The sequence below is a fragment of the Spea bombifrons genome, chromosome 6 (assembly GCF_027358695.1).
Source record: "Spea bombifrons isolate aSpeBom1 chromosome 6, aSpeBom1.2.pri, whole genome shotgun sequence".
In the NCBI taxonomy this organism is placed as follows: domain Eukaryota; kingdom Metazoa; phylum Chordata; class Amphibia; order Anura; family Pelobatidae; genus Spea; species Spea bombifrons.
The window spans coordinates 15,183,487-15,327,665 of record NC_071092.1 but is presented as its reverse complement, the minus strand read 5'-3'; the positions used below and the strand labels follow the sequence as shown (position 1 = coordinate 15,327,665).

The following is a 144,179-nucleotide window of genomic DNA, read 5'->3' as shown; positions in this document are numbered from 1 at the left end:
CACCCTGATATGCCTAATATCGATATGCCTTATACCCCCTATATGCCCTGAAATTCATAATACCCCCATACACCACTATAACTCACCCATACACCACTCTGGCTCCTCCCCCTCCCATACACCACTCTGGCTCCTCCCATACTCCACTCTGCCTCCTCCCCCTCCCATACTCCACTCTGCCTCCTCCCCCCTCCCATACTCCACTCTGCCTCCTGTGAACCTCCGTTGCTGACAAGACACCAGGGAGCCGGGTAGAGAGGCAGAGTGGCGTATGGGAGGGGGAGGAGCCAGAGTGGTGTCTGGGAGGGTGGCTCCCATACATCCGTCTGACTCCTCCCCCCTCCCATACATCACTCTGCCTCTCTACCCGGCTCCGTTACTGACAGGCACTTTCACTGCAGCTTCATAGAAGCCTCAGTGTAAGTGAAGGGCAGTAACGGAGTCTGTCTATGCGATGCAGACCCTCACCGGATGACAGAGAGGATGATTCTCTGTCAGCCGGTGGGGGTCTGCATCGCACAGACAGACTCCGTTACTCACCTTCACTTACACTGAGGCTTCTATGAAGCTGCAGGGAAAGTGCCTGTCAGTAATGGAGCCGGGTAGAGAGGCAGAGCAGTGTATGGGAGGGGGAGGAGGCAGATGGGAGAGGGGAGAGAGACAGAAGTGAGGGACCGGCCGACAGTGAGGAGAATCCAGGTCCCCTGCAGCGTTGCGGGGGATCTGGATTCTGGTGTTATAATCCGATCTCTGTTTGAGGTCGGATTATATAAGGAGAGGGGTTTTTCAGAGCATTTGCTCTGAAAAAAACCTCTTTATAATCGATAAAAATCTATTAGATTAATCGATAATGAAAATCGTTGACAACGATTTTCATTATCGATTTTATCGATTAGTTGTTTCAGCCCTACTACTTTGTATGAGCACTCTTCAGTCAAAATATTGTTATAGTACATGTGGAAGACTTAAGAGCTCCCCATTGCCCAGAATGTCTAACTTTTGAGGTCTCTCTTGAAAGCTAGAATCCGCATGCATTTAGCAGGGAGACTCTTTTGTTCCAGTACAATTATTAAAACACTGTGTTATATCCCAGTGATCCATATGGATAAATAATCTACCTCAAATCACCTTGTGTTATAGTGCACTGGGGCATGCTGGTGGATAAGATGAAGCTACCATATTATAGATTTTTAAAAACCCTTGTATTGAATTGTAAACATATATACAATGATTTGAATGATTTTGTAACAAGCAGTAAGGCACAACAATGAGTAGTCTTTGGGATCCAAGCAAAACAAAAACATATCAGCGGTGCAGGTGGAACTACCAAACCTAACGAGTCATTGTATAGATACAGATTTAAACATATTCCAGTGTTGTTGTTTTTGTTTTTTTGTACAACAAGGCTCACAGCTGCCCCATTTTAACAATGAAGGCACATTTCAAGGATAGAACAGTGTCAATTTGTTTAATATTGGCCTTTCCCAAACCCTTTATTCTGCTTAAGCAAAAAGTTATGGGGGTGCAAAAGCCATAATTTTATATCTCATAAGTTTTGCCATAGTCCTGTTGGCATGAATGGTATTAATATGTGTAAATATGTTACACCATTTTTAAATCAATAACCTGCACGCATTTAAAACACCTTTTCCATAAAAAAAGTGAATTTTGTAATTTTAATGGGTGGCAAATCTTAATATACTTTGTATCCTAATCATAAAATTATGCTTGTACAAATGCTGTTAATATATTTAATGCATACAATATGCGCAGAAACCCTGTTTCGTTATATAATTTTGGCAGAAAAGCTTGTGTGATAAATAAGAAAAAAACAAACAATTTTCTACTTTAACAAATATGGAGCACTCCATGGAAGTAAGCAGAAGCAGATCATTTTTATAAAATGTTTAGCACAAATGTCTCAAAACAAAATAATTACCTTTACAAGTATCCAATAAACATGCCTTAGTTGACTTGAAAGCTTGTAATCTAATGCAATTGAGTTAGCCAATAACATAATGTTTCAGCAAATTGCCGCATACCTTATTTTATAAAAACTATTTTAAAGTATAACCAGTGGCATTAAAAACAGATGCAGTTTATCAGATTTAATTAGGAGAAATGTTGTTTGCTCTGGTGTATTTTTAATTAATGTTTTGTGAAATTAGTGGTTTTACATTAGATTTACTTCTAAAATGTAAATAAGAGCTGCTGCTAATGAATATAGTCATTTTAAGGGCCTCTAACATGTTCTACCAATAAAAAATATTTCATACAAATTTTTTGTTTGCATTTGGCTTGTTCTAATGTTCTATGTGTGTGCTTTAAAGTGGAAAAACAAATGACACGTGTTCCTTTTTTGGGTTCTTGAACATGACAGTGAGATCTCAATCCAATAGCGCTCCTTTCGAATGTGGTGGAACGGAAGAGTGACCAGAAAAAAAGCCATTGCTTAAAGGAATAAAAATAAGCAAACATGTTTGCTGTTCATTGAAAGGCATATGGTAGATTTCCCAAACACATGGAAGAAGGTACTCTGGTCAGATGAGACTAAGCTTTTTCAAGAAAAAAACTGGCACAAACCCAACACCTCATCACCCCACGAACACCATGTTTTTCATCAGCAGGAACTGGGAAACTGTCAGGATTGAATGAATGGTGGAGCTAAATACAGGAAATATTCTTGAGGGGAAACTTCCAGAGATTTACCATTCAGCAGAACAATGACGCTAAGCATACTGCTAAAGCAACACTCGAGTAGGGAAACTCTTAACTGTCTTGCAATGGCCTTGTCAAAGCCCAGACGTCAATCCAATTGAGAATCTGCGGTATGACAAAGATTGCTGTACACCAGCAGAACCCATCCTACTTTAAGGAACCGAAGCAGTTTTGCTTTTATAAGCTTGGCACACCTAGCCACTGGGATCTTTACCCATTCTTCAAAGACATACCCCAAGAGACTTGAAGCTATTATTGCTGCAAAAGGTGGCTCTGGGAGGGCGGCTTTCTGTTTTTTGCCTTATTTCTTGTTTCACAATAGAAAATATTTTCTATCTTCAAAGATCAATTTCAGGTTGTGATGCAACAAAATAGGAAAAATGCCAAGGGAGTTGAATAATTTTAAACATTTATCTAAATTGGTATTCGCAATGCCCTTCGTATTGCCTCCCAGAATTAAAGTTCCCTAAACTACCTTATCAATTATTTCCATTAATATATTAAGGAAATTAATGACTCATTTTGGGCATACACATTAAAACAAAATATGAAGCAATATTCCAATTACAAATAAGAACATATCTGCTGCTTGAGTCGGATTCATGGTATATATATTAAATTTCAAATCCTTTGAGAAAACAGCTATGCCTCTTTCAGCAAAACTAGAGGAATATAACTTTGGCTATTTTTTAATCAATACCTCTGACAACCTTTGTTTTATGACTATGGAGCACAGGTTTTGGGATAGAGAACCAAAGCAAACATATAAATCATTCTATCGAGATGCAATCTTTTAGGCATCACTAACTCTGGAAAAACGAAAACAGAGTGCATGCATCGCTATCGAGAAGGAGAGAGACCGTGAAGAGACCAGAAATGAAAATTTCTCAATGTTTACATTTGTGAAAATCAAATGTCCAAAAAAAAAAAACTAAATGCATTAAATACAGAACGAATTTGCAATACTTCCATGACAAATTGTTGACCGTTCCCATCTTAAGTTTGTACATACGTACTTAAGAAATAAATACATAAATAACTGATAAAGAATGAAAAAATGAGAACGCATGTATCTAAAATACCTCCATATAAGCTACTAAACAAATTGGTATCCATATACAAACATTCAGATGCTAGAAACACATTATATATAAACATGCAAACTAAGTCATTAATTACCCGTATTTCCCCATGTATAAGACGCACCTTAATTTTGGGGCCTGAAAATTACACTTCTATCATGCCCAGGTTCCAGGATGAGTGTGATGTTAGCTGTGCTGGAATCTGGGTATGCCTGGGCATGATAGGAGTGTTTATTGCTGTTAGCAATCATGTATATTTAATATAACAATCACACTCCTATCATGCACAAGCAGCCAACACATGTACATCACTTTCAGCCTCCCTGTGCCCTGTACTTACACATCCATGCTATCACACACACATATATTCATTCATTCCCCCATTCACACAGACTCATATACCCTCCCCCACCATTACCTGAACTGCAGATCTTCCGGTGCCACTCGCAGACTTTGTTTCCCTCTGCGTTGCTCGAACTCTGAGTGAACTTCTCTTGTCTTGCCCAGGGGAGCTGGAACAGAGAGGAGTCATGTGATGTGATCTACATTCACGTGACTCCACTGGATTCCTGTGTCTCCTCGACGGAACAAGAGACGCTGCTGAGCAACACAGAGGTAAGCAAAAAAAAAAAAAAAAAAAAATCTACAACCACTGTATAAGACTGTTTTTACACCCCACATTTTTCACATATAACAGATGTATCTTAAAGCATGTAGTGGTTAATGCATAGAAATATAAGAGAAGTGTTTCAATTGTTTTCAACGTTATGTGTCTAGATATTTGAGTTCACACGTAATCCAGAAATCACGTGTGCAACCCCCCCTTATACATGCGTATACATAGTTACATATGCATCTACAAATAATAACGTTCAGATAAAGTGGCTGATGCAAAATAACACTGATTCCATTATTAGCCATTTATCAATAGATCTAGGAAAGATCTCAGAGGAAATTATTACAATTTCTTAATTAATAATTGTGTACAAATTTGATAAGCATATATAAATACCTGGAAGGGTGAAAGTTAATAATACATTGGTGAGTAACAAGTTATTTAAGTTAAAAAAGGCAATCTCAAAAAAAGGGTGCTTAATAGACATTCAAGTAAAGTGCAAAGGTAACAATATTCCTCATATAATATGTACCATATTTGCTTGAATACAAGACAAGTTTTTTCATAGCAAATGCTCTGGGGGCTCGTCTTATATTCAAGGTTGTCTTATAATCAGACCACAAATAGAGGTCTGACTATAAGACTAAGATCCAGATCCCGATCCCCACAGCGCTGCAGGGCACCTGGATTTTCCCCTCTGGCAGCCAGTGGACCTCTGCGCAATGTGTAGACAACATCCGTTGCTGCCCGGTACTTCCGCTGGGGCTTCTATGACGGAGCGCCATGTGACATGACCATTGCATAGACATGGCCCCACTAGACACCAGGGAGTCTGAAGCCCGAGGGACAAGTCATTGGTAAATCTGGGGGCAGAGTAGCATATCAGGGGGGTAGAGTGGTATATAGGGGGTAAGGTAGATCAGGGAGGCAGAGTGGCAAATAGGTGGATATAAGCCATATCTGGGGCAGAGTGGTATGTCAGGGAGGCTGTGTCATATAGGTGGGTATAAGGCATATCTTGGGGGCAGAGTGGCAAGCCTGGGGTTAGATGTGCATAACTGGGGCAGATGTGCATAACAGATGGGCAGGTTGGCAAATACAGGTAAATAAAAACAAAAACTGCTTTGATTTCACGTCTGATTTGTTGTTTCTAATCCTGAAGCATTGTTGCGATAAAACCCCTTAACTTGTCTCTCCCTAGAATGTTCGGTTTTATTTCAGATATATTTATTTCAGGTCCAATATTCCTAATTGTTTTGCCAACATATTGGCAATTACATGTAATAAGGCACACTACCTCAAAAAGATTAATTAATAAAGCAACAAATAGTAATTTTTTTTGTATAAGTACTGCAAACATGTTTTTGTTGATTTCAAATAATGACCACCTGAAATGGTAATCGTGTCCTGGGCCCAAAAAGGAGCATGCCAATAAATCTGTGATGTTTTTGTCCTTTCTTAACCCTTTTTGGATACAATATTAAATCCCTGCAAATTCTCCCAGTGATTGCAGGGGGACCTCTGCTGCTGTCTGCACATAAGTCCAGATGGACCAGAAACAGCATTTCTGCCTCCGATTGCTATTGAATTAGCCTAATTTTGTATTAGATCGACCACTACCTTTAACAATACGACTATGGCAAACTCCTGTTAGATTGGAGGGGGAACTGCTGTAGGTCTCCATGGATTTCTGGGAAGACAGCAGCAGCAGTGCCCCCTCCGATTGTGGTGAGAAATAGCTGCGATTGTTGTGGGGGCTGCTGTCCGCCTGGAAGTCCTAAAGAACGATCATATACGCTTAACTCTTTGCCAGCGTTCATGCCCCAGATGCCATCACCAGCTTCAGGAGGCATATGATATTTTCAGTCTGCTATGGGGATCAGCGTTCATGGCAGCAATTGGGTCATAGACATGCATTTTCAGTCCCACATGTAATTCACAAGTTTAGGCAACTGATCGATTAAACACCTAAAGAATACATAATAAAAATGCCAAAATGATTGTTTTTTTATTTTTTTATTAATAATGCGTGTTTGGGGCTTTTTTTTATTTTTTTTAACTGTATGAAACAGATTGAAGTGGCAAAAAGCCGCTGATGAGATTAGGGTGGGAGAAAAGTGGTTGTGAAGGTAACACATACACAAGACATATGTAGCTGACACTCTAGGGGCCAATTAAAAGAACACAAATTATATATATAAGCTTTACCACTCTCTTTTGACCAAAAGAAAAAAAGGTTTAATTAGCTAACACAAATGGCACACCTAGTAATAATCTGTTTAACACGTATTCTAAATGTTGTTCTTTACTATTTTAGCAGTTTTACCCCCACAATGGATAACATCCCTAATATGCTTGCTTTGTCTTTTGTACAAGTAAAACTGGAGCGCACACATCTTACCTTTGGCATACATACAATTGTGAAGACATTCCATATAGATTCTGGCATAAAAGACTAAATAATGTAGATTTTGAAGGAAAACCCATTAATAGAATTTTCTAATGAAAAAGCCCTTTTTTCAAAAAAACAATAGCGGTTGATGTTTCAGACGCTGTGCTTCATGACATGAAAGGATACACTATATTTGTCTATAGCATTGAGCATTTTGACTTTGCTCCCAAAGAAGCTCATCTTGGTGCCAAAACTGGGGTTGGCCCTTACTAATGTACAGTGAAGCCAAGTTGACACTATGACTCTCCTGCAAACATTATCTTATGGGCTCTATTCACTAAAATTAATCAAGTAATTTACACAGAAAACAGAAGTTTTTCTTTAAGAATAAAACATCTATATTAAATTATAGGATAATACAGCAATTTCCAAAATGAAAAATATTTTAGTAAATGTAATTTTATCAAAACATTTATACACTATGGGATATTATATAATAAGTAATACAACATTAAACAAACTCAAATACAGAGTACTTAAAAATATGTTTTTTGACATTGCTAAATGTGATTTTCAGGTTTTGTTTCGAAACTGCTGAAGGGGAAGACACCAGCATTTCTGGAAATATGCGCAATGCATTCTCCTAACATATACCAATACATTCCCCAGAGCATGTCATGTGTTGCTCCAACAGATAAGATTTTATAAAATCGTAAAAGCCCACATAAACTTTATTTTCATATATCATGTGCTAACATTCCCCATAAAACATATAAAATGTGTTTAAACCATATGAAACCATTCAGGAACACAGTAGACTTAGAGGTATGAGAACTTTTGAGCAACACATTTTGCTTTTTACATTTATTTTCATTATGTCAAGTAAACGTAAAGGAGTACGATGACAAAAAAAATTATCAATCAGTTTGATCTATGTACTGACATTGACTCAGCGTGGCTTGCAAGTCTCTTGCACTGAGGTCAGTAGAGTTAAAATGTTTTGGAGTTTCTCTGGAAGCCAATCTGGAGATGGTGTTCTTTGCAGCAGGAACTGTACATTTGTTAATGCATTATGTGCAGCTTGGATATGAACCTCCAATTCGTGCACATCGGATTCTGAACGGCGAGATCTTTTTGCTGAAGACTGTTTAACACAAAAAAACAAAAAATGTTCAATTATATAACACAAATAGCAGTAGGAATTAGCCAAGCCGTGCTGGATTGTAAATTGATTCCAGAATGTGCAGAGATGAGGCCGAAAGCTTACATAAGCCTTGTCTAAAAAGTTTCAAACTCAAGATTATTACAACTAAACTGCACTATAATCCTCTTTTCCTCATGATGCCATCTATTTTCTGTCCCTTCCAGCAAAAACACCCCCATATAATGATGACCTTCCATGTTTACAGGGGGGGTGGCGTTCTTCAGGTGAACCCATATTTTCGCTCCATAATCAGTGCTGATCATTATGGCCAAACAGTTCAATTTGTATTTCATCTGACCAGAGAACACTCCTCCAAAAGGTTTTCGTCCTGGTGATCCCCCGCAAGCTTCATTCTGACATGACTGACATGTTTTAAATAACAAATCAGAAAATTTAAAACGAGAGATTCTGCCAGCAGATTATAGACATATATATCCATTCATAAATAAATTCATAAATAGATCGTATATATAGCATTAAAATATTTAACCAAATGAGATATATTTATAGTTTAACTTCTTTCATAAATTCTTTGATAGGTTATTTAAATTATGTTATATAATTATTCTATTACTCATTTTCCTGGTTACTTTGTATCTCTCGCTATAGAAAGTAAAATTAAAAGTAAATATTTAATAGCATACAGGTTTCTCAAATTTTATGTGGTACCTTATAATTGATTCACAGTTTCTAGCTCTACATGCGTGCGGGTTACCCATGGTTTACAAATATCGATATTTATATTACTTTTAGCTACGTTCTCATAGTAGCCTTTTTCCATTTTGTGTTGAAATTGAATTTGGGCATGTATCTCGTTCCAAGATATTTTACCTTTCATTTTCCAATTTCTCGCTATAACGAGTTTACAAGCCAAAATTAATTGGACTATCAGATTTCTCTGTATTTTATGGAAATTCTTAAGTCCCATATGAAAGATGAATATTTGGGGAGATGGTTCAATTCTATCACCTACTAATTCTTCATTTACTTTAAAGAGGGTTAATACGATTGATCTCACTTCTTCGCATTTCCACCACATGTGATAAATTGTCCCATCTTCCTTTCCACATCTCCAACACAGCCCTGAGAGGTTATTATCATATTTAGAAATTTGAACAGACGTTCTATACCATCTATGAATAATTTTGTAAAAGAGTTCATGCATCCCAAGACAATGTGAATATTTTTTAATTTCTATGTAAGCTTGTAACCATTCCTCTTTAGGGAGTATAATTCCTATATCTTTTTCCCATTTCTCTTTATTAAGCAAAGAATCGTCTGTTCCCATACTTCTCTTTAATGTACTACTCGGTGAATTAATCTAGTTTTAAAGTGTTTATTAAGGAATTCTTCATATCCTGGGGAAGATGTTACTTCTACCGTTTGAAGATAGTGTTTTATTCTAATATAGCTGAATATTTCAGAGTTAGGTAAATCTCCTTTCTCTTTTAACAATGGCCAAGGTATGAAAGATTCTGTATTGTATAAATCCGATATAAGTTTTATATTTGTATAGCTCCATTTAGTTAGATCTAAATTGCTTATATAATTAGTCAGAACTTCTATTGGAGTTGTGGGGAGGAGCCTATTATTTATATTCATAATTTTTTTAAATTTATTAACTGTTATCATTAAATCTTTAATTATTAAGTTATCGCTTTTAATATATTTATTTGTATCATGGGTCATCCAAATAAAATCTGATAGATGTAGAAGATTTGTAGTTTCTTTCTCAATAATGAACCATGGAGTTTTATCACTTTCCGGTCTATCTAAAAGTAATAAATGTGTTATCATACACGTTTCGTGAATATCTTTGATATCAGGAACCGAGAGGCCTCCTCTTTGAGTATGTCTAACTAGGTTATTAAAGGATATTCTAGGTGGCTTATTTTGCCAAATATACCTTAAAATTATTTTTTGGATTTTAGAGAGAGTAAGATAGGGGACTCTCAGAGGTATCGCTCTTAACAGAAAAATTATTTTAGGTAAATAGTATGCATTAAAAGCGTTTATTCTTCCTAACCAGGAAATTTCCAGGCTCTTCCATTTATTTAATTTTTCTTCCATTTTCTTCATTAATATATTATAGTTATCTCTAACCATTTCTTTAAGATTATATTTAATTTTTATACCTAGATACTCCAATGAATCCATGCTCCAATTAACATTTATGAGTGATCTCATTAGTTTAGCTTGCTCTTTAGTCTGATTGGCACAGATGATCTGAGTTTTATTAACATTTAATTTATAGTTGGAAAAATTCCCATATTCTTCTATTAATTTCAAAACGTATCTCATTGATTTATCTGGGTTCAAAAGAGTTAATATAATATCGTCAGCAAAGAGTGTTATCTTGTATTCATTTTGCCCAATATTGATCCCCATTATTTCTTTTGAATTTCTTACTGATTGCGCTAGTGGTTCAATAGACAAAGCGTATAATAGAGGTGCCAATGGGCATCCTTGTCGCGTTCCATTATTAATTCTAAAAGATTTTGATGTTATCATTGGACCTACAATTTGAGCAGTTGGATTTTGGTATAGTGCTAAAATATTATTTTTAAATTTCCCGGATATGCCAAAGGCCTCCAAAGTTTCAGATAAAAATTTCCAGTCCACGCGATCGAAAGCCTTTTCGGCATCTAGAGCCAAAAACGCTGTATATGTTGAACTTTTACTGGTTATATCCATCAAATTTATCATTTTACGAGTATTATCTGATAAACCTCTACCAATAATAAAACCTGCCTGATCCGAATGTATTATTTCTGGTAGATAATTTTTTAATCTTTCTGCAAGTATCTTTGAATATATTTTGATATCAATATTTATTAATGATATAGGTCTATAATTCGGGACCTTACTTGGGTCTTTATTAGGTTTTGGTATCGGAGTAATGGAAGCCAATAGCATCTCAGAGGGAATTTTTGAACCATCTGCTATTTCTTCAAAGAATTTAAATAATAGTGGTATAATAATATCTTTAAATGCTAAATAAAATGGCGCTGTATATCCATCGGGACCTGGAGCTTTTTTCTTATCCAATCTTTCAAATCACTCTTTTAATCTCGTCTTCTTTTATCGGAGCATTTAGCATTTCTAAGTATTCTATTTTCAATTTCGGTAATTTAAGAGAATGCAGGTAATTTCGGATATCTGTTTGAGATTTTACGGAGCCTTCTAAATTATATAATGAGTTATAGTAATCTTCAAAACATTTAGACATGACAGACTTTCAAAGCCATGGCGATGTAGGACTCGCTTAACAGTGGATGGAGATACTTTTGTACCGGATATCTCCAATCCCTGCACAAGCTCTGTTGTCGTCTTTCGGTTCAGTTGAACCTCTTGAACCAAAGCAGATTCAGTCCTGTGAATCAATTTGTGCCTCCATCCTGGACGATAAAGTATCTGTGTGGTCCCATAATTTTTATATTCGCATAACATTGTTTGTACAGTTGATCATGGTTCATGTAGTTGTTCAGCAATTGCTGCTAAGAAGGATTCGAACTTGGGAAAATCTTTTTTGGAGGTGTTGGCTGAGTTGCTACAATTTTACTATGGCACCAAGGGTAAAAAGGCCCTGGCTCTACAGGTAGGTCCTTAAATACAGCCACAGGTGCCAAATAACTTCTAATAGCTACAATTGACCAATCAGAATATCCTAAAAAGACATTATATACATTTCTGGGTTCCTGAGTTTTTGAAAGACCCAATATTGTTTTGCGCTTTTTTTGTAAGTTATAGGGTAATAAGTACAAGTAGCATATTGCTATTTCAAAACATTCTTTTTCAAAACTGGTCATTCCGCCCCCAAGTACTATGTTTGGGATGCCTTTGAGGCTACAATTGGCACAGGCTCACCACAATTGGACAATGGAAGTCTGGAAGAACGTTGCCTGGTCTGAGTCTTGATTCCAGCTATGACATTCATATAGCAGGGTCAGACTTTGGCGTAAACAACATGAAAGATGTAAACAACATGTAAACAACATGGCAGGGTCAGACTTTGGCGTAAACAACATGTATCGGGTTCAGGCTGGTGGTGGTGTAATGGTGTGGGGGACATTTTCTTGGCACACTTTGGGGGGCCAATTGAGCATTGTTTAAACGTGACAGCCTGAGTATTGTTGCTGACCATGTCCATCCCTTTATGACCACAGTGTACCCATCTTCTGATGGCTACTTCCGGCAGGATAATGCACCATGTCACAAAACTCATCTGGTTTCTTGAACACGACAATGAGTTCACTGTACTACAATGGCCTCCACAGTCACCAGATCTCAATCCAATAGTGCACCTTTGCGAAGGAGATTTGCATCATGGATATGCAGCCGACAAATCTGCAGTGATGCCATCATGTCCATATGGACCAAAATCTCTGAGGAATGTTTCCCGCACCTTGTAGAAAGTATGTCACAATGAATTAACAGTTCTGAAGGCAAAAGGGGGTCCAACCTGGTACTAGCAAGGTGTCTCTAATAAAGTGGCCAGTGAGTGTATTTCAACCTGGCCAATTCAATTTACCCAATGAAACCACATATTTTGAAAACTAGACAACCCAGGGTATTTTAACTCTATGCACACAATTTTTTTTTTTCAATTCACCGCAAGTCAGATTTGACAGAGCAGGCCAATAAACTGTCAGCACGGACATAGATGTACAATATCCATATAAGGCAAGGAGATCTGTGCCACATAACAACCGCATTCGACAAACAGCGGCTGTAGGCAAAAAGTCATTTGAAACAACAACAACAAAAGTACCTGGAGGAAAAGAACAGCGTAGGAGAGGGAGTCTTGGCCGGAATACCGGTCAATCCCACGCCACGGGTATGTCAGGTACATAAACAGATCGTGTAAAAACAAACAGATCATGTAAAAACAAACACAACGTGAGCTATGCACACATTTTACCACCAGCCTTTGTCAAAGTTTGCAATAGTAATTTTCACAAATTTCACACATGAATTTACAGCTCCTAGTATATTTCAATTTCAAACACCCCAATATGTGTTCTGCAACATCTCCTGAGTGCATAATAAACTAGAAGGCAACGAATGATAGAACCACTTAACTTACCTCAAGAGACAGCTCTTCCATAAGTTTTGATGTAGCATTTGAAAAGAATGCATCTAGGACAACTTTTTCTTCTTTAACACGTTGTACCCTGATATCCTCTGTCTCTGATTTTGTGGTGGTCTAGAAACAAAATATTACACATGGTTTTGCTTAGTGTAGATTACTGCCTGAATCAACTTGCTAACAGGACTGCCCTTTTAACAGTTGTAGCCCTTTATATTATGCTTAACCAGAAAAGCATCCAGACCTTTCTTAAAAAATATCCACGGAGTTAGATTATACATCATCCTTAGGCAGAGAAATCCATATTTTTATTGCTCTTACTTGAAGAACCCTTTCCTATGCTGATGTTAAAATCTCCTTTCCTCGAGTCTCAACTGATGACCCTGTGTCTTTTATAGAGACCTCCTGGTGAACAGATCACTAGAGAGCCATTTAGACATCTATTTTCAAGTGAAAACAAGTTCAGTTTTTCTAGTCTTTCTTCATAACTAAAATTCTCCTTTCCTTTAATCAACTTTGTAGCGCGCCTCTGCACTTTCCCCAAAATTGCACTGCATATTCAGGGTGAGGTCTCGCCATCGCTTTATAAAGAGGTAAAATTATATTTTCATCTTGTGATTTAATACTCCTCTTTATGCATGCCAATACCTTACTGGCTTTAGATTTATCTACATTGGCTACAGCTGTTCATATCATGCACTGCATCTAAAAGATCAAAACAGTTGGTATGTAGGTAGAACTCTGGTTTGTGCAATTCCAACTCTGTGCTATGCTCTGTATAAAGCAGCAGGCATGTACAAATCAGGAAAGCCCAAGTTATGGCAAGTAGGGGAAAAAATTATATACCGCATGTCCTACTTGGAATGATGATTTTAGTTAATCTCATAAAAGTAAGTTATATTGCTTGTTATAAAAATGCATGCAAAGAAAATTAAAGGTACTGGCCAAGCAGGATGATGCAGAACTAAAGTGCTCAATGACAGTTGTAGTGCTTAGCTCCGTAAAAAAAATAACAAAATAAAAAAACCCTACTAGAAATTGCCACAAGTGTAACAACTGCCTTCTTTCCTTTCAGTCTGGCCTTTAATGGTTTAATCGCTACAATTAGGAACTTCCATTTTGGTTAAGGTTGTATTTTGCTTGCTCAAATATAATAATTAGTGATACCTTGTTTAGAAATGAGATCACTTCATTCTTTGTCTCTTCAGATGTAAGACTTTGAGGAACAACTTCTTCATGGCTTGTCTCCTTTGAAGCATGTTATGTGTTTTGGTAAAAAATAAGTAGACAATTATTGGTATGTGTTATTGTTTTGAGAGAAAATGCAATTTGACAGAACATAAAGAATAATTTAACAGTATTAAATTCTCTCATAGCCCTGGTCACAAGCGAGACATACCAGCACTCTCCCACCTAGAGGGGTGAGAATGCCCAGAATGAGGTGAAACCTGCATAACTGTGCGTAAGGTGGGCCAGGTTGCAGCCTTAGAAATGACCTCTGGAGAGGCAAGGTATTGGGCTGCCCAAGATGTTTCCATGGCTCTAGCAAAATGTGAACAAGCTGGTGAAGTAAGCACCTGGTTAGTAAACATGACTGACTGTAGACACCACAAAGTGAGCAATTGACCCATTTCAGGTCTCTTGTCCTCTCCTAGCTTAACAACCTAACAATAACTGGTGTAAGCAACATGTCCCCTTCATTCCTAAGTGAAGAACAAGAAAAAATAATTTTCTAGCTCAGGTGGAATGGAGATACCACCTAGGTGAGGGTACTAGCTTCAACAACAAACAAAAAACCTTGTCCTCATAAGAGATGAGAAAAGAGGAATTGTGAGAAAGACCCCAGTTCTGAGACTCACTGGGCAGTAGCCAAGTACTTTTACGTCAGCCACCTAATGTCATAAGTAAAGAGGTTCAAAAGATAGATCTACAGTTGTCTGAAGAAGAATGAGATCACACCGGGGACTAGGATCCGAAAAGTGCACATTCTGGAGTGCTGCATTTTAAGGATGTTAGTTTGCTATGGAGACAGCAAACCAGACTGTAAATCAGATCCAGTTTGGTTAGGTTGGTGCAATGATGACGGCGTGACCTCTCCCAAGAAGGGTCTTGTGGTGTACCCAAGAAAATAAGAAAAAGAGAGGGAAAATGTACATCAGCAGATAGATTTGGGTCAGGACGTCTATAAAGAGTACCGTATTTGCTCGATTATAAGACGAGGTTTTTTCCAGAGCAAATGCTCTGAAAAATACCCCTCGTCTTATAATCGGGGTCGTCTTCTCAGACCCCCCAAAAAATGTCTGCTGGGGCCATGCTGCTTACCGGTCGCGAGCAGCGTCTCTTCTGTTAGAAGCAGGAGGACAGGAAGCTTGCAGCGTCCTCACAGAGCTCTATCTCCCCCTCCCTCCTCTGGGGGCGGGGCCAGAGAAGTTGCTCTACAGCCGGTCCCCTGCAGAAGTCTTCGAGTGAGAGATCTGCAGTTCAGGTAAGGGGGTGGGGGAGGGTTTTTGGGTAAGTATGTGTGATTAATGTGTGTTTAATGTGTGAAGTATGTGTGATTAATGGAATGAATGAGTATTTAAATGTGTTTGTGTGTGATAGCATGGATGTGTAAGGGGGGTGGGGGTTGTAGCATGGCATAGGGAGGCTGTAATCCCACTACTATCATCCCCAGGTTCCAGCATGTACTGGCTGCCTTGGCTTGATAGGAGTGTGATTGCTGTTAGCAGTTTGATATATATATATATATATATATATATATATATATATCAAACTGCTAACAGCAATCACACTCCTATCAAGCCAAGGCAGCCAGTACATGCTGGGTTAAAAGGCATATCATGGGGCTGAGTGGCATATAGGGGGTTAAAATGCATTTCTGGACCTCCAGAAATGCATTTTAACCCCCTATATGCCACTCAGCCCCATGATATGCCTATATACCTCCAGAAATGCATTTTAACCCCCTATATGCCACTCACCCCCATGATATGCCAGAGTGGCATATAGGGGTATAAGGCATATCATGGGGCAGAGTGGCAAATAGGGGGGTATAAAGCATTTCTGGGGGCAGAGTGGCATAACTGGGGGGGGCAGGTTGGCAAATAAAAGGAAATTTAAAAAATATATTTTTCTCAATCATAGCTTTTATTAAACATGAAAAAATAATTTACATGAATTAATATTTACTGGTAAAACTTTTTTCCTATAGGGTCGTCTTATATTCAGGCTTTTTGTTTTTTTCCTAAATTAATATTTTGATTTTGGGGGGTCGTCTTATAATCGGGGTCGTCTTATAATCGAGCAAATACGGTACTTCCAGACCCTGGGGTCTTGGCTCTGTGTTCTGGCAACTTGTGTCATGGGCTCCTGGAGGGGACTGAGTGCCAGCCTCCTTACTACTGACTATGGGCCCTGGTAAAGAGTGCCATGTTATCCTTTTGTGTGTTATTAATAAAAATGTATTTTATTATTTCCTGTTTCCACACAGCACACTCTGGGCTGGGAGATAATCTAATCAAGACAATGTGTATTCCTTATCTCAGTGGCGTCTGTATCCTTTTGTATTGTTAATCCCTTTACTGCCCCTGTTGTCTCTGTGATGCAGATTAAGGGGGTTTGTATCCCAATATCTTCTTTTATGTTAATGTATGTTTTGCTGGATATATCCAGACGTCTGTGTCTAAAATAAATCAGTTCTCCTCTTGTTGTACCTAAAGACTAGTCTTGCCTGGTTATTCGGGTACCTGATAGCGATACCCCTTTACTTTGCTTGGGGATATTGCCGACGGATTGCGGGGAATTATTGTCCTGAAGGGAGAAGTCGCTCTTGGCGGAGAGGGACAACCTGAGGTCCCTGGTCGGTCCGTCACAACTGGTTGGCAGCGGTGGGATCTGACTTCTCCAGGACTGACACTGGGATTGCTTCCTAGTCTGAGGGACATTCCACACCAGGATCAATCTTGGAAACAGAAGGAAACAGAATGGGGGTGAGCTATGCAGAGCTGATGGACCCATCTGGAGCAGAGCGGGAGGCCTGACGGCATTTGTCTCTGTACAGCATTCAAGTATATGAATGGCGTGGACAAGAGCTGTTTGAGCTTGAAAAACAGCCTATTCCAGAGTATGTGGCAGTGGATGGGACTAGGGTCTCCACTGGCACCAGCCCAGCAGAAGAGCTGGCATCTGAGCAGGAGCGCCAGGGAGGGGATGCAGGCGGCATCACTCCCCAGCGGCTGAGTGAGTGCATCGGAGATGGTGCAGCCGGCCAGTCTCCCCAGCGGCAGCTCACAGATTCGGGAGCGGAAGAACCTGTCCTTGCTCCCCAGCGGCAGATCCCAATTGAGGGAGCTGAGGATATCGTCCTCCCTCCCCAGCAGCTGTGTGTTTTGCTGAATATATCCAGCTGTCTGTGTCTAAAATAAATCAGTTCTCCTCTTGTTGTACCTAAAGACTAGTCTTGCCTGGTTATTTGGGTACTGGATAGCTATATCCCTTTACTTTGCTTGGGGATATTGCCTAAGGATTGCAGGGGATTATTGTCCTGAAGGGAGAAGTCGCTCTTGGCGGAGAGGGACAACCTGAGGTCCCTGGTTGGTCCGTCACATTGTGGTTCTATTGAGCAGCCATCAGATCAATGTGAGGAACACGTTACACACCTCTGCTGAAATGCATCCAGGTGGAAGGACCATTTGACCAGGCATGGCTGAGGAAGTCCCCCTCTGTAAAGCCCACCTGAGGATTCTGGAAAGAAGTGCACTTCTTGTGTCTCAATGGTAGCAGTAACAATGTGATTCATTGGACATCTTTGCAGGATAGTTGACCACTAGGACAATGCTCCAGAAAGATGATGTGTAGGACCTGCTTTCATGCAGACGAGAGGCCCTGACAGTTGTGTGGAAGAAAGAAGGCTAGCCTAATCCAGAAGGAGTGACTAATCAGCTGTGGGGAAAGTTGGTCAGCTATGCCAATGATTTCAAAATTTGAGATGAGATGAATCTGTGAAAAGTTCTGATGGCCATTCTTCTGAATATGTAAGATTTAAGTCTACAGTGGATGAATATGGAACTAAGCATCGGGGGAAACCTCTGCTAGAGCTTGGGTTTGGGGCTGCATCCGGACAGAGATGTCAAGCATTCTTGTCAAGTATTGGAATCTGTATTGAGCCATTTCTGGAAACTGAGATGGGATCTAAACAAGTTAACGGTCTCTGTAGCACATGGAAAAGGAGATTCTGTGACCTTTGGAGATAAGACCTTGGATCAATCCTTTAGTCATGTCTCCCTTAAGTACCGTCTTTGCTTGATTATAAGACGACCCCCCAAAATATGAATATTAATTTAGGAAAAAAACAAAAAGCCTGAATATAAGACGACCCTATAGGAAAAAAGTTTTACTAGTAAATGTTAATTCATGTAAACTATTTTTTTTTTAATAAAAGCTATTATGGAGAAAAATATTTTTTTTTGTTTTTATTTCCTTTTATTTTCCAACCTGCCCCCCCAGTTATGCGCACATCTGCCCCCAGGCTTGCTACTCTGCCCCAGAAATGCTTTATACCTCCTACATGCCACTGTTCCCCATGATATGCCTTTTAACCCTCTAAATGCCACTGTGCCCCATGATATGCCTTTTAACCCCTATGTGTCACTCTGCCTAAATAAATACAGGGTTTAGATTCCCCTTAGTTTGCACCCCTTTACCTCTAACTGCACCTTAAGTTAACCTTATTAATTAAATTAAGTCTCAGTCGTCAGCATTAAATTAACCCTAAAGACCCCATTAACCATAACTGCCCCTAAAATAACCTCCACCTTCCCTAACTTTCAACAGCCCAAATATTAATCGTTGGCAACGATTTTCATTATCGATTATCGATTAGTTGCTGCAGCCCTTATTAGAGGACTGGTGGGAGAACCACCAACTATCAAGGCCAGGTCAGCAGACAGGACTGACAGGCAACATATTAATCACCGGCTGGACAGACAAGCTACTAAGGAGGGTAAGTTCTTCCATTTCAAAACACTAAAAACAGCATTCTGAGAAAAGTAAAAACATGACAATAGCTGAAAAAAAACCAAAAATGAATCAAGAGGTCAATAGGACACAAATTGCCTCAAACAGACCAACAAAAAGGGTTAGGCCTGTAAGCAAGAGGGGTTATAGCCCAAGGAAGGGAGGAACAGAAAATGTTTCTTTTTTGTGCTGCCTCTACACACACTTGAGGATATAACTCACTTATTCTACACTGATGAGGACCATGACAGAAATCTATAATTTTATTTTGAATTTGTATATTAGCTGCATGACTTGTAATTTGTAATATTGCAAGAAGGTATTTACAAAAGATCATACAAGAAAAAAAAATACTTTACACTATAGTAGTACATGGCACACAAAATGCATTGATATACCTTAGCGAAATGAGTAAACGCTTCTAACGCATGTTGTTTGATTACCCATGACTTGTCTTCTAGGAGCAGGGAGAACAAGCTTGATATTTTCGGAAGAACAGCAGTCTGAAAATATACATATATCAATGTTAAATCATCACATTTTCTTATCTGCAGTCATTACAAACCATGCAGCCCCAAATACACTTTATTCAGAGGTACAAAATGGTTGTTCTGTCAGATTACTTACAGATTATCTGTAAGGGTTGTTGTCAAACCAACTAGATTTTTTAATGGAGATTTTAGGTAAAACCAGGATAGTTGGTGGGCTATGAGAACCAATTGTTTACAGCAGGCAGATTTTACAATTTCTTTGTTGTTTTCTTAATTTTTCTTCACATAGCCACCAGATTTTTGTTACTCAATAGGGTTTGTTTGTTTTTTTTTTTTTTTTTTTTACCTGAGCTTCCTGATGGATGCAAATCTTTCCTAAAGAGCCCAGAAATTCTATTGTTGCTAACTGCACATGAGCTGGGGGGTTCTCTTGAGACAGTGATGACAGCAGTGACACAACCTGAAATAAAATTAATGAATGTGGACAACTCTCTCATTGGTTTACAGAAATTAAATATACACAGATATGTTGTATGACAGAGCTTTGAAAATAATCACTATTTCTTAAAAATAAAATAAAGTATTTGGAATGTCTAGTCAACTAATATTTGTAAATGTGTGTTTAAATTTATTCAAAAAAAATATAATTCTATAGTAATGAGAAGCACTAAGGTGTAAATGTTTTTTTCCTCGTTACCTGTATTAGTAAAGTGGTCTCCATAATTTGTACAGTGAAGGTCGAAAGGGCTAATACAAGGCAAAGCGTCTGCTGCAAATCGTGTTGGCATAAAATCTGATGTAAACCAAAAAAAAAGTAGCTAAGGGATTGTTCACTAGGCATAGAAAATTCCTTAGAAGAAATCTGAAAACCTCTATGCAACAAATGATTTAAACTGGCTGACTGACTACCTGCTCCTTTTACCATATAAAAGTAATTTTCCTTTGATGGGATGATTTAATCACATTGCTTGCTTTTGTATCACATCACGAGAAATTAGAAAAAATGCACACAACTGAAGAACTATTTCTGGGAGTGGCTGGGGTATTTCACTGCAAAGAATGATATTCCTAATGCTGCATTTAGTAATAAAAAAAAGTCCAAACAAGAGAATAGGGGGTACGCCACCTTTAACGCCTAAAAGTCAGACAGTAGTAGTTCCCCCCCCCCCACACACACACATTGTGCTTCCACACCAGGATTTGTGGGAAGATACAGCACTAAATTTGGGATCGACCCCCAAATCTTAATATTAATTTAGGAAAAAAAGAAAAAGCCTGAATATAAGACGACCCTATAGGAAAAAAGTTTTACCAGTAAATGTTAATTCATTTAAACTATTTTTTTTAATAAAAGCTATGATTGAGAAAAATATTTTGGTTTTATTTCCTTCTATTTTCCAACCTGCCCCCCAGTTATGCACATCTGCCCCAGAAGTGCCTTATACCCGCTATATGCCACTGTGCCCCATGATATGCCATTTAACCCTATATGCCACTCTGGCACTTAGAGGGTTAAAAGGCATATTATGGGGAAGAGTGGCATATAGGGAGGTTTAAGGCATTTCAGGAGGCAGAGTGGCATTAAAGGGGTTAAAAGGCATTTCACAGAGCACTCTGCCTCCAGAAATGCCTTACATCCCCCATTTAACACTCCCTCTCCCTCCTCCAAACTTACCGGTGCTTCTGAGTTGGGTGGGGCGCATAACACAGGAGGGTCCAGGTCCCCTGCATCTGAGCCCCAGGTGCTTAGTCCGGACAGCATGTAGAGCTCCACGCGAATCGCGTAGAGCTCTACACGCTGCCCGGACTAAGCACTGGGGACTCAGAAGCACCGGTAAATTGGGTCGGGGGTTAACACAGGAGGATCCAGGTCCCCTGCATCTGGGTCCCGAGTGCTTAGTCCGGACAGCATGTAGAGCTCCACGCGAATCGCGTAGAGCTCTACACGCTGCCCGGACTAAGCACTGGGGACTCAGAAGCACCGGTAAATTGGGTCGGGGGTTAACACAGGAGGATCCAGGTCCCGAGTGCTTAGTCCGGGAAGCGTGTAGAGGGGGGGTTAACACAGGAGGATCCAGGTCCCCTGCATCGCTGCGGGAGATCTGGATCTTAGTCTCATAATCAGACCTATTTGAGGTCTGATTATAAGACGACCCTGATTATAAGACGAGGGTTATTTTTCAGAGCATTTGCTCTGGAAAAAACCTCGTCTTATAATCGAGCAAATACGGTATTTATCACATGACCTGCATGGTTGAATGCAGTACAGACACTCTTGGGAATTAGTTTATTTTTAGTGGGTGGACCACAGTACGCCCTGGGGTGGATTTTAACATAATTTCACACATTCTTACCTGTTCCACGTTAAGAAGAGACATTAATTGACCAATGACTCCAGTTACTGCAAACTGTTGCTCTTTGTCCAAAGGTTCTAAAGAGGAGCTGCATGCAGTCAGCAATGCAGACAAAGCACACTTCTATAGATTCAACAATAGAAGAGAAGTATTATTATTAAGCTTTGGACAGGGCTGATGCTAAGGTTTGAAGTATTAGGAATGCGATTACTTTTAGATGCTGTTTAAAATGTACACGTTTAATATTTATTTTGCTATCTAAATAAAAAGGTAAATATATATTTCCAGTTGTAATGTTTACCAGGCTTAGTGTGTACTTATAATAAATATAATGTATAATAATCGCATTATATTTATTATGAAAATATTATAACCTTACATAGTGACTATTTTGATAGCTATATCTGCTGGCCTAACAGTAAATCACGTTGCTGCAATTGAATATATGCATGTAAACTTTGCAAACATTATTTAGTTGGTCACACTCCAGGGTCGCTGCTAGAATAATAATGACTAATAAATGCACACCTGCTGTGTATATATGCAGGTTCTGACTGTAGGGTTGAGCAGCCCCATAGGTGCCACATTAATGTTGTTGAGAGAAGGCTTTAAATTCATTTGGGTTAAAATGAGAATGAGAGTGTGAGAAAAAGGGTCAGTGAATTTCAGACAAAATTCTGACATTTTTGCTTTGTTTTCATCTGCCACGTGATGGTCTGGCCTCATTTACGTGTCTCCAAATGCACAAGCCTTGTGTCCAGAGAAGGCTTGAAATGGCTTGAGTGTCTTATTTGGGTTAAAATGCAGTACAGTCCCACAGATTCAGCTCCTTGGTAATACAGCCATGAAAAATGTTGATGTACGTAGGGTACATTGATGTAGTGGCGAGCTAAGCAATATATATATATATGGCCATATAATATGGAATCCCTCAATATTTATACCTTAGGTTTTTGAATAGTAGTTGCTGGGCACAAGCTGAATTCTTGATTTTCTTGTGTTATTTAGTTTGACAAATTATTAAATTGGGAAAGATTTAAATACGTTTGGCTGCGGTATGATTGTTTGTGCTAGGTGTGATGGTTCTAGCATCTAAAACAGCACACATTTTGTGCGCTACAGCCTTTGGACAGATAATGGGGAATAAACAAAAAACTCAACTCTGTGAGGAAAAAACACCTTGTGTTAATAAGAGAAGCCATATGATAATGACTAGAATTGCTCCAGGAGTTAGAAATATACTCAAATAATTCCACAAAAAACAGTGCTGTGAGGAAAGGCACGACTGCCTGCACAATGCACTGAACCTTTAAGAGGCCTGGCTATAGCAGCAAACTACCATATCGGTGTACATAATAAAGCTGCCACCAAAAGTGCATGTGTTATTACAAGGCAAAGTAAAATGCATACAATTTGGCCTGACTCCAGCACTGGCACTTAGGTTGGAGAAGAAAAGTCCCTTTGGGTTTTTTTGGTTTGAGCTCCCTATTAAATGTTAAGTGGGTGAGGTATAGCCTGCCCACTTTTGTTATCATAATGATTTGGTTTTGGTGGCAGCCAATGATTTTGTTTTAGATTAGTAACACTGTAATCAGTTAGGACTCTCTCTCTTATGGGGTGCCTTGATGTGGTTTGGCCAAAACACAGCACTAAAAGCTTATGACTACTTTATTATTTTGGCATATCGGCAGTGTTGTTGCCACCCAGTAAACTGAGAATTAGCGCATACGGAGAGTATTGCATTACAGTGTTTTAACAAAACAAAAAAAAAGATTCTCATGGAACTCACCAGTTGAGGCAGGTCCTTAAGCATACACCTTCCATTGAACCAACTCAAACATTGAGAGATTCCTGCAGACAAGAGGTCATTCTTTACTTGTGCTCCAAGAGCATTTGGCAGAGCAGCAAGAGAAAGGTGCTGCCAAACTAAAAAGTTTTCCGCTTCTTTCGGAGGAAACATCTTGATAAATTCCATCTGAATTAACAAGAAAAAGACAATCTGTGGATGAGGTTTATTTTTTAAAGGAATAAAATATAATTATACGCAGACGGCTTCTCTTAATCATGCTATTACAATTATCATGAAGCAATTGGCATTATAAAGCAAGGTATACCAAAGTTCCCACCATCTTAATGTATGTTACACTATTTTGTGAGTGTATGTCAGTTTCTGTTTACAGGTCAACAAATATTTATGAAAGAAGAAGTAACCAATGAAAAACTGAGATCTATACCTGGTGATCAGGGGCCATTAAGAAGAGTAGCCTCCTGAGGAGCACAGCTAGATGAGATAACTGGTAACAGTCACTAGTACACGATTTTACCTGTAACAAAATATTCAATGCAGAATTTTGAATACATATCGCACAACTATTACATTACAAAAAACTGAGATCTATACCTGGTGATGAGTGGCCATTAACAGGGCTGAGCGTCCACCTACAACCCGGGGGAAACTACCCGATTCTACACAACTCAAATATTTCACTAGAACTGCCATTTTTTCAATGTGCATCTTTGAAATGCAACTCTGGTTTCACTACTGGCCATGGGATACAAAACTTTCAGAGAAGACACAAATACTTACCAAACAAGCCACAATGTGCACATGATGGGCGCAGAGCTCTGCTGTTCCGTATCTAGGTAAAACACAGGTAATTAAAATATTGCTTTGTCTTCTTAGAATTAACCCTCTGAGGGTCTGGATACACTTTCCGGCCTGGCATGTCATGACATTAAATGAGTTGAGAAAGCGACCAAAAGGCATTCATCAACAAGGAAAAGTGCTCCAAGGACTCCAAGTGATCCCTCCCTGGGGCGTCCATGTGTACAATATACAATAGAGAAGGCACCTCCCAAATGTGGCCTTTTAGCCCCCCAAACAACCTGACAAACCTATGCATGGGTGCTATTACTGTGCTCAGTGGATGTTACTGAACACATATTGGGGTGTTTTGTTCGGCAGTAACACATATCATAAGCTGTACATTCACACCCAAGTACAATGTGTGTGAGGGACAAAAACAAAAAATTACCACAAACTTTGAAAAAGTCTAGTAGCAGAATTTGTGCATGGAAAGCGTTAAATTACCAGCATTTACCAGCAAGAAGACATAGGGCAAGATTACAGGGTTGGGGGGGTTAAAATAGCAAAATGGTACTTGTACTTATTCTATCAATGGGAGTGTTTTCTGCAGATACACCTGGAAGGGTCTTAGGAGAACCCACTGGAACTCTCACATGAGCCAGTGTTGGAATTGGCTGATGGAGAGTATAGAATGGCTGCTAGTCAAAAAGCTAGAGGGTGGGGAAAAAAGCATTGCATACAGTATAAATCTGTAGAACCCTTGCATGCACTTGCAAATGCGTCAAAATTATAATTTTAAGGGGACACTTAGCTATGAGATGCATCAAGTACATATGTTGGCAGGAGTGTTCCTTTAAGCTATTTAATGAATGCCTAGTTTCAGGCAAATTGTCCATCAAATCACGATTTATGTGCACATATGAAAAATCTACAAATATATACACTACCTAAACATGATGTTTAGAGAGTCTTTTGGCCAAGCTACACAATCTCACCTTCAACCTCAAGGCAGCCCATGGGAGTTCAGAACAAATAGTTCCTCACCATATATATTTCAGCTATCACTGTGAAGTGGGAGTGCTACCATATATGACATATACTATATGAATCCCATTTATCCAGTACATCCATATTTTGCCCATTCATCCAGTACAGCATTTGTGAGGTCAAGCACTGATGTTGGATGATAAGGCCTGGCTCACAATCTCCATTCCAGTTCATCCCAAAGGTGTTCAGTGGGGTTGAGGTCAGGGCTCTGTGTGGACCAGTAAAGTTCTACCACACCTAACTCATCCAACTATGTCTCTATGGACCTTGCTTTATGCAGTGGGGGACAGGCATGCTGGAATAGAAAAGGGCCTTTGCCAAACTGCTCCCACAAAGTTGAAAGCATAGCATTGTCCAAAATGTCTTGGTGTGCAGAAGCATTAAGATTTCCCTTCACTAGAAGTAAGAGGCATTGCCCAACCACTGAAAAACAGCCCCATACCTCCTACACCAAACGTTACAGTTGTCACAATGTAGTCAGCCAGATGACGTTCCCCTGGCATCCAAAGTCAGATTCACCCATCTGACTGCCAAACAGAGAAGAGTGATTTGTCACTCCACAGAACACATTTCCACTGCTCCAGAGTCCAGTGGCGGCATGCAGCTGCTCGACCATAGAAAGCCAGAAGCTTGGAACTCTTCAGCTATGGCATCGGCAGAGCGTTGGCGACTGTCACGCATCTTGTGCCTCAGAAATTGGTTGCTGCTGTTCCTAAACACTTCCACTTGCCAATAATACCACTTACATTGGAATATTTGGCAGGGACGAAATTTCACAAACTGACTTATTGCAAAGGTGGCATCCTATCACAGTTCCACACTTGAATTCACTGAGCGCTTCAGAATGACCCATTCTTTTCCGCAAATGTTTGTAAATGCAATCTGCACGGTTAGCTGCTTTATTTTATACATCTATATGGCAATGGGTCTGATTGAAACACCTGAATGCAATAATCAAGAGGTGTGTCCCAATACTTATGTCCATATACTGTATGGTTTTTTTTCTGTAATAATTTAATGAATACATTGTAGCTATTCTTTTTTTTTTTTTCCTTTCTGATATTTTATTGTTTTCAAAATTTTATGACACTACATCACATATGACAAACATATCAGACACATAGGATTAAGTCATAATATTCAAGGTGATTACAATCTTATCCTTATTATATTTCGTCAAAATCCTATCAATCATACATTATACATTATACGGCAGATTGAACTAAGGGCAGATGTATTAGCCCTGATGTAACAGGGATTAGGAAAGAAAAGAAAGTATATATATTTGTTAAGTCTTAATTGTCAAGGATTACAATATCTGAAGTTGAAAGAACAAGTTCTCGCCACGGTGTCCAAATTTCGTCATATTTTTGTATGTTCTTATATAAGCTATAGAAATGTTTCTCCATTTTGTGTTGGTATTCAATTTGGTTCATTATTTGCGACCAAGTTGGAGTATCCTCCGACTTCCAATTGCGTGCTAAACAGATTTTTGCAGCCGCAAAAATGTTAATTACTAAATTTAAGTTAGATTTGTTTTTCAAATATCGATATGGAATAAAAAAGATTGATAAGATAAACTCCATTGTTGTGAAAACATCCAATTATAGAGATTTGTGATTTCAGATTTTAATAACTTTAATCTTTCACATTGCCACCATATATGGGCTGCTGTGCCTGGCAATTGTTTACACCTCCAGCATATATTGGAGTTAGTGGTAGAGATTTTGTGTAAAGTTGTAGGTACGTAATACCATCTATGTATTAACTTAAAATATTGTTCATGTAAATTAATACAGTGAATTGCCTTCCTCAAACTGTTCCAAGCAGAGTACCATACTTCTGCCGCATATGAGATATCTAAGTCCATTTCCCATTTTTGAATAGTAGTAGGTTTATCTATAATAGTTGAGTATTGTAGCAAAGTCCCCATTTTAGAAATTATTTTTTGTTTAGGATGTTTCTCTAAAAATTTATCTAGAATGGTTGGTAAGTGCCAGGTCTTAGTTTTAATAAAGTTTACAATTTTTAAATATGAGAGAAACTCTTTATTTGGGAGAAAAAATTTGGTTTGAAGTTCTGCAAAAGATTTTGATCCTGAAGGAGACCAAATGTCTTCAATTTTATAAATTCCCTGTAAATGCCAAGTTGTAAAATCAATATCTTTAATAAAAAATTTCAACGAGGCAATAGGTGTGTGGGATGAACTTGAATCATTAGAAATATTTTTTTTTTTAATCTTGAGCATGTTGTTCAGAACATTTATTATTAATGGGTTAGCAACATCCAAATCTTTTATATTTTCAAAATTAAGCCAATAATATTGGAATAAATCCAGATTACCACACCTCCAACTTTCATATTTATGCAAAGGAAGGTCAGAATCACGTTTTGAATCCCAAACTATGAAATGGCCAAACATACAAATTTCATATAAAGATCGTAAATTAGGAAATTTAAGTCCGGACTGTGATAGGTTTCTATTTAAGATGGAACGTGATACTCTTGGTTTTTTATTTAACCACACAAAGGAAAGAAACAATTTTTCAAATTGATTTAAAGTTCTTAAAGGAATTGAAAGTGGAATGGATCTAAACAAATAAATTATTCTGGGTATAACATAAGATTTTAATATATTTAATCTTCCAAACCAGGATATTTCTAATTTTTGCCATATCGATAATTGAATTTTTTAGGAGATTGTTATAATTATTTTCTATTAGATCAGAAAGATTATTATAGATTTTAATTCCTAGATAATGTATGGGCATACTTCGAAGAATGGAATCTCGTTTTTCAGATTTTGTATTTGAGAGGTATTCATATTAAAGTTAATAATTTGTGTCTTATGTATATTGAGGCTGTAATTAGAGTAAAGACTATATTCTTTTATACATTTTATCAGTTCTGGGATTGAGGTCTCAGGTGACGTGAGACTAAGAAGAATATCGTCCGCATATAATGCGATTTTATGGTCTAATGGGCCAGTTGTTATTCCTCTAATTTTATTTGATTGTCGGATAATTACTGCTAGAGGTTCGATGTATAAAATATAAAGCAAGGGGGCTAACGGGCATCCTTGCCTCGAACCATTCTTAATATAAAAATAGTTAGAGTCCAAATTAGCTCCTGAAATTTTAGCTTGGGGGTTTGTGTATAAGGCTAGTGTGTTGAAAAGAAAGTTTCCATCCAGACCAAAGGCTTTTAATGTTCCTTGTAAAAAAGACCAGTTAACCCGGTCAAAAGCCTTTTCGGCATCAAGGGCTATTAATGTAGCAGTTGATTTAGAGTTTTGGAGTTCGTAAATAAGGTTCAGAATTCTTCGCGTGTTGTCTTGTCCATTTCTCCCTTTAAGAAAGCCCGTTTGGTCTGGGTATACTAAGTCTTGCATTACCTCTTTCAATCTTTCAGCTAAAATTTTAGAAAATTTTTTTATGTCTAAATTTATTAATGAAATGGGGCGAAAGTTTGTAACTTTGGTTAGGTCTTTATCTGGTTTGGGAATAGGAGTTATGATGGCTTGTAGCATTTCATCTGCTACAAGCCATCATAACTCCTATTCCCAAACCAGATAAAGACCTAACCAAAGTATACTGTATGTTTACAAAGTTATTCTTCAGTTATAAATGCATTTTAGCCATTATCGCACTAATCATGACCTTACCGGGCCAGGAAACACCAAACATCCATTGCAAGGAGGGATGTCATCATACTGCAACAAAGAACACCATCGAGCAGGCTACATTCCTAAGAAACAATGAACAAAGATGCTCAACTTTCTATAAAGAAAAAAACCAAGGATCTTCTCTACAATTAAAAAGAAAAAAAAAAAACAACAGTTCAGTTTTTACAAAAACAAACAATATCGGGTCATACTGTGGGCTTTTCCCTTCATTTTCATAAACATCTTACAGAATAAGGAGGGCCTAATATATAACATAAAAGTGGACAGGTGCGCTGCAACCACACAAAGTAAAATCCAGGAACTTATCTCATAACGCCAAGACACTCTTTATCAAATAATTTTTAAATTGTAATTCTACCAACATCATATATCTGCTGGAAATACAATACATAGATGAGACCACTAGAAAGCTAAAAATAAGAATTGGGGGCACTGTAATAATATAAAGAAGAAATTATTAAGGCACAGTGTCCCAAAGCCCTTTCTTGAACATACCAGTAACCCTAATGATGTATCCTTCATGGCAATAAAATAAATAAATAAAAGCTGGAGAGGTAAAAACACCCAGGCAAGTTAAAGATGCAATTCATCTATAGCATGAAGATCCTAATGGCTTAAATCAAGATTCCAAACTTTTCCTTAAGATTGATACATTAATATAGATATATAATTTTCATAAAAAACACTTCTTAGGTCACACTATACCCATTTTATATAATTTTTAAAACATCACTTAATGTGTATTTATTATATGAGTAATACTACAAGGACTTTATGTACAGGAAGTTTTATTAGGATTTGATATTATTCAAATATTAGGATTTGATATTGGTCAAGTATTGGTCACCTGCAGGGTCTTCCTCTGGCATCAACCAATTGGTTGATGCCAGAGGAGGTCCCTGCATGCGACCAATAGGCTCATTCGCACCGGCCTGTAACCCCTGACGGCGAACCTACGGATTTCCGCTTCTGTGAACTGCCGCGATGTCGCGAAGATAAGGTAATTTAGAAGGGGAAGGGACCGGGGAGATTAGTAGGCGAAGACGATCACGAAGATCTTCGTGGTGTGTGTCTTCGTCTTCGCCTACGTTTTACCGCCGCTGTCTTCTCTACAACAAGAGCCCTGCTACTTACCTGTGGGAGGGTCTTTTGTAGTGCACAGAGGAAGCGGAACCCAGCAGAGTTCACGTGACATCACATGACTCTGCTCCAGTCCTGCTTCCTCTGTGCAGTGCCATAGAACGCAGAGGGAGGCCGCGCCCCCTGCTGAAGTCTGTGAGCGGCATCCAGAGCTGCAGTGCAGGTAAGGGGGTGGGGAGGGTGTTTGAATGATTATGCGTGATTGAGGGAATGAATCTGTGAATGAATGAGTATATGAATGAATGAGTGTATGTGTGTGTGATACCATGGATGTGTAAGTGCTGGAACCTAGGCATGATGGAACCGTGATTGCTGTTAACAATCACACTCCTATCATGCCAAGTAAGCCAGTACATGCTGAAACATAGCTAGCTGCCCCCCTTGTGTATTGATGCTGCCAGCAATATGGGGTCTGCACATCACTTACAGCCACCCTGTACCAGCATGTACTGGCTGACTTGGCATGATAGGAGTGTGATTGCCAACAGCAAGCACAGTCCCATCATTCCTGGGTACAAGGATTTACTGGTTGTCTGGGTATGATAGGAGTGTGATTGCTGTTAGCAATCACACTCCTATCATGCCAAGTCATATTGCTAATTTTTGTTGTCCAATTGTGGTGTGTTACCTACTTGCTGCCACTCTGTCCCCAAGATGTCCCCCACACACCAGACTTACCGGTGCAGACTCCACGGGTTCTTGCGGGGCCGGCGGTGGACATCTACGCATAACGCATATTCAACTTCCGGTGCCGGCACTTCTGCAGTGGTAAGTACCGGCAAGGAAGATTGTTCGCGCAGACGTTTACCGGCAGCGGCGATGCGAGCATAAACAGCCTCCGCTGCCAGCACGTCTGCAAGATGTGCTATAAAATCTCCCTTGCCGGGACTCCCCCCGTGTGAAGGCAAGGAAGATTGTTAAAGCCGCTGCCGGTGAACGTCTGCGCGATGCGTTTAGACAATCTCCGTGCCGGCACTCCCCCCGTGGGAAGTGCTGGCAGGGGAGACTGTCTGAGCATATCAGAGAGTAGGATACGGGTCCCCTGCACCGCTGCGGGGGATCTGTATCCTTATCCCGCTGCCTGTCCGGCGCCCGGGACTGCATGTCCCGGGCGTCGGGCGCTAGACCCCGAATAAAGGACGCACTTTTTCCCCCCACTTTAAGTCTTTAAAGTGGGGGGAAAAAGTGCGGCCTATATTCGGACCAATACGGTTTCATTTTTAATTATCCTGAATTTGTAGTCACAAAACTTTCTAGGCCCAGAAATCAGTGAGAGGAAAAGAAAAGGTTTTGTGTCATAGATTATTAAAGGCCACATTTTCTCACAGTGAAAAATGGAGGAAACAGAACTTTCCAAGCATTTCCAAGGAAGCAAAAACTCAGCTATGATAAGCGTTATAATGCATGACAGCTGGAGTGTACAATTACATGTTTCTGTTAGGTGATTAAATATTCAGAGGAAACAATAATGGAATCTTTACTAAGGTTTATTTTCTTAACATACTATAGATTTCTATTAACCCTTTAGCGACCAGTGACATGCTAGGCACGTCACGCCAAAACACTTAACGACCAATGAGGCATTTAGCAACAACGAGATCAGGGGTCATTGATTGCCTCGGTTGAGATTGAGGCATTCAGTGGGACCGAACACCCACCCCAGGACGCACTGTGATCGCTCCGGAGAGTGGTCACAAGCACCACTGCAACAGATTTTGCCTCTCGCAAGATGGTGGCGTCCTTTCAAAAAATAAATGTTTCCAAGAGGCTCTCTCCAGACCCTCCTGAGAACTCTGGGGTGCCCCTGCAGGGTGAATACAGGTACTGCATTCAATGATGCAAGTCAATAGAGCCCAGCTTTCTAACCAATTTGATTAGTAAATATAAAAAAAATAATAAAAAAAAAAGGCAAAAAAATTGCTTAAAAAAATAAATTGAAACGTGGTAACATTTAAAAATAATTACGCAGTGATGTCACCATCAGGGGAACCATCCAGTTCCAACAAAATATAAAAAAAGTAAAAAAAATATTACAAAAATAAAAAGTTTATTTTTATGAGCAAGCGCTAAAATTAGCGGTGTATCTTCACAAAAATTCTGAAGTGTAAAAAGTCAAAATACTAGCACTTCAAATATCCAAGGGATGTCTACTAAAAATGGTGTAATGGGGTAAACTGGAGTGGCCAGGTTCAAAGATGTTTCAAATAACACACGGGGCAGAATGACCAGGTTTGGAACAAAAAAAACCATAAATTTAAAACATTGGGTATTTCTAAACTCAGGCCAAAAAGCGAGAAAAATGTATTAATTATATACCGTATTGGCTCGAATATAGGCCGCACTTTTTTCCCCCACTTTAAGTCTCTAAAGTGGGGGTGCGGCCTATATTCGGGGTCTAGCGCCGGGGCATGCAGTTCCGGGCGCCAGGCAGGCAGCAGGGTTAGGATACAGATCCCCCGCAGCGGTGCAGGGGACCCGTATCCTACTCTCTGATACGCTCAGACAGCCTCCCCTGCCATCACTTCCCACGGGGGGGGGGTGCCTCAATGGGAGGTTGTCTAAGCGCATCGTGCAGACGTGCCGGCAGCGGAGGTTGTTTACGCGCATTGCCGCAGCCGGTGAACGTCCGCACGATGCGTTTTACCTCTGCCCCCAAGACTTACCAGAGCAGACTCCCGGGTGTCTTGCGGAGCCGGCGGGGGACATCTACGCAATACGCGTATACATCTTCCAGTGCCGGCACATCCGCTGAGTGCCGGCACCGGAAGTTGTATACGCGTATTGCGTAGATGTCCCCCGCCGGCCCCGCAAGACACCCGGGAGTCTGCTCTGGTAAATGGGGGGGGGCAGAGTGGCAGCATATCTCGGGGGGGGGAGGAGGAGGACAGTGGCAGCATATCTCGGGGGGGAGGAAGAGGACAGTGGCAGCATATCTCGGGGGGGACAGTGGCAGCATATCTCGGGGGGGGACAGAGTGGCAGCATATCTCGGGGGGGGACAGAGTGGCAGCATATCTCGGGGGGGAGTGGCAGCATATCTCGGGGGGGAGTGGCAGCATATCTCGGGGGGGGGCAGAGTGGCAGCATGTCTATTAAAAAAACTTTTTCTTTTAAAAAGCACCAAACTTTTAGGGTGGGGCCTATATACGGGGGCGGCCTATATCCGAGTCAATACGGTATGTGTGTGTATATATATATATATATATATATATATATTTATTTTTTTTTGTTATAGGAAATTAGATGATATGATCAAACAAATGGTATCTGAAGAAAGCCCTTCTTGTCCTGAGAAAAAAAGAAATATATAACTTGTGTGGGTACACGAAATGGGAGAAAAGAAAAATACAGCTAAAGAAAAGCACCGCAAAAGCTTAAGGGGTTAATGGATTGTCTAAGTAGAACAGCACCTCTAAGTGTTTCAAATTAAGGTAAATTACATGTTTTATATTAAGGAATTTTACAATACTTGATGGCCTAAACTACAGCCAAGTGATTAAATGTTCAGATCAAAACACAACCAAACCAACACCAGGTTTGTTTTTTTTTGCACCAGCAACAATTTGCACAATGGAGCCATTAAATGATTAGTCATTATATATTCCCTTTTTATGTAAACATTCACATACTGCACTTACCAGTTCAGAAAAGAGAACAGGTGGTAGTGATATGATGAAAGCACACAGATGGACACAGACATACTGATAGAAAGTGACAGTCTCTTGCTTTTGTGACACCTCTTGCAAAACAAGGGGCATTGAGAGTTCTGGAGAGCATAATGTGAAGGTCTGGAACACAGCCTTAAGTATTGACATTCTTTAGAAGAAAGAAAAAAAAGTATAATTAAAGAATTTATGGTACAACCACAAAAGTTCTATGATATAATACCATACATAATAACATACATAATATCTGCTTCAGTGTGGCACTACATGGGAATTATTACCGGTTTGATTCCTCTGGAAGTCTGCTCCCTGTATACCACAACATGAGTATATCTTCAGACAGAGAGGGAAGTTTGTCCATTATGTTGATAAGCAACAAGCACTGTGGAAAAACATGTTCTGGAGGAAGCTCTGGAGAGAAGAATATTCAATTTTAAAACAAACTACTTTACAGCTGTAGCCAGATCATCGATAAGTACTGAATTTGCTCGATTTTAAGACGTCCCTTATTATAAGACCACCCCCCAAATTTTTAATATTACTTTAGGAAAAAAGAAAAAGCCTGAATATAAGTCTATCCTAAAGGAAAAATGTTTTGCTAGTAAATATCAATTCACACGTAAACTATTTTTCATATTTAATAAAAACTATGATTAAGAAAAATGCTTATTTCCTTTTATTTGCCAACCTGCCCCCATTTATGCCACTCTGCCTGATATGCCTTTAAACCCCCTAGATGCCACTCTGCCCCCCCCCCGAAATGCCTTATACCCCATATTTGCCACTCTGCCTACAGGAATGCCATATCTCCCCCATATGTCACTCTGCGCCCCCCCCCGACTCACCAATGTTCCCCAGACTTGTACTTCAGACTCCCTGGTGTCTAGTGGGCGATGCGAGTAAACAACCTCTGCTGCTCGTTCGTTACACCGGGGGTTCTATGACTGAGCACCGGAGGGTCATGTCATAGAAGCCCCGGCAGAAATGCTGGCAGAAGTGGAGCTTGTCATTGCGCACCGCGCAGACATTCACCGGCTGCCAGAGAGGAGGATCCATGTCCTCTGCAGCACTGCGAGGGATCCTCCTATCTGCTTCTATGATGGAGCAGCGGAAGGTCATGTCACGCCACAGCTCGGTCATAGAAGCCACGGCAGAAGTGCCAGCAGCAGCGGAGGTTACCAGAGAGGAGTATCCAGGTCCCCTGAAGCGCTGTGGGTCATCTGGATCTTAGTCTTATAGTCAGACCTCTATTTGAAGGTAGGAAAACACAGAGAGGATTTGAAAGAGTATGAGACAGCGTGCGTGACAACCCCCTAGGCTTAGTCGGCTGTGCAGCAGATCTGGTCTAAATAAATGACGACCTTGATTACAAGACTTAAAATCAAGCAAATAAGTTATTTTCAGAAGGTTGCAGTTTAACAGTTTGTACAGAAGTTGACTACACTACCGGTTAAACAGCCTAATTTTTCCTGTTTTTATTGAAATTTACGCAGTTCAAGTCCAGTAAATAACCTGAAATGGTACAAAGGTAAGCAGTAAACAGCCAGAGGTTGGAAAAATGTTTAGGTTAACATAAACTGAAATAATAATATCAGATTTATACAAAAATGCCTTTTCAGGGAAGAAGTAATGCAGTAATGTAAATAAATTAAGCATTGAAAGCCTTTATACTAACAATGTCTATGGGTGTCCCAACCTTTGCTGATTACATACAAGCCCTCTGTCTATATAAAAGCAGTGTTGGGATAGACTTTGTTACTACAGCCTCTTAAGCAATATGTGGACAGTATTGAACTGCAGCAAATAGTACAGTGCTTTCAAAATGGCAAAAATGCAATTAACAAAGAAAGACATGCAGACCATCTAACCCTTAAATGTGTAGGTATTTTCTTTAGAGACATTGCAAAGAAAGCCAATGTGTCAATGAGTACAGTTTCCTACACTATCAAAAGGCACTTGGAAACTGGAGGAAACACTGACAGGAAGAGGTCTGGCAGACTCAAAGCCGTAACATAATCAGATGACAAGTCTCTGAGAGTCAACAGCTTACGTGAAAGATGGCTCACAGCACAACAGCTTCAAGCACAGCTTCAGACTGATCTAAGTAAGCGTCAGTTTCAACTGTGAAGAGAAGACTTCGAGCTTCTGGTTTGAATGGTCGACTGGCAGTAAGAAGACCATTGCTAAGATGGTATATAATAAGAAAAAGAGGCTTGTCTTGGCTATGAAGCACCGCTAATGGACTACTGAAGACTGGAAAGAAGGTCATATGAATCAATGAATCGATGAATCAAAATTTGATTTTCAGTTCATCACACAAGGTTTTTGTATTCCATCGAGTAGGTGAAAGAATTGTTCCTGTGTGCGTGACACCAGCTGTCAAACATTGAGGAGGAAGCGTGATGGTCTGGGGATCTTTTGCTGGATCCAGAGTCGGCAGCAGTGGGAGTGAGTGGCACCCTGAACCAATACCAAAGTATTCTGCAGTGCCATGCAACACACTCTGGTACACGACTAGTTGGTCAGGGGTTCATGCTACAGCAAAATAATGACCAAAAACATACCTCCAGGATGTGTCAGAACTAACTTAGAAGAAAAGAACAAGACAGTAAGCTTCAAATCATGGAATGGCCAGCACAGTCTCCAATCTTAAACCCCATCAAGCTGGTTTGGTATAAACTGAAAAGTGCGACACATTTGTGGGAACTTCTGCAACAGTGTTGGGAAGAACATTCAGAACAATATTTTATTTTGTTGTGGGAAGAAAGCCACGAGTGCGGCTGTTATATCTGCAAAAATGACTACTTTGATGAGTCAAAAAATGAATTACCGTTTGTTAAGGAAAACTGTTCTATGATTTCTTTTTTTATGTCCAATTTGTTATGTTTTAGAGTATATTGAGACATTAAGCTGCGTCAATTTCCATAAAAACTGGAAAAATGGGAATGTTCACTGATCCCGATGCCATGAATGTTTCTCTGTTAAATCAGCAGCTAAGTAATGGGATTTGTGTTTCGTGTGTACATTTCAGATGAAATAAACAATTTTCTTACTACAATGAAAAGTGTCTTGCTGTTCATAAAATGTGGGCACTACTACAATAATACAAGCCAAATCAACGCATTCTAAGGGAAATTTCCCCTTTGATTTACTGAAATATGTTAATAGCACATCCAACATTTACCTACCTAATATTTCATTCAAAACTGATTCCACAAATGGACTAAAAGACAGAAGTTGGAGGATAAGTGGCTCAAAAGCCACCAAGAACACACAGGCTATTTCATTCTTATGAGCCTCAGAGATGGAAACAGCATACAAGCTAGGAGGAAACATGCTGGAAAGAAAAACAAAGCAAGTTAAAAACACATTGATCATATAATTATGGGTCATCTAACCCTCTTTACAATAAAATGAGTTGCTTAAAAAAAAGCCTCATGTAAATATATCAATGCAAATAAAGTTCAAGTGTGCATATTTTTAAATTATGTAATGTTTTTTAACAGAAATACTCCAGTATAAATCTTACCTATGTACCTGAAGATACAATTGATGCAGGCGATTGCATGACTGAGACAAGAAAGGCATGAACTCCTATGAAAGAGTATGATCAATTAGTTTTTTATAGGCATTAACCCTTCTTATATCCCTTTTCCTGAGGCTTCAACCTCTATTTTTCATGTTCTAGTGTATTAGGTTTTACCTGAACTACAATATTTCCTAATTGCTGAAATCCTCAATAAACAAAATAAAAAAAAAAACAATTTGGTAATTTCTAATAATATACTTCAGTACTGTAGTTTAAAAACGGGGATCAGATCTATGAAACAAATCACTATGTTTTACATAATGATGCAATATTATAAACGTGTGCATTCATATAAATCAACTTAAAATTCTTGTAAAAATATGAAGCTACTGATAAGCACACAACATTTTCTTTTAACCCCTTGATGACAATTGAAATGCCATGAACATCAGGGAAAAACATCCCATTCACAACAATTGATGTGCCTGGGTGTAGAAAGCTCTGTATGATAGGGGCACATTGAAGTGGCTGCCTTCAAAGATGTCCCAAATAGAACATGGGGACTGTATGACCATATTTGAAAAAAATGGTTTTGAAATAGCAGTATTTCTAAAATCAGGACAAATAGTAGACTCTATTTAGCAGGTTTTTAATAAGCTTTTGTAGATAAGTAATAGAGTTTTCAAATTTCACATTTTATAAAACAAAGTATAGAAAATTGGAAATTATCAAAGGTATCTAATCATCGAAATTCCTATAAAAAATAAAAATATGGTGAAAACTGATACTAATATTTGTCCTGAGTTTAGAAATCCCCAATGTTTTTTTTTGTACAAAATACAGCGCAACAAATACAAGTAGCCGTTTAGTATTTCAAAACCATTTTTTTCCAAACTCTGTTATCCTGTCACCATGTCCTATTTGGGACATCTTTGAAGCCAGTCGGTTCAATTTACCCCATCAAACCATATATTTTTGAAAACTAGACACCCAAGGTACTTCAAAAGCTAGTACTTTTATTATTTCCTTATTTCCCAAGGGTATTTCAAATAATTTGCAGTAGTTTTTTCGTACTTTAGGTATGAATTTATAGCTCTTTTTACACACCGCTGGGAAACACCCACATGTGTTTTTTCCCCTCCATTTTGACATGTGGTCAAACCCCATGGGTATTTCAAATGCTAGTATCTTAACTTTTTCCATGTCAGGATTACAGATACAGTGCTAATTAAATTTTTTGTTGATTTGGACTTTTTTTTTTAACAATTTTGTTGGAACTGGATGGTTCCCCTGATGGTGACATTACTGGATAATTATAAAAAATTTTTACCACATTTTTTTTTTACATGTTTGTAATTGTTTTTAATTTTAAATCATTGATTTCTTCCAAAGCTCTCTTTAAATTTTGTATACGACGGTCATATATATGTATAAGGTGGACGTTGACATTCTGGAGAAGAGCCACATAGTGTCTCTGGAGCAGATTTCAGTGTTGCTGAAAGCAACACCGTTTAAACGAAGAAAGCGTCTGTTAAACGCTTTCTAAGATTATTCAATGCCATGCTGTGCCAGACACGCCAGTCATTAAGGGGGTTAAATCATTAACGCAAAATAGTTCTCTTGTTTACACAAAGATAGAAATTTAAATAATAGGACATGCAAGAAATCAGTTGCACACTAATATGTTTACAAACAATGGTTCAAATATACCCCATAACATACAAACTCTGAAGTTGCTTATATAAAATGGTTTATTCACTAAAGCAGATGTTGGAAGGAGTTGTGGTTTCCAATTCCATCATTCTCTATGCTATAGGGGCCAATATTGGCTAATTTATCTGCAAGAGGTGGCCCTGCAAATTGCATATTTCAGTCACGTGAGATAACTTTCAAGAAGTCTCGGTGATTTAAATATGCTTTACAAAAGGGTCACCCAAGCTATTATTGGAGCTGAAAATCACCATGCATGGCTATTCACAATGTAAAGTGAAATCAGTGACGTGAAATAACAACTATCTTGGAAACTCCCTTTTGTGAATAAATCCACTAAATAGCTACAAAACCTTCAATTGGATTTCAATGGGTGCCTCCAACAGTTAACACATTATATATTTTAGGGCTGCAACTAACGATTATTTTAATAATCGATTAATCGGCCGATTATTTTTTCGATTAATCGATTAATCGGATAAAAAAAAACAATATGCAAATTTTTCGTTTATTTAAAAGAATTTAATGAACTGGATGTTAAAAAACAACTTAAAATTTACATTAACATTCTTATTTTGTTATGATGTAATAAAAAACAATATTTTCAAAGTACAAGAACCCAAACACAATATTTATGAAACAAAATAACCCCAAACATTCTGAAAAGAGGTGGACTATTACTGTTCAAGAAACTTTGCCCCAGCACTTTGCACTTTGCACCCAGCACTTTGCACCCAGCACTTTGCACCCAGCCCTGGCACTTTGCACCCAGCACTTTGCACCCAGCACTTTGCCCCAGCCCTGGCACTTTGCATCCAGCACTTTGCACCCAGCATTCAGCACTTTGCACCAGCACTTTGCACCCAGCCCTGGCACTTTGCACCCAGCACTTTGCACCCAGCCCTGGCACTTTGCACCCAGCACTGGCACTTTGCACCCAGCACTTTGCACTGTGCCCCTGCACCCAGTCTCTAACTCTGCCCTGCACCCAGCCCTGCCCCCACATTCTGCCCTGCCCCCACACTCACACTCTGCCCTGCACCCACTCTGCCCTGCACCCACACTCACACCCTGCCCTGCATCCCCACCCCCACTCTGCCCTGCACCCAGTCTCCCACTCTGCTCTGCACCCACACTCACACCCTGCATCCCCACCCCCACTCTGCCCTGCACCCAGTCTCCTGCCCTGCACCCCCCACCCCCACTCTGCCCTGCACCCCCACCCCCACTCTGCCCTGCACCCCCACCCCCACTCTGCCCTGCACCCCCACCCCCACTCTGCCCTGCACCCACACTCACGAACCGCTCTGTGCGAATGGAGCCACTCGCACAGAGCGAACCGCTCTGTGCGAATGGAGCCACTCGCACAGAGCGAACCGCTCTGTGCGAATGGAGCCACTCGCACAGAGCGAACCGCTCTGTGCGAATGGAGCCACTCGCACAGAGCGAACCGCTCTGTGCGAATGGAGCCACTCGCACAGAGCGAACCGCTCTGTGCGAGTGGAGCCACTCGCACAGAGCGAACCGCTCTGTGCGAGTGGCTCCATTCGCACAGAGCGATTCGCTCTGTGCGAGTGGCTCTGTGCGATCCGTGCACATAGACATGAAGAATACTTACCTCCGGAACGCGTCACATCCGTCACGTAGCTAAAAGAAGGCGGAGACTGCAGAGCGTGTAGCAGAAGCGGGGAACGCTCGCGGAGGTAAGTAAAAGGAGCCGAGTGCTCCAACAACGAATTGATCACTCGATTAATCGATAACGGAAATCGTTATCGATGATTTCCGTTATCGATTATTATCGATTTTATCGATTCGTTGTTTCAGCTCTAATATATTTACCTTTGTGTAGTGCACTAAAGAATTTGCAAAGAATCGACACAGCTTTGTCGTCTTCTGGAATAACCTTTGGTCTGTGCTTTCCTAAACAAAACAAACATTTTCAAAAATACTGTAGACAAACTGTACGCTTACATCAAAGCCACATTACACGTTCTGAAAAAAAACTATTGGTAAACAGCGCAGTTTGTGGTTTTAAGTATGGCACAATAAACACGTTTTAGTTACTTACCTTCGATGTTTGCCATGGGAATTTTAGTTTAACACTAATAACATGTTCTACATCCATAAAGTAAGATGCAGTACCACAGCTACTTTGGCACCATGCTATTCTGTAAGTTGCTGTGTCTCTGAAAATTGATGCATCTCAATACATCAATGATCAGGACAATTACATTTTACCTCTATAGTATTGTCTTCATTCAGCGCTTACCTACGCCCAGGTATTCCATTATCTTACTTGGCTTATTTAACATAATACAATTTTTGTTAAGACTTTTGTGCAAGGCTCACTAATAAAACATGTGAATGCCTGGATACACAGGGTGAAAACCTTCATATTATAATCCCTGAGTGTTCTAGAAAACATGCTGCTATGAGAATCTTGCATCAATTTATGTATGGTCAACAATGCTTGTAACTGCAGCAATTAAATATATTTTCAAATGCTCAATGCAGACCATAACTTCTAATAAAAAGACTGATCTTACCTGAGTTCCTGATAATTTCATATGTTCCGCTAGCTGTAAGCATGACTGGAAGGAGAGAAGAATGTCATCACACAGTCCCCTCACAATGTCATGATGCCGTAGCTGGCTCTCGACAAGGGCTTTTTGCTTGAGACTCTGTCTAACGTTAAAAAAAGGTTGGAAACTTGGTATTTAAATTTAGGGTACACAGATTCATAATACATATTGTCAACTATTAACTAAACAGCAATGCTACAACATTATTGTAATATTACCTTTACCTGTATTCATTGAAGACCTGGTCTGGTCATGGAAAATATTACCATAACATTATATTTTACGTGCAATGACCAGAGTCTCCCTCCCAACATAGAATTACATATGCTTTTACCAATTCCTCCTTTCCCAGAGGTCACTAATTCTAGGGTTACCTCGGCACACACCGAGTCCAACATCATACACTGAGCTTTGAATAGCTTAACTTCTTCTGAAAAATATATCTATATAAACTAGGGCTGCAACTAACGATTATTTTAATAATCGATTAATCGGCCGATTATTTTTTCGATTAATCGATTAATCGGATAAAAAAAAACAATATGCAAATTTTTCGTTTATTTAAAAGAATTTAATGAACTGGATGTTAAAAAACAACTTAAAATTTACATTAACATTCTTATTTTGTTATGATGTAATAAAAAACAATATTTTCAAAGTACAAGAACCCAAACACAATATTTATGAAACAAAATAACCCCAAACATTCTGAAAAGAGGTGGACTATTACTGTTCAAGAAACTTTGCCCCAGCACTTTGCACTTTGCACCCAGCACTTTGCACCCAGCACTTTGCACCCAGCACTTTGCACCCAGCCCTGGCACTTTGCACCCAGCACTTTGCACCCAGCACTTTGCCCCAGCCCTGGCACTTTGCATCCAGCACTTTGCACCCAGCATTCAGCACTTTGCACCAGCACTTTGCACTTTGCACCCAGCCCTGGCACTTTGCACCCAGCACTTTGCACCCAGCCCTGGCACTTTGCACCCAGCACTGGCACTTTGCACCCAGCACTTTGCACTGTGCCCCTGCACCCAGTCTCTAACTCTGCCCTGCACCCAGCCCTGCCCCCACATTCTGCCCTGCCCCCACACTCACACTCTGCCCTGCACCCACTCTGCCCTGCACCCACACTCACACCCTGCCCTGCATCCCCACCCCCACTCTGCCCTGCACCCAGTCTCCCACTCTGCTCTGCACCCACACTCACACCCTGCATCCCCACCCCCACTCTGCCCTGCACCCAGTCTCCTGCCCTGCACCCCCCACCCCCACTCTGCCCTGCACCCCCCACCCCCACTCTGCCCTGCACCCCCACCCCCACTCTGCCCTGCACCCCCACCCCCACTCTGCCCTGCACCCACACTCACGAACCGCTCTGTGCGAATGGAGCCACTCGCACAGAGCGAACCGCTCTGTGCGAATGGAGCCACTCGCACAGAGCGAACCGCTCTGTGCGAATGGAGCCACTCGCACAGAGCGAACCGCTCTGTGCGAGTGGAGCCACTCGCACAGAGCGAACCGCTCTGTGCGAGTGGAGCCACTCGCACAGAGCGAACCGCTCTGTGCGAGTGGAGCCACTCGCACAGAGCGAACCGCTCTGTGCGAGTGGAGCCACTCGCACAGAGCGAACCGCTCTGTGCGAGTGGAGCCACTCGCACAGAGCGATTCGCTCTGTGCGAGTGGCTCTGTGCGATCCGTGCACATAGACATGAAGAATACTTACCTCCGGAACGCGTCACATCCGTCACGTAGCTAAAAGAAGGCGGAGACTGCAGAGCGTGTAGCAGAAGCGGGGAACGCTCGCGGAGGTAAGTAAAAGGAGCCGAGTGCTCCAACAACGAATTGATCACTCGATTAATCGATAACGGAAATCGTTATCGATGATTTCCGTTATCGATTATTATCGATTTTATCGATTCGTTGTTTCAGCTCTAATATAAACCTCTGACCTACTGGGATTTCATGCACAACCATCTCTAGGGTTTACAGAGAATGGACCGAAAAAAAGAGAAAGTATCCAGTGAGCAGCAGTTGTGTGAACAAAAATGCCTTGTTGATGTCAGAGGTCAGAGAATGGGCAGACTGGTTCGAGATGACAGAAAGGCAACGGTAACTCAAATAACCACTCATTACAACCAAGGTATGCAGAATACCATCTCTGAATGCGCAACACGCTGAACCTTGAAGCAGATGGGCTACAGCAGCAGCAGACCACACCGGGTGCCACTCCTGTCAGCTAAGAACAGGAAACTGAGGCTACAATTCGCACAGGCTCACCAAAATTCGACAATGGAAGACTGGAAGAACGTTGCCTGGTCTCGATTTCATCCGCGGCATTCAGATGGCTGGGTCAGTATTTGGCGTAAACAACATGAAAGCATGGATCCATCCTGCCTTGTATCAATGGTTCATGCTGGTGATGGTGGTTTAATGGTGTGGGGGACATTTTCTTGGCACACTTTGTGGCCCCTTAGTACCAATTGAGTATAGTTTAAACTTGACAGCCTACCTGAGTATTGTTGCTGACCATGTCCATCCCTTTATGACCACAGTGTACCCATCTTCTGATGGCTACTTCCAGCAGTACTACCACTCTGCTACCCTGAAATTCATTATACCCCCATACACCACTATAACTCACCCATACACCACTCTGCCTCCTCCCCCCTCACCACTCTGCCTCTCTCCCCCTTCCCATACACCACTCTGCCTCCTCCCCCCTCCCATACATCACTCTGCCTCTCTCCCCCCTCCCATACACCACTCTGCCTCCTCCCCCTCTCCATTCACCACGCTGCCTCTCTCCACCCTCCCCATTCACTACTCTGCCTCTCTCCCCCCTCCCATACACCACCCTGCCTCTCTCCCCCCTCCCATACATCACTCTGCCTCCTCCCCCCTCCCATACACCACTCTGCCTCCTCCCCCCTCCCATACACCACTCTGCCTCCTCCCCCTCCCCATACACCACTCTGCCTCCTCCCCCTCCCATACACCACTCTGCCTCCTCCCCCCTCCCATACACCACTCTGCCTCCTCCCCCCTCCCATACACCACTCTGCCTCCTCCCCCCTCCCATACACCACTCTGCCTCTCTCCCTCATCCCATACATCACTCTGCTTCCAGTCAGCAACAGAGGTTCACAAGACACCAGGGAGTCGGGTAGAGAGGCAGAGTGGTGAATGGGAGGGGGGGAGGAGGCAGAGAAGCCTCAGGATAAGTGAAGGTGAGTAACGGAGGCTGTCTGTGCGCATCGCGCAGACCCCCACCGACTGACAGAGAATCGAGGTCTCCTGCAGAGGATCATCCTCTCTGTCAGCCGGTGGGGGTCTGCACGATGCGCACTGACAGCCTCCGTTACTCACCTTCACTTACGCTGAGGCTTCTATGAAGCTGCAGTGAAAGTGCCTGTCAGCAACGGAGGTTCACAAAACACCAGGGAGTCGGGAGAGAGGCAGAGGGGAAATGGAGGGGAGAGACGGAAGTTGTCTGTGCGCATCGCATGGACACCCACCGGCTGACATTGAGGGGAATCCAGGTCCCTTGCAGCGTTGCGGGGGATCTGGATTCTAGTGTTATAATCCGATCTCTGTTTGAGGTCGGATTATATAAGGAGAGGGGTTTTTCAGAGCATTTGCTCTGAAAAAACACCTCTTTTTATAATCGATAAAAATCGATTCGACTAATCAATAATGAAAATCGTTGTCAACGATTTTCATTATTGATTATTATCAATTTTATCAATTAGTTGTTGCAGCCCTAGTTCACTGTACTCCAACGGCCTCCACAGTCACCAGATCTCAATCCAATAGAGCACCTTTGCAATGTGGTGGAACGGGAGATTTACATCATGGATGTGCAGCCGGCAAATCTGCAGCAACTGGGTGATGCCATCATGTCCATATGGACCAAAAACGAAGAATGAAGGCAGTTCTGAAGGCAAAATGGGGTCCAACCCGGTACTAGCAAGGTGTACCTAATAAAGTGACCAGTGAGTGAGTGTGTGTGTGTGTGTATATTATACCGTATTTGCTCGATTATAAGACGAGGTTTTTTCCAGAGCAAATGCTCTGAAAAATACCCCTCGTCTTATAATCGAGGTCGTCTTCTAATCAGACCTCATTCTGCTTCGGCCGTGCTGCTTACCGGGCTTTGATCGCGAGCAGCGTCTCTGCTATTAGCAGCAGGAAACAGGAAGCTAGCACAGTCCTCACATAACTCTACCTCCCCCCTCCTTCCTCTGGGGGCGGGGCCAGAGAAGTTGCTCGCACAGCCGGGCCCCTGCAGAAGTCTGCGAGTGGGAGATCTGCAGTTCAGGTAAGGGGGTGGGGGGTTTGAGCGTGTGTATGTGTGATTCATGGAATGAATGAGTATTTAAATGTTTGTGAATGAGTGTGTGTGTGATAGCATGAATGTGTAAGGGGGGTGGGGGTGGCAGCATGGCATAGGGAGGCTGTAATCACACTTCTAACATCTCCAGGTTCCAGCATGTACTGGCTGCCTTGGCTTGATAGGAGTGTGATTGCTGTTAGCAGTATATATATATATATATATATCTCCAGAAATGCATTTTAACCCCCTATATGCCACTCAGCCCCATGATATGCCTTTTAACCCCCTATATGCCAGAGTGTATAAGGCATATCATGGGGCAGAGGGGCATATAGGGGGTTAAAAGGCATATCATGGGGCACAGTGGCATATAGGAGGGTATAAGACATTTCCAGAGACAGAGTGGCATATAGAGGGTTAAAAGGCACATCATGGGGCAGAGTGGCAAATAGGGGGATATAAGGCATTTCTGGGGGCAGAGTGGCAAGCCTGGGGGGGCAGGTTGGCAAATAAAAGGAAATAAAAAATATATTTGTCTCAATCATAGCTTTTATTAAATATGAAAAATAGTTTACGTAAAAAGCCTTATATTCAGGCTTTTTGTTTTTTCCTAAATTAATATTTTGATTTTGGGGGGTCGTCTTATAATCAGGGTCGTCTTATAATCGAGCAAATACGGTATATATATATATATATATATATATATATATATATATATATACACACATACATATTTTGTGTAAGTGTAAGCTGTCTATTAGGTTGTTACTTAAATCTAGAACTAGAGAAATTGTCCTCCCAACCCTGAGCACTTAAAAAGGTTTTTAGCCTATATTGAGCATTTTCATGAAATTTAGCCAATTGTTAAATAAAAACAAAAGCAGTTTCAAAACAAGGCAGCTGTAGGTTAAATACACTTACTTGATTATAAATTTCCATGTGTTGGCATGCAGTGCATGATCCATTTTTGCTACAACTGTGCATATGTCTAAAACTGAATGCAACACTGTAAAGAAAACATAACAGGTAATAAAGACATCCACAGTCATAGGTAGGCTAATGAAATAACCAAATTAAACATAATTTCCACCATGAACATACCCGACACCATGTCTTCTGTATCCTTTTCTGAAATTACAGAATTTACATTTGTTTTATCTAGGAGTTCCATCAACTGTTTCTGTAGACAAACTGCTTCTTTGAAGATAGCTTGCAGGAGATCCGAAACCAAATTGAGTCGGACACCATAAATGGCATCACTATCCTGACAAAGAGAAAGCATTTTTATGGCATGCTGTATTACACACAGTAATGTAAACTAAAACACAACTTGAAGGTTGGTACTGGAAGGCGATGATGCTCCAGCTGCCTTAAAGTTAGAAAAGGCAGACTTAAGGTCTCCAGTGATATCTTATCAAATCTATATTTTCTGTAATCATCATGATATATTGGGGTTTGTCTTGAAAATAAATCTTACTACACTAAGGGGGCATCCTTTAAATCATTAGACTTTGTTAACCCATACTTCTGAACACTAGAAGCTTAAGGTTTTTAATTTGAAAGAGGCTTTTTTCATTAGTTTCTTTTGTTCTTTTCATGGAACTATACATTTTTTGCATATTTATTTTGTTCTATGTTCTTTTATTAAATGCATTGGGTGATGGGGTGTTAGATGTATTATATAAACTTGCTGTTATTAATTTTCACAATGTCTGCTGCCTCAGTTTAGATGAAGACAATTTGCATATACCCAGAATGTTATGAAGAGTGATCAGATGAATTGCAATCAATTGCAAAGTTGCTCTTTGCCATGAAAATGAATTTAGTCCCAAAAAAAACATTTCCACTGCATTTCAGCCCTGCTCAAAAAGGACCAGCTAACATCATGTCAGTGATTCTCTCGTTAACACATATGAGAGTTAACAGACAAAGTTTTAGAGTGTAGTGCTTAAAATCATTGTTCTTCCTCCATTAACCATGGTTATCTGCAAGGAAACACATGCTGCCATCATTGCTTTGCACAAAAAGAGCTTCACAGGCAAAGATATTGCTGCTAGTAAGATTGCACCTAAATCAACCATTTCTCGGATCATCAAGAACTTCAAGGAGAGAGGTTCAATTGTTGTGAAGAATGTGTCAGGGAGCGCTAGAAAGTCCAGAAAGCACCAGGACCTTCTCCTAAAGTTGATTCAGCTGCAGAATCAGGGCGCCACCAGTGCAGAGCTTGCTCAGGAATGGCAGCAGGCAGGTGTGAGCGTATCTGCACGCACAGCGAGGCAAAGACTTTTGGAGGATGGCCTGGTGTCAAGAACGGCTGCAAAGAAGCCACTTCTCTCCAGGAAAAACATCAGGGACAGGCTGATATTCTGCAAAAGGTCTTTTATTTAAGGGATTGGACTGCTGGGGACTGGGGTAGTCATTTTCTCTAATGAACCCCCATTCCGATTGTTTGAGGCATCCAGAAAAAAGGGTTATCCGGAGAAGATAAGGTGAGTGCTACCATCAGTCCTGGGAGTGGACTCACTCACAATTTTGCCTTGAATAAAGAACGGTACCAACACATCCTTCATGAACAACTTCTCCCAACCATCCAAGAACAGTGTGGTGACGAACAATGCCTTTTCTAGCATGATGGAGCATCTTGCCATAAGGCAAAAGTGATAACTAAGTGGCTCAGGGAACAAAACAGAAATTTTGGGTCCATGTACAGGAAACTCCCAGACCTTAATCCCATTGAGAACTTGTGGTCAATGCTCAAGAGGCAGGTGGACAAACAAAAACCCACAAATTCTGACAAACTCCAAGAATTGATTATGCAAGAATGGGCTGCCATCAGTTAAGATGTGGCCCAGATGTTAATTCAGAGCATCCCTGGGCAGCAGTCTTGAAAAAGATGGGTCAACACTGCAAATATTGACTCTTTGCATAAAACTTAATATCATTGCCAATAAAAGCCTGGCACTAATAAAATGCTAGTAATTATACATCCGTATACTATAACATCTGACAAAAATATCACTGAAGCAGCAAACTTTGTGAAGAGCCAAAATATCCCCCAGGAATTTGCCATTGCAGGTTTGTGCCCTCCAAGTGATTATCATTGTTGGCCCCATACAGCTCGAAAGTGACTCCTGGGTGAACGACCAACCAGTCCAACTTAAGGCCAGTGGCTTGTCCGATTTATTGCCCCAGCTGTAAAATGTGCTTTTCATAACTGTTTTTGGGCTCTATTAAATGCATTTCTAGTAGCTATTTGGATTGTGTGTAGAAGCCCCAGCGGAAGTACCGGCAGCCAGAGAGGAGGATACAGGTCCCCTTCAACGCTGCGGAGGATCCTCCTCTCTGGCAGCCGGTGAATGTCTGTGTGATACGCTCAGACAGCCTCCGCTGCTGCTGGCCAGCACTTGTCTGCATCGCACAGATGTCTACCGGCTGCCAGAGAGTAGGATCTAGGTCCCCTGCAAGTGCTGAATGATAAAGGAAAAAAAAATCCCTGGCTAAACCCCGATTATAGGCCGCACCCCCACTTTAAAAACATAAAGTGGGGGGGAAGTACAGCCAATAATCAGGCAAATACTGTATATATGATTGTTAACAGCAATCCACAATCCAATACCTCTAGGGTAGGAGATTACAACAAAACCATGTAAAGTGCAATAAATGTCTCTTCCCTGTCCCAGCGCCTGGGATATTAACGGTACCCAATACCTTGCAACCAACAAAACCCAGAACATACACCAATCAGCCATAACATTATGACCACCTGCCTAATAGTGTGTAGGTTGCTCTTTTTCTGCCAAAACAGGCCTGACTCGTCGTGGCATGGACTCCATTAGACCTCTGAAGGTGTGCTGTGGTATCTGGCACCAAGACATTAGCAGCCGATCCTTTAAGCCCAGTAAGTTGTAAGGTGGGGCTTCTATGGATGCATCCTGGTACCATGTGTTCTCCAGGTAAGCAATGAAGATGCATCTGGCCATCCACATGATGTAAAATAAAACGTACCATTGTAGGCTTTCTCAGCAGTGCACAGGGGTCAGCATTGGTACTCTGACTGGTCTGCGGGTATGCAGCTCAATTCGCAACAAACTGTGACGCATTGTGTGTTGTGACACCTTTCTATCAGCATTAACTTTTTCATAAATTTGAGCTACAGTAGCTCATCTGTTGGATTTGACAATTTAAATCAGCTTTTGCCTCCCACCATGCATCCTTGGACCCCTTTTTACCACTGCACACCGGAAACACCCCACATTAGCTTCAGTTTTGGAGATGCTCTGATTCAGTGGTCGAGCCATCACAATTTGGCCCTTGTCAAAGTGGCTCAGATCCTTACGCTTGCCCATTATTCATGCTTTATAGCAAAGTTCACCTTTGGCTCTATAGGCCGTTCATTTTTTTTTTCTCTTGTCTCGGATTTAGCAATCTGAAGATAATTGGCCGCAGATGCATTCTCTTGTCCTCTCTAGCACACCCAATCTGTGTGCCCTTTCTAACAGGTGATCTTTGGGGTATGTCAAACGCAAGGCATTTGGAAGCCATCTCTGGAGGGTCTTAATCAGTTGTTGAGGCTTTAGATTGTTCCTCCTGCTCTCTAAATTGTCTACTTTATCAAGCAATAGTTCTTCCTGTAACTGAGAGACAGTATTGCTCCAGTTCGGTGATTTGCATTGTGTTGGTAGAGATCCAAGGTGGAGTCGAGATGCCAGGAGCCAGATGGTTTTATAGGCATCCTGGGGCATTCTGGAGTGTCTCTGATAAGTTCCAGGCTATCATTAGGATCCTACCTTGTCTCCCCACCGTCCACGAGGGTCTTCACCAAGTGGACAAAACCGCACGCCCGCTCCTCCCTCCACGTCGCGCACTGCAAAGGGAGAGTACCAGCGCCTTACTGATGGCGAGAGGTGTGTCCTGCCGTCCGATAACGCAGCTCCAAGGGAGGACGACGAACCAAAGGCGGGGACAAGCGGTGACGGCCAGCTCACTACTAACAGAGTACTATTGGGAGTGGAGTCTCTCCAGGGTCTGAGCGGAGGCGCTAGGATCCGGCAGACTATTTAAACCCCCATTACTATTCAATCAGTGGTTGTTTGTTCAAGTTCCTTCCTGGATTTTTTTTTTGTATTATTTTATACTTTATTACTTAATACTCTTTTTGGATTCTATGGACTTTGACCTTGGCTTTCTTATTGACTTTGCTGATACCCTCTTATCCCAGTCCCCAGATTGCTGTACGGTACTGTTTTTGCAATTTGCCTATTTCTGCTCAGTGAAATAAACTATTGCTGTTGTACCATTACCTGGTTTGGCATCTACTTCTGATTACTAGCTTATCAGGTGTCTATTTGTGCTATGCTGTGCTCCGATCCCCACAAACCTGACACCTGTTACTGGGTGGCTCTGGAACATTCTCCGCCTATGAAGCCTGCTGTTCTCCCAGCTTGGCTGGGGATGGTGTGGAAAGAAGCATGGTCTTTCTTTGAGGTTTTGCTAATAAACGTCTCCATCTTGTGGAATCAAGGCTATGGGGAAGCAATGGAAGAGCCATGCTATAAAGTACCGCTTCACGAGACGTGTCTCTCTTGTGGTGTTAAGTGGCAGGCAATAACCCCCAGTTTGTATCGATGCAGCTTCAATGCGTTTCTTCCCTAAAGATGGACTGACTATGATTTCTTACTCCAGCGCTGAACTAATGTGTTTAAATTGCGATTTCCAAATCAAGATTAATTTCCCTTTTCTCCATACAATGTGCTGATTAGGCTGTGCATGTGTATATTGAAGGGACATGCTAGCAAAAAAATAAGTTGCGCATATTAACAAAGCTAGACAAATGTACCCATGTACAAAGTATCTTATATAATGAAAAATATAATTCCTTCTTCTACCACAGTTATTTAAAACAATGGCAAAGTAAAAAGATGAAAATCTTAAAAATTAAAAGAAAAGTCATGCCACTCGGTGCTCTTTAGAATGTTTATATAGCAGCCTAACATGCCACTGGTATGGTTCAAGATAATGTGAATACATATACAGAACGCTAAGCAGTGTTGTCCATAAGCACTTAACAGTAAATGTAAGCAAAAGTTGTTTGTACATAAATACACCCTTTGTTCCCTGTCGTACGAATGCTGGAGGTGTAATGCAGAAAGGGGAGATTATAAACACATTTGGTGGTGTTGCAAACAAGTAAGATCCCTTTGGGTCGATACATATGAAATATCAGAAAAAATTGATAACATTAATATTGAAGAAAATACTAAGATCACCCTCTTACACATTGTTCCAAAAATACGAATTACTAAATTTGTGGTCAATCTCACACCCGGTTTCATGTTTGTTTTTTTTTGTTTGTTTTCTCTTTTTTTGTTATGTTTTTCTGTACAATGAGCAATAAGGCGATCATTATAATAATGCTTATACAAGAATTCATATTCCATACCGATATGTTAGGCATTTATAACAGTATGCTTTGTTGAAGGTTATATTTATGATTATATGCCTATGACTCATTATGTATGCTTTTTTGTTCTCTTTCTGTGATGCCCTGTAGGTCTGTGTTGTTTACATGTTTATAGAAAATAATAAATATGATTCAAAGTGAAAAAAACAAAACAAAAAAATACCCCTTGTTTCACTAGAACAAAGCCTTTAATAAGGCAAGTACTTAATGGAGATTAAAAAAAGCAAAAGAAATAAATAAAAATAAATTTGTGCTGAATTGCTTAATTTAATTAACAAAATTTTGTACTACGCACCTTACAGTGAGCAAACGCAGATCGGAGGACATGCAAGACAGGTGCAGGTAGTGATCGGATATTTTCTAAAGTTATTGTTTCGTCCAGGGAAGACACATGCCGCACACAAATAGTTAAAGCCTTCAGACAATGAACCATATTCTGCAACATAAAAAGGAAAAATATGTTTGCTTTCAAAGAGATGTACATATCATAAATTTAGGGATGCACTGAAATGCCAAAATGAAGAAAAAAAAAAATTGTCGAAAATAATCGTCCGCAGGGGCCCTGCTGCTTACCCATTGATCTGACCTCACATGAACCTGCTCCGTTCCAGATTCTCCTGGGCAAACACGAGTTGTTCGCACATAGTGCGAGCAACACAGAGGAAAGCAGCAGGGTACCCTGCGGAAGTCTGCGCGCAGCAACGAAATCTTCAGTTCAGGTAAGGCGGTGGGGGAGGGTATGAATGAGAACGCGTGATTGAGGGAGTGAATGATTAGTATCTGTGAATGAATGAGTATATGAATGTTTGAAAATGAGTAAATGAGTGTGTGTGATAGCACTGTTGTGTAAGTGTGGGTGGGAGCATGGCACAGGGAGGCTGTAATTGATGTGCAGAGCCCATACCGCTGGCAGCATCAATACACAAGGGGGCAGCTAGCCAGGTGTCAACATGTATTGGCTGCTTTTGCATGATAGGAGCGTGATTGCTGCATTAAATATGATTGTTAACACGCCTATCATGCCCAGGCATACCCAGGTTCCAGCATGTACTGGCTGACTTGGCATGATAGGAGTGTGATTGCTATTAACAATCACACTCCTATCATGCCAAGTCATAATATAATAGTGTGGTTGCTGTTAATCATATATTAAGTTATTTAATTTTTTTGGTCCAATTTTTTGTCCACAAAATCAACAATATTGTATACATATACATACATTATATATATTTATATACACACACACATACATACATATATATATATATTTATATATATATATATATATAATTGTTGACAGCAATCACACTCCTATCATGCACAGACAACCAGTACATGCTGGAACCTGGGCATAATAGAAGAGTGAATGCTGTTAGCAATCACACTCATACCATGCCAAGTCAGCCAGTACATGCTGCAATCTTGGTATGCATTTTCGGGTTCGGCCAAGTGAATCCTTAATTTTTGGTTTCAGTCCAGAACTTTCATTTTGGTGCATCCCTAATCATTGTGGTTCTGAATGTACGTGAAAAGGTCACAGTAATAATCTCCATATTGTAAGAGAATGTAGGAATTATTAAATCCTGCCCTGTTGGTGTGCCTTCAGGACTGGAGTTGGGAACCACATAAATAAAAAACAAACCTTAGCTACTTGATAGAGGAAGTAACACCAGATATATCCAGGGCACATTGAGCATTAAATCAACACCCCCCAACAACATGGCAAAAGAACAAAAAATATTAAGAGGGAACAAAATAGTCCTGCTGCAGGATACACAAGGAAAATAAATGCCCAGGCAAGAAATTACTGTTTTCTTTGTGACCTCCAGGAGCAGTAACAAGTGAGATATACAGAAGCAAAAAGACTGGAAAATAAACAACAGACTGCAAAAGTTGTCTGACAAACATCTACGTTTCAGCTGCTGAATAATAAAGTTGGTTGTGCAGAGGTGAATTTCTGTAAGGGAAGTAAATAGGTCTTGTAATGTCTAAATAGTTCTTTTGACCTGGGACTGTAGGGTGGCAGGTGAGTGAACAGGCAGAAGAAAGTCATTGAGGTAAGGTTTCACTTTGATTTTCTGACATCTCAGGTGAACCATCAACACAGCAACCTGAGCGCCTAGTAGAGAAAGGCATATCATTTTTCATATCCACCAGCAATTTCTATTTGTAGATAAGTGTTCTGTAAATCTAGAGTGGCCACATAGTTCCCCAGACTCAGCACTCCTGGTGTCAAATAATGTCAAACACGTTAATGGATACCCAGGCTTAGTGGAAATGAAGCCCCCACCACCACCACCACCACCACCACCACCACCACCACCACCACCAACACACACACACACACACACACACACACCAAGAGGCCTGGTGTCAGGACTTTGAGGTTGCTGGTTGATCTCCTTTTGGATTAGGCTTAGAGAACAGCCCCCTACATTGAAAGACATTGAAAGACAAAAAGGAAATTATTTTAAACTAGGGAGGGTGTTTACATCAGGGTAACCAGGATTTATCCGACAAATCTTACAGATCTTACCGAGGAAAGGAATACCACATAATCTATTATCCGAACGAGAATCAGCAGACCGAAATTTAACCGGACCCACGACGGTTAAGGACACCTTATTTTAAGGGCATACAATCCTTATGTTTAAAGGCCACTGGTACAGGAAAGGTTCTAGGTTATTTAGAATAGTTAGCAAAGATTGTATTTCTTACCCACAACTTTGTCAGAGATAGCCAAAGTTGTTCTATTCTTCTAAGTTCACCTTCCTCATTTGACAGAAGGCTTCAGAAGATAAACCTTTACAAGTAGAGGTAACAGAACCAGAATCCAGTTTATCATGCTTATAGGAAAACCCCCAGAGATAGATGGTATAACCATGGCTGGCAAAGCAGGGATATGGTTTATGAAAAGCTCAAAAGGTGGTTACGGTCAGGACACATGTGCAGCCTCCAGAAAACCTGATCTCATAATCCTATGCGTGCCCAAAGCCCATCTGAAATCTCCCAACACAGAACAGCAATGAGAGGGAAGAGGCCACTCAAACGCCTACATCGTGGTAGAGTGGAAGTGAGGCGCTCACACCCAAGGGAGCTCACCTAGATAAATATATATTTATATCATTTTATTTTTTGTATCATTACAGTCTTTAAACAGTTACTAATTGTGGACAATATACATCACATCTATTCATATAGCACCAGCAGATTCTGTAGCAGTCAAAATCAGTCAGTAAAAAAAATTTAACGTCTCACACACACTATAAAAAACTGGTACAAAAGAGAAAAGGGCCCTGTTCTAGTGAGCTTACAATATAGTCGGTGGATGAGAAGGAAGTGAAACAGTAGGAGAAGATGCTTGAATAGGGATGAGTTGATTGAGTCAGGATGATCTGTAGAGAATGTTGGTCATTCAGAAGACTTGTTTAGGAGAAGAAGCCTGAGGAACACCAACAGATGATAGGGAGAAAAGCAAGTTCAAGTGAAGGAGACACTAAAGCTACCGTCCTGGATTTGACCAAGAAAAAAGCTGTGTCACGGATGCCATAAGCATGAAGTGTTTGTAGTAGGAGGGGGTTGTCAATTGTCTCAAATGCTGCAGAAAGGTTCAAGAGTATCCGTGATGAGAAATGGCCTTTTGTTTTAGGGACAAGGAGGTCTTGATATAAAAAAAGAAAAAGTTGTGGAGGTTCAAGCAGAGAGTTTGTAGAGAGAAAATTAGTTAATTGATTATAAATTAATAGTTCCTCCAGTTTGGATTGAAAGAGATGTGACATGAAAGGAAGGTTTCTCAAAAATAAATTAAAAGGTATTTCAGTATTGGCCTCTGCAGTTTTGGGCACAACATAGAAAAGGGAATACTAAAAATCATGTGTCATTTTCCATGGTATCTGTTTTAATTGTACCTGTAAGACATTACGTAACAAAGTCTTCAGTTCCACATTCTGACTTGATAATGCAGATGCCTGGCTTGAGATTTCATATATAAACTTCTCAAATAATTTCCCGGCCTAAGACAAAAGATAGAGTTATCCAGAAAGTTAGGTTTGCCTCTCTTCTCTATCCTCAACATTGCAAATCTAAACAGTAACTAATATGAAGGTTGTGGTGTCTTCACAATTACTTTTTGAGTTAAGACAAAATTTCACCACCAAAGTGCCCACAACATATTTCAAACAGACTCTAGAACCTAAAAATAGGTATCGTCAGAAGTAGATCTCCTTGATGCTCTCAATTGGGAAAAAAATGGATTATTTTGGTAATATGCAGCTGAACACATTTAACCTACATATGAACATACCAAACTCAACACGCTTGAAAATGCACAAACAATATAGTGGATACATTAACATTAACGTTCCACTATACAATTTTATATATTTCCATCGATCCTTGTAATGGCAAGAATGATAATGAATATTAATGGTTCAACCTATTATTGCTCACTTTTCATCTATTTCTGAAACTTAAGATTGCCACCCCTTTTTGATTTGTCTAAAAATAAATGTGTCTCTTCATATCAGACCTTTGGCAGAATTTGTGAAAAAACACTCTCTTCCAGCTCCAGCAGGCTTACATGAGGAAGGAACATTTCCGTAAGAAGGTTAAACATCCCTTTAAAAAAAAAAGTCAGAGATAAACAATTAGACTAAGACATAATATCTATATCTCCATCTTAAAATTATAATTGTAAGGTAACTTCAAAAAAGCAGTATACGCTGAAAGCAGAATAGCAGGGGGTCTCAAACATTTCCTTTAATGGGAACTACGGTACTTATAATTAAGAAAACGTTCAACAAAGTCAAATTGTGAGTAAGCACATTCATTGTACTAGAAAATTTACATACACATATCCTTCAACCATTGAGCGCATCAATCTTTGTGCCTCAAGCTACCTGTAAGAGAACATCTCTATAACGTCTCTATAACGTCTCTATAAAAATCTACTGAACACTAAGTAGGAACCAAGCATTGCTGAAGTCAGTATATCCAGTAGGGCTTAAAGCTTGCTACTCCTTCCATAAAGAGTTCAGTCCACATGAACATAAAGCTGAGTTTTTGTTCTGTTTTTGTTTTAACAGAATATTGCTCAGCCACATTTTCTCTTCTTATACTAAGTTATTTAACCTTTTCCAAACAATTACTGCCTCTTCAAAAGCAAGTATTTCTACCACATGGCAGATGTATACATTCATTTTTTTATGCCGATGGCATTCATGTTAAATACCTATTGCACCGGCAGATATGAAAACGCCAGATTAAAGTTACGTTATTCGGCGGTTTGGCCTATAGTAACAATCATGTTACTAATCCTTTTTTCCCCCTAAAAAATACAATTACCATATCAATTATTATTCTCTGAAGGAAAACCATTATATGTTATTTATGCAGCTAAAAATATTCCACATACACTTAATGCGTATGGTAAAAAATAGACAAGACTCAAAGAAGGCCTTCCATCTTGTTATTGCTCTTAAATACGGTATATAGTTACACACAATTCTATTGTAAAAAAAAAAATGTAAAAAATTATACTTACTGATATCATCGGTCCAATTGTGTGAGCTCTGATACAGGGTTTAAAAATAATTAAGGAAAACTTTGAACATTCTTACCAAAACCAATTATCTTCCTTTACAAGGTTTACCAAACAGAGAAGAAAACAGCACAATAATGTTTCTAATATCCAGAGACCAGGTGTAACCATCAAATTTCCCCAAACTAAAATGGTAAGAATACTTCCATAAAAAGTACTTTTTTTTATTGGGTTAGTTGCAGAAAGGTGAGATTTCCCCTGACTTTGTACTTGATCTTACAAAAAAATTATTCCAGTCTCAGGTGACAAATTGATTAAACAAAAATCCAAGCGCATAGTGGTCAATAAAGAGTGTCATAGGTGAGCTACAATTGAATTAAAAAAATATCAAATTTCTGTGTTACGTATGAATTATGAATAACCAACCAAGCGGAGACCTTTATTTCTTAATTTTCTCTATTTTAACAAAAACAAGTCTTTTTTTAAAAAATATATATATATTAATTTTCCAAAAAGATGCCAGTTCTTTTAGTTAGTTGTAAACAATCAGCAACAGAGAATAAAAAATGTCTGTAGAAAATCCAGTATTTTTAGCAGCCATAGACCCAATGTTTCAGATTCACATAACTGCCTGCACACACGATTAGGCATACAGGAAGGCAGGCAGATCCCTACACAGCACAGAGGGCCAGGTTTTTTTTATTAAACTACCACCGTTTCATTCTTGAAATAAACTTTTATTAAAATACTTAGGGTGTCGCTGTGCCTTTAAATCTCTGCATCTCTAGAGGTTTCATTAATTATTGGATAACATTAGACAAAATCATTTGTAGAATGCGAAATAGTTGGCAAACACGACCTAATGGCTCTACTGCTGGTAAGCTGAGTACACCCAATTTTACTTTATATGCGAGGAACAATTTGAAACGGACCAATGTTAACATTTATATCGCAGGACATCTTTTTATCGTGTCTCGTTAGGTACATTTCTAAACTAAACATCATCCAGTCCAGACGTCTCCCGGTAGCGTCCTGTGTGTGTATGCTCGCGGCTCGCATGTGTTCTTGCACTGTACAATATTGTACTATTACGAAGCAGGATATGATTAGCTTGGGAAGAGCTACCGGCAGCTCCCTCCGGCAGACGTCCGGGCTCCAATGGCTCATTTCATCCAACAGCTCCGCTTGCGACATGCCGGAATATTTAAGAAAACCCGCCACCACCAGCAGAAGACGGCACTTGGCAAAACAAAAGAAGGAAAGCTTTCACGACGCTCTCGCGAGATCTGGGTGTTTTGCCGGGAAAATATTCATCAAGGTCTGCGAAATACCAGGGCTGTTATGCTACTTCCGATCTGCTGTAGGATACACCGCGAAGCGTTGAGTCAGTGTTGCGTCATTTGACATGTTATAGCGAGTGCAGGGCAACCAATTGGTTGTTTTACATTGTGCCAATTAGTTCTGGTCTAGTGGTCTGTATGTACCGTGAATACGGGTGAACTGGCACTCTGGGCTTTTGAAAAATGAAGTTACCGATTATAAAACAACCCCCCAATATTAGAATATTTAGGAAAAAAAGAAAACGCCTGAATATAAGCCTACCCTATAGGAAAAAAGTTTTACTAGTAAATATTAATTCACACGTAAACTATTTTTTCATATTGAGAAAAATGCATGATTTGTTTTTATTTCTTTTTATTTGCCACTCTGCCCCAGTTATGCACATCTGCCACCCATATATGCCTGATACCTCCTTTTATGCCACTCTGCCCCCAGAAATTCCTTATAGCCCCCTATATGCCACTCTGCCTCCCTAATAAGCCACACTGCCCCCAGATATGCCCTTTAACCCCCTATTTGCCACTCTGCCTCCCTGACATTCATACCACCCTACTGTCCGGATTTAGGCGGGACAGTCCTGATTTTGGGTCTCAGGGCTGGGCTGGCCCACCAGGATACCGGCGGCCGGAGGAGGCTTTCAAAGCCTCTTTGGGCCGCCGGCGTCTAATGAAATTAAAGGGGCTGGTGTGCAAGCACCGCGCTGCCCAATGGCTGTGCCTCAGCTCTTCGGTCCACCCCTGTTAATTTCATGAACGGCCTCCACCCGCTGCCCCCACCATACATCAGGAAGTAGTGGTAAATCGGGGGGGGGGATTAGTGTTATATAGGGGGGTTTAAGGCATTTCTGGGGACAGAGTGGCAAGCCTAGGGGTAGATGTGCATAACTGGGGGGGCAGGTTGGCAAATAAAAGGAAATAAAAACAAACATTTCTCAATCATAGCTTTTATTAAATATGATTTTTTGATAATATGATAATAGATTCTACTATTTTCCTGAGTTTAGAAATACGCAATGTTTTTATGTTTTTTTGCCTTTTTTCTGCACGTTATGGGGCAATAAGTACAGGTAGCGTTTTGCTATTTCAAAACCATTTTTTCCAAATCTGGTAATTCTTCCTCCCATGTGCCATTTCCGGTATCTTTGAAGCCGGCCAATGCAATTTACCCCATCAAATCATATATTTTATGACTTTATGGTAGTAAAAAAAATTTGTATTTTTTTCACACACGTTGTAATCCAGGTATAAATTTACAGCGGTATATGTCCCTGCCAAACAACACCCCAATATGTGTTCAGCAACATCTCCTGAGCGCAGTGATACCCCACATGCATGGGTTTGTAGGGCTATTTGGGAGGTAAAAGGCCACCTTTGTGAGGTGTGTATTTTTTGCCATTTAGACATCTGATCCTACTGTCCCCATGTCATCTTTGAACCCGCCCAATTCTATTTACCCCATCAACTTTTTGAACATTTTTTTTTTACTAATCACTGATTAGTGAGCTGGGCTCCATTGACCTTGCATGGTTGGATGCAGTACCGGCATTTAACCTGCACGATAGACCCTCTGTGAACTCTATTGTTAATGCCATTGTGTGAATGACGGCAACATCATTTACAGGATGGCACTTGTGGTTGCTCTTCGGAGCAATCACAAGGCTATCGGGGTAGGGGGTAGTGTTACTGACGTGCCTCGATATCGAGGCACGTCAGCAACACAGTTTATGCTTAGGAAGCGATTCCGATCGCTTCCTAAGCTGTTTTAGCCGGCCGCCGCGATCTTTGATGATCGGTGCGGCGGCCATTGTTCTTCCGGGGAGGGCTTTCCTCCCTGGATCCACGGTCAGCCTCACTTGTGAGGCTTCCTTGGATGCTGCAAAGCCGCCAATCGCGGCGGGCTTTTTCGTTATCACGTTGCACGGCAACCCCGTACATGTACGGGCTTTGTAGTTAAGGGGTTAAAAAAATCTCTGCTGCTGTGGACTCTTCCAATAAATGCTCAGCCAGCATTATGGTGGACACCTGGTTGACTGAGAATCATAGGAATTTTAGTTCACAGCTAGCATCTGCAGCTTTACTGTTGCTGCACTTCCCACGACGCTCAGCCAGCATCATTGAAGTAGTATGTCTGGCTGAGCCTTATGGGAATTCAATTCAATGTGTTGGTTATTTTTAATATGCATGACTGTGCTGACAAAAATGAAGCGTGTTTTAAGTGGCGATGCAAGCGGGACATTTTAAACTGCAATTGCTTGTATTGGTGAGTTCCGCAAGATTTTTATTTTTTTTTAAAGTGTCCCTCTTTCACATTTTGAAATGTTGAGAGGTATGGACATGCATTTTAATAGTAGAATAAGTGCATGGAAAATTTTAAAATACCAGCATTTGAAATTCCTTGAGGTGTCTAGTTTTCAGAAATATATGGTTTGATGGGGTAAATTGCATTGGCCGGCTTTAAAGGTAACCGAAATAGCACATGTGGCAGAACAACCATATTTGGAAAAACAATTGTTTTGAAATAGCAAAACGCTACTTGTACTTATTGCCCAATAACTTGCAGAAAATAACATAAAAACATTGAGTATTTCTAAATGCAGGACAAATAGTAGAATCTATTTAGCAGGTTTTGTCAAATAAAAGTGAGAAAGTTTTTTTTTCAATTTTTCATCATATATTATTTTTTTTTTTATAGAAAATAGATGATGTGATCAAAAAAAAAATATCTGGAGAAAAAATATATATATAACATGTGTGGGTATACTAAATGGGTTACAGCGAAACACGAGCACCGCGTAAGTGTTAAAACAGCCTGGTCCTTACGAGGTTAAACAGTACAAGGGGGCAATAGTCACAGTAAGCCACACATAATTCTCCATCAGGCCCTCATTTGCACATGGCTCAGTGTTTGCACTCAGCCCAGTAGGGGGTCGCTATAGTAGTCTGTGGGGAAGATAGTAAACATGGGCGGTTCCCTGACTTCTGGCTGAAACCGGCTGGATAACTTGGTGCAAATACTGGCCATGGAGGTCCCTGTCCTGTAAGTCTTCACCCGAGGGAGAGTAACACACCACACGTAACCCCCCCCCCAAAAGGCAGGTAAAAGTAGCACTGTACCGGGGGGGGGGGAATTAGTCACAATAGACCCCTTGTACCTACCTCTCCAAAAACAGAACCCCTTCCAAGACCAGGGCCTATAGTTTGTAGGGAAGACCAGTACGTAAAAAAAAACGCATTCCAAGAATCCCCTATGGACGTATTGGTACGTCCTGCCCTTCTTGCAGCGGCAGGGACACATCAGCCTGGACTTCCCCCTGACAGCAGAAGCCAGCATCGCTGCCTGATCTCATGTAACAGCTTCCGACACAAAAGCCGGAAAACTGTTACATTTTTAAATGCCGATCCTGCTGGGATATCCGATCGCTCCGATGAGGCACAGACACTGTGATCTCTATGCAAGTCTGCGTGTGATCGGTGCAAGGGGATCGCAGGGAGGAGAGTGAGAAACCATGTTTCTCACTCTCCTCACATGCTGAAAAACAAAACGGAGAAAAAAATTGGTTAGTGATTTAAAAATAAGTAAATCAATCACTAAAATAATACAATAAATAATAAAAAAAACAATAAAGTGAGCTAAGTGATGTCATTGTGACATCACTGTCATTAAAGAATAACCAGAATGAGGAATCTGCAGACTCCAAGGGAACCCAGGTGCTTAACAGTGCCAGGAAGGGCCAGTTCCCCAGTAAATCCATTAGGTAAATAAAGGCTCAAGGCACTCAAGAGTTCCAAGGTCAGGCAGATTTATTGAGACAAAAAAACAACGTTTCGACCTCACAATGAGGTCAACTTGAGAAAGACTTCATTGTGAGGTTGAAATGTTGTTTTTTTGTCAATAAATCTGCTTGACCTTGGAACTCTTGAGTGCCTGGAGCCTTTATTTACCTACTGAAATCACTGGCATTAATAACATGTTCAAGAGGTACCTAAGAGGACCTCTAACCATTAAAAAAAAATATGCAAAAAATTTAATAAAAAAATTAAAAATATATAAAAGATAATAATAATAAAAAAGAAAAAACCCTTACATCCCATTGATCTAACACATCTAAACAGTATAACCCTCCTGCCCCTGTTCACAACCCCCAAACCCATTAAGCCATAAGCATAAAAATTCTACGAATAATGTACACCTACGAATAATGTAGTATGTTCCCTACAAGTGCTGGGAAAGTATGGAAAATCTATATAAATTAGGTATTTCTGAAATCAGGACACTTGAACTGATAAACTTGGAGGGGATTTTCCATCACTTTATCTAATTTTGTGAGGATTCAGAGGGAACATTTATAAAAAAAAAATTCACTAAAAATTTTCACTAGCTTTTACTAAATTTCTCATCCTAAATTTTCAGCTAATCATCTAACTATGGTATCAGAAAGCTCTATCTCTCCTTGAAAAAACAATATATATAATTTACATGGGTACACTATTCACAGGAAAGGAGAATAACCGCTGAACCGACATGCCACAAAAATTGCAAAATTGCTCCGGGACTTGAGGTACCAAAAACCCCTGGGATTGAAAGGGGTTAACAAAAGTGTGCCTTAACCATTCCTCAGAAGACCTTGGATGCGGAATGGTATTAAGTTTTCATTTCCACATATAACTGTATTTATTTTTTACTGTATTCCACTGGCTGATGCTGGTAGTGTATGTTAAGCACAACATCACACTAGTCTCTTTCCTCCAAAAGGGCAAGATCCGGGAATCAACGATGGGGTAAAATATACTGAGACAGGGAACGCACACTAATTAATTATTATATATCATGCCACTAGATGGTCGTAGTGCTACATGCTGTGCAGCTATGTGCAGAAAATGTAGAATACTATACATGTCAGTTTACATACATCTTCAAATAACATTGTCAACCTAACATTCTACTTGGTATCATGTATGGATAAGATTATGAAAATATATGTACCCTCCAAAATAAACAATGGGACTCTGTTTATCACCTGAGAGCTAGAATGGGGAGTAAACATATTAAAAAACATGGTAACTGTATTTCAGAATTATGCCATACTGTGACTAAGGGGCGGGTTCCAGGGCCTGCTCCTGCGCGATGCAGGGAATCCTGCCTCAGCAGCATTCTTTTGATCCATAGTGGTATGGCATCCTGCTCCTCGAGTAATATGTGCGCCGTGTTCAGTGGCACAAATGTGTTGCAGATGGTGGGGGGGCTGCTGTATTAAAGGCATAGTATCATTGGTGGGATCCTAGTTAAAGGGAGCAGAGCCTTTCAGGCCTGCATCCCTTCACTGTATGCCTGAGGGGAGTGGTGCGGATGCTCCGGTCATATGGTGCATATGTGCCATGAACTATCCTATCGAGGTAAGCCGTTCTCAGCTTCCACTTTGCTGCTCCTGGGTGGCATGGCTTCTCATCTATTCCTTTCTGTCTCCCTACACTGGATATGTAGAGGGTCTCACAGAACACCATTGTGGGTTCTAGTACAAGTTACAGGTCCCTGGCTATCCCTCTGGTCACTGTGAGGTGGTATAGATGAATAGTATCCTAATCCATACACCACATCTATGCCCAACGATAGAAATGCGATTTTGAGACAACCATGCTCGCAAATATTTGTGAGCTTTGCTATTTTTTACAGGAGGTTCCTCAATGGCATTTTCTGGATCATACATCTTATAACATAAATACCCAAGAAACAGACACACTTCATGTGGACACCTCAAACTCTGAGCACTGAGTAAACCAAAGGACACAGATTTATAGGAAGGAGGGGGGGTAGTCCCTCTGATGTCAAGATGAACCTAATTTCATACACCTGAGAATGCTGCCGACTGTGCCTTTAAGAAGAGGATTTCTATGCACGCGCGCCACTGGAGGGTGTGCGAGAGACGGAACGCGTTCTCCTTCTCTGTTGGGACGGCCCTGCAGTTGTGTTCCGGCCGTCCTGAAGATCACGGTGCCGGGAAGAAGATCGCGGCACCGTCAACGCTGGGGAGTGAGCAGGTCTGCCACGTCGGACCCCTCTTAGTGCGTCGCCATATCGGCTGCGCGGGTGGGAAGGAGGACGCGGCGTGGGACGAAGGTGAGTACGGCGGTGGGGACCTGACACGTGCGTTCGTATGGATCAACAATAAAGAGGCTGATCGCTGATGAAACTGACGAAAACCAAAATGCAAATGTTCTGAAAACTCATTATGATTCATCGCCATGTGTAGCCACCATTACAAGCCCTTTTGGCTCTATTACAAGTCGTTTTGGTGCTCATTGATACTGATACTGTGTAGGAGGGTACATATCAATGACTAAAAGGTAGACATTGCCAGAAATACAGGGGTGATCAACAATTGCCTCCTAAACGTCAATGATGTAGCTGAAATGTCCCGATAACAAGTCATTCAGCAACACCAAACACCCACCCCAGGAGATCGGTCACAACCGCCACTGTGAGATCTTGCCACTGCGCATCCTTTAAAAAAAATAAAGAAGTTGCCAAAGTTGGATAGGTACTGCATTCAAACATGCAAGTCAATGGAGCCCAGCTTTCTAATCACAATGTGATTAGTATAATAAATAAAAGTAATAAGTAATAACATTTAAAAATAATTTTCCACTGATGTCACCATCCAGTTTAAAAAAAAAAAAAATTATATATATTTATATATATAAATATTTAACGAGGAAGTCCTAAAATTAGCGCTATAACTACAAACGACTCTTGCATGGAAAAAGTTAAAATACTGGCATGTTAAATGTCCATGGGGTTTCTACTTGGGGTATAAAAAATGTATGATTTGATGGGGTAAATTGAATTGGCTGGGTTCAACAATGTCTCAATTAACACAGGGGAAGGATGACCACATGTCAAATTTCCAATTTGAAAAATGCACATGTCCCAAATGTGACCTTTTAGCCCCCAAACAACCAGACAAACCCATGCATGGAGGGTATCACTGTACTCGGGAGATGTTGCTGAACACATATTGTGGCGACAAAGTGTGTGGGAAAAATACACACAAAAAATATTACTGCAAACTTTGACAAAGGCTGGTGGTAAAATGTGTGCATTGAAAGAGTGAAAATACCAGCCTTTGAAATACCCTGGCATGTCTAGTTTTCAAAAATATATGGTTTTACTGGGCACATTGAATTGGCAAAGCTCAAAGATGTACCAAAATAGGGCATTGGCACTGGATCACCAAATAAAGTTCAACATTGAAACTTTGACAAAGGCTGGTGGGAGAATTGGTGCATGGAAAGAGTTAAAATACTGGCATTTGAAATACCCTGGAGTGTCTAGTCTTCCAAAATATATGGTTTGATGGGGTAAATTGCATTGGCCATTTTCAAAGATACCTGAAATAGCACATGGGGGCAGTATTACCATATTTGGAAAAAATGATTTTGAAATAGCAAAACTCTTCTTGTACTTATTGCCCCATAAGGTGCAGAAAAAAGCAAAATAAATAAATAAAAACATTGGGTATTTCTAAACTCAGGAAAAATAGTACAATCTACTTTGCATGTTTTTTCATTCGTTTCCATAGATAAGTAAATAATTAAAAATATAAAAAAAACATAACACTTGCATTTCTCAGTTTTGCAATCTAGTTCTTAAGTTCTTGTTTTGAGTACTTTGGCTTATTAATCAAAGCTCCTCTTTTTAATTCACTGTAAAAGGTCAGTATTGTTTTTGTACTATCTAGTAATAGGGGGAAATCTTTTTTCTGAAATTATTTTCCCAGACCTGACATGTAATTCCCAATAAGTCACTGAGCAAAAGCTGTGTGAACTACCGTTGGTTTTACCTTTTACTTTTAAAATTTCTGAAGCCAAACTCCTTTTTTATTACATAACTTTTATGAGATAGCTTTTAAGCAATTACATCACAAACTGAGGCAGTGTGTTGCCACTAAAATTTCACCCAATTATTATTTCATTTTGTGCTAAAGGTACCGTTTAATGTCCCAGACAGTCTGTCCAGAGAAGAATGCAAATTCAAGTAATTAATATGCATTAAGTAAATAAGATAATGTCTGTCAATTTGAAATTAGGATTGTAAATTGTAAAGCCTGCTCACTTTTTCTATATCTAAGTCTAGATTGTTATTTGATACAGTACTTTTGTCATGCTTACCCATTGAACAGCATATCAATGAGTCTACAATTGAGCTGCAAAAATTGTGTGTCCTGCCAGTGGTATCTTTACCTCTGGAGCCGCCCTACCCCTGACCAAGGGCAGCGCCCTCAGTCGCCTCAGCCACCTCTGTGGTCGATCTCTGGTTCACTAAAAGGCATGCGTCTTTATGAAATGGAGCGCTGAGATATGATGTCATATACCGACCTGCCATATCTGAAACGCACGCGGCACCTTTCAATGAAGTCTATGGAGGTTGCGCTGAGCTGGCATAACGTCCATAGCTGAATTCTTGCTTGTAACTGGCCCATTGTTCTGAGGGACAATGTAGGGTTTGAGAGCCGGAGAGGATGATCTTCCCCGCCACAGTTTTGTACCAGGGGGACTGCCGCCCTAGGCCTGCAATAGACAGCCCTCCATTTATGTTAGCCCTCCCTGAGTTAGTCAAGATAGATCAGGGGATTTCCCCAATCGTCCCATGATCTCCACTGCTTGCAAAAGGTTAATTATATATATATGTAAGTGTATTTATACAAGATTGCAATTCAACAAGAGATTGCAATTATTGGCATTATCATATTTGCTCAAATATAAGACAAGTTTTTTTTCCAGGGCAAATCCTCAGCAAAATACCCCTTGTCTTATATTCGAGGTTGTTTTATAATCCAAGCTCAAATAGAGGTCTGACTATAAGACTAAGATCCAGCGCTGCAGGGGACCTGGATCTTCCTCTCCGGCAGCCGGTAAAATGCACGATGTGCGCAGACAACCTCTGCTTCTCCCGGCACTTCCGCTAGGGCTTTTATGAGGGAGCGCCGGGTAGCAGCAGAGGTTGTCTACGCGCATCATGTAGATATTCACCGGCTGTCCCCACTAGACACCAGGGAGTCTGAAGCATATCAGGGGGCAAAGTGGCATATAGGGGGGTATAAGGCACATCAGGGAGGCAGAGTGGCATATAGGGGGTATAAGGCTTATCTGGGAGGCAGAGTGGCATATAGGGGGTATAAGGCTTATCTGGGAGGCAGAGTAGCATATAGGTGGTATAAGGCATATCTCGGGGCAGATGTGCACAAACGGGGGACAGGTTGGCAAATAAAAGGAAATAAAAACGAGAAATGCATTTTTCTCAATCATAGTTTTTACTAAATATGAAAAAATTGTTTACATGTACATTCATATTTACTAGTAAAACTTTTTTCCTACATGGTAGTCTTATATTCAGGCTTTTTCAGTTTTTTTCTTAATTGATTACTATTACCATGTTTGCTTGATTATAAATTATTATATTCAAAATTTGAATAATTTTGAATATAATAATTTATAATCAAGCAAACACGGTAATAGTGAAATCATTAGGGTCTCTTTATTTGTTTTACTTAACGTTTTATTACACTGGCTGCAGCATGGAAAACTATCCTGCAGTTAGGGACAGACAAACTTTGATTCTTCCTGTGAGCTGATCAGTAATTCAGTAATTAACTACCCTAGAAAAAAAACATTTTGTGCAAACTATATGTTAGAGGTCTCCTGAAAAGTGACACAGACTGTGTCATTTTTCAGGAGACCTCTAACATATAGTTTGCACAAAATGTTTTTTTTCTAGGGTAGTTAATTACTCCCCTGCCTCATTGCATTGTGCCCGTTGCCTAAAGCACATACACAAACATAAAACTGTTAAGATTTTGTTCAATATTGGATAAAAGTATCAGTTTCATGTTTTAGTTAACCCCATAAGGAATAAAGTATTTTTATAATTCTTGATATGTTTGTTTTAACTGTAATTTCCCCCACTCTTATTTATCTTACCTACCCAAATTGTATTTGTTTCAGGACAAATATAGCTTTTTTTAATCCCTTGATGACATTTAACCTGCCAGGCATGCTGTCTCTTACAAGATGGTGATGCCCAGAGGATCTGTCCAGGCCTGAGACCTCTGAGCTCCCCCTGCACGATAATTACAGGTCAATCAACAATGCAGGTCAATGGAGCTCACCTTTTGTAATCACTATGTGTAAAATATATTTAGAAAAAAAGAAAAATACTTCTTAATTTAGTACCAGTTAAAAATAATGCCCCAGTGATGTCACCATTACATCATAAAGGGAACCATACAGTTCCAAGAAAATAATGAAAAGAGGTCTACATTTTTAAAAAATAAAATAAAATTGAAAAAGTTCATTTTTATGAGCAAGTCCTAAAAAAGTTGTTTTATCTTCACAAAAACCCTGGCATACAAAGTATAAAAATAAATAAAGATTGAATTGGCCGGCTTAAAAAATGCCCCAAATAGGAGATAGGCGCAGGATGACCAAAATTCTAATTTGAAAAGCCAAATTGTGCATGCCCCAAAAGTGGCCTTTTAGCCCCCAACAACCTGACAAGCCTATGCATGGGAGGTATCACTGTACTCAAGAGACGTTTCTGGCTTCAACGATGTCTCAAATAGTACATGGGCACACTATGAACATATTTGTTAAAAAAATGGCCTTGAAATAGCAATATGCTACTTGTACTAATTGTCCTATAATTTGCAAAAAAACATATACTATATGGACAAAAGAACTGGGACACCTGACCATAACATCAAGAGGAACCTTTATGACATCGCATTCTAAATACATAGACATTAATATGTAGTTGGTCAACCCCCTTTTGCATCTACAACATATTCCAATCTACTAGGAAGGCTTTCCATGAGATTTTGGACAATTTGCCCATTCATCCAGTAGAGCATTTTTGAGGTCGGGCACTGTTGTCTGACAAGAAGGCCTGGCTTGCAATCTCCATTCCACTTCATATGAAAGGTGTCAAGTTCTTCACACCAAACTCATCCAACCATGTCTTTATAGACCTTGCTTTGTGCACTGGGGCATAGCCATGCTGGAATAGAAAAGGGCCTTCCCTAAACTGTTCCCATAAAGTTGAAAGCATAGTATTGGCATGCTGAAGCATTAATATTTTCCTTCACTGGAAGTAAGGCCTAGCCCAACTCCTGAAAACAGTCCCATACCATTATACCTCCTCCAGAAAAACTTTAAATTTGGCACAATGCAGTCAAACAGGTAACTTTCTCCTGGCATCCTACTGTCCCAGACTCGCCCATCAGCCTGCGAAACAGAGAAGTGTACACATTTCTCCAGAGTCTAGTGGAGGTGTGATTTACACCTGATATGCCAGTTGAAGTTTAGAACTCTTCAGTGTTGATGACTTTAACACACCATGCACCTCAGCACTCGCTAACCCTGCTCTCTGACTTTACCTGGTCTTCCACTTCATGGACTTCCTGCTGTTCCTAAACGCTTCCACTTTCCAATTATAACTCTTACAGTTGACCGTCTAATATTTAGCAAGGATGAAATTTTACAAACTGACATATTGCAAAGGTAGCATCCTATCACAATACTGCACTTGAATTCACTGAACTCTCCACAAAGACCCATTTTTTCACAAATGTTTGTAGGGCGCCGAGCGGTCGCTCATGAAGTTTTCAGCAACCGCTTGGCGACCCTCACTCTCCGTGATGCCATCGCGGTGCCAGCGTTTCATGCTGAGCACCGGAATATGATGTCAGTGGGTAGATAGTGAGAAGGGGCCGGGGGGGAGGCAGTGAGAAGGGGCAGAGGGGGAAGGCAGTGAGAAGGGGCAGAGGTGGTAGATAGTGAGAAGGGTCAGAGGGGGAAGGCAGTGAGAAGGGGCAGAGGTGGTAGATAGTGAGAAGGGTCAGAGGGGGAAGGCAGTGAGAAGGGGCTGAGGTGGTACATAGTGAGAAGGGTCAGAGGGGGAAGGCAGTGAGAGGGGGAGAGGGGATAGATAGATAGGGAGAAAGGGGGAGAGGGGGAATATATTGAGAAGTGGGGAAGGGGGTACATAGTGAGAGAGGGGAAGGCAGTGAGAAGGGGGAGAGGGGGTACATAGTGAGAAGGGGCAGATAATAAGAAGGGGAGTGGTAGATGGGAGGGTGAATGTGTACGAGAATGAATTAATGTGTGGATGAATTATGTGAATGCATACGAGAATTAATTAATGTGTGGATGAATTGTGTGAATGCGTACGAGAAAGAATTAATTAATGTGTGGATGAATTGTGTGAATGCGTACGAGAATGAATGAATTCATGTGTGGATGAATTGCTTGAATGATTTGTGAGACTGCATTAATGAATATGTGTAAATGATTCGTGTGAATGAGTGAGTAAATGTGTAAGTGTTTGTGTCTATCATGGATGCTTAAGTGATTTGGGGAAATGCAAAGATGGCACATGAAGGGTGGGCTGTTTGCTGACAAAGATGTCTTACACTGGGCTGTTAGCGGACAAAATTGGCTCAGGCTGGGCTGTAATATGGGTGTAATCTGGGTGCTGATCAGGTTCTATGTGGGCAATGTGGACACCAGGGCTGGCTTTGGGGTGTGCAACCTGTGGTCTATGCCTGTAATTTAGGGGGTTATCTGAGTTTATATGTGAATTCCAATTGATTTATACCTCCAAAGCTTGGTGTGTGTTATTCTGTTGATATGTATCTGGTACGCTCTGTTTCCATACATTATTATTGTATACCTACAAATAGAGGGTTTGTATGTCTGATTCTGTTTATTTAATCTATACCTTCAACGCTGAGTTAACGTGTGATTTTCAATTGATCTATACCTGCAAAGCTTGGTTTTTGTGTTGATTCTGTTGATCTATACCTGATATGCTTTGTTTCTATACATCATTTATGCATACCTGCAAATATAGGGTTTGTATGTGATCTATACATGCAAGTTCTGTTTATATGTGTTTGATCTATAGTTCACAGGGAGGAAGGAAAGGAGAGGTATGGCTTAGTGAATGAGGGACAAAGGGACTGGGAATGATTTCAGGGGAGAGGACCTCTCAAAGTCATGGTCAGGGTGAGAAGGGGGGAAGAATGCACTGATTACCACAGTCTTCCCCTAATCTGCAGTCAGTGTGGCAATTTTTTTTGGTGTGGTAGGGGAGGGAGTGATTGCATGCTAGGAAGCGTGGAGCAGGGCCCAAGGAAATGCTTTCTGGGGTACAATTTTTTCAATATTTAAAAAAATGTTTTTGTTACAGCTGTTTGTTAGCTGTATTTTCCTTGTATTTAATGTATATTATTGTTTCCAGTTATATATTACTGTATTTGTTTGCACTTGCAAATAAACTATCTTTAATGAAAGCTAGTTGTTACAAGATTTTTTTTTCCTTTCTTTTTTTGGGGGAAGGGAGGCACCAGAGGAGTAGTCCACACAGGGCGCCAGAACACTTAAGGCTGTATGCAATAGGCGAATGCAGAGCGTGGCACATGTCACATTAATTATTTTTCTTTAGTCCTACATGTTTTTGTAACCTAACAACACCTCTGCCTTGTGTGGCAACTGCATGTAGCAGGTATACCCACCTGACCTCTTTTTCAATAATTTCCTTTATGTGGCCCCTCCACAGCACTGGTGGGACCTGTTCCAACATTTTGTTATCTTAACTTGGATACAGTATGTCCATTCTGTCTGAATGCTGTGCAACAGAAGTGTCACTATTTCTATTTCTAATGTCCCTTGTGCAGGGACACAGTCTGCCATAACTTATGTAATTTTACCAAACAAAGAACATGAGCATTGGAATAGGTAAACCACAAAAGTTGTAAAGTAAAGAAATCCCTTATGTTAATTTGTTGTCTGGTTCTCAGGTGTAAACAAAAACCTCCAGATAGAATTTGCCTCGTGATGGTTGTTTTTTTTTACTAAAATAAGCAATAGTCTGGCAGTGGCATTTTTTAAATTTTTTCCCAAAATTATGTTATTGTATCCAAAATTACACAAATTATTACATAAAATGAATACCAAAGTCTAAAGTCACTAAAGTCCAGGGTACCCTGAGCTTTCGTAACTGAACAAAGAATTTGAGAATTAAATGGCCTTATAGAAGTTGGAGATTAGAATGCAAACGAGGCCTATGTTACTGTCTGCACCAAATGACAAAATTTAAAGGGGGCGTCCATTGGAAACTGAGCACTGAATACCGTGCCGAATGCACTAATGTTGATTAGTATTGAGAGAAATAAAACTTGTTTTTATTGTTCCAATAAATGTTCTATATATGCAGACATGCAGGCTGCACTTCTAGGCAGTCATGTGATTTTTGAAAGACCGTCCCTCCTCAAGTACCACACTGAGTTAATTGTTAAAAGTGCTACAAAAACCTCCTGCTTATTCTATGAAATCTTTCCCTTCATAGATTTTTATTAGCCTAAGGGGTTTGTTCACTAAATGGAGGTGTGCTGTTCAACATCTTAACTTCACTTTTCATTGTAATTGGCCAACCCCAGTGAGTTTCTGTTACAAGAAGTGCTTGGCTGTTCCTGTATAATTTATTGTTAAATCAACATTTTTTCAGTTTCCTCACCAGGGGAAGGCTGGGTTGGGGACAGGGGGGCAATTGCCCTAAATCTAAACTAAACGGCCGAGCGGGCTAGGGCCATCTTTAATGTTTCGGTTTCCTCACCAGGGCAAGGCTGGGTTGGGGGGCAATTGCCCTAAATCTAAACTAAACAGCCGAGCGGGCCAGGGCCATCTTTAATGTGGGACAAAAGTCCGCAAGCACTTCCACAGGGGCCCTGCTGCTTTACATGTGTGTCTCTTGTTCCGCCCAGGGGAAGCAGGAACCCAGCGGAGTCACGTGAATTTACGTCACGTCACATGACCCTGCTCCTTTCCTCTTTTAAAGAGAATTTGTTCGCACAGAGTGCGAAAAACACAGTAGGAAGCAGTGGCCCCTGCATACATCTGCGAGCAGCACAGAGAGATCTGCAGGTCAGATAAGGAGGTGGGGGAGGGTGTACGAATAAGTATGTGTGATTGATGGAAGAATAAGTATCTGCAAATGAGAATCTGTAAATGAGTGAATGAATGAGTATCTGTGAATAAGGGACTATCTGTGAATGAGTATATGAATGAGTGAATTAATGTGTGTGATAGCATGGATGTGTAAGTGGGAAAAAAGCATGGCGCAGAGAGGCTATTTGAGATTAAGATGCCACAGGCAGGCTGTTTGGGGGCAAAGGTTGTCGGTGTGATGCAGAGCCTGTCCTAGTGTGTGTTTGGGTGCCGGTGTGGCAGAGCCTGTCCTGGTGTGTGCGTTTGGGTGTCGGTGAGGTAGAGCCTGTCCTGGTGTGTGTTTGGGTGTCGGTGTGGCAAACTCTGTCCTGGGTGTGTGTTTGATCATCTGTTTCCTGGCACTTACTGTAGAAATAAATTGAACTTTCTAATTTTTACTTATCCAGAGATAAAATACCCTCCTGAATTGGTAGTCGCTTCAGAGGAAAAAACTTTCTAGTCCCAGAAATGAATGAGAGGGAATGTAAAGGTATATTATTTACTCTATTTCAATCTGCATATCATAGTAAAAAGGATTAGTGGCACTAAATTGTGGGTTCAGGCGTCCCATGTATGATTACTTTTTTTTAGTGTACTGATGTACTCCCAATCCCATCACGTTACATCAATATGCGTTAGAAAATCAGGAAAAGATGGGCATGGATGATGGGCTGATTCAGTGGCGCAATGGGCCACTTGACTAGGTCGTTTACCATAGGCAGTATAATAAGCAGTCTGTTTAGTAGATTGGGCTAAGATAATATTGAGTTAGTGATGAGCTAAAACCCATATGAATAATATGCAGATGTCTTAATACATAATATTCCGTTGATATTTTTTTTAAAATATGAAAAAAGTCATTAAAACACCACTTTAATGTGATACTATTTTTTTCTTTCCCGTTTACTGAACCCACGCAAGTTATACCGTATTGGCTCGAATATAGGCCACACTTTTCCCCCCACTTTAAGTCTTTAAAGCCGGTGACCGTCCGCACGATGCGTTTTACCTCTGCCCCCAAGACTTACCGAAGCAGACTCCCGGGTGTCTTGCGGGGCCGGCGGGGGACATCTACGCAACACGCGTATACAACTTGTAAAATTTGTATAAAGTTGTATACGCGTATTGCGTAGATGTCCCCCGCCGGCCCCGCAAGACACCCGGGAGTCTGCTCCGGTAAGTCGGGGGGGCAGAGTGGCAGCATATCTCGGGGGGGGGAGAGGACAGTGGCAGCATATCTCGGGGGGGGAGGACAGTGGCAGCATATCTCGGGAGGGCAGTGGCAGCATATCTAGGGGGGGGAGACAGAGTGGCAGCATGTTTTTTTGGTGCTTTTTTAAAGAAAAAAACTTTTTCTTTAAAAAGCACCAAACTTTTAGGGTGCGGCCTATATATACGGGGGCGGCCTATATCCGAGCCAATACGGTATATTGTTTTTTTCAAGATAAGAAGGGCTTTCTTTAGATGTCATTGTTTTGATTGTATCATATTATTTACTATTAAAAAAAGTATAAAATATTGTGAAAATTTTAGAAAAAAAAAATATATTCTACTATTTTTCCTGAGTTTAGAAATACCCAATGTTTTTATGTTTTTTTCCTTTTTTCTGCACGTTATGAGGCAATAAGTACAGGTAGCGTTTTGCTATTTCAAAACCATTTTTTCCAAATCTGGTAATTCTTCCCCCCATGTGCTATTTTGGTATCTTTGAAGCCGGACAACTCAATTTACCCCATCGAACCATATATTTTTGATAACTAGACAGCCCAGGGGATAATTCAAATGCTATTATTTTAACGCTTTCCATGCACTAATTCTACCACCAGTCTTTGTCAAACTTTGTGGTAGTCACTTTTTTGCATTTTTGTTTCACACACATTTTACTTCAGATATGAATTATCAGGTCCTGGTATATGTGACAAGTCATAAAACATCCCAATATGTGTTCAGCAACATCTCCTGAGTACAGTGATACCTCACATGAATGGGTTTGCCTGGCTGTTTTGGGGAAAAAGGGCAACATTTGGGGCATGCACATTTTTCAATGTTAAATTTTGATATTTGGTGATCCACTGCCCTTGCCCTATTTGGTACATCTTTGAGATTGGCAATTTTTGAAAACTAGACACCCCAGGTTATTTCAAATGCTGGTATTTTAACTATTTGTATGCACACATTTTACCAGCCTTTGTCAAAGTTTGCAGTATCATTTTTTGTGTGTATTTCCCCCATACACGTACTTTAGGTATGAATTTACAGCTCCTGGTATATGTCACACACACACCGCAAAATGTGTTCAGCAACATCTCCTGAGTACTAAAAAGCCACATTTGGGGCATGTGCATTTTTCAAATTGGAAATTAGACGTGTGGTCATCCTTCCCCCGGTGTTAATTGGGACATTGTTGAACCCAGCCAATTCAATTTACCCTGTCAAATCATAATTTTTATGCCCGTGGGCATTGAACATGCAAGTATTTTAACTCTTTCCATGCAAAAATTGTTTTAAGCGAAATCACTAATTTTAGGACTTGCTCATAAAAATATTTTTATATATATATTTTATTTATTTTTTGCCATTTTTTTTTACATTTCTTTGGAACTTAAAGGTTCCCCTGATGGTGACATCAGTGGGAAATAATTTTTCCATTTTACTATTATTTGTTTTTTATATATTTGTTTTTTTTCTTATTATTATTTTTTTTAATTTATTTTACTAATCACATTTTGATTAGAAAGCTGGACTCCATTGACTTGCATGGTTGAGAACTCTTTTCAACTCCATTGTTTTTTTAAAGGACACCGCCATCTTGCGAGTGGTCACAGCGCATCCTGGGGTGAGTGTTCGGTGTCGCTGAATGGCTCATGATGGCGACACTCATGTAAAACGGCGGACGGCGGCGCCCCGGGGAGGGGCCAGACATGGCCCCTGATGATGATCGCGATGTTGCTGAATGCCTCTACGCTCGTTTTCTGCACCTCTTTGAAGTTATGACCCTTTGTTTTCAGGTGACGTGCCTGGACTGTCAATTGTCATTAAGGGGTTAAGTTAACTGAAATGATGTTTGGATGGCTGAAGATGGCCGTTGAAGCACTTGTTCTGAACAAATGTCTCCTTTAAGAGTCTCCCAAGCAAATATAACTTGTGGTAATTTTATATACGATATTTGCTCGATTATAAACAAGGTCATCTTATAATCACACCTCAAATAGAGGTCTGACTACAAGACTAAGATCCAGATCCCCCGCAGTGCTGCAGGAGACCTTGATCCTCCTCTCTGGCAGCCGCGGGACGTCTGCACAACGCGTGCATAAAACCTCCGCTGCTACCCGACACTTCTGCCAGGGCTTCTCTGACTGGCTTCTCTGATACGGGGTTTAGGCCATATCAGCGGGGCAGATTGGCAAATAGGGAGGAATAAGGCATATCTGGGGAGCAGAGTGGCATATAGGGGTGCAAAGTGGCATATCCTGGAAGCAGAGTGGCATCATCAGAGTTCTCCAGGGACACAGGAGTATTAGTGCAGTAGCGGAGTTGGTCAAGGCCTGGTATAGGGTAACTGCCCCCTCCCAGGGGTTGGGTACCTAGGATAGTGCAGCCACAAATCAGGGCCCTGACATAGCAGCAATCCAGAACAAAGCGGAACTAAACTTGGATGGATGTGGAAATCCGAACAAAACTTGGAGATGTCCAGCAGACACCCTGGAGCAGGCATGAGACATAACGGAACATAGAAATGAGCAAGATGCTACAGGCTGGGAGTACGGAAGCTAAGCAGAGTATATAACGGAAACATAGCAAGCAAGGGGGACAGAGCGAGTAAGGAACATAGGAAGACAGGACATACCTGGTACAGAACACAACTAAGGACAGGGAACAAGGAACACAAGGGATGGAGTGAGGAGCCGGAATCCTCAGACGCTTCGCCTTTAAGCAAGGATAGGAAATCTTAACTGGGACATGGGGAAGAGGAGAGAGGAACCGAAATCCTCAGATGATTCAGGGAAAAGAGGGCAAAGGTACATAAGAGAGAGACAGACAAACACGAACACAGGAACTAGCTTAGGACTATGTGATAACAATTGGAGATTCCGTCACATCATATGGCCATAGTATGCTTAACCCAACACTACGCCAAAGTACGCCAATATTCGGTGGGTCCCAACGCTAAACCCTGCCTACTGAATAACTAAAGCTGAAACTGAACATTGAATCTAAACACAAAACCAAGGACATGCCTTTAGACTGCAGACTGAGACAAACATAACAAATGGGTGGGGCACACCTTATAAAGGAAACAGGAGCTGAAGCAAAGAGCAGAACTGGAATAAAGGAATCAGAAGCACAGAACAGAGCATATGGAAATCCAGGAATGGATTACAGCAAAACATGGGAACTGAGGGAAGGAAACTGAAGCAAGGCAAAGAAACTAGACCTGACTTAGAGCGGTCCTTACAGGCATATAGGGGGTATAAGGCATATCTGGGGGCAGAGTAGCAAGCCATGGGGCAGATGTTCATAACTGGTGGGCAAATACAAGGGGAAAAAAATGCATTTTTCTCAATCATAGTTTTTATTAAATATGAAAAAATAGTTTATGTTAATATTTACTAAACTAGGGTAGTCTTATATTCAGTCTTTTTTTCTAAATTAATATTCAAATTTTGGGGGGGTTCTTATAAGCGAGTAAATACTGTAATAACGTATTCTTTCTGGCCAAAATCTGAAAATTTATAAGGATGGCATTTTATGATCTTAAATGTTGTTGCAAAATAGTTATATTTTGTAGAGCAGTTGGAGGAATCCAGAATTAAATGACCTCAGGTTACATTTTAAAGCAGGATATTCTTTAGGAATCCATTGTTCTATTTATATTTTAATAAAGAGACTGATTCCCTAAACAGCGAGAGGCAATCTATCATGAAGATCCAATCCTATTTCTTTTCTTATGCAAAAACGGCTTGTGGGTTCTTCATAATACATAGTTAATGATGAGATACTTATATATATATATATATATATATATATATATATATATATATATATACATATATATATATAATTATTTTAAATTGTGGCATTTACTAAATTGGTAAAATAATCTTTAAACACAGACATTCATAGAGGAAGCAGTGGGTAATGATGACATATTATGACTGCATAGTTGGATTATCAGCACTTGCCTTCTGCTCTCTTTCTTACGTATAACTTTATGTAATGGAAAACTGCTCTCATTATCTGTTGCCATTTGTATAATGAGTACATTTCTTTTTACACTCTAACAACTGATGACTTTGTTTCCTGATGTTGGCTAATTAATTCCTGCCTGTGTTATTATTCAAGTAGTTTCTAAGATAATGTGAGCATAGCAAGCATTTATGATGGATTTAATGTATTAAATTGCAATGCAGTAGAATGTATACACACACACACACACACACAATTGGGTCTGAAAACATTACTCCACTAGCCAGTGGCATAACTAGAAACCACCGGGCCCTGGTGCGAAGAATTGCCCCAGGCCCCCCAACTTCAACATAGACACACACACAAATCCACATCCATGATCATACACAGACACACACATCCATGATCACTAACACAAGTACATATCCATGATCACTAACACAAGTACACATCCATAATCACACACACAAGTACACATCCATAATCACACACACAAGTACACATCCATAATCACACACACAAGTACACATCCATGATCACACACACAAGTACATATCCACACACAAGTGCACAACCATGCTTACATACATACATACAAACATATATACATACATCCTGCCCCTGCTTACCTCTCACCTCTCCTGCAGCTTTTCACCTGGATCCTCGCGCACAGTGTGCGAGAAGCCTTGGTTTCACCCGATATGCTTCTGTTTCCCTGTGCCAGTTCAAAATAGTTTAGAAAGGGCCCTTCTGACCTGGATTGGTGCGGACCAGGTCGGAAAGGCCCTTTCTAAACTATTTTAAACCAGCACGTGGAGACAGGAAGAAGGTGTTGCACCGGGCCCCCTAGAGGCACGGGTTTTATTTGATCGTTTATTAAAAATTAAACTATTGTAATCAGCTGATACTTATGCAGAAATAAAACATTATTTAACCCCTTCGTGACAAAGGCTGATTTTACTTTTTGTACCCTTTGTGACAATGGCCGTTTTAACATTTCTGCGCTGCTCGTGTTTAGCTGTAATTTTCTTCTTTCCCGTTTACTGAACCCACACACATTAGATATTGTTTTTTTCAGGACAAGAAGGGCTTTCTTTAGATGACATTGTTTTGATTGTATCATATTATTTACTTTTAAAAAAAGTATAAAATATGGTGAAACATTTAGAAAAAAAATGACTGTTTCTAACTTTTAGTTGAAAAATCTTTTACTCATCTATAAAAGGTAATAAAAAAACCTGCTAAATAGATTCTACTATTTGTCCTGAGTTTAGAAATACCCAATGTTTTTATGTTTTTTTCCTTTTTTCTTCACATTATGAGGCAATAAGTACAGGTAGCGTTTTGCTATTTCAAAGCCATTTTTTCCAAATCTGGTAACTCTTCCCCCCATGTGCCATTTCGGGTATCTTTGAACCCGGCCAATGCAATTTACCCCATCAAGTCATATATTTTTGAAAACTAGACAGCCCAGGGTATTCCAAATGCTAGTATTTTAACCCTTTCCAAGCACTTATTCTACCATCAGCCTTTGTCAAACTTTATGGTAGTAATTTTTTTGCATTTGTTTTTTCACACACATTTTACTTCAGGTATATCATAAAACACCCCAATATGTGTTCAGCAACATCTCCTGAGTACAGCGATACCTCACATGAATGATTTTGCCTGGCTGTTTGGGAGCAAAAGGGCCACATTTGGGGCATGCACATTTTTCAATGTTGAACTTTGGCATTTGGGGATCCACTGCCCATGCCCTATTTGGTACATCTTTGAGCCGGGCCATTTCAGTGTGCCCAATAAACCCATATATTTTTGAAAACTAGACACCCCAGGGTATTTCAAATGCTAGTATTTTAACTCTTTCCATGCACCATATCTACCACCAGTCTTTGTCAAACTTTATGGTAGTCATTTTTTTGCATTTGTTTTGTCACACACATTTTAATTCAGGTATGAATTAAAAAGTTCTCGTATATGTCACTATCACAAAACACCCCAATATGTGTTCAGCAACATCTCCTGAGCGCAGTGATACCCCACATGAATGATTTTGTCTGGCTGTTTGGGGGCAAAAGGGCCACATTTGGGGCATGCACATTTTTCAATGTTGAACTTTGGCATTTGGGGATCCACTGCCCATGCCCTATTTGGTACATCTTTGAGCCTGGCCATTTCAGTGTGCCCAATAAAGCCATATTTTTTTGAAAACTACACACCACAGGGTATTTTAAATGCTGGTATTTTAACTCTTTGCATGCACACATTTTACCACCAGCATTGTTTCAAAGTTTGCAGTAGTATTTTTGTGTGTGTATTTTTCCCACACACACCTACTTTATGTATGAATTTACAGCTCCTGGTATATGTCGCTGTAACACGACACCCCAATATGTGTTCAGCAACATCTCCTGAGTACAGTGATACCCCACATGCATGGGTTTGTCATTTTTGGGGGGAACTAAAAGGCCACATTTGGTACGTGTGCATTTTTCTAATTGGAAATTAGATGTGTGGCCATCCTTCCCCCCGTGTTAATTGGGACCTTGTTGAACCTGGCCAATTCAATTTACCCCATCAAATCATACATTTTTTAAAAGTAGACACCCCATGGGCATTTAATATGCCAGTATTTTAACTCTTTCCATGCGATAATTGTTTTAAGCTAATATGCTAATTTTAGGACTTGCTCACAAAAATATATTTTTTATATATTTTTTTTTTTAACATTTTTTTCAACTTGAAGGTTCTGGAGACCGTCTAGCGAACTTTTTCGTCTTTATTGGTTTTTTTTTCCCGGGCCGCCGCCATGCTCTCCGGAGCAGTCACAGTCCATCCTCAGGTAAGTGTTTGGTGTCGCTGGATGCCTCCTGATCGAGGCATTCCAGCGACACCATTTAAGTTTAGGAGGCGATCGTTTAAAACGCTTTTAAAACGGGCGTCCGCCGCCATACAAAGTATGGCGGATGTTGACGCCCCGGGGAGGGGCCAGAGATGGCCCCTTTGTGCCGATCATGGCGTTGCTGAATGCCTCGAGGTCGAGGCATTACAGCAACGCCGTTTCGGTGCAGAAAGCGAACGTCAATTGTCGTTATCGACTTGATTTTCGGTGACGTGCCCGGACCGGCAATTGTCATCAAGGGGTTAACCCTTCAGGACCACGTTTGTCACGTTTTTAACCTAAATGACCAGAGCAGTTTTTGTTCAACTGTGATCCCCTACTAACTCATTTAGTGCACCCCCAAATATTGTTTTGTTCAGGGCTTTCTTTTAAAATAATATATATGTGTATATATATATATATATATATATATATATATATATATATATATACACAGTGAAGGAAGAATTTGTTTGATTACTTGCTGATTTTGTACGTTTGCCCACGGACAAAGACATGATCAGTCTATAATTTTAATGGTAGGTTGAATTTCAAATAAGTTATACTTTATTTCAAATAAGTTATAAATTGATTTGCATTTTACTCAGTGAAATAAGTATTTGATCTCTTAACAATCAGCAAGATGCTGGCTCCCAGATGTCTTTTATATAGGTAACGAGCTGAGATTAGGAGCACTCTCTTAAAGGTATCAATCAGACGCCAAACTTTTCACTATGGCCAAGACCAAAGAGCTGTCCAAGGATATCAGGAACAAGATTGTAGACCTACACAAGGCTGTAATAGGCTACAAGACCATCGCCAAGCAGCTTGGTGAGAAGGTGACAACAGTTGGTGCAATTATTCGCAAATAGAAGAAACACAAAATAACCTCCCTCGGTCTGGGGCTCCATGCAAGATCTTACCTCGCGACGTTTCAATGATCATGAGAGTGGTAAGGAAACAGCCCAGAACTATATGGGAGGATCTTGTCAATTATCTCAATGCAGCTGGGACCATAGTCACACGAAAACAATTGGTTACACACTAGGCTGTGAAGGGCTGAAATACTGCAGCACCCGCAAGTTCCCCTGATCAAGAAAGCACAGGCCTGACTAAAGTTTGCCAATGAACATCTGAATGATTCAGAGGAGAACCGGGTGAAAGTCTGGTGGTCAGATGAGACCAAAATCATGCTATTTGGCATCAACTCAACTCGCCGTGTTTGGAGGAGGAGGAATGCTGCCTATGACCCCAAGAACACCATCCCCACCGTATAAACATGGAGGTGGAAACATTTTGCTTTGGGGTATTTTTCTGCTAAGAGGACAGGACAACTTCACCACAAATCTTGGGTGAGAACCTCCTTCCCTCAGCCAGGGCATTGAAAATGGGTCATGGATGGGTATTCCAGCATGACAATGACCCAAAACACACGGCCAAGGCAACAAAGGAGTGGAACAAGAAGAAGCACATTAAAGTCCTGGAGTGGCCTAGCCAGTCTCCAGACCTTAATCCCATAGAAAATCTATGGAGGAAGCTGAAAGTTCGAGTTGTCAAACATCATCCTCGAAACCTAAATGATTTGGAGAGGATCTGCAAGAGGAGTGGGACAAAATCCTTCCTGAGATGTGTGCAAACCTGGTGACCAACTACAAGAAATGTCTGACCTCTGTCATTGCCAACTAAGTCATGTTTTGCAAAGGGGTCAAATACTTATTCCACTGAGTAAAATGCTAATCAATGTATAACTTATTTGAAATGCATTATTCTGGATTTTTTGTTGTTATTCTGTCTCTCACCGTTCAAATAAATTATAGACTGATCATGGGCAAACGTACAAAATCAGCATGGGATCAAATATTTTTTTATTCGTTGTGTGTGCGTATGTATGTATATACCGCATTTGCTCAATTATAAGACGACCCTGATTATAAGACAACCCCCCAAGATTTGAATATTAATTTAGGAAGAAAATATAAGACTACCCTATAGGAAAAAAGTTTTACCAGTAAGTATTAATTCACATGTAAACTATGTTTTCATATTTAATAAAAACTATAATTGAGAAAAATGCTTTTTTTTTGTTTTTATTTGCCACTCTGCCCCAGTTATGCACATCTGCCGCCAGATATGCCTTATATTTCATTAAAACCCCACCCGCACGCCACTCTTAACCCCCCCCCAGACTTACCAGTGCATCCCTTTACTTGTTACCCATGCTTCAGACTCTCTGGTGTCTAGTGGGGCAGCCGGCGGAGGTCTGTGCAAGTGCTCCACCATAGAAGCCCCGGCGGAAGTGCTGGCAGCAGCAGTTGTCTGTGCACATCCCGCAAACATTCACCGGCTGCGGGATATGTACAGACAACCTCTGCTGCCGGCACTTCCGCCGGGGCTTCTATGGTGGAGCCCCGGAAGGTCATGTGATGCCGGTGCTCCGTCATAGAAGCCCCCAGAGGAAGTGCCAGCAGCAGCAGAGGCTACCAGTGAGGAGCATCCAGGTCCCCTGCAGCGCTGCGGGGGATCTGGATCTTAGTCTTGTAATCAGACCTCTATTTGAGCACTGATTAGAAGACGACCTTGGGATAAACCTTGTCTTATAATCAAGCAAATACGGTACTTAATAAGCAGCACCTGTGAGATTTATTGGACTTAACCACATGCCTGACAGCAACAAAAGTAACAGCTTTTAAATACTGGCAACCTCCCAGAAAATGTGTGATAGATGACTCTATAGCAGGCAAACCAATGGAGGGAAAAGGTTGTCTCTTGGGGCCTGCCAAGACTAGACAGATGGCATCGTCTCCCTGATGCAACAAATCCTAAAAGTAATCTTGGTGCACCATTTGGGACGTACGTCCATAGGGTAAGGAAGGCGTTAAAAAGGAACTGTTGTCTTTTTTTTTTTATTATTATTACTAGTATCAGATTAAAAATACATTCTGAAAAATATACCTTTTTTCTTTTTTAAGCTGCTTTAGTTTTGGCATAATAAAGTGCATTTGAAACATATATAGGCAGTAAGTGGACATTTTTATCTGCACACAACAGTGCACTTGCTCAAGTACCTAACACTTGCAGGCAAATATTAGCATGCTATTCATGTTCCGCTCAGACATTAGTAAAACACAGGAGTGTACTCACTAAACCATGGCATTCCAGGTTTCAACTCATAGATATAAAATGCCAACACTAGTGAGCCTTTCCCGTGAGAAATAATACATGGTTAAATCAGTGAAATGAAATGTCCCTGTAAAATGCTTAGATAATGTGGTCCATTGACTAAAGGGAGTGTTGTGAATTCAACTTCCTGACTTCACTATTTAACTAGATTGGTACCACTATGTGAGTGATTTTAAATAATTTTAGTGCCTCTGATTGTAACAGCGATATAGAATCTGCTGATGCTATATAAATAATAAAATTCCTTTCGAAAGGTCCGAAACAGCCAGTTGGCTGTTTACATTTTGTAGATTTGGTATAGAACTGATCATCACACACACTATGAACGCCAACAATAAATTGGTAGAGAAGCTTTTATTGTCAAATATTACCAATCAAATAATATAGATCATGCAAGTAAAGTTTTACATTTTCATCCATTGACGGAACCCAACAATTCATTTGTTGTCATCTGACCAAATCACCTCATAGCCACTATATGCCTTCTTCAGTTTTTCACCAGTAATGGAGTGGTCTGCTTTTCCATATCCCTAAAAAACATATATATATATAAAAATTATACATTGCAGGAGAAATTACATGCTATTGCCTACACTCACAGACAGGTCTGCACAGAGGTCCACTTCAGATGTAAAACCACCAGTGTTCTAAACTCCAGGAGGCTAAAAACCCATAACTAGCAATTTTGTAATTTATATTAGAGCATATATGCATTACTTGCATATCTATAGCTTCATATAAAAAGAGGGGGGAAATGGTGGTGTTCCCTTTACTGGAATATTCTACCTCAAAAGATTCGGAGACAGTGGCAAAATTAGCATAAAAATGAATTTGCTATTCTGAAGTCTTTTTTTTTTTTTTTTACTTATCCCACCCTAAAACAGCGTCACCAAAAGGGAGCAACACCATGACAATAAATGAGGAATCAGTTAATGAGAATGAGTAGCCCATAAGAGCAACTCTACTGGTTGCCGGCAGGGTGCTCATCTGGCATCAACCAATGAAGAGCAGCTGCACTTCACTGGCTGATGACAGAGGAACCCCCTGCTTTCGACCAATAGAGTCGCTTTTACAGACCTTTAAAATCCGGGGGCCAAAGCTGCTGCTAACTGTTACAGCGTTACTCTCGCATTAACCCCTGCTAGTAAACCAGCAGACAACTAAGAGAAAAACGAACATGGGAAAGGGCAAATATTCGTGGAATACAAAGGCCCCCCGCCCAAAGATGAACACGAAGACTTGACTGGTGCCCAAGTCTAACACATGGTATTTGACTCATTCTCTGACTGGATTCATTCACAAACCATATATATATATATATATATATAAAAACATAGTAATTCATTCAGATATCACGTAGTTTTTGTCTAATGTTAAGATGGATTCTGTGTTCCTGTTGCAGACTAGGGGAGAGTGAGTTTCTGCTGCAGAAATAGCTTTGTTGACCTTGTATAAAGCATAGTTAAATCGACCATTGAACTATAGGGAGTTGAAACTGTGTGAGAAACTGAAACCTAGAGTGGTATATAGTATATACAATAAAAAACACTTACGGTAGATTCACCAAATACACGTATTTTCTTGTCTTTGCTGTTGTGCTCTATCTTTCCTCCTCCAAGGCACTTACATTCAAATCCTAAAGCTGTCAGTTCAGGGTTTATGCTTTCGAAAATATGGTCTATTTAAAAGTAAAAGGTAAGCTGGTAAGCAACAAAAAAAAAGTTGCAAAGCATTTATTCACAAACAGAGTATGGATATAATAAAAGTAAATGCCAATAGTTAAAGGTGTAACTTATACAGGGGCTAAAATCATGACTACATTAAAGATTTTAAGTAAAAAGTGGCAGGAAGTGCAATGCTCTGCTGAATGTGTATATGAAGAAGAAAATAGGCCAAAAAGTAGCATAATTGGGTTTTTTTCTTCTCTTGGATCAAAAGCAGACAGAATATGTCGAAGGGTTGAAATTTATTGACTTAGGTCTCTTTTTCAACCTTATTATGTTAGCATACCTATGACACTGAATGGTCCAGCTAAGTTTATTCCCGTACCCAGAATTTAAAGTAGAATGCATTGTGAGCATGTGATTTGCTTTACAATGCCCTCAAAAACAGGCATCACTGACCCTTTAATAAGCTATGCAAAGTTTTAACAGTGTATACTACATTGATGCACTATATAATAATCTAAACCAGCCATGTTTCACTAGTTCAATTTACTGGTGGCTGTTATTCACCTATGGGCAGGAAACAAAGACGGATTTACTCTACACGCACAAGTATTTATATGTACATATGATATCCTCTAAGTGCTTTCACTGCCAGAAAGAGGTTCAGCACCGAACCCAGAAAGGTTCCCCCATGCTTTTTTAGTTAACCTGTCCTGCGGGACAGCCTGCTGTTACAAGGATTGGCAGGGATCCACACCCAAACACCAGATAGCTGCTACCTGGCAAGAGCTTGGCAGCAGTTGTCTAATGAGCAAAAGACTTGCTGATCACCAGAAAACACCTCTGGTGTTTTCCACATACTGAAAAAAAAAAAATTCTAAAATTTCTTAAATTGAGCAAATATAGAAAAGCATTTCTAAATACATCTGCAAGGTAGAAAAATGCACTGGTGCGAGATAACTTGTATTTCACATAGTTTACGTTGATGTTAAGATGCAATTAAGACCTCCCAACAGTTTTTCAGAATAACGTCACATACGCCAAGATTGGCCTTAAATCAGCATAGCTTGATCCTCATTGATAAGCTATAAAGCCCTGTAATACTTGTGCAATAAGGATTGTATCCTTGTGGGCCATAGCTGAGAACGACTGCTCTAGGAGTAGCATCCTATCACCCTAAACTTAACATGCAGTTAGTGTTGTTTGTACAAAATGAATACGTCTGCATTGCATGTGCTGTCTCGTACAAAGCATGTCGTCCTCAGCAGAGCTATACAAAAATCGAACCAAGTATGACAATCAGGTTTCACACGCTGTGTCTATATAAACTCGACGTGACGTCAATTTGTCAAACGTCACTAGAACAACAAGTTTTTGGTAGGGCAGCAAAGCTCCTTACTGTGGTACTCAGCGGTCTTAGTCCCCCTCACGATATCTCGGTATTGTTCCGATTCACCTTTCCCCAAGCTCACCCTCACCAGTATATATTTGAAAACCCCATCGGAGTCTATTTCTACTTCAGGCACCGAATTTAACTCAGACATTTTAACGACAAAAATTAACAAACAGTCACCCGTTGGCAAACCGACTACCGCAAGGTAACGTCACGTGACGCTCTAGCGAAAGGCGGTGCTTCCAACTCTCGTCTTCGTGACCAAAAAAGGCATCGCTGATTGCCTGGCGTTAGGAAACCCGAATCATTCACCTCGCCGCTCGGAAATAAGTGATCACTTCTGTGGGCTGCATCACGAATTTATTTCCACCTTGTTGTACAGTAAAGTAATAAACTTAATTGGTGTCGCCAAAGTTTTTTAGGCTTATAGAACTTGTTCACTTGTGTTGTGCTGGGTTCCGCTATTACTGTCTCTTGAAGTAATTATTTCCCTGATGGATTGTTTAGTGGAGAATAGTGTTGAAAATGCAGGAACACGGGGGGCGTGGTCTGACCTCTAAGGAAGATGGCTGCTTAGGCTTTGAGCTCCGCTATTCCTCTCCGCCTAAACCGGCTTTCAGTGTTCTCTTTTCGAATTCTTTTTGCTATGGGGAAGCACAATCGGCTCCCCGGGACTCCCCGGTCCCAACCACCGAGAGACAAGGCTTCACTTACCTCGGTTCGGAAGTTTTTCCAGGGCTCTGCTGATCCCGAACCCGGAGACACACCTGCCAAGATGGCGCCTTCCCCCGCCAGTTCACACGAGGATTGTGTGGACGACAACATCTCGGAGGCCTCTCATCCGGATGACCCAGCTCTGCGGCAGGTCCTGAAGCTTTTGCCTACAAAAGATGAGATGATACCGCTCATTGAGCGGGCTACTCAGGGCATAAGGGACACGCTCTCCGAAATCCGATCGGATGTCCGTCAACTGGGCGACCGCGTGGCGGCCACAGAGGAAGACACGTCCCGTATTATGGGTACGGTTGACTTATTGGCGAAACGAACATCGTCCCATGCCGACCTTATCAGAATGCTCTCCCGGCGCCTGGAGGATCTGGATAATAGAGGCCGCAGGAACAACCTCCGGATCCGGGGGATACCGGAGTCTGTCCCCCCGGAGGACATCGCTTCTACGCTCCAAATGCTGTTCAATGAGATTCTACAGAGGCCGTCTGACGCTGTGGTTAAATTGGACAGAGCTCATCGGGCCATCAGACCTCGAGGCGACCCTGGCGGCCCTCCGCGTGATATTATTTGTCGGCTTCATGATTATCCGCTAAAGGAGCAGATCATTCGTAAATGCCGCTTTGCTACCTCCATTAAGTGGCAGGACTCACCTGTGTCCGTCTACCCGGACTTGTCTCCGGTCACGCTACACACTCGCCGGGTCCTCAAACCGGTCACTGCGGCTCTACGGGAGGCCTCCATCCCCTACCAATGGGGATTCCCGTTTGCGCTAATAGTGCGCAGGGACTCTGGCACCTACATCATCCGTCAGGCTGCTGATGTATCTCCGTTCCTGGAGTCGCTGGGACTGCCCAAGATCTCTGTCCCCGACTGGGAAGACCCCTTCGAGCCTCCTCCACCTCTCCGAGATTCATCGGCTGAATGGTCTCCGCGACCCCGGCGCCACAAGCGCCAGAAGACACCTTCGTAATGACTATGACATTTCTCTACTTCCTTTTTCTCCGTCGTTTTATGTTTTTCGCTGTCGTCGTTTTGCGGACCTTTTTATTTTTTTTTTTTTTTCGGGGGCCCCTGAAGCACCCCTTTTTTTTCGTGCTGGCGGTGCTGAGACAATTGGATCCTCATTCGTCCGCCTCACCTGGGACGCGTCGCCTGCTCGTCATGTACACGCACCACTCATCTCATTTGCCTGTTTGCGGCTCCCGATCGTCCATTCTGCGGATCCCATCTGAACGCGGGATTGCTGCCTCGGGTCTTGTTCCTTGGGACATTGCGATGCTTATACATATCCTTTGCTTGGTCTATTGTCCTAGGTGGTTTGGCATGGTGTGACATGCAGGTCTAGCCCGCTCAGGTGTACCTCATATACTTGTGTTAGTTACGTACGAGTATTCCATGCTTTCTCCGCAGGTGCCCTCGGGCACCCCGTATACATGATGATTATCCACTTACATTGTATGATGACACCCACACCCCCTCGTTATATACACACACACTGCGTTGTTCAATTGCCCTCATGGGTCTTGACGTTTATTGACCTGCAGTGCTTTTTTGTTAAATGTTCCCATAGACACTGATTGCCATTTTCTTGCTTTACTTTAAGTTACCATATGGCGGGGAGGCGGCGGGCTCTTGCCTGGGCCTCTCTGTTCTTACTTACCACTATGTTTTATGTTTGCTGTACTATCTTACCAGATCTCCCCCACCAGAGCCCACCCTCCTGTCCTTTTAGGACGGGTTGTGGTTTCTTGACCTCTCGGCTGGTCTATTGGCTCACTATTGGATGCTTCGGCATCGGGCTGTTGTTTTGCCCTGTTATGTTCTTTTATGTATTTTGTTTCTTTCTTTTGTTTTTTTTGGCGAGCTTACTGTCCGGAGGAGTTAGTGATGTCTATTACTGTGCTGTTCGCTGTCCTGCCCATGGCTACTGAATCATTTCGTATCACTTCCCTTAATGTTAGGGGTTTAAATAAACCGCAGCAGCGCTCCAAACTGTTATATCTGCTGCGATCATTGAAAACACATGTTGCCTTTATTCAAGAAACCCACTTCTTGTGCTCTAAGCAACCTAAATTGTCCAACCACCTTTACAATACTGCCTACTTTGCCAGCTCCCCTTCGACTAAGACCAAGGGGGTGGCGATACTGATTCATAAGTCGGTTCCCTTTCAATGTTCTGATGTTTATAGGGACCCGGAGGGCCGATATTTGTTCCTGAAGGGGTTCCTAGGTACGCACAAAATCACCTTTGCTACTGTATACGCCCCTAACAGGGACCAAGCCCCCTTCTTGGCGAAGGTTCTTTCCCACCTGGCCCCGTATCAGGAAGGCATCACTGTTTTTGGGGGGGACCTGAATATGGTCATGGATCCACGATTGGATTGCTCTGTTGGCACGTCTCACATGTCTTATACTAAAATTAAACGGGTTAAGCGCTCACTACTATACAACCAATTGGCAGACTCCTGGAGATCTCAGAACCCTACTGCGCGTGATTATACGTTTTATTCCCCGCCTCATGATAGGTATTCGCGGATTGACGCTCTTTATTTGTCACATCATCACCTCTCGTATCTACACTCCACTTCTATTGGCCCCTGCACTATAGGGGATCATTCTCCTGTACACCTGGTGTTACGCCTACCGCCCTCCCCCCCAAACGTTTTAATTGGCGCCTTAATGAAAACTTACTCAGTAATCCACAATATGTCGCAGATTTTACTGGCCACTTGACTCAGTTTTTTAGCGAAAACACTGTGGATGATACCCCGGTTCATACGCTTTGGGAGGCCCATAAGGCTGTCATCAGGGGTCGCTTCATCCAGCTGGGTGCAAGGCTGAAACGTGCTAGCCAGGCGTCAATGGTTGCTTTGACGCGTCAAATTGCGGAACTCGAGTTGCGCCATAAATCTACCATGGCCCCTGAATTGATGGATCAGCTTAGGATCTTGCGATCCCGGCTGTCTGATTTGCTCGACACTCGGGTTCGTAGGAATTTCTTTCTCACCCGAAGTAAGTTTTTTGAACTTGGGGACAAGCCGGGTAAGCTTTTGGCGCGTGCTTTACGGGTTAAGCGTTCGGCTTCTCACATACATAAAATTCGGGATTCGTATGGCTCCCTTCACTATGAGTCTATGAAAATTGCTAACTGCTTTCATGATTTTTATAGCAACTTATACAACCTCCCTTCGCCTCCGGGGCCCGGTAATGTTCACGAGGAGCTAATTGATTCTTATTTGGCTAAACACCTCCATCGTCGGCTGTCCCAGGCGGATAGGCTTGCCCTGGACGCGCCCGTTACCCTCGACGAGATTTCGGCGGCGCTTAAGTCCCTCCCTAGGGGTAAATGCCCTGGCCCGGATGGCTTTACGCCTATGTATTATCGGAAGTTTCTCCCGGTTCTGGGCCCTCATATGGTTTCTCTCTTCTCCGCGCTAGCGAAAGGTGGCCCACTAGACCCCCACACTAATGCTGCCCATGTGACGGTCCTTCCTAAACCCGGTAAGGACGCCGAATTGTGTGGTAGTTACAGGCCCATCTCCCTCATAAACTCTGACCTGAAGATTCTGGCGAAGGTCCTGGCGCTTAGGTTGCAGCCTCTTGTCCCGTCCCTTATTCATAGGGACCAGGTTGGTTTCGTTCCTGGGAGGGAGGCCAGGGACAACGTGATTAAGATTGTCAATCTTCTCGCCTGGTCGCATCATCGTCGACTCCCCATGCTGCTGGTATCTATGGACGCGGAGAAGGCGTTTGATAGGGTCTCTTGGCCCTTTCTTTTTCGCCTTCTCTCCGCTGTGGGGCTCGGTCCGGGGTTTGTACGGATGGTGAGGGCTATGTACACTAATTCCTCGGCCTATGTACGGGTCAATGGGACTTTGTCGGAGAGAATTCCCCTGTCCAATGGTACCCGGCAGGGGTGCCCTTTGTCCCCTTTGTTGTTCATCATGATGTTAGAGCCCCTGGCTAATGCGCTTCGGGCTAATCCGATGGTTAAGGGCATACGGGTGGGGGACGAGGTCCATAAACTAGCCATATACGCCGATGACATGATGTGCACGATTACTGACCCTTTGGTTTCTATTCCTCATATTGTCGCTGAATTGGACACCTTCAACTCCCTGGCCAACTATAAAATTAACATCCAAAAATCCGAGGTTTTGGGTCTTTACGTTACCCCGGCCCACCGCACTCGGCTTTCCCGTGATCACCCTTTTCGCTGGGTCGACGGCTCCCTTACTTACCTGGGTATCCAACTTACGGCCGACCCCTCGGACCTCTTCTCACGGAACTACCTTCCCCTCCTTTCTAGTATCTCCGCTGACCTACTTCGTTGGTCCTACACTCATGTATCCTGGTTTGGTAGGATGGGGGTTATTAAAATGAATGTTTTGCCGCGCCTTTTATATCTCATCCAAGCCCTCCCTATTTTCGTGCCTCGTAGTTTCTTTAAGAGTTGCCGTAGGATCTTCGCCAGATATATTTGGTCTTCGGGCGCTCCCAGATTGGCCTTTCATCACCTGACCAGACCGAAGTCGGCTGGGGGAATGGGTCTACCCGATGTGGAAGGTTATTGGATTGCTTCACACTTACGGAGGGTGGTGGAGTGGTCGCACGGCGGGGAGAGCTCCTGGCTTACGTTGGAGGCTGCTCTGTTTTCCCATCCCCTCTCGGCGGTACCTTGGCTGCCTTCTAGATTTGCAGTCCCGCTGTTTCGGGCACACCCCACAGTTGCGCCGACGCTCGGGGTCCTTAAACGCTTGCAGGCTTCTCGTACCTTGCTGGACCTACCTGGCCCTATGACCCCGATTTCTCATAATCCTGGGTTCCCCCTGCCTGGTGGAGAGGCGGTGCTTCGCCCCTTCATATCACAGGGGGAAAAGACCCTCCGGGTCTTCAAGTTCCTGGGTGGTGGCAGGATACTCCCCTTGGAGCGTGTGCTTTCGGGCACTGCACCTACCTTTGGCCTTCGCTTTCTCTATCATCAGGTTAAGCATTTTATTTTGTCCCTTTCCCCGCTTCCTTTGCTAGCTAGGCCCCTTACTCCTTTTGAGTCGCTCTGTGTCCATGCGACCTTGCCTTCCCATCTACTCTCTACTATATATAAACTGTATATAGATAATCGTACCTCTACGAGACCTTTTTTCTTGGCTCTGTGGGAGGGTGAGCTGGGCATTACTGTAGATACGGAGGCCTGGGACCGTGCTATTGCCCTCACGCATAGTTGTTCCATCTCCAGTAGGCTCCAGGAGTCTGCCTATAAACTTCTCACGCGCTGGTATAGAGTCCCCGTTGCAATCCATCTTTTTGCGGCTCATGTGTCTCCCTTGTGCTGGAGGTGTGGCCGGGATAGGGGTACCTTTCGTCACATCTGGTGGGATTGTTCACTGGTTCAGCCGTATTGGTCCGTCATTTTCCGTGTGTTACGCCATATAGAGACCCCTGATTTCCCCTTGGATCCGGCCAGTGTCCTTCTCCATATCCATGATGCCCCTGTTGGCTCGTTTAAGCGCTCTCTTACCATGCAACTGCTTAATGCCGCCAAGGTGGTTATACCACGGTTTTGGAGGAAGGCTGAGACCCCGCCCGTTTCTGCCTGGCTTGCGAGGGTTGGTTTTATCCACCAGATGGAGGAATTAGTTATGTCCTCTAAGGGCTTGGCCTATAATCACGAGATGAAATGGCTTCCATGGCAGTCCCTCATAACCTCCTCTACCTTTCCCGCCCTGCTGTCTATTTCTTCCGGGACGGTATAGCCGGCCTGTTGACACCCATGACTGTTGCAGGCTCCCCTGTCCTATGGTCCCTCCTCGGTGTGTATGGGCGCCTCCTCCCTACAGATTTTCTGACGGTACTCCTCCGGACTGGTTCCGCGATCCTCGCCTCTGGTTTTCTTTTCTTTATTATGTTTTTGGATTGTTGTTTGGGCCTCATGTGCCCCTGTTTTATCTCGGTTTTTATGGCAAGGCAACGCCGCATGCTGTGGATCTAGCATTGATATCTACTCTTTATGTGATTGTCCCGATGCCCTCTCTACGCTGTTGACCGTCTATTTGTGACACTTTTGTATACTGGGCTATGTACTTTTTCCACGGTCTGTATTTTTGCTTTATGTCATGCTTGTACATGTTTACCGTACTGTCTGTTTTTTATTGATGTTTAATAAACTGAGATTTATTGAAAATGCAGGAACACGATCATACAAGTAGTTAAGGGGACACTCCAGCTGTCGTAAGCCCTTTAACAGTACAGAGCTGCTGTTATTTTTGTACAAGTCGTGACAATGGCTGCTTGCGTGTAGGTATTAGACTACTTGGCATCACAAATATATCAATATGTATAATAAGGGCAGTGTCTGGTCTTCTCTATTTAATTTCCTTAACAGTTTATTATATTGAAAAATGTGTTCCAAATCATATGAGTAAGCATATTTTCCAGTCTTGTGAAATGTTCTTTAGTCCACTAATACTACTACAGATAAGGAAAGAATCACATAGATAATAACCGCTTAGGTACCAGAATAAAATTAAAAGAAACACTATAACAACTATGTTTTTGGTTTTCTCACTTTCATAGTCATTTTGAATGTATAAAAAAAGTCCAGAGCTCATGATAAATATAGGAGAAAGCTTTAATGAACTTTTAATTCTAATTTCACCTCAACGGCATTGTTAAAATATTGTTTATTAAAAGATAGATGCACAGTTCCAAATTCTCATCCTGGTAGTGCTACCTAAAAACTGAACAAAACCATTTTGTAGAGGTATATATAAAAACACAGATTTAGTATACTTCCCTATAGTATATTTACAGGTATATGTATCCTTAAAATGTAAGTGGGTTTTATTTACTAAAAAAGGACACTCCTTTCCTATTTGAGATATCCACATAAACCTGCCTTCCAAACCACCCGCCCTTCATTTCAACCAAATGGGCAAAGAATTGAGTGAAACCGTGGTAACAGAACATGGTGGGTATTCCCATTTCCTGCCCACAGTCATGAATGGCATGTTATAATTGAGTAAAGGCAGAAGCTGTTTATGCTTAGGGCATTAGAGGCATTGCAGGTGGCTGCAATGAAAGCAATGAAGCAATTTAAGGCTTCTTAAAAGATGAGTGCTATATCAAGAAAGAACCTTGACTCCAACTCTGTTATGAAACACAATATTTGTTTTTTTCATTGCCAAGAATAGTAAATCTATATTTAGCCTGTTTTCCATTTTCTTAATTTCCTAAATAGAACAAGGGAATGTGAATTACAAACTATTTAGGTATGTCTTTATTGTGATTACTACTACCGATAAAGATTTAATCATTTTTTCCAGTGGCCATAATAATGAAATGGTATGAACAAAAATCACACAAAATAGCAAAAGTGTTGTAGACGTGTTCTAGGAGTTTTATAACATAATCCGTTTTATCTGAATGATTTTAATAGGAGTAAATCCAATATGCTGGGATTTGGGTTTGCATTGTTTGTGTCTAACATATGTGCTGAAACTCACAAAGGAAAGTGGCAAAAGTATTTACAACAGTAACAGCTAACAGAATAAATAGATATGAAACAGGGCTGAGGATGAGGCAATAATGTCAGACATGCCGAGAAAACCGCAACCGAGTATATAAAATTATTCCTAATGGAAGCAATCAGGCAATATGCCTGCTTTGACCTACAGGGGTTTGTTTGTATTGTAAGTCTCTCTAGAAAGTCTCCCAAATTGTCAAGTGAAGAACATTTTTTTATGCAATGTCCTCCCCCATCCTATCCATCTTTCCCACTCCCTTTGGTCCTTCAAAAAATCCTTCAAGACCCACTGTGTCGGGCTCACAATGTGCTTATCATCTATGTCTGGCTAACTGTATACTGATGAGGGCCATGCTAAAACACCTGCACACAGTGGCGGCTGGTGGGTAATTCCAATGGGGGTTTACAATATATACATTTTTTAGGTTAAACTACATTTCCCTAAATTAACCCTAAAGACCCCATCAAGCAAAACTGCCCCTAAATTAACCCTAAACACCCCATCAACCACAACTGCCCCTAAATTAACCCTAAAGACCCCATTAACCATAACTGCCCCTAAAGTAACCCTAAAGACCCCATTAACTGCCCCTAAATTAACCATAACTGCTCCTAAATTAACCCCCACCTCCCCTAACTTTCAGCAGCCCAATAGTATAGCCTGAAAACAAAGTTCTTTAAAACGCATACATAAACGCATAAAGCAGAAAAAAACAAACATGTAACTGTCCTAAAGTGTGTATGCTGCACGTAGGATCAGAGAGAGTGTGTTTGTATCTATGTGTAAGTGTATGGTGTTTGAGTGTACGTGTGTATGTGTAAGTGTGTATGTACACAAATACAGTTATTACTGTTCCAAATTGCTGATTTGGTTGCTGATAAAGGGCCGCTGTACACCTATGAAGCTATTCCATTAAAATCAGCCCTTTCAAGCTGCAATAGTAATTTACAACATTATACCATATTTCTGATCCATTTGATGTTATGTTAATGGACAAAATTTGCATTTCTTTCAAAACAAGGACAATTTTAAGTTACCCCAAACTTTTGAACAGTAGTGTATGTGTAAGTGTATATTGTTAGAGTGGCTGTGTGTGTATATAGACCTTTTACATATTTACGCACACTCTTATCCATACATGCTCATGCTCCACACTAGGGCTGCAACTAACGATTATTTTAATAATCGATTAGTTGGCCGATTATTTTTTCAATTAAAATAATGTAATAAAAAACGTACAATTTACACTTTCATCTCTTTATCGCAATGGCCTCTCTCTCTCTATTCACCTTCTTATTTTACTCAAAAAGAAAGGTTGGAATGCAGCACTCAGCAGTGAAATGGTGCATGAGCCAGGGTACCACCAAGTCCCTCAATAAATCCAAAATAAAGAAGCAGAGGCTCAGCACTCAAATGATAAGGTGAGTTTATTTCACACAGGCAACGTTTCGACGCACAGGTCTTTCTCAAGCCTTAGAAACATTAGTGCACACATTCAAATATTTATGCAACAGCAAGTGATTAAGGGGTCGGAATCGCTTCCTAAGCAGAAACTGTGTTGCTGACATGCCTCAGTATCGAGGCATGTCAGCAACACTACCCCCCTACCCCGATCGCCTTGTGATTGCTCCGAGGATGGCATTAACAATAGATCTGAGTTCACAGAGGGTCAATCCAGACCCTCTTGAGAACTCTCGAGCTCCTCCTGCAGGTTGAATGCAGGCACTGCATCCAACCATGCAAGGTCAATGGAGCCCAGCTCACTAATGAGAGTGACTAGTAATAAAAAAAAAAAAAAAAAAATTGGTCAAAAATGTTTAAAAAAATTTAAAAAAATATGGTAACATGTAAAAATCCCCACTGTCACCAAAAAAAAAAACAAAACAAAGTTTTTAATAAGCAAGTCCTAAAATTCTTTATCTTTACAAAAATTCCAGCATGGAAAGAGTTAAAATATTGGCATTACAAATGCCCATAGGGTGTCTAGTATTAAAAAATATATGAGTTGATGGGGTAAATTGAATTGGCCGGGTTCAAAGATGTCCCAAATATGGGACATGGGGCAGATGTCTAAATGGCAAAAAAATACACATCTCACAAAGGCGGCATTTTACCTCCCAAATAACCCAACAAACCCATGCATGTGGGCTATCACTGCGCTCAGGAGATGTTACTGAACACATATTGGGGTGTTGTTTGACACGGACATATACCAGGAGCGATAAATTTATACCTGAAGTACAACGTGTGTGAAAAAAATACAAAAAAAATTTACTACCATAAAGTTTCACAAAGGGTGGTGGTAAAATTAGTGCATGGAAAGGGTTAAAATACCAGCATTTCAGATACCTTGGGGTGTCTAGTTTTTAAAAATATATGACTTGATAGGGTAAATTGCATTGGCTGGCTTCAAAGATACCCGAAATGGCACATGGGGGGAAGAATTACCAGATTTGGAAAAAAAGGTTTTGAAATAGCAAAACGCTACCTGTACTTATTGCCCAATAACGTGAAGAAAAAAGCAAAAAACCATAAAAACATTGGGTATTTCTAAACTCAGGACAAATAGTAGAATCTATTTAGCAGATTTTTTCATTAGTTTTTGCAGATGAGTAAAAGTTTTCTGTTTAAAAAGTGAGAAAAAGTAATTTTTTAACAAAAAATCCCCATATTTTATCATTTCTTTTATAGTAAATTAGATGATATGATAAAATGAATGGTATCTAAAGAAAGCCATGTTTGTCCTGGAAAAAACAATATATAATATGTGTGGGAGCATGAAATGAGAAAGAAGAAAATCACAGCTAAACAGTAACACTGAAAAACGTTAAAAGAGCCATTGTCCCGCAATATACTACGAGTAAAAACCCCTATTGTCCTTAAGGGGTTAATAAAAACTATGAGAAAAAAGCCTTGTTTATATTTTCTTTTATTTACCAAACTGCCCCCAGTTATGCACATCTGACCCCCAGATTGCCACTCTGCCCCATATATACCTTATACCTCCTATATGTCAGAGATTCCACTGTGCCCCCTTATATGCCACTGTGCCCCCTTATATGCCACTGTGCCCCCGATATGCCTTATACTCCTTATATGCCAGTGATATGCAACTGAGCCCCCTGATATACCTTTTACCCCCAGATATGTCTTATGCCCCCCTGATATGCCTAATATTGATATGCCTAATACCCCCTATATGCCTTATAATTTCCAATATGCTACTCGCCCCCATTTATGCCTTATACCTCCCTATATGCCACTGTGCACCCTGATATGCCACTCCGCCCCCATAATTGCCCTGCACCACCCTGAAATTCATTATACTCCCTGATTCACCACTCTGCCTCCCCCAGATATGCCACTCTGAAATTCATTATACCCCCCATACACCACTCTACCTCCCCCTATACACCACTCTAACTCCCCCAGATATGCCATTCTGCCTCCCTGAAATTCATTACACCCCAATACACCACTCTGCTACCCTGAAATTCATTATATCCCCCCATACACCACTATAACTCACCCATACACCACTCTGCCTCCTCCCCCCTCCCATATACCACTCTGCCTCCTCCCCCCTCCCATACTCCACTCTGTCTCCTCCCCCTCCCATACACCACTCTGCCTCCTCCCCCTCCCATACTCCACTCTGCCTCCTCCCTCCTCTCATACTCCACTCTGCCTCCTCCCCCCTCCCATACTCCACTCTGCCTCCTGACCCCTCCCATACTCCACTCTGCTTCCTCCCCCTCCCATACTCCACTCTGCCTCCTCCCCCTCCCATACTCCACTCTGCCTCCTGACCCCTCCCATACTCCACTCTGCCTCCTCCCCCTCCCATACTCCACTCTGGCTCCTCCTCTTCCCATACACCACTCTGGCTCCTCCCCCTCCCATACTCCACTCTGCCCCCCCATACTCCACTTTGCCTCCTCCCCCTCCCATACTCCACTCTGCCTCCTGTCAGCAACTGAGGTTCACAAGACACCAGGGAGCCGGGTAGAGAGGCAGAGTGGTGTTTGGGAGGGGGAGGAGCCAGTGTGGTGTATGGGAGGGTGGCTCCCATACACCCCTCTGACTCCTCCCACCTCCCATTCACCGCTCTGCCTCTCTCCCGACTCCCTGGTGTTTTGTGAACCTCCGTTGCTGACAGGCACTTTCACTGCAGCTTCATAGACGCCTCAGTGTAAGTGAAGGGCAGTAACGGAGGCTGTCTGTGAGCATCGCGCAGACCCCCACCGGCTGACAGAGAGGATGATCCTCTGCAGGAGACCTCAATTCTCTGTCAGCCGGTGGGGGTCTGTACGATGTGCACAGACAGCCTCCGTTACTGCCCTTCACTTACGCTGAGGCTTCTATTACAGCGTTGCGGGGGATCTGGATTCTAGTGTTATAATCCGATCTCTGTTTGAGGTCGGATTATATAAGGAGAGGAGTTTTTCAGAGCATTTGCTCTGAAAAAACCTCTTTTTATAGTCGATAAAAATCGATTTGCCTAATCGATAATGAAAATCATTGTTAACGATTTTAATTATCGATTATTTGTTTCAGCCCTACTCCACACATGCTAACACACTCACTCTAGCACACACTCATGCTAACACTCACATACACGCTCATGCTAACAGACACACACATACACATTTACTCTAACATCCATACATACATACTCACTTACTCACATCACCCCTTACCTTCCCGGAGGCTCCTTTCAGCTGCAGCCGCACTTTCACTGTGGGGTTGCATCAAATTGCATTTGATCTTGCTCGAGTTCTTCCTCAGTGAATGAACTTTTTTAAGTTCAGTTGTCCCCCTGTCCTCAGGCCAGGCTGCCCCGCCCCTGGATGGACAGTCAACAGATCATCCCTAAGGCAGACAGCCGACTGGCAAATTTCTTAATATCCTGGTTCATAAAGAGGAGATGGGGAAAATTGCTAATAAGAGTGAAATGTAGGATGGACTGCTCTACTGGCCTGGGTTCTAACAAATATGCACGGTCCCTTTAAAAGGAAGACATGCAGGGACCTTTGTTTTCCTGTCCTCTCCAAAATGGCTTGCTTCGTACAAAGCAGCCTTAAAGGTTTAGCATGGGTGTAAAATTGGTAGGGTTTAAACAGTAACATTTTCAGATTCGCATAGTTTAAAATGGGATGAGTGGATAAAGCAGTTAAAGTATATGGTGCTTAAATTGTTATGTTCAACTAGAATTGATACTTTTTTCTTTTTTTTTTTTCTTCAAGATTTTACATTTATATGTAAGGATTCACTATATTTGATATTGTTGTAAATATCTGAAAATCATAGCCTTATCATGAATTTGAGGCTCAACAGAAGATAAAAGAAAACCATTATGTTTTATTGAAAAACAACTTTATAATGGCACAGTTGATATCCTTGAGATTAGAAAACAAAGGGTAATCATGCCAGTAGATAATAATAGTATTATTATTTCCTTACTGTTAATATTATCCCCAGGGAAGATGTAACTGCCTGGAATCCTAGCAAGATTTTCTACTTTTTGGCATACAGTATATATGTTTTGCTGTAACAATGAAAAAGTAGCTGTGAAATATAAAGTTGCCACTATGTTTTTGCTAGGCTCATGAAAGAAATAGGTCTTGAGCCCACAGCCAATCTTCACAGCCCTTTGATGATACTACTACTTCTGCACGAAATTACTGTCGGCATACACATTGGCATCTCATGTTTAAAAATATAATTAATGCCAGAAATGCATGAAATGTGTAAAAGCCCACAAGTGTATTGCAGAACCAAGTATTTATGATGCAGTTAACGCTTTTTTCAGTTAATGTCACAATTCTGTACTTCACATCACATGACTCCGATGCGTTCCTGTTCCTGTTTGAGCAACGCAGAGGGAAATAGCGGCCCCCACGGAAGTCTGAGAGCAGCATCAGAAGATCTGAGTGGGGGAGTAAATTAATAAATATATGTGTGTATGTGCGATAGCATGGATGGGTGTGTAGGGGGCACAGGGAGGCTGAAAGTGATGTGCATGTACTGGCTGCCTGAGCATGATAGTTAACAATTGCTAGCAGCTAACATCAATCACACTCATATCATACCCAGGGAGCCAGTACAATAACTTTATGTAATATTTTTTTTTCAGATTTCAGGCCCCAAAATTAAGGTGCGTCTTATACATGGGGAAAAATTGTATATTGTTTGTACAATGTGTGGTAAAGTGTATGGGAGCGTGGTTGATGGTATATATATCTCACCTGGTTACCTCTGCCAGGCATGGTAGCAAACCCAGGTGCTCTCAGGTGAGGCTTCCTAAGCTCGTTACTGGGGAGGAAGCCTTAAAAGAGAGGGCTGTTAAGTTTGCAGGTGAAGGGAGAAACTGAATGAAGGAGCAGCTACAGCCAGCGCTGCAGCTCACCAGGTATGAAGCTTTACCCCATACAAAACTGGTTACTTTGCTTTGCGTCAGACCTTAGGCTGCTAGAGAGGTATCCTGCTGTTTAGTTAGAGCCGGACAGGCTTATAGTTTGTTTTGTTTACAAGGTGCTCTGTGACTACAACATCTAAATAAACGCGCTTTTACGTTGGAAACCTGTGTGAAACTGTCATTGCCGCCCCATGCGTGAGCTGTCCCCTACAATTGGTGGAGAATGCGGGCACAGTGGTGCTAGGAGCAACGGCAGGACAAAACACAGCATCTGAATTTTGTGGACATTTAAAGGGCCGGAAGCATATGTCCTGAGTGAAGGCTGCAGCACTGTAAGGCCCATCCGGCACAATGGAGGAAGTGATAAAGCAGCTGATACAGGCTAACCTGAGACATGAGCAGGCCTTGGAACAGCAACGGAAGTTTCATGCAGAGGCTTTTCACGCCCAGCAACATGCGCAACAGCAGACTATGGCCCAACAACAGGAAACGAATCGCCTGTTAATGGAGCAGATTGCTGCGCTCAGAGAGACTGTTGTGGCTCAGTCCCAACAAGTGGAGGCAAGCCCCCTTGAGACTGTTAACGTGAGGAGGGCCGTTCAGCGGGGCTTACAAAAAATGACACCCGACGACGACGTTGAGGCATACCTCACCGTATTTGAGAGAGTGGCGGAGAGAGAGAGACTGCCAGTTGCAGAGTGGGCAGAAGTGATTGCACCCTTCCTGACTGGTGAACCGCAAAAGGCCTACTATGACCTCAGGGAGCAGGATGTCCGGGACTTTACAAAACTAAAAATGGAGATCCTTGCTCGCCTGGGTGTTACGCCCGCTGTTCGGGCCAAGAGAGTCCACTGTTGGAAATACACCATGGACAAGCCTGCCAGGTCCCAGATGTATGATCTGATTCATCTTGTACGCAAGTGGCTGGAACCAGAATCCACTACACCAGCCCAGATTGTGGAAAAGGTGGTAGTGGACCACTACCTCCGCGCCCTCCCGGCGGAGCTACAACGGTGGGTTGGGCATGGAGACCCCAGAACTGCTGAGCAGCTTGTCAACATGGTGGAAAGGTTCATAGCAACCGAGGACTTCCTCCGTGAGGTCCCTGCGGCACCAACACCTTCCAAGACTGTCAGACCCGCGACATCTTTGGGTAAGAGAGTTCCAGCTGGAGGTGTATGGAAAAATGTGAGAGAGAGCAGGGCTCTAGAGTTTGGGCAAGGGCAAAAGACTGATCCTGAACCCCTGGGACCCCACAATCCTAGAAAGGGCTCCCTACTAAGGAGGCCAGGGACCCCCCAGTGCTGGAGGTGCCATGAGTGGGGACACATAGCCGCCTATTGCCCTCTTAACTCAGAGCCCATGGTGTGTGACGCTAGTCGGCGTCAGTCCCTGTTTGCAGAACCTGTTTGTGCAGCCATTCCAGAATCAGAGACTGAGCCGCATTTTTGTATGGTGAAGATAGGTGACTGCTCCGTGAAGGCACTTTTGGACTCGGGTAGCCTGGTGACTTTGGTTCGGGCTGGCCTTGTGACTATGGACTACGTGCCGAACAAGCACATAAGAGTGCTATGCATCCACGGGGATATTGTAGCTTACCCTGTGGCCCCCATTAAGTTGGTGACCCCATCTGGAACTGTGACCTACGAAGTCGGAGTTGTAAAAAGACTTATGCATGCGGTTATTTTAGGCCGCGATTTCCCCTTGTTCTGGGAGTTGTGGAGAAGGGGGAACGTTTCTGCAGCTGGGGAACAAACTCCGGCAGAGTCTGTAACCCTCCCTGTAAATAATGGGTCAGGTGAGACGGCCATTGGGAACAATGATACCAGTAAGGGGCATGATGAAAAGGATCTAGGCCCACCTGAAATGTATAGTGAAGATTCTTTCCCCTTGCAGGTGTTAGCTGGGGAGGAAGAAGAAGAAACTTCCCTACCCGGCCAACAGGTCTTAGATTTAGAAATGTCTCGGGGTAACTTCGGGACCGAGCAAGTGAGAGACCCCACTCTGGGAACTGCACGGGCAAATGTCATGGTAGTAAATGGGGTACCACAGGAACCCGAAGCTGACCAGAAATTTCCGCATTTTGCCATGAATGGGGATCTAGTGTACCGGGTCACCAAAGTTAACAAGGAAATTGTGGAACAGCTTCTGGTGCCAAAACCATACCGACACCTGGTGCTGGACATAGCCCATAACCATGTGTTTGGGGGGCACTTGGGGACTAATAAAACACAAGAGAGGGTCCTCCAAAGGTTTTATTGGCCTGGGGTATATGAAGAAGTAAAAAGGTATTGTGAGTCATGCCCCACATGCCAGAAGAGTGCCCCAACACCACACTTCCGTAGCCCCTTGGTGCCACTTCCCATCATTGAAGTACCATTTGAGAGAGTTGCCATGGATTTGGTAGGGCCCATTGTCAAATCTGCTAGGGGACACCAATACATTTTGGTTGTCTTGGATTATGCTACCCGGTACCCAGAGGCGGTACCCTTAAGAAACATGGCCTCCAAAAATATTGCTAGGGAGTTGTTTTACATGTTCTCTCGCACGGGGATCCCTAAAGAAATTCTTACTGACCAGGGTACGCCCTTTATGTCACGGGTCATGAAAGACCTGTGTAAGTTGTTTAAAATCACTCACCTCCGTACCTCAGTGTACCACCCTCAAACAGACGGGTTAGTGGAGAGGTTTAACAAAACCCTAAAGCATATGCTAAAAAAGGTGGTAGAAAGGGATGGTCGGGATTGGGACTGTCTATTACCCTACCTCATGTTCTCTATCCGGGAGGTGCCCCAAGCATCTACAGGGTTTTCCCCCTTTGAGTTAGTGTATGGCCGACATCCACGGGGTTTGTTAGATATTGCCAAAGAAACTTGGGAGACCGAGGCCACCCCATATAAGAGTGTTATTGAACATGTGGCTCAGATGCAGGAGCGAATAGCGACGGTGATGCCTATAGTTAAAACGCATCTGCAAAGAGCGCAGGAGGCCCAGAGCAGAATTTATAACAGATCTGCCAGGTTGAGGGCCTTTAATCCTGGGGACAGGGTCCTGGTTTTAGTGCCCACCGTTGAAAGTAAGTTTTTAGCCAAGTGGCAGGGTCCCTATGAGGTTGTAGAGAAGATGAGTGAGGTGAACTACAAGGTCCATCAACCGGGCAGGAGAAAACCCTTCCAGGTTTACCACGTAAACCTGATCAAGCCGTGGAAAGAGCGGGAGTCTTTGGGGGCGACCCAGGCAGGGGTCAAAGAAGTGGGGCAACCAGTTCCCCCAGTAACCATAGGAGAGGCACTGTCAGTGCCCCAGAAGCAGGAGGTGAGGGAGTTCCTGCAGGAAAACAGACGAAAGTTTTCGGACCTACCTGGCCGTACCCACCTCATAAAACACCATATTAAAACTGAGCCTCACAGTAAAGTGAACCTGAAGCCATACAGGATACCAGAAGCCCGTAGAGAGGCGGTATCCACGGAGGTCAGGCGCATGCTTGAATTAGGTGTTATTGAGGAATCTACTAGTGAGTGGTCAAGCCCCATAGTGCTAATCCCAAAGCCCAACGGGACGTGGAGGTTCTGTAATGACTTCAGGAGATTAAATGAGGTCTCGAAGTTTGATGCGTACCCCATGCCCCGAGTGGATGAACTGGTTGAGAGGCTTGGGAAGGCAAGGTACATTACAACACTTGACCTTACAAAGGGCTATTGGCAGATACCGTTAACTGAGGAGGCTAAAGAGAAGACTGCCTTTTCCACTCCAGAGGGCCTGTTCCAGTATGTTGTGATGCCATTTGGGTTACATGGGGCCCCTGCTACCTTTCAGAGGCTGATGGATCTGATTTTGAGACCACATCGTGATTATGCCGCTGCTTACCTGGACGATGTGGTAATTTTTTCGTCTGACTGGAAAAGTCACCTCGGTAAGGTACAGGGCGTGTTAGACTCCATTAGTGATGCAGGCCTAACCATAAACCCTGAAAAATGTGCAGTGGGTCTGGAGGAAGCAAGATACCTGGGTTATATCATTGGTAGGGGGCTGGTTAAACCCCAGATCAATAAGATTGAGGCGATACAGAACTGGCCTAGGCCAGTAACAAAGAAACAAGTGAGGGCTTTCCTTGGCATAACCGGGTACTACCGTCGGTTCGTGCCCAATTTTGCCTCCATGGCCACACCATTGACAGACTTAACAAAGGGTGGTAAGTCAGTGATGGTAAAGTGGAACCCCGAGGCAGAAAGGGCTTTTCAGAGTCTGAAGTCTGTCCTGTGTGACCAGCCAGTGCTCGTTTCCCCTGATTTTAGGAAACCATTTCTGGTTCAGACAGACGCGTCTGCTAGAGGTTTGGGGGCAGTTTTGTTACAAGTGGTTAATGGGGAAGAACACCCAGTGCTGTACTTGAGTAGGAAACTGACCCCAGCCGAGGAAAATTATGCCATAGTGGAAAGGGAGTGTCTCGCCATCAAGTGGGCGTTGGAGTCCCTGAGATATTATCTCCTGGGCAGGGAATTCGTGTTGGTGACTGACCATGCTCCTCTGGCATGGATGAAACAGAATAAGGAGAGGAATGCAAGAGTGACCAGATGGTTTCTCTCCTTGCAAAATTTTAGATTTACAGTGGAGCATAGACCAGGGAAGTTACATGGGAATGCGGATGCGTTGTCCAGGGTGTACTGTATGGTTGCTGACGCTGTCCAGACCTCTGGTCTGGAGTCGACGGGGGGGATATGTGGTAAAGTGTATGGGAGCGTGGTTGATGGTATATATATCTCACCTGGTTACCTCTGCCAGGCATGGTAGCAAACCCAGGTGCTCTCAGGTGAGGCTTCCTAAGCTCGTTACTGGGGAGGAAGCCTTAAAAGAGAGGGCTGTTAAGTTTGCAGGTGAAGGGAGAAACTGAATGAAGGAGCAGCTACAGCCAGCGCTGCAGCTCACCAGGTATGAAGCTTTACCCCATACAAAACTGGTTACTTTGCTTTGCGTCAGACCTTAGGCTGCTAGAGAGGTATCCTGCTGTTTAGTTAGAGCCGGACAGGCTTATAGTTTGTTTTGTTTACAAGGTGCTCTGTGACTACAACATCTAAATAAACGCGCTTTTACGTTGGAAACCTGTGTGAAACTGTCATTGCCGCCCCATGCGTGAGCTGTCCCCTACAAATGCTATGATCATACTCTGACCCCTCACATTTTTGAAAATATTTTAACAACACTGAAGAAATGACACTCTGTCCCCTCAAAATAACACACAGCCAATAATGTCTAAACCTTGGCAACAAAAGTGACTATACCCCTAAGTGGAAATCTACAAATTGGGCCCAGTTAGCCATTTCCCCTTCCCGGTTTCATGTGACTCTTTAGTGTTACAAGGTCTCAGGTGTGAATGAGGAGCAAGTGTGTTAAATTTAGTGCTATTGCTCTCATACTGGTCACTGGAAGTTCAACATGGCACCTCATGGTAAAGAACTCTCTGAGGATCTGAAAAAAAGAATTGTTGCTCTACATAAAGATGGCCTAGGTTATAAGAAGATTGCCAAGATCCTGAAACTGAGCTGCAGCACGGTGGGCAAGACCATACAGCGGTTTCACAGGACAGGTTCACTCAGGACAGGCCTCGCCATGGTCAACCAAAGAAGCTGAGTACACGTGCTCAGTGCGAGTGCTGCCAGCATTGCTGCAGAGGTTGAAGGTGTCGGGGGTCAGCCTGTCAGTGCCAACATGTACTGTGACATCCTGAAGCAGAGCATGATGTCCTCCCTTTGGAGACTGAGACGCAGGGCAGTATTCCAACATGAGAACGACCCCAAACACACCTCCAAGATGACAACTGCCTTGCTGAAGAAGCTGAGGGTAAAGGTGATGGATTGGCCAAGCATGTCTCCAAAACTAAACTCTATTGAGCATCTGTGAGGCATCCTTAAACGGAAGGTGGGGGAGCGCAAGGTCTCTAACATCCACTAGCTCTGTGATGTCATCATGGAGGAGTGGAAGAGGACTGCAGTGGCAACCTGTGAAGCTCTGGTGAACTCCATGCCCAAGAGGGAAAATAATGGTGGCCACACAAAATATTGACACTTTTTGCCCAATTTGCACATTTCCACTTAGGGGTGTACTCTCTTTCCAATGTTTAGACATTAATGGATGTGTGTGGAGTTTTTTGAGGGGACAGCAAATGTACACTGTTATACAGGCTGTACACTCACTACTTTACATTGTAATTTCGATACACTATATGACCAAATGTTTGAGGACAGCTGACCATCACTCCTATGTGAGCTTGTTGGACATCCTATTTCAAAGTCCTTCACTGGAATTAACGGGCTTAGCCCAAACCCCAGACCATAATCCCTCCTTCAACAAAATTTTCAGCAGGCACTATGCAGTTCAGTTGATAGTGTTCTCCTGGCATTCGCCAAACCCAAACGCCAAACAGACTTCCAAATATTGAAGTGTGATTAATCAGAGACACATTTTTCTTTCTTTTGACAAAATCAGAAAAGACCTTACAAATTATTTTAACTTAACTTAGACTTTACCAGAATCAGTAATGCATGTGCCCGCAGAATGGCCTTACAGGCTAAACTTAGTTATTAGGATGTAGACTAAGGTATCAGGGATGAATGCATCGCTGCAAAATGTAGAGTAAAAATTATTCCACGCAAATTGTTAAGTAACCCTTTGGAATATGTAGCATATTGTTATTTCAAAACCATTTGTTTTCAAAACTCGTCATTCTCCCACCATGTCCTATTTGGCACATCTTTGAAGCCAGTCAGTTCAATTTACCTCATGAAACCATATATATGAAAACTAGACACCCCATAGTGTTTAAAATGCTAGTATTTTAACTATTTCCAAGCACTAATTCCACTACCAGCCCTTTTCTTGTTCTCCATACACATTGTACTTCAAGTATGAATTTTTCAATTCAATTTATAGTCTTTCAATATAGTGAATAAGATCACTTTTAGGAGTGGTCGTATGGGGCTCCTGCATTTAGAGCAATACCAGCTGAGTGAAGAAAGCACCAAGTGCTGATTCGCATGTTGCGTAAAAGTCACCAATGCTCTGATGATTCCACAGGGGAAGCATTAATATAAGCACAAAAACTGTGCAGCAGTCATGAAAGGGGTTTCCATGGCCGGGCAGCTGCATGCAAGCCTCACTTCACCAAGTACAATGCCAAAACATCTTTTTTTATTAACTCTCAATGAGCAGGAACATGAATAAATTACAAACCATATATGATAAACTGCAAAAAATGTTAAGCATTTCTATGTATAAATATAATTTCTCTTCCCATTGCCAATCGTGTTATATACAGGTTAGGTGATAACCTGTATATAACACGATTGGCAATGGGAAGAGAAATTATATATAAGCCTGTGTGTTTCCCCACTAAAAGGTTCTTCTTTCCCTGGACATTAGTCTTGTCTAATGCTTCAGGGACCCGCCATATCACCTATTGTCCTTTTCAGGACAACCTCTGCCTCAGCGAGTTGCAGTGCTATATTCGGGAGGACACTGGGCCAGTTCCTGAACGCTGCCTCGCTAGTATCGTCTAGCGCTGGTAGCAGTTAACTCTTTTCAGTCCCGGCAGGCAGCATCCCAAAACCGACGGGTGTACCCAGCCGGGGTACCAGGCGTGCCTGTCAGTTTTCTAGGCTAGGGGTGCTGTGTAGACCGAGGGCAGATATTTTTTAGTATTCACTTGCATATATAAAGATGTGCTTATAAACTGAGCCTGTATTTTCAATCTACAGTATGATTTTACTGAAAACTAGATAACATTAAAAAAGAAAGTTATTGTAGGATTTAGAAACAATGTTTCACGCACACAAGAGTCAGGTAGAACCCAAGGGTAGCAGTAACGTGGTCAAAACAAGTCGAGATCAGGATACCAGGAGTCAGGATCAACGGATAACAAGCCAAAGTCAGGATAACGGAGAATCAACGTAAACGAGGAAACAAGCCGTGGTCAAACAGGAAAGGACTGCTGAGGATACCGCGCACTGAGGGAAGGAAATTTCTCTGTACTGGCTTCTGCTGGAGCGGTTGTGAGGTGGAGGAAGGTCTACCTCTTCTCCGCGGCGGTTGCTGTAGCGGCAGCTGAGATGAGGAGGGGGTCTCCCCCTCAGAAGGCGGGGAAGAGGCGTGCCACCTATGCAGGTATGCAAAAGGGCTACCACTGGACGACCACCACCAGGACGAGACGGCCATTTAGCATGAAAGGCACTAATCAGGCGTGAAGCTGGCACCCAGGAAAGTCCCTCTGGACCGAGACCCCTCTAATGTACTAGATACTGCAGAATTTCCTGCTGTCTCCAGGAGTCAAAGATAGACGGGGAATCTGTTTCTCCATATGCCTTATAGGAACATCTGCTACTGTCACTCTTTGGGAGGTGAAACAATTGCAGATCAGGGGCTTAAGCAATGAAGCATGGAAGACACAAGGAATGCAAAGGGTCCTGGGCAACAAGAGTTCATATGCCACTGGGTTAACCCAGCGGACAACTGGAAATGGACCAATGAACCACGGTGCCAATAGAAGGTACCCTGAGCTTCAGGTAGTTGGTTGACAGCCAAACTTTATCCCCAGGTTGGTAAGTCGGGTTAGGAGATTGTCTCCCAATGGCCTGCCGTTCCTGACAATGAGCAGCTTGTTCGAGTGCAGAATGAGCCGAAGCCCAGGTGGAGTCTCTTATCTAATGCCAGAACTGGCAAGGTAGGTTTTGTCCCTGGGAAAGACTGTGGGCGGAGACCATAGAGGCAGAAGAAAGGCAACGTTTCAGTAGACTCTTGAGGAGCATTGTTTCAAGCAAATTCCAGAATGGCAAAAGATCAACCTAATTATACTGGTGGTTATTAATGAAGAGCTGTAGGTATTGCTCGCGATGTTGATTAGCCCTCTGATACTGTCACGCACAGCAAGGTTAGAGACACCGGAGTCAGGTAAGTAACATGGTCAAAACAAGCCAAGATCAGCTTTTCAATAATCAAGGTAGAGAACAAAATAATCTAATTTTTGAAAAAATGCTTTTTAATTTGAAATCTGTAAAGGTGTATCCTTAGTTTACTTAAGCATACTCTGGATATCCTGAAGGGATTTTTAAAACTACCCTTTTCTCTGGTCTCCAGACAATTTCTAAAGTCAGGAATCAATGTGAAGGATACTCAAATATGCACTAAAATGCTACATCAGTCACATAATCATTCCTTTGAAGAACAGTGGCAAGTCCCTAAAAATCCATACTAGTTAATGACATGGCAGAAGCCTTAATTGTTAGATGGGGAAAACCAACCTTTTTTTGATCTATAAAGCAGAGGTTAAAAAAAGCATGACCTTTCTGTCAAGAGAAAAATAAGCACATATGTCCATTTCTTTTGAATGCCATATCCAAAGGAATAGTTAATAGAAATGTTGTCTTTCAAACAATAGGAATGGTTTCCTCTGGGATTGTGGCACATAAATGGAGGGGAATTTCAAGTGCAAAAATGTTTAGTCTTTTGTCAACATTTAATGTGGATGAGCAGAAATATTATGATATTGTGAAGTCCCATAGAATAAAATATTTTTCTCCATGAGCATAGAGTATATAGTGCTGTATACATAAATTAGGTTTGACAAAAAACGCGCTGTATCTGTTACGTACCTGACTACGAGTTCCTCCGGGTCCTCGAGTCAGCAGCCTCGGTCGCCGCAGAGAAGGGGGAGACCCCTCCGCCTCGGCACAGCAACCTCAGCCGCCGCAAGGAAGAGGGAGACCACCCACCTCCGCAAAGCAGCTTCCGCCGCTGCGAGGACGAGAAAGACCCCGCACCTCTATGCAGAAGCCTCAACCGCCGCAGACTGACAACAGGTCCGGTTCCTGTGTCTGTATTCAATCCTCTTCACGCCACCTAGTGGCGCCAGCGGAAACTACCTCTCCTTTTACTGGCAGGTTACGGTCACGCCAATAACAAGATGGCCGCGGACCGGAAGTAACGTAACAGACTTTCAAAAATTGGCGGGAAACTCTATTTTGGCACCAAATCTCATTCCCTATTTAAAGGACTCAGAATCCTTCCATTATTGCCTTCTGATGGTCGTGCCTACTCCTCAGTAAAGCGTTCCTGTTTGACTTCTTTTACCGACCCGGCTTGTGATTGTTCCAGATTCCTGGTGTTCTGATTTAGGCTTGCTCCACGACGTTCCTGATTCCTGGTATCCTGATCTCGGCTTTTTTTACCACTATCCTGTACTCAGACTCTCTGATCTCTATCTGTTGGACTGTGCTCCTGCTGTTCTACCTGACAACGGTGTCTACCTATACGCTGAGCGTGACAGTATCCCAATTTGTTCAAATAAACATCCTTTCTCTACAGACTTGGAGTTTACCATTGATTGTCAAGTTATATTTTATGCTAGCTGGATTTTTTTAGAGAGTAGGGTAGTAGAGTAGAGTAGAGAGTTTTCTGATGGAAGGAGAAGAGCTGTTAAGTAGAACTGTGTAGGGGAGAAGAAAAATAAGAGACAGAGTGTGAGAAAGAAAAAACAGAGAAGAGAAGGAAAAAGAGAAGGAAGACACATTGATAGTAAGAGGGAGTGAGAAGAAAAGGAGAGAGATCAGAGAGGAATATGAGGGATGTAGAATGAAGATAGCTCTTAATGACCTTGGCTGTATGTTTGGGGTTGTTGTCATGCTACAGAATAAACTTGGAGCCACTCAGATGCCTTTCATGATGGATAGATATCCACCTGTGCTTCTCAACACTGAGGATACCTTTTAATTCTGACCAAATCCTCGAATACCATTTACAGAAATGCAGCCTCAAACTTGCAATGAACCTCCACCTTGCTTTACTGTTGCCTGCAAAGACTTATCCTTGCTCCACTCTCCAGCCCTTCGGCAAACAAACTGTCTAAGGATATAGCCAATTTTTGGAATATTTTGAGTCATCAATCTTTAGCGCCTGCTGTGTTTTCATGAATAGTTGAGTCGCTTGGCTTTGTTTCCAAGTTGGAAGGCCACTTCTAATCAGAATTCTCTGGACAGTGGATGAGTGTACCAAGGTCCCACTGTTTTATGCAAGTGTTGAGCTGATGGCACTGCTGGAGATCTTTAAATTGCAAATGGGAGTAAGCATGATGTGCAGATTCAGGTACCTGTTTTAATCTTGCCTCGCATATAGAGTTGTGTTACTGTTGTTGCTGCTTATTTCACCTGATACGACGCCTATTCTTTATATATTCATCTCACCCAGCATAACCAGGCATAGCCACTACTAGCCAGTAGTTGGTGGCCACTTCATCATTTGTTTTAGTCCTCGTCATTTTGTTTTCACTTAGGGGAGTTGGTATTTGGTGAAGGTTACATTGGAGGCAGTTTTCACATTCGTTGCATCACCTGATAGGTATTCTGCCTCTGTTTGGTAGATAGATGCCACCTCCCCACCTGATGTGGGACTATCCACCTCATTGGTAGTTATGCTTGAATTAATGCCTTTTTTTTCTAATTATCTTAGGTGGTATGTCCAGAGGCAGGATAGTATTTTAGTAAGGTTCCTTTCTATAATTATTTGTAGATGTGTACCATCAGTCAGACCACGAAGACAGGTCCTAGCTTCCACGTTAATCTGCTCCAGGATTCTTACATCCCTCAGAGCTTGGACCATTCCTAAACTGACACACATTCTTAAATTTGAGGCCCTTTTTTGGTGCAGAACAATGAAGGACGGTCAGCTGCAGCAGTAGAGCACTGGGCCAGGACAGGCAGGTACTGACAGATGATAGGCACATGCAGCCCTGTAGACCAAGACTGAATTTCCACCACAATATTATGGACATATGGGAAAGTTTCCCCCAGTATAAGGACGGCCAAAGAGGCGCAGCAGCAGTAGTAGTAGAAGGGCACTGGGCCGCGGCAGGCAGGCACTGGCAGATGGTAAGCACATGCACCACCATGGAGTAGGACTGAATTTAACAAAAAATGATCACTCAGATCAGAGTAAGGAAGGAGACAGAGCAGCAGCACTAGACCTCACTCGTTGTAGGTTTGCTGTTGTCGCCAATGTCTTCAGTCTCCCCCTGAAGCAAAGCAGCACTGTGGTATGACTATAGGTGTTGATTGAATTGGTGAAATCTTCTTTCACCTTACCTGTGCTCACTACCGCACGACGATGCAACTTGCAACCTGCATTGCGTCCATCTACCACAGTCTCAAAATGCTCCTCCACTTTACTACAACGTTGCCTACCAGACGAGGCAGCCATTTTATTAGTTCCCCCCCCCTAATTGTGATGTGATGATTGTGATGGTGGTAGTGCTGAGAGTGCATGGAGAGGAACCAGTGGCATAGTTATACTGCTGCTGTACCTGTCACCTGACTCCTCCAAGTCTGGCTGATGATCTAAATCCAGGTCATTGTAATCATCAACACCATCATAAAAGATGAATACATCCTTCTCCAACCGGGCAGAAGGCTGAGTAAGGTCCATGCAAGAGTAGATCTGTGGATTCATCCCTTTCCAGCTTGCATATCCATCCTTTATGGAGTATAGCATAAGCAGTGTTCAGCACCTTTTTTGATCCTATGGTGAGTCCTTTTGGTTCATATACACGATTTTTGGCACAAAGCACAACAGCACTTTGAGAACTGGTACTTTAAAAACCTGAAAACACTTAAAGATCACCATTCAAATCAGGATCAACCAGGACTGCAGGAGAATACTGTTTTCACATATTTGGATGTGCTCAACCTTTTGTATATATCGTCTTAATATTTTATGTGAGATACTGCACAATCTTGTCCTTTCTCTCTCTTCGTTCACATTTGTAGAAATGAAGATTGTGAGAAGAGCCTGAATATCACATAAATATCGCGAGTGCAATACTTACCACCGATATTATATCTGTCATTATTGGCTACACTATTATTATTTTCTTCTTTTTTACACGAACGCCCCTAAGTGGAAGTGTGTTGTTTGATATCAGTGTTGTTTGATATCAGCATCTGGAGAATGCTGTTGTAGAGTAGCAGCTGTGAAATAGGGGAAGTATTGTTGTGTTTTACATTCTGTTGGTAGAGGATTTCTCACTGAATATCACATTGATATAATCATTCACCATATTGTTTTCACGGGTAAACTTGTCACTTTTTGTACAGCTTGCATATCCTGCTGGATTTCTTCATGTAAGTCCAGTAGCCCGCTGCAGGATGGCAGGGCTATTCACCTCTATTGGACCTCTATTGTATAGTTTTAGATTCTATTAAGATGGAAGCTAGTTTACCTGTAGCAAAGCTTATGAGCATTCAGGGACAAATTCACAGTTTTATGAGTTCTCAGACCTGTGGTAGAATTCAATTATAGTCCCTTTTAGGTCACTGGAATTTCTCTATGTGTATAATTCCCCAAGAGGGGTCATTCATTTCCTGCCTCTTCACCCTTTTGTCTGAATTCCAGAAGTCAGGCAATACATATTATATATATATATATATCAGGCAGCTAGGTCTGACCTGGATATGTGGGCTTGGTTTTTTAGGTCAGCTGTAAAGTTTAATGCTAAAATATTGATGACTGGCATCTAGAAAAATAAATGATAAAGTATTTATAAAGTAAATTGACCTGTAAAAGTAAATGGTATATTTAGTTTGCTCGGAAATATGCATGCTAATCACTCACTGAAAGTTATTTTTATTCACGCCTGGCGCCAAATGCTTGATGGAGTCTTGGTGGTTATGGGAGAAGGTCAGAATTCTGCCAAAGGAAATAGCCTGATTTCACTGTTTAGAAAAGTAGTATAGAATAGAAAGCTTACAATGTAGCAGATTTTACTTCTGAAGTAACAGGAAAAGGGGTCAATAGTCAGAGATGTAGTGATTCCTTCCTTTTTCTTAGACATTTCCATGTAATGCTTTATATAAATTTCTTGTTAAATTTAAAATCAAAGATAGACGGCACTGTTTAACTTAGAAAGTAGGTCACTTAAGAATGAATTAACTTTCCTTTAACCTGTTTCTAAAAAATGCATTACGCTCTTGCTTTTGATGTCTGAGTGCATCAACGTGACATATTCATTAAAATGAATCATTCAATTTTTTTATGTTTTCTTTCATTAATTCTCAAATGTTTTCCTAATTCATTAATTCCCAACTTCACAATGCATCTTTGATAATGAATTTTTTCAATTTATTATGTGTAACTGAAGAATTTTACAATGCCCATTGTTATCATCATTGGTAGGCAAGATCCTGGGGAGACATAAAAATAAGACTGATTTAGAGAGGATGGTACAAAGTTAAATACTTAGGGGAAAAGGGGAGTTAGAGGGATAATTCTACTGACTCATTGCAACTGACATGCACTGACAAGCTACAACTCAACAAGCAACTCTAACATTCCTTAACATTTACGTTGATCTTTACTAGATGATCACCTGAGTTGTTGAGTTGAGTTATAAATCAGGTTCAATGTGACTTTCATATTGCATGAACTTGATCCCAACTCCCAAACATTTAGCATTGCTGGACCTGAGCTGAGAACCCCCACTTTAATCTAATAATTAAACAAAATGGGAAAAAAACCTCTTGGGTACCCCAAAACCATAATGTGTACAGATGTGGTATTAATGGACATTTTGTTGCCCTGGGATGAGAATGATAATACTGACGATGTTGCCTACACCCTGTGCTAATGGCTTGGTCCATGTGTGATGGAATTGGTTTTAAATAACCCTAAAGGGGCATAGAAGTCCCAAGTTCATGCCCGGTACACCCTTCTTACCTACAATATATGTGTGTGCATGGGGAGGGTTTCTGATATGTGGTAGAGACAGAGGAGACCAAGGTTTAACAGTCAAGTTATGACAAGATGAGTTGCTGTCAAGTGTGCAGTATAGCTAGTAGAAAATAAACTAGTTTTCCCCACATATTTTACTTGATTACCAACTAAATTACACGGGTCCATGGCATTGCATTCAAAATGTATTTGAAACAAAAAAATACCTACATAACTAGATTTACTGTCACATACACATGTGTAGAGGAGAAAGCTATAAGAAAGTTGACAACAGGATATTAGACAAAACAGGATAAAGCACTGGGATCTTTACATTACAGTAATTGGTGTTGAGGGAATGAGTGAAAATATCTTTTGCGAGTATTTTGAAGTCTAATATGTATTAGCAGATGCAGCTATAGTACCCGTGGGAAAGGATATTTTTTAACAAATATTACATTTTTTAAACTAACTACAGCACTTAGAACTGCATTAATAATTTTTCTGGGTATGCCCTCCGTTTTTGTAAGAACAGAGGAGAAAATTACTATGGATTGTGTTTTATGTGACTTCTTGTTGTAATGTATTTGACAATATATGTAAACTATATTGGTTTGTAATCCGGGATGACCTTTTTTCCATGTATATTTGTAATTGGCCGCATTAGTTTCTATATAATTATATTGAAAAATTGATTTTGTGTATTCCCAGCAAGAGCACTTGGAATAGGGGTGTCAAATTACCGTATATTAGCAACAAAGCCTGATAATATTTGCTGGTCAATTCCAAGGTGCAACAGAAAAAACTGCAGACAATGGTTTTAAAGCCTTACTTTGCCATTTTATAGCAATCGATAAGTCAGAATTGCTTATTATACATTTGGATTACTGTAAATGCTCAACAACATTGTTTAATTTACTGTTTTATTTGTTAGGTACTAGATAATCATACCATTTTTATAGTTATCCTAAAATAATGAATTAGCCAATTCTAGTGGTCCAAAAATATAATAAATGGATATATTTAATATATGTGTGTTCTATCATATCTCATAATTGAAGCACTACATTTTTTTTACATTATTTGCAGCAGCAGACGAGAACATGGAATACTTATGGGAAAAGTCCTGGCAAGCCAGGAATTTCTCTGTATGATTACATCCTAGTATTGTATACTAATGAGCTACGTAATTCGGGAATTTCTACGATCCTGAAAACTCAGGCAATAAAAGCCTGGTGAACACAGCAGAAACATGCAGTCGCATAACTGGTGGAAACAGCACTTAACACAGGCTGTTCGCTGCAGATAAAGCTTGAGCTTTGAAATCAACAAGGTAGACATTTGCCATAGGAACATTAATAGTAAGTATACTTTTAAATGTATTAAATTTTATTCACTTGTATACCTCATTCATTTTAATGCTATGCTACAGTGATTTACCTTGTGTAAATATTTAAGGTTCTAAAATTGATGTGTACATTTATTTTTAAATCCTAATTGGTCTTTTAATCGATATAATTTCACATTCACAAAGGGGAGGTTTTAAAAAAATCCAGATTTTCAAATTAAATATTTGGTATAACTAATTAAATAGTAATTTGACGTGAGATTCGTATCGTTTTTATTTTTGATAATACTCATCATTCCCTTTTTATGTAAGTCACCTGCTGCAAAATAATTATTCTGAGATAAAATGTGCCAGAGGGGTTGTGCAAGGGATTTGTTTACAAAGCATTCAATACCTCCCAAAACTAAAAATAATAAAATTATATTTACTTTAGCTATTTTAACAACTTTAAACTTCAACTTTCATATTGTATACTTTATAAGAACCATTTACTACAAAATGTGAAACCCTTTTAAAAGTAAAAAAGAGGGTTAGGAATTGGAATTCATTCTAATGAATCCCCATGATTGTGATATTTATTGTAATTACTTTGTCTTGCAGAATATTTCTACCTTATTTGTTACTAGACCAAACAGAAAAATGATCTATCCTTTCTACTTTTCCTTAGGTAAGTTAACTGATAATATATTTGTCTTTGCAAAATTAAAATTAAGCTTTTTGTGCTTCTAAAAAAGCAAACCACCCACTTGAGTCAAATTGGTAGTCAAGTGGAAGACAAACACAACTGAGCTGGTTTGCAACACAGATTGATATCAATGTAAGTTGCTACTTGAGCACTTGAATAGTTAAAGGAAGCAATGATCAAAAGAAATATATGTTTCATTGTAACTTTGGTACAAATTTTGTGTTCTCTAATTATTTTATTATTATTTTAGGTATTGCAATGCTTGCGTACGCACAAGGCTGGTCCTATTTCTATTCCCCAGTAAACATGACATATGAGAATGCTCGACAGTACTGTAAAAATGAATACACTGATTTGGTTGCAATCCAAAATCGAGCTGAAAATGAGTACCTGAACAATATTTTGCCTTTCAACCCCACATATTATTGGATTGGAATTCGCAAATTACACAACCAGTGGACCTGGGTGGGAACTAAGAAGGTTCTGACAGAAGAGGCAAAGAACTGGGCAACCAATGAACCCAACAACAAGAAAAGCAATGAAGACTGTGTGGAGATGTATGTCAAAAGAAGCAAGGATGAGGGGAAATGGAATGATGAGCCCTGCACTAAAAAGAAGGTTGCTTTGTGTTACACAGGTATTGAAACATTTTACTAAATTTGTTACACAATAAAGGTAATAGGCCACACACTCATGAAGACAGCTTTAAACTTGACCATATAGTCTATTAAATGATTTGCTAGGTAGTAATCCTGCATCATAAATACACATTTTTACTGTTGCTACTAGCATTATTTGAAGGAAACTGTAACAATTCTTTTTCTACTTGCAGCTGCTTGCCACTCTTCCTCCTGTAGCGGTCATGGAGAATGTATTGAAACAATTAATAACTACACCTGCAAATGTCATGAAGGATTTTATGGAGCTGAATGTGAAAATGGTAATTAGGCTTTTACATTTTTCCCTACAAATAAAACAAAATCGGTTGACATATAATCAATACTTTGCATACATGCCCTGAATTCACTAATGAAAAATTTTCTTTACAGTTTTGAAGTGCCCTCCCATAGTTGACAATGAACAAGGATTCGTCACATGCAGTCATATATATGGGAACTTCACATACAATTCAAGTTGTAAATTTACATGTCCTGATGGATTTGTCTTGAATGGATCAGACACTATCCATTGCACAACTCTAGGAGAATGGACAGATGACATCCCTCATTGTGAAGGTGTGTAAATTATACCATGACCTGCTGTCTGAGTATTTGTTGGCTCAAGATCAGCTACAAATGCAGAATTTCCAATGCCTGTGATATAACACTTTCTGATTAAGGGGGTGTTTTATTTAACTCTAAAGGCAGAAAGTCAAATTAGAATAATCTGTTGAGCTGGGATTATATTAGGCAAAGCCTCTCAACATTGCGCGAGAAAGAGACACAAAATGCAGAAGCGGTATGGTGTTTGACTTGTTGTTTATTTCTTGTAGCTGTGACCTGCCCAGCCCTTTTAGTTCCTCCACAAGCATCCATGGACTGTGATGATGAATTTGGGAAATTCAAATATAACTCCAGGTGCTCCTTCAGATGCAATGAAGGTTTCATCCTAACAGGATCTGAGTCCATACAGTGCTTTTCACATGGGTCTTGGAGCTCTCATACTCCCACTTGTCAAGGTACTTGCAATAAGAGAAGATTGAATACAGTTGGATTCTATCTATTTTTCTGACTAATAATACATTTAAAAAAATCTTTTTGATAAAGTAAGTAATAATCTAGTGACTTTCTATTCTTTTAGCTATCAGCTGTCCAGATATTTCAGTCCCTGAACAAGCATCCATGGATTGTGAAGATGAATTTGGGGAATTCAAGTTAAACTCCAATTGTTCATTTAAATGCAATGAAGGTTTCATCTTAGTTGGCTCAGAATCATTACAGTGTTCTTCAATTGGAAGCTGGAGCTTTGATATTCCAACATGTCAAGGTATTATAAGCATACTAACAATGCAATATATTATTTTGAATTAAAATCAACGGTTCTGTGGACATCGAGTAGTAAAATAACACATGCACATATACATATGCACATACAAAAGCATTTTTAGTTTTTTGCAGTATTTAAAACAATGTATATGGCTATACTGGATAAAATAAAAACAGTTGACATGTATGGTATGGTGTACCAATTATAAGGCAACATGGCAACTCTTCTCTATCAGTTACCAATAGTAATACTGACAACAAATATGTTAATATTACAAAGGCGTATTGCCAATTTTTGTTGAATTAATTGGAGAGTCAGGAAGCAATATTCAAAGCTGTCTTTAAAACTGATTACAAAAATAAAATACTGTGTAACGCGTGGAGCTGTTAAACACTTCAGATGTCAGCCACCACACACCAATTATGTACATACTTAAATCCTTGTCTCTATTTTCAGCTGTACAGTGTTCCTATTTGAAACCTCCAGTCAATGGTCAGATAGAATGCCAAGAAGGTTCTTATTATAATTCTAAGTGCACATTTACCTGTGCAGAAGGCTTTAAGATTGCTGGTGCATCAGATCTTAAGTGTTTAGGATCGGGAGAATGGACGTCTCTTCCACCAATTTGTGAAGGTAAGGATTCCCCCATGGAATTCTATAATCTATTGAAAAAAATAGTTGGTGAATTACTTTGAGGCTCAAATGGGTTAAACATAATCTGTATGTTATCATTCCCCTTTTTAAATCAACCACATTAACATGTGCTTTTTCTGTATGTTTGCAGCTTTAGAATGTGAAGCGCTTCAGATTCCAGATATGGGCAGAATGAATTGTACACACCCATTAGGGAAATTTAAATATGGATCTCAGTGCAAATTTGCCTGTGGGAATGATCTGCTACTGAAAGGAACAAACACTCTAGAATGTGATAGTGCCGGAAAATGGAGTGCACCTCTTCCAACCTGCAAAGGTAAAAGAATAAAAATATACTGGCTAAAGTAGCTTAATCATGCAATGTTGCAATAATCATTTTTTTGCTGCTTGTCTGCCTAAACCACTATCTTTTATGCTAAGAATTTTAAACTTGTTTTATATATGCAGCTCCCAGGGTGACAAATAATTCTGTGGACACCATAACAATTGGAGTGGCTGCAGGAGGAGCTTCTGTTTTGTCAGCTGCATCCCTTGTGATATGGATGATAAAGCGCCTTCGAAAAAATGGTAAGAACTTAAAACAACTTTTTTTTATATATTTAAATGCTTATGATTGACATATTTTAATTTTCTTAAATGTACACTGCCTTTTTTAAATTTTGCCTCCATGTTGCATTTAATGACGCAATGCATTTAATTAGAAATTAGTCAACATTCTAAATTGTTGGGTATAGCTGACTGCAGATATTTTGGTTCTAGATAATTTGGTCATTGTTTAGCATTTGGAATGTTTCTTTGTCATATATGGTTACTGTTACTGTATTTATTATACACAACAAGATATTGCTATGGAAAATTAATATTAATTATGTGTTGTTTTTCTCTCTTGCAGCAAAGAAATTTACTCCTTCAAGGTATGTTATTATTCTTTAAAACACAATTTTGTCTTGAAGCATTCCCAACATTGCCATGCCCATTGCATTTATCTGACACATGTCTCAGTAAAAGAAAAAAATGCAGCTTTGGGATTATTAAGTGTCATTAAGTGAAACTATTCTCATTAGTTTGCATTGCAAGGTAATTGTATGCATGACAACAGTGCTTTATTAAGTGTCATTTTTTGCTATTTACAGTAGTTGCCAAAGTCTAGAAGCAGCAGAATCAGGCAGCTACCAGAACATTGAAGAGTACGTCCATGACATTTAAAACATGGTAAGGGATTCAACAGAGCTAAATTAAATGCAATAAAAAAGTGCAGATTTTTTTCTTCTTCTAGATCTTCTTTCTTCTGTCTGCAATAGTACATACATTCCTTATCCCTTCTCAACTCCTAACTTTATTTTATCTTAAATCTTTTTTTTTGCACTATGATGGTCTATATATCTGTCTGTCTCTCTGTCTGTCTATCTATCGATCCATTCAGGGGCATACTTAGAGTATTTGACACCCGGGGTGGATCCTGTACCACACACACAAAAAATAATGTTGGCCAGAATATTTATTTCACCGCTGCCAATTTAGCAGCCTGCCTGTGCCACCGCTGCCCCTGAAATAGTCTGCCTGTGCCACCTCTGCACCTGAAACAATCTGTCTGTACGACCTCTGCCCCGAAACAGCCTGCCTGTGCCCCGAAACAGCCTGTCTGTGCCACCTCTGTCATTTAAGCAGCCTGTCTGTGCCACCTCTGCCCTTGAAGCAGCCTGCCTGTACCACCTCTGCCCTTGAAGCAGCCTGCCTGTGCCACCTCTGCCCTTGAAGCAGCCTGACTGTGCCACCTCTGTCCCTGAAACAGCCTGCTTGTTCCACCTCTGCCCCTGAAACAGTCTGTCCCTGGACAAAACCTGTCTGTGCAAGTCTGCCCCCCAAATCAGCATGCCTGTGCACCTCTTCCCCCTAATCAGCCTGCCAGTGCCATTCCTGCCCCTAAAAACTAACTTACTACTAACTTCATTCATTCACCCACTAACATTCATTCCCCCACTCACTGTCCCGCACCCCCTTACCTTACTTGTGGATTTCCCTGGTTCAGGGGCCAGCCGTGCACGGCCGCGCTGTATGAGGAAACTCTTTTCCCGCCAGTTTCCTCATACAGTGCAATCTGCGTTAGGCGGCCATCTGGCACCCCCCTGATGAGTGGCACCCGGGGCGTACCGCCCCCCTTTTGGTACGCTACTGTATCTATCCTCTATCTATCTAAACCTCATGATAGTCTAGTGACCCTGGAATTTTGAAACCAGGACAATGCATATTAAATATATTTCTGGTGTGTTAAACATAATTATGATGGTGTCTGTTTCTTCTTTTATGGCAGGTTGCTGTACATCCTTTTTCTGGCATGTTGAATATTTATACGACATAAAGATGATATTGTGGAGTGCCCTCAAAATTCAGACTATTTAAGACTCAGGCTCAACAGCAACTGTATGGATTTCATATGGAACATTTGTTGTTATTTTGCATTGCCCACAGTTTTTTTTATTTAGGAATTCCTCTTTGCAAGACCATTTTATCTGGACTGACTGGTAATATTTGGACATAAAAAGGAACAAAAGCCAAAAATTATTCAAACATTTTTACTGTAATTACACTATTTTGAGGACACATGTTCAAGATGGATGCCATGCAGTTGTTTTGTGAAACATGTGTTGGTAAACCCTTCATTTAATGTAGCAGTAATACTTCTGCTCATAAGTGACATTTTAAGTACCTGTTTATAACAGTATATATTGTAGCATCTTCCCCATGGGATAGATTATATTCTGGATTGAATGTTAGTTAAATGTATATATATTTGTGATGTTAACTATAATTTTACTGTTAACTATAATTTTAATGGGGGCCACAAAAAGGTAGAGGAACAAAATAATGGATAGTGTTTCTCAGATTTTACATTTTGAAGTATTTTTTCCTACAAGGCAGAAAATTTACCAAATCATAATAGTACACTATGTGTAATATTTTGATTTTAGATACAAAACATTAAATACCCTTTGATACATTTTAAAACATTTGATTGTGCAGGCATAATGAAATGTGTGACATTATTCAACTTAAGTTCTCAGAGAATTGCCTGTAGATCTAATATTAAAGGTATAAGTATAAATATCAGTCGTTGAAGCTCATTAAAATTCAGTTATTATGGACTTTAACTAAAAAGGGCATAGTCTAAAATAATGGTCTACTTTTGTGCCTTTAATTTTAGCATATGTAATCCCCCGTTTTAAAGCAAATTGCTTAAATATTCTGCATTTTAAATTTTTCACATAAAAAATTGTTTGTTTTTACAATATGTTGAATGCTTTTTTTATAAAGCAGATATCAGGTTTACTGTGTTGCGTTTTCAATGGTAATTGATATAATTATTAATGTATATTATACACTATTTATTTGTTAAAGTTCAGGTTTTTTTAATACAAATATTTATAAACATTTGGTACATTAATGTTGTTAATTATACTATTAAAAAACAGTAATACTGATTAAGTGAGCAAACTTGTTTTATTGCAACTAGTTATTTTTAACTTCCACAATGTTCTGTAAGGCCATATAATGGTACTCCATTGTAGCTATTATATCTATACCTAATTCAACAAATACTTGTTTAAAAAACTGGGTACTCTGCTAACAAAATGTTCATCATGTGGCAAAAAATTGTATTTTCAACAATTATATAAGTGACAAAATCCAGACGGGAAAATGTTTAGGGTTCAGAGACTCGTCCCACAGTAGATGGGGTTTCAAACCCACAATGAAGGAACTTGGTTAACTTGTGGGTTTTTAGGGACCCATGGCACCTCTCCAAAAGCAACACAATGTAGGTAATATCAGCCATAATTTTATTAAATAAGTTAACAAAGTACCCAGACAGACCAACTTATTTTGCTCTAAACTAAGCACTCATAAGATTTTATTGAGCTTCTCTTTTTAAGATCCAATTAAGATCTCCTCTGGTTGTTTCTCATGCAGCAAGATGACAAAACACATTTCCCAGTCTAGGGTGTGGCAGTGTGTGCAGTAAACATTGTGACGCATTAATTAACTTGGCATTTTGTAAATTAAAGTTCTAGCTGGGGACATTTTGCATTGATATGACACAGTTATTCCAGGGATATAGCTGCTGGACCTAAGAAGGTGCTATAGTATAGTACCTTGGGGTTCTCAGAACAGCTTGCAATGTACCAACCACCATTGCTGTAACCTCTGAAAACACCAAGTAGCAGAAACATACAGCTATGTTGGGTGTTTCTGTGACAAAATAATGCTTCACCACTGCCCCTCCTCATGTGTAAAAATAGTATATACAGTATGTCACAAAAGTGAGTACACCCCTCACATTTTTTGTAAATATTTTATTATATATTTTCATGTGACAACACTGAAGAAATGACACTCTGCTACAATGTAAAGTAGTGAGAGTACAGCCTGTATAACAGTGTAAGTTTGCTGTCCCCTCAAATATAACAACACACAGCCATACTGTACGAGGAAACTCGTTTCCCGCCCCGGCTTCCTGCTCCCGCCAGTTTCCTCATACAGTGCAATCTCATACTGGTCACTGGAAGTTCAACATGACACCTCATGGCAAAGAACTCTATGTTGCTCTACGTAAAGATGGCTGTGTGTTGAGTTATTTTGAGGGGACAGTGTGAGAAATCATTTTTATACTTTTATTTTGTTCTGCACATTTTAGGCCTGAATGCAACTTGAGTGCTAGGAACATATGGTATCAATTAAGTGACGTAGCTTAGAGGGTCTTCTGTGGAATGCTGGTGTATCCTATGACTGTTCCAATAGGATTCCTTTACGTATACCCTAACCAAATGGGTATAAATTGGCATGACTACAAGGACAAGGTCTCTTTCTACGCTCTTTCCACGCTCTCATCTTCAGCTCACCAAGATACTTAGCCTACAATACCTTTGTATCAACATTTGTTCCAGCATTGGTATTGTATGAATTGATAATTTGTTATCAAATAAACCTGATTAATAGACATAGAAGCTGTGGTCTTGATTGCTGTTTGATCACTGGAGAAGCTTAGATATTCAAGACAAAGAATATTCTAACAGACAGCAAATTTACACTGTTATACAGGCTGTACACTCACTACTTGCTTGGAAATGTAGCTGCTGTGGGCTCTTCCCAAGTGGATAGTTAAGAGTGACACTGGAGTTAAATTGGAGGGAAATGACATACCAAGTACCACTGCAGAAAGCAGCTTCAACACATCATCAGAACCAGATCAACATATCCCCATCCAAGCAGTCCTCTCCTATTGTCTCACTTCCCCTCAACCACCGACTAGATTGTATATGTGTGTGTGTATATTTTTTTTTTACCTTTTTTTCATTCAATATCTTAGTTATCTTGATTTTCTTATAATGTTGGTCTTCTGTATGGTCAGGGTAATGGTTCCATTCATAGCTTGAGGTCCATTTTGCACTCCTAATTATGAGTTTTTCTGTATACATTTATGTACACCTTTAAAAACCTAAAAAAAATAGATTTTTTTATAGAATTGTGTTTCAATTTATTATTCATTGATTGGTTAACACTTTCTTTTTTTTATCTGCAATCTCTAACTGTGACAGTGTTCATCTACTTGGGTGAGCAATGTTGGCATTTATTTGACAATAAATTATTATTATTATTATTTATTGTTTTATATAGCACCATCAAATTCCGTAGCGCTGTACAATGGGTAGACAGGACATAACAGGTAGTATGTAAAGTAACAAATTGACTTACAGAGACAACAGGTGAGGAGGGCCCTGCTCTAATGAGCATACAATCTATAGGGATATAGGGTGTATTACACAATAGGTAAAAGGTAAAAGTGCCATAGTAAGGGATGGACCTGCCACACTAGTGTATTGCATTAGAGGGACTAAGGGAGCTAAGGGAATATGGGGGTGTTAAAGTGCAATATTATAAGCGTCCTTAAAGAAGCGGGTCTGGAGGGATTTTTTGAAGGACCAAAGACAGGGGGAGAGTCGGATAGACTGGGGGAGGGCATTCCAGAGGATAGGGGCAGCCCTGGAGACATTTTGTAAGCGTGCATGAGAGCTAGAAATCAGAGGAGAGGATAGAAGGAGATTATTGGATAACTGGAGAGACCGGTTAGGAATATATTAAGAGATGAGTGAGGAGATGTCGGGAGGGGAACTGCTGTGAAGGGCTTTGAAAGTAAGAGTGAGGATTTTGAAATGAATCCTGAAGCGCACAGGCAGCCAGTGAAGAGACTGGCAAAGGGGAGACACGTTAGTAAAGTGATGGGAGAGGTAGACGAGTCTGGCAGCAGCATTCATGGTGGATTGTAGAGAGGTGAGACGGTTAAGAGAGAGGCCAGTTAAGACAGAGTTACAGTAATCAGGATGGGATGGACAAGAGCCTTAGTGGCATGCTGTGTTAGGAAGGGACAGATGCGGGCAATGTTTTTAAGATGGAGACAACAGTTTTTAGAGACAGACTGAATGTGGGGGGTGAACGAAAGTTCGGAGTCAAGGGTGACACCAAGACAGCATGAGTAGACAGGTAGATGATGGCACCATTAACAATGAGGGAAATTGATGGGGGAATCTTAGCATTGGAGGGAGGGAAGATGAGAAGTTCTGTTTTGGAGAGGTTAAGTTTCAAGAAACATCCAGGTAGAGACAGATGCAAGGCAGTTAGTTACTCGATCTAAAACAGAGGGAGAGAGATCAGGGGAGGATAGATGGATCTGGGTGTCATCAGCATACAGGTGGTATTGAAAGCCAAAGGATGAGATCAGTTTGCCAAGCGAGGAAGTGTAAATAGAGAACAGAAGGGGTCCTAGAACAGTGAGGGTGAGGGCAGGGTGGTGACTGTGCAGATATGTCATTTCTGATAGTTTGAATTTTATTATTGAAGTATGTGGCAAAGTCAGATGCATTAAGGTTAGTGGAAGGGGTTAGTAGTGATTGGTCGAAGCAGGTCGAAGAAAGTATTAAAGAGTTGTTTAGGGTTGTGAGACAGGGAGGAGATAAGGGAGGTGAAATAGGTTTCTTTAGCAAGGTTGAGAGCAGAGTAGTAGTGATGTGGCATTCAGTTATAGTGCAGAAAGTCAGGCATGGAATGGGACTTTCGCCAACTACGTTCAGCAGTGTGGGAACATCATCGTAGGTGACGGGTTACAGTCGTGTGCCTGGGTTGGAAGCGTGAACGTCGTAAGGAGTGAGTAGTAACTGGTGCTACGTGCTCAAGAGCAGATGTGAGAGTGGAGTTATAGACAGAGGTAGCGTTGTTAGGGCACGTCATGTTTGAGATAGGAGAGAGGAGAGGGAGTAAATTAATTGAGAAGGTTAATAGAGGTCTCTGGTTAGGCAGGGTTGGGGTGGGAGGGAGGGAGTAGGAGGCAAGGTTAGAGAGCAGGAAAGGAAGTGGTGGTCAGAGAGGGGGAAAGTGGAATTAGAAAGGTTACAGAGAGAGCACATGCTAGCAAAAATAAGGTCCAGGATGTGACCATCATCATGAGTAGGGGAGTTAATATGTTGTTGGAGAGCAAAAAAGAGGTAATAGAAATAAATTTTGAAGCCATGGGACTCAATGGGGTGTCAACTGGGATGTTGTTTAAATAGAGTTGTTTCCTCTAATATTAGCAGTGGTTTTACGTAGACAAACGGGTTATGCAGGATGTTTGCTTTTACTGATAAACTGTGTATAATTGTAACCGAAACAAGAAGTGGTTAATGTTTTACATATTTTAAAAAGGAACAGTAAAAGAGGTACATATTTTTCTTTAAGTTCAATTGTGTTCTGAGTGATCGCAGAAAGAAGTAATAGTTTAAATCACTAAACTCTAGGGTAGTTTTTTCAAGACAAGTTAAGGTATTTTAGAGAAATCTAGTTTAGTGCAAACTGTGCATCATAAACTATAGTGGTAGAAAACAAAGCTAAAGTACCGTATTGGCCCAAATATAGGCTGTACCTCCCCCCCCCACTTTAGGTCTTTAAAGTGGGGGTGCGGCCTATATTCCGGGTTTTGCGCAAAGAAGCGCAGTTCATGTCGCCCGATGCACGGGACATGCAGAGATCCACGTGCGACCACCATTCTGCTCCGCCGCCATATTTTTGGATCCCACGGCGGAGGTTGCTCCGGAGGAGAAGGCTGTCTGTCCCTAGGAAACGCCTCTTAGGACCCGTGCAGCCTCGAAGCTGGACTCTGGCTCCGGTACCGAGCCACCTCGACCACACCGGGGCTCAGTCGTGCAAACCGTCGGGCCCAGACAGGGCGACCGCAGCCCCACCGACACCTCGTCTTCCCTGCGGGGCCACCGCAGCCCGCCACCACCTTTTCCACCCTGGGAACTGCACCTACCCCGGGGGACACAAAAAGCTCCAGGAGATGAAGTCCCTGGGGGGCTCTGCCTCTCTCCCACCTAGCCGACCACCAGATGAAGCCTCCGCAGCCCCACCAGACTCTGAAGGCTCCCCAGACACCGCAGCCTGGGAACGCAGCTGAGTAAACAGCTCCCTAATTACCCTGCCACCGTCTCTTTCAGCATCAGCCCTAAGAGCCGCAAAAATGCCCTCAAGATCCAGTCACCCAAAGTTCACCCTATATCCCCTCTGAATGCCCACCCCCACGCCATGCACCCACCCACACTCATACATGTGTCCTGTACATTAAGCTTGCTAATTCCCAGGGGCCCAGAGTTCAAATTTAGAGCACAAAGACAGAACTGATTAATTTATATTTAATTTGACAGGAATATTTACAGTGCTTTAGAAAAGAATGGCAGAAGAGTCATACAAAAATACACATAAACAGTATAAAATAAACAGGGGTCAAACAGAAAACCTATGTAAAACAAAAGTAAACTAATCAGTGGGAATTTCTTTTTTTTTAATTGAAAAATATAATATGATAAAAATAATAACAAGAATCTTGAAATATTACACATAAAATGAGAAACCATCTATGTTTATCTTCGCAGATCACATATTATCTATAAATAGACGCTAACATCATAACAATTACAACAATTGTAGGCCGGGATATTCGACAATTTATCCCCAGGCTTACCACATTGAAGAAGAAGAAAAGGAAAAAAGAAAAAGACATCAACAGTCATACCGCACACATACCTAAATGAATGAGCTCATATTTATTTATTTTTAATTTATACTACCATGGTTAATTGGAAATTTATCAGTCCAGAGCCTCCAGGTTGTGTTAAATTTATGTAATCTCTGGTGTGCTTGAAAATACCTGTATTCCATTAAACATTGATACTTTATTTGCTTAATCACATTCTCTATATTTATTGTTGATGTTTGTAGCTATTTCCTTGCTATACTTATCTTCATGGCCAGAAAACACTGAAATACTAAAGTTCTTTGGTTAAAGGATATATTAGCTAAATCCAGATGTAGAAGTGCTTTATCCGGAGACGGACAGATGGTTTCCTTAATAAGATCTGAGATTAATACAAACACTTCCTGCCATGTTTGTGCAATTTTATTACAATCCCACCGTATGTGTCTAAATGTACCTTGAGCTAGGTTACATCTCCAACACATAGGAGATGACTTCTGATTGATTTTAGCAATTCTAAGAGGAATTAAATACCAACGGAGCATTATTTTATAATGAAGTTCTGACATGTTTAAACAGTTAGTAACTCTATTTATTTCCATTAAACTATTTATCCATTGTGTTTGTTCTATTTGGATACGAAGGTCTTGTTGCCATGAACTCAGCGCTTTAATGTATAGTGGAGGTTCAATTTCCTCCCGTATCTTATAGCATCTCTTCAGTCCTTTCAACACTATTTCTCGGGAAAACAATTCATTAATTTGTATACTTAGTTCTTCTACGTGTAAGTGCTTAGTTAAATAATGCTTAATCCTTAGTAAATTATAAGGCTCAGTATTATTAAGATTAAAGTCCTTATAAATTTGAGTAATTTCATGTAGTTGTAAGGGATATTGTAACCAATCGTTGTAACCACTATGTATCTAATTGAAATAAAGACCAACATACTCAAATTGGAATAAACAGGCCGTGTACTTTTATTTAGTTTAACAACATTACATATTTAAAGAAACTCTTGGCCCAAACCCAGAGTTTCACCTCCAAATAACTTAACACCATAAATATATATACAAAGCCATCTGCCCTAAAAGCCAGAAGGCAGACACCATACCAACAGTTCATCCCAAGAAGGGACAACTTTCACCCTGATAAAAGCACACGACAATATAATAAAAATTACATATTAATATAATATTAGGGAGCGAGGGATGGGAGTTTTTCAAGAAGCAGTTCCATCTTCCGCCCGCGGCTCTCCTGCACAGCTGAGAATAACAACCTTTACAGGTAAGTACCACAGCTTAGCAGTTCGCCTTGTGGCAATGAACGCTAGCACTACCACCCCCTCTATTTATAGCGCAGATTCGCGCCTTTTGCGCGGCGAGAGGTGTTTCGAGACGCTCCAAAGGTGTCCTCGAGGCAAAGGCGGCAAACTGTTAAGCGGCGCGCGCAACTTCCAAGTTATATAACTCAGCTATTTTTTTTTTATAACAGCTGCTTGAACTTTTGAACCCTGCCTAATAATCAATAGCTGACCTTTATATGAACCCGACCTCCTATCCCCACAACTACATGCCGCCCCAGGCTATTTAGGCGGCAGGGCTCTTCATATTATTTCCAATTAATATGTCTTTAATTCTGTTGTTTCAGAAGTTGCACCATTTCCGAAGATTCAACTGAGAAATATTTGTTTGTAATATTTCTAATGGAGCAGATGAGATAATTTTCAGACTGGCCTGTGCATATCTTTCCAGGCAGGGTACGTTTAAGCCTCCCTTTTTTTTGTTTGCGTATAAAATTTTCCTAGAAATTCTAGGTTTTTTGTCTGCCCAAATAAAGTTTTCAATATTTTTTTGAAATAATTGTATCCAATGTTTTGGAAGGCTAATAGGTATCATTCTAAGCATATAAAGCCATTTGGGAATAATGTAAGATCTAATAATATTTATTCTGCCTAACCAGGACACAAATAATCCCTTCCAGGCTGCAGTTTGTTTTAACAATTTGATTTTTAATTTATTATAATTAATTTCAATAATATTGGATATCTCTAGAGGTATGATAATACCTAAGTAGTCGATCTTACTCTTTTCCCATGTGAAATCATATTCTACTTCCAATTTCATTCTTGTGGAGTCCTTAATGCCTACCATCACTGTTTGTGTCTTTTTCATATTGAGCTTATAGTTTGATATTTCCTCAAGCAGTGCTTTTAAAGACAACTCGGGGTCATATAATGAAATCAAAACATTGTCTGTATCCACATTTTTTCTGACCCTAGACGCGAAGGGTTCTATGGTTAAAACATAAAGAAGGGGTGCTAGAGGGCAGCCCTGTCTAGTACCATTGTTAATATTGAACCAAACAGAATTGAATCCTTGACCTGATACTTTGGCTGCCGGAGTTGTGTATAATGACATTACGGAGTCTATGAATCCTTCCCCTAACCCAAAGCAACGCAATGACTCTTCAAGGAAGGTCCAGTTGACTCTGTCAAAAGCTTTTTCAGCCTCCAGGGCCAGAAACACAGTAGGGATCTTATATGAAGATACATATTCCACTAGATCAATTATTTTCCGTATTACTGGGTTTTCCGTGAGATTTCCTATCCATTTCATAATCTATCACACAGTTAAAGTCTCCCATACAGAGAAATGATCCCTGAATATATTTTTGAATCTTCTGAAGGGTGCCATTAAGAAAACTAATTTGTTTTGAGTTAGGAGCATATATATTTAGAATTGATTATAATCCTTCGTCCAATTTACAGACAATAAAAACATATCTAGCATTATCGTCTTTCCGTTTATAAATTATCTCATATTTAATGTTGTTAGAGATTAGAATTGCCACTCCGCATTTCTTTTTATATGGTAAGGAGGAATGTTCTGTAACTGTGTATTTTTTTATTATTTAGTCTATTGATATCCCTATTTAACAGATGTGTTTCTTGAATAAAGCATAGATCAATGTGTTGCTTATTCATATAATCAAATAAGAATTCAGGCCCTGCACATTTAATGTGGAAATTCTAATCAAATCCTTCATTAGCCATGTGAAGTATGTAATATAAAGAATTAGAGCTCATACAAATAGTTAATTTCCTATCATTCTCATTCATACATACAACGAAAAATATGGACTTCATAGTACCATGTAAAAACCAGAGAAAACTAACTAGGATCCTTGAAATCATAGTATAACCATAAACAGAGTGAGGAACGGTCCGTAGCGACTAGAAACAAAAAAACAAAAAAACTCACTAACACTTCCAAGAACAATAGTTCCATATATTTTCCCATATCATCCTCAGATTATATGTGCAACAGCGTATTCATAAAAGACATGATGACAACTTATTCGACACTTCTTAAAAAATTAGGGCAAATCAATCGCCATAGATCAAGAGCATTTGATATGCAATATATGTGCTACTTCCCAATATCAGAACTATTGAATTTATATTCCAGTGTAAAACTCAGTGATAATTACATTATTGCTCTATAAATACCGTATTGGCTCGGATATAGGCCGTCCCCGTATATAGGCCGCACCCTAAACGTTTGGTGCTTTTTTAAAGAAAAAGTTTTTTTCTTTAAAAAAGCACCAAAAAAACATACTGCCACTCTGTCCCCCCCCCGAGATATGCTGCCACTGTCCTCCCTCCCCGAGATATGCTACCACTGTCCTCCCTCCCTGAGATATGCTGCTACTGTCCTCCCTCCCCGAGATATGCTGCCACTGTCCTCCCTCCCCGAGATATGCTACCACTGTCCTCCCTCCCCGAGATATGCTACCACTGTCCTCCCCCACCCCCCGAGATATGCTGCCACTGTCCTCCCTCCCCGAGATATGCTGCCACTGTCCTCCCTCCCCGAGATATGCTACCACTGTCCTCCTCCTCCCCGAGATATGCTGCCACTGTCCTCCCTCCCCGAGATATGCTACCACTGTCCTCCCTCCCCGAGATATGCTACCACTGTCCTCCCTCCCCGAGATATGCTGCCACTGTCCTCCCTCCCCGAGATATGCTGCCACTGTCCTCTTCCTCCCCGAGATATGCTACCACTGTCCTCCCTCCCCGAGATATGCTCCGGTAAGTCCGGGGGGGCAGAGGTAAAACGCATCGTGCGGATGGTCCGCACGATGCGCTTAGACAACCTCCCGTGCCGGCACCCCCCCTGTGGGAAGTGCTGGCAGGGGAGGCTGTCTGAGCGTATCGGGGAGTAGGATGCAGGTCCCCTGCACCGCTGCGGGGGATCTGTATCCTAACCCTGCTAGACCCCGAATATAGGCCGCACCCCCACTTTAAAGACTTAAAGTGGGGGTAAAAAGTGCGGCCTATATTCGAGCCAATACGGTAATTATAAACATCAATTGTCCTATAAAATAATGGTGTCGCTTTCGATATGTGTAAATTATGTGACTAGCAAGTATTTCCTTTACCTGAAAGGAAAAAGGGATGTAAATATAAGAATAAACTAATACTTAAATAATACCAAACGCAAAAAAGATAGTGTCACATGTGACCTTCAGTGTCAAACATCATGCAAGTATCTGCATAAAACCCACAATTAAGTCTTATCGTGTTTTAAACAGAGTTCATGTATTACGTACGGACTGATAAAACATCAGAGTACGCTTAGATATTGTCCAAGCCTTCCTGATGACTTAATAAGTTAATATAGAAGTCTCTATTGTCTTCAAATCTGTGAACAATGTACATGAGGGAAAAAAAAAACAAAAAACCTCAATAAATATCATTAATATCCGACTACCGAAATTTTCTTTTTCCCTTTCTTCAGTCTTTATCTTATTTCCCTTTCTGGCCGAAACATTGCTTTTGTTTTCTCCCACTTAATAAAGTATCCTAAAGACTGGAAGCTGTTTGGAGTGCTGGGATTCCTTTTCTTTGTTTGTGTGCTTCAAGAGGGTTTATGCTGTCCCTTTTTTCCTGCTTGCACCCAGCTTCCTGGGAGTTGAGTGCAGAACCATTTTTTCTTTTTTATAATTCTATGCAAATCAGTCCTACCTGACAGTCTGTGCTCTTGTTCACAATTTGTGAAGAGGAGCACAGACTGTCAAGTAGGAATGATTTGCATAGCTGGTTCAATTAGGGGCACATCTTAGTGAACCACATTTCCCATGATTCCCAGGGTGTCTTAAGCGTGACTGAGAATCATGGGACATATTGTTCCTATAGATGTGCTATTCCTATCTGAGCCACTGACTGGTGAGCAAGAAAAAAAAACACTCTACACATGCAATATACCACCACATTACTACCACCATTCCCCAGTGTCTTATTGTAAAAGTGCATATGAATGAGTGGCAGATTTTAAATGTGCATATGAGTGAGTGGCAGATTTTAAATGTGCAAATGAGTGAGTGTCAGATTTTAAGTGTGCATATGAGTGTGTCAGATTTTAAGTGTGCCTATGAGTAAGTGTCAGATTTTAAGTGACCATAAGGCTAGGTTTCCACTTGGGTTTTTGTCCGGCGTTTTTTTCTTGATGAAAAACGCCAGGAAAACTGCCAAGAAAACTGCCACTGCATTTACCTGCGTTTTGGCGTTTTTTCTGCAGTTTTTTCTGGCGTTTTAGCCTTTCTGTGGAAATTGCTTTTTTTGACCTTAGGCAGTTTTTCCAGCCTTTACAAGTTAGAAGTTTCACCCAGCTAAAAGGGATTAGGATAAATGGCAGGTATCTGCCCTCTCCTGCTGTCATTTACTTGGTAGACCCTTTTGTCTCTTTTCTGTGGTTTGTAAGGCATGCTTTATTTCGAATGTCTGCTCCTCTGGGAAGATTGGCCCCAAATGATGGTGCAAATTGTTTGCTGTTGCTTTTGGCACGCAGGATCCGGTCGCGTATGTTTGTTTGTAATGGCATGTTTGTTCCAAATGGTGTAAAATTCAATATGAACCAGTCCAGGACTTTGTTTTGTGTGAAACTGTTTGTTTTCAGCCTATTTCTCGTAGGACACACAGATACTGGGTCCATCCTCTGCATTGTAACTGTGGAAAAAACGCCATAAAAAACGCCAAGGCAATAAACCCACATGGCTTTTTCATGGCGTTTTTTCTCTCCCATAGACTTCTATTGGAGAAAAAAAGCCAAGATTTCTTGCAAAAAACGCCAGAGTGTCAACATGCTGCAGTTTTGAAAAACTGCCACAGAGCCCAAAAAAGCAGAAAAACGCCAAAGAGGACTGAAAAAACGCCAGACAGAAAAACGCCAAGTGGAAATTGCATTTTGCGATTTCCTATTGAATTACAGCTAACATCTGGCTGCAGCCGTTTTTCACCAAAAAACGCCAGGTGGCGCTATTGGCGTTTTTATAGGCGTTTTTAGCAAAAAAAAACCCAAATGGAAACCAAGCCTTAGGCTAGGTTTCCACTTGGGTTTTTGTCCTGCGTTTTTTTCTTGATGAAAAACGCCAGGAAAAACGCCAAGAAAACTGCCACTGCATTTACCTGCGTTTTGGCGTTTTTTCTGCAGTTTTTTCTGGCGTTTTAGCCTTTCTGTGGAAATTCTTTTTTTGACCTTAGGCAGTTTTTCCAGCCTTTACAAGTTAGAAGTTTCACCCAGCTAAAAGGGATTAGGATAAATGGCAAGTATCTGCCCTCTCCTGATGTCATTTACTTGGTAGACCCTTTTGTCTCTTTTCTGTGGTTTGTAAGGCATGCTTTATTCCGAATGTCTGCTCCTCTGGGAAGATTGGCCCCAAATGATGGTGCAAATTGTTTGCTGTTGCTTTTGGCATGCAGGATCCAGTTGATGCGTCGGGTATGTTTGTTTGTAATGGCATGTTTGTTCCAAATGGTGTAAAATTCAATATGAACCAGTCCAGGACTTTGTTTTGTGTGAAACTGTTTGTTTTCAGCCTATTTCTCGTAGGACACACAGATACTGGGTCCATCCTCTGCATTGTAACTGTGGAAAAAACGCCATAAAAAACGCCAAGGCAATAAACCCACATGGCTTTTTCATGGCGTTTTTTCTCTCCCATAGACTTCTATTGGAGAAAAACGCCAAGATTTCTTGCAAAAAACGCCAGAGTGTCAACATGCTGCGATTTTGAAAAACTGCCACAGAGCCCAAAAAAGCAGAAAAACGCCAAAGAGGACTGAAAAAACGCCAAACAGAAAAACGCCAAGTGGAAATGGCATTTTGCGATTTCCTATTGAAGAACAGCTAACATCTGGCTGCAGCCGTTTTTCACTAAAAAAACGCCAGGTGGTGCTATTGGCGTTTTTATAGGCGTTTTTAGCAAAAAAAAAACCAAGTGGAAATCTAGCCTTAGGCGTTTTTCTGTTTGGCGTTTTTTCAGTCCTCTTTGGCGTTTTTCTGCTTTTTTGGGCTCTGTGGCAGTTTTTCAAAATCGCAGCATGTTGACACTCTGGCGTTTTTTGCAAGAAATCTTGGCTTTTTTTCTCCAATAGAAGTCTATGGGAGAGAAAAAACGCCATGAAAAAGCCATGTGGGTTTATTGCCTTGGCGTTTTTTATGGCGTTTTTTCCACAGTTACAATGCAGAGGATGGACCCAGTATCTGTGTGTCCTACGAGAAATAGGCTGAAAACAAACAGTTTCACACAAAACAAAGTCCTGGACTGGTTCATATTGAATTTTACACCATTTGAAACAAACATGCCATTACAAAGAAACATACGCGACCGGATCCTGTGTGCCAAAAGCAACAGCAAACAATTTGCACCATCATTTGGGGCCAATCTTCCCAGAGGAGCAGACATTCGAAATAAAGCATGCCTTACAAACCACAGAAAAGAGACAAAAGGGTCTACCAAGTAAATGACAGCAGGAGAGGGCAGATACTTGCCATTTATCCTAATCCCTTTTAGCTGGGTGAAACTTCTAACTTGTAAAGGCTGGAAAAACTGCCTAAGGTCAAAAAAAGCAATTTCCACAGAAAGGCTAAAACGCCAGAAAAAACTGCAGAAAAAACGCCAAAACGCAGGTAAATGCAGCGGCAGTTTTCTTGGCAGTTTTCCTGGCGTTTTTCATCAAGAAAAAAACGCCGGACAAAAACCCAAGTGGAAACCTAGCCTTAGGCTAGATTTCCACTTGGTTTTTTTTTGCTAAAAACGCCTATAAAAACGCCAATAGCGCCACCTGGCGTTTTTTTGTGAAAAACGCATGCAGCCAGATGTTAGCTGTAATTCAATAGGAAATCGCAAAATGCCATTTCCACTTGGCGTTTTTCTGTCTGGCGTTTTTTCAGTCCTCTTTGGCGTTTTTCTGCTTTTTTGGGCTCTGTGGCAGTTTTTCAAAACTGCAGCATGTTGACACTCTGGCGTTTTTTGCAAGAAATCTTGGCTTTTTTTCTCCAATAGAAGTCTATGGGAGAGAAAAAACGCCATGAAAAAGCCATGTGGGTTTATTGCCTTGGCGTTTTTTATGGCGTTTTTTCCACAGTTACAATGCAGAGGATGGACCCAGTATCTGTGTGTCCTACGAGAAATAGGCTGAAAACAAACAGTTTCACACAAAACAAAGTCCTGGACTGGTTCATATTGAATTTTACACCATTTGGAACAAACATGCCATTACAAACAAACATACGCGACCGGATCCTGCGTGCCAAAAGCAACAGCAAACAATTTGCACCATCATTTGGGGCCAATCTTCCCAGAGGAGCAGACATTCGAAATAAAGCATGCCTTACAAACCACAGAAAAGAGACAAAAGGGTCTACCAAGTAAATGACATCAGGAGAGGGCAGATACTTGCCATTTATCCTAATCCCTTTTAGCTGGGTGAAACTTCTAACTTGTAAAGGCTGGAAAAACTGCCTAAGGTCAAAAAAAGCAATTTCCACAGAAAGGCTAAAACGCCAGAAAAAACTGCAGAAAAAACGCCAAAACGCAGCTAAATGCAGTGGCAGTTTTCTTGGCAGTTTTCCTGGCGTTTTTCATCAAGAAAAAAACGCCGGACAAAAACCCAAGTGGAAACCTAGCCTTAGGCTTGGTTTCCATTTGGGTTTTTTTTGCTAAAAACGCCTATAAAAACGCCAATAGCGCCACCTGGCGTTTTTTTGTGAAAAACGCATGCAGCCAGATGTTAGCTGTAATTCAATAGGAAATCGCAAAATGCCATTTCCACCTGGCGTTTTTCTGTTTGGCGTTTTTTTAGTCCTCTTTGGCGTTTTTCTGCTTTTTTGGGCTCTGTGGCAGTTTTTCAAAACTGCAGCATGTTGACACTCTGGCGTTTTTTGCAAGAAATCTTGGCTTTTTTTCTCCAATAGAAGTCTATGGGAGAGAAAAAACGCCATGAAAAAGCCATGTGGGTTTATTGCCTTGGCGTTTTTTATGGCGTTTTTTCCACAGTTACAATGCAGAGGATGGACCCAGTATCTGTGTGTCCTACGAGAAATAGGCTGAAAACAAACAGTTTCACACAAAACAAAGTCCTGGACTGGTTCATATTGAATTTTACACCATTTGGAACAAACATGCCATTACAAACAAACATACGCGACCGGATCCTGCGTGCCAAAAGCAACAGCAAACAATTTGCACCATCATTTGGGGCCAATCTTCCCAGAGGAGCAGACATTCGAAATAAAGCATGCCTTACAAACCACAGAAAAGAGACAAAAGGGTCTACCAAGTAAATGACATCAGGAGAGGGCAGATACTTGCCATTTATCCTAATCCCTTTTAGCTGGGTGAAACTTCTAACGTGTAAAGGCTGGAAAAACTGCCTAAGGTCAAAAAAAGCAATTTCCACAGAAAGGCTAAAACGCCAGAAAAAACTGCAGAAAAAACGCCAAAACGCAGGTAAATGCAGCGGCAGTTTTCTTGGCAGTTTTCCTGGTGTTTTTCATCAAGAAAAAAACGCCGGACAAAAACCCAAGTGGAAACCTAGCCTTAGGGTAGTATTATATTCAGACATTTTTTTCCCAATAAGATCCAAAATTTGAGGGGTCGTCTTGTAATCGAGCAAATATGGTGTATATATATATATGTGTCTAATTTTATAAGCAAGTCCTAAAATTAACACTGTATATTTTCAAAAATACTGACACAGGAAGAGTTAAAATACTAGCCTTTGAAATACACATGGGGTGTCTAGTTATGTATGTTTTGATGGGGTAAATTGAATTGGCCAGGTTCAATGATGTCCCAAAGAGGACATGTCCACAGACTCATGTTCATGTTTATAAACATTATTTGTGACTAAACTATTCAGAAAACCAATTACAGTAAATTGCCTTTTGCATTAAGTGGTGCAGCACTGAGGAAAGGTGTGTTTTATGCTGTATTGCCCCAATAAATCTTTTAACTGCAGACCAGGTGTCACACACAGCTTCAGATGGAGACTCTGATACAAGACAGGGTAACAGAATACAGGCAGTAGCGTAGAGGTAAGACGTAGAGGTAAGAAGCCATAGAGCAGGATAAACTGCAACAGGCCATGGTCAAAACATGCAGAATTTATCAACAGAATGCGCACTGATGAGGAAGCAATATGAAACATAGGCACAACCATTAGAGGGCAAAGTCCAGGTAGCTTTTGAGGGCATTTATGTGTTTGTGTAATTGGAGCCAATTACAGGTTTGGTGCTGAAAGTTTAAACAGTGACGTTTTTCCGCCTCCATCTGGTGAACAGGGCCAAACTCCTGGGCCTTAACCTTATACTGTAAGCAGTAGTAGTATGCCAAGCTGCATAGAGGGTGCGTGGAGTCAGAATAGGACCTCACTCTGCAGCATTGCCGCTGCTGAGAACTCTTTGGTGGCTGTAGCGGCTGCTGTGGTTTGGATGGGGATCTCCCCCTTGTTCATGGTGCTTGCTTGGGTCTGGAAGTAGATCTCCCCTGTCTCTGTAGTGGTGGCTGATGGGAGTTGGCAGTGGGTCTCCCAAGTCTCCGCAGTGGTAGCTGAGGCTTATCCCCTTTTTTTCGAGGAATCGGGTACGTGACACCAGGAAGTAATATATGTAAATAAAAACATGATTGGGGAAGAAAAAAAGCTGGCTCCTACATTTTTTGGCTGACTCCTAGATCAAAACCAATCTGTCGACGCTTGGCCAAGAGAGAGTGTGTGTGTGTTTTTCATAATCAACCTTGGCTGAAATATGAAAAAGTTGAGAAAAAATTTAAAATCCTGTGATCTAGGTAGATTCATGGTTGCTGTAAGCCACATATATATATATATATATATATATATATAGTCAGGATTCGGGCAAGCAGGTTAGGCAGAAGCCCAGTTGCAGGGGATACGAGAAGCTCTGTCTGTGCCCCACGATGCATCATAACTGGTAAGTAGGTACAAACAGGCAAATAAAGTCACAAGAAACTGGATATATATATATATGCAAATAACAGTCTATATTGGAGTGTGCTGGCGGAACATGAGAAAGAGGACTGGTCAAAAAGCGTGATAAAGGCAGATGGACCACAACAGGATATGGACTTCGGGCAGGTATTAACTGAGGTGCTGAGCAGGTATTTTAATGCAGATAATGTGGCTCAGCTGTCCCAAATAAACGGGTGCTTCTGAGAGGGAATGGTGGCCACTAGTGGGTTACAGGGTTATTCTTCTAGGGAATGTGTGACGAATAAAGCACAAATATGGATATTTATATTGAAGTAGGTCACTGTTACAGGTTATAAAACATATAAAATACAGAAAACATTTGATAATAATACAATAATTACATAATAATACTCAAGCACATTCTTGGGAAACCTCTCTCAGCTCACAGGCTTCTTCTGGACGTTATCTTGCACAACTCCTGACCCAGAGCACTTCTTTTTTTTTTTTTTTTTTTTTTTAATCTTGTTTATTGACATCTGAGATCCAGAACAAAACATGTCGTTCATTGTAAGAAAATAAGCAAGTTACAGTATAAAAAACGACTACAATGTCAGAGCCGAACAGAGCAAACAAATGTACAGTTCAATCAAAGTAGCCGGGCACAACAGGTAAGTATAAATCGCAGTAGGCACGACATGAGAGGAGTGCCGCAAATCACAGATGTGTTTTAATGTTTTTGTATATAAACATAAGAATCAAAACAAATGAAAAGCAAACTGTTAGCAGTGTGGATTGCTAAGAAGAAAGAGAGAAGAGGAAAGGAAAATAGAA

The 144,179-nt window shown here is 41.1% G+C and overlaps 3 protein-coding genes across 4 annotated transcripts; 1 reads left to right on the top strand and 2 right to left on the bottom strand.

The window, feature by feature from the left end:
* Positions 1 to 7,182: 7,182 nt before the first annotated feature.
* On the bottom strand, positions 7,183 to 59,497 carry FIRRM (FIGNL1 interacting regulator of recombination and mitosis). 2 transcript variants are annotated; one of them, XM_053469404.1, is made up of 24 exons: positions 59,345 to 59,497; positions 58,244 to 58,283; positions 57,230 to 57,318; positions 56,610 to 56,714; positions 52,997 to 53,137; positions 47,343 to 47,505; positions 47,163 to 47,247; positions 41,870 to 42,008; positions 41,163 to 41,243; positions 37,614 to 37,678; positions 37,273 to 37,421; positions 34,366 to 34,495; positions 34,058 to 34,235; positions 29,260 to 29,342; positions 24,549 to 24,600; positions 24,196 to 24,285; positions 23,751 to 23,936; positions 21,962 to 22,084; positions 20,305 to 20,400; positions 19,954 to 20,067; positions 19,515 to 19,619; positions 14,269 to 14,349; positions 13,099 to 13,218; positions 7,183 to 7,952 (listed from the first exon to the last, which is right to left on the bottom strand). In XM_053469404.1, exons 1-24 carry the CDS (start codon positions 59,432 to 59,434, stop codon positions 7,758 to 7,760), a joined length of 2,700 nt encoding a protein of 899 aa, XP_053325379.1. In that variant the 5' UTR covers positions 59,435 to 59,497; the 3' UTR covers positions 7,183 to 7,757. The 2 variants fall into 2 exon arrangements, with proteins under 2 accessions (XP_053325379.1, XP_053325380.1); XM_053469405.1 differs by having other exon boundaries at positions 57,281 to 57,318.
* A 26,709-nt stretch (positions 59,498 to 86,206) lies between these two features.
* Positions 86,207 to 89,147, bottom strand: LOC128499882 (14 kDa phosphohistidine phosphatase-like). The gene is made up of 3 exons (XM_053468859.1): positions 88,934 to 89,147; positions 87,421 to 87,545; positions 86,207 to 86,397 (listed from the first exon to the last, which is right to left on the bottom strand). Exons 1-3 carry the CDS (start codon positions 89,076 to 89,078, stop codon positions 86,305 to 86,307), a joined length of 363 nt encoding a protein of 120 aa, XP_053324834.1. The 5' UTR covers positions 89,079 to 89,147; the 3' UTR covers positions 86,207 to 86,304.
* A 30,459-nt stretch (positions 89,148 to 119,606) lies between these two features.
* SELE (selectin E) lies at positions 119,607 to 125,541 on the top strand. The gene is made up of 13 exons (XM_053469805.1): positions 119,607 to 119,703; positions 120,291 to 120,357; positions 120,626 to 121,012; positions 121,208 to 121,315; positions 121,425 to 121,610; positions 121,868 to 122,053; positions 122,176 to 122,361; positions 122,818 to 122,994; positions 123,146 to 123,331; positions 123,463 to 123,582; positions 123,908 to 123,929; positions 124,149 to 124,227; positions 125,327 to 125,541. The coding sequence occupies exons 2-12, from the start codon at positions 120,330 to 120,332 to the stop codon at positions 124,219 to 124,221; spliced, it is 1,659 nt and encodes a 552-aa protein (XP_053325780.1). The 5' UTR covers positions 119,607 to 119,703; positions 120,291 to 120,329; the 3' UTR covers positions 124,222 to 124,227; positions 125,327 to 125,541.
* Positions 125,542 to 144,179: the final 18,638 nt, after the last annotated feature.

What these genes read in the sequence shown, in the direction of transcription:
- FIRRM (XM_053469404.1), bottom strand. Translation starts at nt 59,434, where the DNA reads ATGTCGCAAGCGGAGCTGTTGGATGAAATGAGCCATTGGAGCCCGGAC. An exon ending in GTTTGGTGTTTCCTGGCCCG is followed by an intron (nt 24,601 to 29,259) that starts GTAAGGTCATGA and finishes TGTTTTACCTAG; the next exon opens with ATACGGAACAGCAGAGCTCT. An exon ending in TGCACATTGTGGCTTGTTTG is followed by an intron (nt 24,286 to 24,548) that starts GTAAGTATTTGT and finishes ATTTTGTTACAG; the next exon opens with GTAAAATCGTGTACTAGTGA.
- LOC128499882 (XM_053468859.1), bottom strand. Translation starts at nt 89,078, where the DNA reads ATGTCTGAGTTAAATTCGGTGCCTGAAGTAGAAATAGACTCCGATGGG. An exon ending in TAAGACCGCTGAGTACCACA is followed by an intron (nt 87,546 to 88,933) that starts GTAAGGAGCTTT and finishes ACTTTTAAATAG; the next exon opens with ACCATATTTTCGAAAGCATA. An exon ending in GTGTATTTGGTGAATCTACC is followed by an intron (nt 86,398 to 87,420) that starts GTAAGTGTTTTT and finishes TATGTTTTTTAG; the next exon opens with GGATATGGAAAAGCAGACCA.
- SELE (XM_053469805.1), top strand. Translation starts at nt 120,330, where the DNA reads ATGATCTATCCTTTCTACTTTTCCTTAG. An exon ending in GGTTGCTTTGTGTTACACAG is followed by an intron (nt 121,013 to 121,207) that starts GTATTGAAACAT and finishes TTCTACTTGCAG; the next exon opens with CTGCTTGCCACTCTTCCTCC. An exon ending in TGATATTCCAACATGTCAAG is followed by an intron (nt 122,362 to 122,817) that starts GTATTATAAGCA and finishes CTCTATTTTCAG; the next exon opens with CTGTACAGTGTTCCTATTTG.